This window comes from Drosophila elegans, unplaced genomic scaffold (genome assembly GCF_018152505.1).
Source record: "Drosophila elegans isolate 14027-0461.03 unplaced genomic scaffold, ASM1815250v1 contig_243, whole genome shotgun sequence".
NCBI classification, from domain to species: Eukaryota; Metazoa; Arthropoda; class Insecta; order Diptera; family Drosophilidae; genus Drosophila; species Drosophila elegans.
In genome coordinates this window covers 1-101,221 of record NW_024545617.1, presented here as the reverse complement: position 1 = coordinate 101,221, position 101,221 = coordinate 1, and the positions used below count along the sequence as shown (strand labels likewise).

The following is a 101,221-nucleotide window of genomic DNA, read 5'->3' as shown; positions in this document are numbered from 1 at the left end:
AAAACATTATTTAATACAATGACAAAGCCTAGAATCAATTGTAAACGACTTTTGTAACAGGCAAGGTGTTGTAAGTGGTTGAGCAGCTGCCATACTGCGATCCACTGAAGCTTATCCTTTGCTTGATGATTCGATAATAAATATATATATATATAATATATAACATAATCAATTTAAATTATCATCATATATGTTTGATAGTTTTTGTTGTTATATATTATTTATATATTTTATTAGGAGGAGGAGGTTAAATATGATATGGATTAGATATAACCTAATTAAACAGGTAGCCAAATGCATCGTCATCTTAATAGTGACGCGAATGTGTGATATTATATATCTTAAGAGTATAAGTCACATACAGTAGCCTAATGTTCTATCGTCATCTATTTAGTGACGCAGATATAAATTGTCAAAATATAATAAGTCTTGCTTGATAGCAAAACTTATGTCTCTTATTAAAGGCAAATGAAATGATATCTATGCATATTAAAGAAGAAAGAATTATAAAGCCATATAAATAAACATATTTTAATATGAAAAATATGAATCTAAAAACTACACAAGTCTTTTTGGTAGCCAAATGAATCGTCATCTACTTAGTGACGCATATAATAAAATGTCAAATTAAAAGAGTCTTACTACAAGTCTTTTTTGGTAGCCAAATGAATCGTCATTTACTTAGTGACGCATATAATAAAATGTCAAATTAAAAGAGTCTTACTACAAGTCCCTTTATTAAAGGCGGCAAATTAAACGGTATATATATTTATTTTAAATATATATATACAATTTGAAAAAAAACTAAAACGAAAAATTGCATACATATTAAAAAGACTTTTAATATGAAAAATACGAGCCTAAAAACTACAAGTCACTTATGGTAGCCAAATGCATCGTCATCTTAATAGTGACGCGAATGTGAAAACAAATGCCGAGTGCTGAAGTTCCAGGTAAGAGCTTAGATATTATATATCTTAGGACTATAAGTCACATACAGTAGCCAAATGAATCGTCATCTATTTAGTGACGCAGATATAAATTGTCAAAATATAATAAGTCTTGCTTGATAGCAAAACTAATGTCTCTTATTAAAGGCAAATGAAATGATATCTATGCATATTAAATAAGAAGAAAGAATTATTAATACAAGTCATTTTTGGTAGCCAAATGAATCGTCATCTTACTTAGTGACGCATATAAACAAATCTCAAATTAAAAGAGTCTTATTTATATTATAAATATATACAAATATACAAAAAAAATGTTCCATATGAAAAATTTGAGTCTAAAAACTACAAGTCCCTTATGGTTGCCAAATGGAATCGTCATCTACTTAGTGACGCTGATAAAAAATTGTCAAAGTAACAAGATTTACTAAAAGTTTCGAATTAATAAATGAAATGAATATGAAATGAAATGAAATGAAATGGAATGGAATGGAATGGAATGAAATGAAATGAAATTTAATATATTTAATATTAAAAAAATATATCTATATTCATTTGGGTAAATTGAGAATATCCATACAATGGATTGCTTATAGTAAAGCAACAAAATATATGGGTATTTCTCAGAACATATAATATTAATATGATTTTGTGAATTCCTATAATAAATAACATTCATATATATGAAAATGTTATCATATATCAATATTATTGATATATTATATATGGAATGTATGGAAAATATAAAATATTCCTTCAATTTCCTCAAGCATATGGAGGAAATTCATATGAAGGCAGACTTTTAGTACTGTAAACACGCAGTTTAAAGACGGGGTGTCCAAAAACATATATAGGGTAGTGCCTGTTGGCTGGCAACCAAATATATGGGTATTTCTCAGAACTTATAAAATTAAAATTATATTGTGAATACCTATAATAAATAACATTCATATATATGAAAATGTTGTGATATATCAATATTATTGATATATTATAAATGAAATGTATGGAAAATATAAAATATTCCTTCAATTTCCTCAAGTATATGGAGGAAATTCATATGAAGGCAGACTTTTAGTACTGTAAACATGCAGTTTAAAGACGGCGTGTCCAAAAACATATATAGGGTAGTGCCTGTTGGCTGGCAACCAAATATATGGGTATTTCTCAGAACATATAAAATTAATATTATATTGTGAATACCTATAATAAATAACATTCATATATATGAAAATGTTGTAATATATCAATATTATTGATATATTATATATGAAATGTATGGAAAATATAAAATATTCCTTCAATTTCCTCAAGTATATGGAGGAAATTCATATGAAGGGAGACTTTTAGTACTGTAAACATGCAGTTTAAAGACGGCGTGTCCAAAAACATATATAGGGTAGTGCCTGTTGGCTGGCAACCAAATATATGGGTATTTCTCAGAACATATAAAATTAATATTATATTGTGAATACCTATAATAAATAACATTCATATATATGAAAATGTTGTAATATATCAATATTATTGATATATTATATATGAAATGTATGGAAAATATAAAATATTCCTTCAATTTCCTCAAGTATATGGAGGAAATTCATATGAAGGGAGACTTTTAGTACTGTAAACATGCAGTTTAAAGACGGCGTGTCCAAAAACATATATAGGGTAGTGCCTGTTGGCTGGCAACCAAATATATGGGTATTTCTCAGAACATATAAAATTAATATTATATTGTGAATACCTATAATAAATAACATTCATATATATGAAAATGTTGTAATATATCAATATTATTGATATATTATATATGAAATGTATGGAAAATATAAAATATTCCTTCAATTTCCTCAAGCATATGGAGGAAATTCATATGAAGGCAGACTTTTAGTACTGTAAACACGCAGTTTAAAGACGGGGTGTCCAAAAACATATATAGGGTAGTGCCTGTTGGCTGGCAACCAAATATATGGGTATTTCTCAGAACTTATAAAATTAAAATTATATTGTGAATACCTATAATAAATAACATTCATATATATGAAAATGTTGTGATATATCAATATTATTGATATATTATAAATGAAATGTATGGAAAATATAAAATATTCCTTCAATTTCCTCAAGTATATGGAGGAAATTCATATGAAGGCAGACTTTTAGTACTGTAAACATGCAGTTTAAAGACGGCGTGTCCAAAAACATATATAGGGTAGTGCCTGTTGGCTGGCAACCAAATATATGGGTATTTCTCAGAACATATAAAATTAATATTATATTGTGAATACCTATAATAAATAACATTCATATATATGAAAATGTTGTAATATATCAATATTATTGATATATTATATATGAAATGTATGGAAAATATAAAATATTCCTTCAATTTCCTCAAGTATATGGAGGAAATTCATATGAAGGGAGACTTTTAGTACTGTAAACATGCAGTTTAAAGACGGCGTGTCCAAAAACATATATAGGGTAGTGCCTGTTGGCTGGCAACCAAATATATGGGTATTTCTCAGAACATATAAAATTAATATTATATTGTGAATACCTATAATAAATAACATTCATATATATGAAAATGTTGTAATATATCAATATTATTGATATATTATATATGAAATGTATGGAAAATATAAAATATTCCTTCAATTTCCTCAAGTATATGGAGGAAATTCATATGAAGGGAGACTTTTAGTACTGTAAACATGCAGTTTAAAGACGGCGTGTCCAAAAACATATATAGGGTAGTGCCTGTTGGCTGGCAACCAAATATATGGGTATTTCTCAGAACATATAAAATTAATATTATATTGTGAATACCTATAATAAATAACATTCATATATATGAAAATGTTGTAATATATCAATATTATTGATATATTATATATGAAATGTATGGAAAATATAAAATATTCCTTCAATTTCCTCAAGCATATGGAGGAAATTCATATGAAGGCAGACTTTTAGTACTGTAAACACGCAGTTTAAAGACGGGGTGTCCAAAAACATATATAGGGTAGTGCCTGTTGGCTGGCAACCAAATATATGGGTATTTCTCAGAACTTATAAAATTAAAATTATATTGTGAATACCTATAATAAATAACATTCATATATATGAAAATGTTGTGATATATCAATATTATTGATATATTATAAATGAAATGTATGGAAAATATAAAATATTCCTTCAATTTCCTCAAGTATATGGAGGAAATTCATATGAAGGCAGACTTTTAGTACTGTAAACATGCAGTTTAAAGACGGCGTGTCCAAAAACATATATAGGGTAGTGCCTGTTGGCTGGCAACCAAATATATGGGTATTTCTCAGAACATATAAAATTAATATTATATTGTGAATACCTATAATAAATAACATTCATATATATGAAAATGTTGTAATATATCAATATTATTGATATATTATATATGAAATGTATGGAAAATATAAAATATTCCTTCAATTTCCTCAAGTATATGGAGGAAATTCATATGAAGGGAGACTTTTAGTACTGTAAACATGCAGTTTAAAGACGGCGTGTCCAAAAACATATATAGGGTAGTGCCTGTTGGCTGGCAACCAAATATATGGGTATTTCTCAGAACATATAAAATTAATATTATATTGTGAATACCTATAATAAATAACATTCATATATATGAAAATGTTGTAATATATCAATATTATTGATATATTATATATGAAATGTATGGAAAATATAAAATATTCCTTCAATTTCCTCAAGTATATGGAGGAAATTCATATGAAGGGAGACTTTTAGTACTGTAAACATGCAGTTTAAAGACGGCGTGTCCAAAAACATATATAGGGTAGTGCCTGTTGGCTGGCAACCAAATATATGGGTATTTCTCAGAACATATAAAATTAATATTATATTGTGAATACCTATAATAAATAACATTCATATATATGAAAATGTTGTAATATATCAATATTATTGATATATTATATATGAAATGTATGGAAAATATAAAATATTCCTTCAATTTCCTCAAGTATATGGAGGAAATTCATATGAAGGGAGACTTTTAGTACTGTAAACATGCAGTTTAAAGACGGCGTGTCCAAAAACATATATAGGGTAGTGCCTGTTGGCTGGCAACCAAATATATGGGTATTTCTCAGAACATATAAAATTAATATTATATTGTGAATACCTATAATAAATAACATTCATATATATGAAAATGTTGTAATATATCAATATTATTGATATATTATATATGAAATGTATGGAAAATATAAAATATTCCTTCAATTTCCTCAAGTATATGGAGGAAATTCATATGAAGGGAGACTTTTAGTACTGTAAACATGCAGTTTAAAGACGGCGTGTCCAAAAACATATATAGGGTAGTGCCTGTTGGCTGGCAACCAAATATATGGGTATTTCTCAGAACATATAAAATTAATATTATATTGTGAATACCTATAATAAATAACATTCATATATATGAAAATGTTGTAATAAATCAATATTATTGATATAATATATATGAAATGTATGGAAAATGTGAAACATATCGATATTGATCAATATTAGTTGAGATATCCCATATGTTGGGTGGCAAATAGAATTGAAAATACCCGATTTCAAGACAACGTGTCGAAAAACACATATAGGATGGTCAGTGGTTGTCCATCTATAGTTGAACAAAATTTATGATATCCATATAATTTTGTCAATTTAATAGCAAAATTAAATATTTTCCGTATGTTTTGTATCTTGATTCTTGCGAATACGAGACTTGGCTTGATACGGTTAATATTAAGTGTCATCACTTTTTAGATAATAATGTTGAAAACGAAAGCCAAGGTTGTATATATTATTATATGGCAACAATTGTTTTCCGACCTTTATCGTTAATCTAATTCAGGCTAATGTTATTATTAGTGCTGTTGTTATATATATTATATATATATTATAAATGTTTCATATGCGCTCGGTTTTATGTGATATATTACCAGAGAGTTATATGGAAATGATAGATTTTAAATTTATCATAAAAATACAAATGATTTAACTCAATATTTATATTGGTTAATCAAAAATAATTGGTACATGTGTGAAATATATATGTATGGCGAAATAAAATGATATTTTAAAATGAAATATGTAAATATGAATTATATTATAGAATTATATATGAAAAAATTCTAGTTACTGTGGGCAAACGTGGCGTGTAACAAATATAAAGAATTTTAAAACGATTATGAAGCTAAACAAAGATAGCCATATTCGTATCAAGATTATTTTCCTCCCTCCTAAATGCAATTTAAAGAAAAATACTCTATAATAAATTTTGTATTACTAATTTCTATTTTAAAAAAATATGAAAGTAATATGAATTAAAAACATTATTCTGGTTGATCCTGCCAGTAGTTATATGCTTGTCTCAAAGATTAAGCCATGCATGTCTAAGTACACACGAATTAAAAGTGAAACCGCAAAAGGCTCATTATATCAGTTATGGTTCCTTAGATCGTTAACAGTTACTTGGATAACTGTGGTAATTCTAGAGCTAATACATGCAATTAAAACATGAACCTTATGGGACATGTGCTTTTATTAGGCTAAAACCAAGCGATCGCAAGATCGTTATACTGGTTGAACTCTAGATAACATGCAGATCGTATGGTCTTGTACCGACGACAGATCTTTCAAATGTCTGCCCTATCAACTTTTGATGGTAGTATCTAGGACTACCATGGTTGCAACGGGTAACGGGGAATCAGGGTTCGATTCCGGAGAGGGAGCCTGAGAAACGGCTACCACATCTAAGGAAGGCAGCAGGCGCGTAAATTACCCACTCCCAGCTCGGGGAGGTAGTGACGAAAAATAACAATACAGGACTCATATCCGAGGCCCTGTAATTGGAATGAGTACACTTTAAATCCTTTAACAAGGACCAATTGGAGGGCAAGTCTGGTGCCAGCAGCCGCGGTAATTCCAGCTCCAATAGCGTATATTAAAGTTGTTGCGGTTAAAACGTTCGTAGTTGAACTTGTGCTTCATACTTACAATTGTGGTTAGTACTATACCTTTATGTATGTAAGCGTATTACCGGTGGAGTTCTTATATATGTTTAAATACTTGTATTTTTTCATATGTTCCTCCTATTTAAAAACCTGCATTAGTGCTCTTAAACGAGTGTTATTGTGGGCCGGTACAATTACTTTGAACAAATTAGAGTGCTTAAAGCAGGCTTCAAATGCCTGAATATTCTGTGCATGGGATAATGAAATAAGACCTCTGTTCTGCTTTCATTGGTTTTCAGATCAAGAGGTAATGATTAATAGAAGCAGTTTGGGGGCATTAGTATTACGACGCGAGAGGTGAAATTCTTGGACCGTCGTAAGACTAACTTAAGCGAAAGCATTTGCCAAAGATGTTTTCATTAATCAAGAACGAAAGTTAGAGGTTCGAAGGCGATCAGATACCGCCCTAGTTCTAACCATAAACGATGCCAGCTAGCAATTGGGTGTAGCTACTTTTATGGCTCTCTCAGTCGCTTCCCGGGAAACCAAAGCTTTTGGGCTCCGGGGAAGTATGGTTGCAAAGCTGAAACTTAAAGGAATTGACGGAAGGGCACCACCAGGAGTGGAGCCTGCGGCTTAATTTGACTCAACACGGGAAAACTTACCAGGTCCGAACATAAGTGTGTAAGACAGATTGATAGCTCTTTCTCGAATCTATGGGTGGTGGTGCATGGCCGTTCTTAGTTCGTGGAGTGATTTGTCTGGTTAATTCCGATAACGAACGAGACTCAAATATATTAAATAGATATCTTCAGGATTATGGTGTTGAAGCTTATATAGCCTTCATTCATGGTGGCAGTAAAATGTTTATTGTGTTTGAATGTGTTTATATAAGTGGAGCCGTACCTGTTGGTTTGTCCCATTATAAGGACACTAGCTTCTTAAATGGACAAATTGCGTCTAGCAATAATGAGATTGAGCAATAACAGGTCTGTGATGCCCTTAGATGTCCTGGGCTGCACGCGCGCTACAATGAAAGTATCAACGTGTATTTCCTAGACCGAGAGGTCCGGGTAAACCGCTGAACCACTTTCATGCTTGGGATTGTGAACTGAAACTGTTCACATGAACTTGGAATTCCCAGTAAGTGTGAGTCATTAACTCGCATTGATTACGTCCCTGCCCTTTGTACACACCGCCCGTCGCTACTACCGATTGAATTATTTAGTGAGGTCTCCGGACGTGATCACTGTGACGCCTTGCGTGTTACGGTTGTTTCGCAAAAGTTGACCGAACTTGATTATTTAGAGGAAGTAAAAGTCGTAACAAGGTTTCCGTAGGTGAACCTGCGGAAGGATCATTATTGTATAATATCTTTACCGTTAACACAAAATTTTGTATTATTTAATAATACAAAAAAATAAATTTGCCAAAAAATATATTATATTATATAATCTATATATATATATATATATAAATATGTCAAAAAATATATCAAAAATATCTTATCTAATTTAAAGCGTTTTAATGAAAGAAAAAGTATAGTCCTATGGACTTAAATAGCTCGAGCAAATGGTGTCCAATGCCGAGTAATTATTATGAGATATCAATTACGAGTCGTGGGCGGAGGCTCTGATGTCCATAAAATAAAAATCGACCTGGCCAATCGATTAGAGATACAGATAGATAGAAGATATATATACGATATGTTAAATATATAATATATAATAGAATATAATATAATTACTTTGTGTGTATATGGACCATAATATACACGCGTTGCGCATATGTATTGTTCATCTAAGTTATGGGCATACATTGGTTAATGCAACAACCTAAAATATATAATGTTGTACCCGGTTAATAATCAGGTTAATGTTTTATATAAAATGCAATATATATCAAACTTAAATAGAAATAAAATGAAAAATGAAAATTGGTATTATATTGTTTATATGAAACTAAGACATTTCGCAACATTTATTTTAGGTATAAAAATACATTTATTGAAGGAATTGATATATGCCAGTAAAATGGTGTATTTTTAATTTCTTTCAATAAAAACACAATTGACGAAATTAAAAAAACAAATATTATAAAACTCTAAGCGGTGGATCACTCGGCTCATGGGTCGATGAAGAACGCAGCAAACTGTGCGTCATCGTGTGAACTGCAGGACACATGAACATCGACATTTTGAACGCATATCGCAGTCCATGCTGTTATGTACTTTAATTAATTTTATAGTGCTGCTTGGACTACATATGGTTGAGGGTTGTAAGACTATGCTAATTAAGTTGTTTATAAAATTTTTAAATAAAATTTATAAGCACATGGTATATTATTGGATAATTATTTATTATTCATAATATTAAAAAATATATGAAAAACATTAACTCACAATGGATGTGATAAACGAAGAAAATATTTTCGTTTTCAATCAAATGATACTGAGAAATGTCTAGCATAAAAAATGTTGAAATATTTTTCATCTAGAATTGTCTCTTATTAATGATTAGAAATTCGAAAGCTATTGGAAATGTTATTGCTCTTCGTTGGTTCTTTATAATTATCGAATTTATAAAATGTTTTCTCATTATATTTAAAGAATTAATTAATAAAAAGTTATATACAACCTCAACTCATATGGGACTACCCCTGAATTTAAGCATATTAATTAGGGAGGAAAAGAAACTAACAAGGATTTTCTTAGTAGCGGCGAGCGAAAAGAAATCAGTTCAGCACTAAGTCACTTTGTCTATATGGCAAATGTGAGATGCAGTGTATGGAGCGTCAATATTCTAGTATGAGAAATTAACGATTTAAGTCCTTCTTAAATGAGGCCATTTACCCATAGAGGGTGCCAGGCCCGTATAACGTTAATGATTACTAGATGATGTTTCCAAAGAGTCGTGTTGCTTGATAGTGCAGCACTAAGTGGGTGGTAAACTCCATCTAAAACTAAATATAACCATGAGACCGATAGTAAACAAGTACCGTGAGGGAAAGTTGAAAAGAACTCTGAATAGAGAGTTAAACAGTACGTGAAACTGCTTAGAGGTTAAGCCCGATGAACCTGAATATCCATTATGGAAAATTCATCATTAAAATTGTAATATTTAAACAATATTATGATAATAGTGTGCATTTTTTCCATATAAGGACATTGTAATCTATTAACATACAAAATTTATCATAAAATATGGCTTATAGTTTAATCCAATTAAAATGCTTGCGTTTTAACACAGATTAAATGTCATTAATTTGATAAAGTGTTGATAGATTTATATGAATACAGTGCGTTAATTTTTCGGAATTATATAATGGCATAATTATCATTGATTTTTGTGTTTATTATAAGCACTTGTATGATTAACAATGCGAAAGATTCAGGATACCTTCGGGACCCGTCTTGAAACACGGACCAAGGAGTCTAACATATGTGCAAGTTATTGGGATATAAACCTAATAGCGTAATTAACTTGACTAATAATGGGATTAGTTTTTTAACTATTTATAGCTAATTAACACAATCCCGGGGCGTTCTATATAGTTATGTATAATGATATTTATATTATTTATGCCTCTAACTGGAACGTACCTTGAGCATATATGCTGTGACCCGAAAGATGGTGAACTATACTTGATCAGGTTGAAGTCAGGGGAAACCCTGATGGAAGACCGAAACAGTTCTGACGTGCAAATCGATTGTCAGAATTGAGTATAGGGGCGAAAGACCAATCGAACCATCTAGTAGCTGGTTCCTTCCGAAGTTTCCCTCAGGATAGCTGGTGCATTTTAATGTTATATAAAATAATCTTATCTGGTAAAGCGAATGATTAGAGGCCTTAGGGTCGAAACGATCTTAACCTATTCTCAAACTTTAAATGGGTAAGAACCTTAACTTTCTTGATATGAAGTTTAAGGTTATGATATAATGTGCCCAGTGGGCCACTTTTGGTAAGCAGAACTGGCGCTGTGGGATGAACCAAACGTAATGTTACGGTGCCCAAATTAACAACTCATGCAGATACCATGAAAGGCGTTGGTTGCTTAAAACAGCAGGACGGTGATCATGGAAGTCGAAATCCGCTAAGGAGTGTGTAACAACTCACCTGCCGAAGCAACTAGCCCTTAAAATGGATGGCGCTTAAGTTGTATACCTATACATTACCGCTAAAGTAGATGATTTATATTACTTGTAATATAAATTTTGAAACTTTAGTGAGTAGGAAGGTACAATGGTATGCGTAGAAGTGTTTGGCGTAAGCCTGCATGGAGCTGCCATTGGTACAGATCTTGGTGGTAGTAGCAAATAATCGAATGAGACCTTGGAGGACTGAAGTGGAGAAGGGTTTCGTGTGAACAGTGGTTGATCACGAGTTAGTCGGTCCTAAGTTCAAGGCGAAAGCCGAAAATTTTCAAGTAAAACAAAAAGCAAACTATTAAGAAACACAAATAATAATAAAAGGCAAAAATAATATACTTGAATAATTTTGAACGAAAGGGAATACGGTTCCAATTCCGTAACCTGTTGAGTATCCGTTTGTTATTAAATATGGGCCTCGTGCTCATCCTGGCAACAGGAACGACCATAAAGAAGCCGTCGAGAGATATCGGAAGAGTTTTCTTTTCTGTTTTATAGCCGTACTACCATGGAAGTCTTTCGCAGAGAGATATGGTAGATGGGCTAGAAGAGCATGACATATACTGTTGTGTCGATATTTTCTCCTCGGACCTTGAAAATTTATGGTGGGGACACGCAAACTTCTCAACAGGCCGTACCAATATCCGCAGCTGGTCTCCAAGGTGAAGAGTCTCTAGTCGATAGAATAATGTAGGTAAGGGAAGTCGGCAAATTAGATCCGTAACTTCGGGATAAGGATTGGCTCTGAAGATTGAGATAGTCGGGCTTGATTGGGAAACAATAACATGGTTTATGTGCTCGTTCTGGGTAAATAGAGTTTCTTTCATTTATGGAAGTTACTTGTTCCCCGGATAGTTTAGTTACGTAGCCAATTGTGGAACTTTCTTGCTAAAATTTTTAAGAATACTAATTGGGTCAAACCAATTAGTTCTTATTAATTATAACGATTATCAATTAACAATCAATTCAGAACTGGCACGGACTTGGGGAATCCGACTGTCTAATTAAAACAAAGCATTGTGATGGCCCTAGCGGGTGTTGACACAATGTGATTTCTGCCCAGTGCTCTGAATGTCAAAGTGAAGAAATTCAAGTAAGCGCGGGTCAACGGCGGGAGTAACTATGACTCTCTTAAGGTAGCCAAATGCCTCGTCATCTAATTAGTGACGCGCATGAATGGATTAACGAGATTCCTACTGTCCCTATCTACTATCTAGCGAAACCACAGCCAAGGGAACGGGCTTGGAATAATTAGCGGGGAAAGAAGACCCTTTTGAGCTTGACTCTAATCTGGCAGTGTAAGGAGACATAAGAGGTGTAGAATAAGTGGGAGATATTAGACCTCGGTTTGGTATCGCCAATGAAATACCACTACTCTTATTGTTTCCTTACTTACTTGATTAAATGGAACGTGTATCATTTCCTAGCCATTATACGGATATATTTATTATATCTTATGGTATTGGGTTTTGATGCAAGCTTCTTGATCAAAGTATCACGAGTTTGTTATATAATCGCAAACAAATTCTTTAATAAAAGGAGTGCATTTATGTATTTTTGATTTGAAAATTTGGTATAACTCCAATTACTCAGGTATGATCCAATTCAAGGACATTGCCAGGTAGGGAGTTTGACTGGGGCGGTACATCTCTCAAATAATAACGGAGGTGTCCCAAGGCCAGCTCAGTGCGGACAGAAACCACACATAGAGCAAAAGGGCAAATGCTGACTTGATCTCGGTGTTCAGTACACACAGGGACAGCAAAAGCTCGGCCTATCGATCCTTTTGGTTTAAAGAGTTTTTAACAAGAGGTGTCAGAAAAGTTACCATAGGGATAACTGGCTTGTGGCGGCCAAGCGTTCATAGCGACGTCGCTTTTTGATCCTTCGATGTCGGCTCTTCCTATCATTGTGAAGCAAAATTCACCAAGCGTTGGATTGTTCACCCATGCAAGGGAACGTGAGCTGGGTTTAGACCGTCGTGAGACAGGTTAGTTTTACCCTACTAATGACAAAACGTTGTTGCGACAGCATTCCTGCGTAGTACGAGAGGAACCGCAGGTACGGACCAATGGCACAATACTTGTTCGAGCGAACAGTGGTATGACGCTACGTCCGTTGGATTATGCCTGAACGCCTCTAAGGTCGTATCCGTGCTGGACTGCAATGATAAATAAGGGGCAATTTGCATTGTATGGCTTTCTAAACCATTTAAAGTTTATAATTTATTTTATGAACGACAATGGATGTGATGCCAATGTAATTTGTAACATAGTAAATTGGGAGGATCTTCGATCACCTGATGCCGCGCTAGTTACATATAAAAACATTATTTAATACAATGACAAAGCCTAGAATCAATTGTAAACGACTTTTGTAACAGGCAAGGTGTTGTAAGTGGTTGAGCAGCTGCCATACTGCGATCCACTGAAGCTTATCCTTTGCTTGATGATTCGATAATAAATATATATATATATAATATATAACATAATCAATTTAAATTATCATCATATATGTTTGATAGTTTTTGTTGTTATATATTATTTATATATTTTATTAGGAGGAGGAGGTTAAATATGATATGGATTAGATATAACCTAATTAAACAGGTAGCCAAATGCATCGTCATCTTAATAGTGACGCGAATGTGTGATATTATATATCTTAAGAGTATAAGTCACATACAGTAGCCTAATGTTCTATCGTCATCTATTTAGTGACGCAGATATAAATTGTCAAAATATAATAAGTCTTGCTTGATAGCAAAACTTATGTCTCTTATTAAAGGCAAATGAAATGATATCTATGCATATTAAAGAAGAAAGAATTATAAAGCCATATAAATAAACATATTTTAATATGAAAAATATGAATCTAAAAACTACACAAGTCTTTTTTGGTAGCCAAATGAATCGTCATCTACTTAGTGACGCATATAATAAAATGTCAAATTAAAAGAGTCTTACTACAAGTCTTTTTTGGTAGCCAAATGAATCGTCATTTACTTAGTGACGCATATAATAAAATGTCAAATTAAAAGAGTCTTACTACAAGTCCCTTTATTAAAGGCGGCAAATTAAACGGTATATATATTTATTTTAAATATATATATACAATTTGAAAAAAAAACTAAAACGAAAAATTGCATACATATTAAAAAGACTTTTAATATGAAAAATACGAGCCTAAAAACTACAAGTCACTTATGGTAGCCAAATGCATCGTCATCTTAATAGTGACGCGAATGTGAAAACAAATGCCGAGTGCTGAAGTTCCAGGTAAGAGCTTAGATATTATATATCTTAGGACTATAAGTCACATACAGTAGCCAAATGAATCGTCATCTATTTAGTGACGCAGATATAAATTGTCAAAATATAATAAGTCTTGCTTGATAGCAAAACTAATGTCTCTTATTAAAGGCAAATGAAATGATATCTATGCATATTAAATAAGAAGAAAGAATTATTAATACAAGTCATTTTTGGTAGCCAAATGAATCGTCATCTTACTTAGTGACGCATATAAACAAATCTCAAATTAAAAGAGTCTTATTTATATTATAAATATATACAAATATACAAAAAAAATGTTCCATATGAAAAATTTGAGTCTAAAAACTACAAGTCCCTTATGGTTGCCAAATGGAATCGTCATCTACTTAGTGACGCTGATAAAAAATTGTCAAAGTAACAAGATTTACTAAAAGTTTCGAATTAATAAATGAAATGAATATGAAATGAAATGAAATGAAATGGAATGGAATGGAATGGAATGAAATGAAATGAAATGAAATGAAATTTAATATATTTAATATTAAAAAAATATATCTATATTCATTTGGGTAAATTGAGAATATCCATACAATGGATTGCTTATAGTAAAGCAACAAAATATATGGGTATTTCTCAGAACATATAATATTAATATGATTTTGTGAATTCCTATAATAAATAACATTCATATATATGAAAATGTTATCATATATCAATATTATTGATATATTATATATGGAATGTATGGAAAATATAAAATATTCCTTCAATTTCCTCAAGCATATGGAGGAAATTCATATGAAGGCAGACTTTTAGTACTGTAAACACGCAGTTTAAAGACGGGGTGTCCAAAAACATATATAGGGTAGTGCCTGTTGGCTGGCAACCAAATATATGGGTATTTCTCAGAACTTATAAAATTAAAATTATATTGTGAATACCTATAATAAATAACATTCATATATATGAAAATGTTGTGATATATCAATATTATTGATATATTATAAATGAAATGTATGGAAAATATAAAATATTCCTTCAATTTCCTCAAGTATATGGAGGAAATTCATATGAAGGCAGACTTTTAGTACTGTAAACATGCAGTTTAAAGACGGCGTGTCCAAAAACATATATAGGGTAGTGCCTGTTGGCTGGCAACCAAATATATGGGTATTTCTCAGAACATATAAAATTAATATTATATTGTGAATACCTATAATAAATAACATTCATATATATGAAAATGTTGTAATATATCAATATTATTGATATATTATATATGAAATGTATGGAAAATATAAAATATTCCTTCAATTTCCTCAAGTATATGGAGGAAATTCATATGAAGGGAGACTTTTAGTACTGTAAACATGCAGTTTAAAGACGGCGTGTCCAAAAACATATATAGGGTAGTGCCTGTTGGCTGGCAACCAAATATATGGGTATTTCTCAGAACATATAAAATTAATATTATATTGTGAATACCTATAATAAATAACATTCATATATATGAAAATGTTGTAATATATCAATATTATTGATATATTATATATGAAATGTATGGAAAATATAAAATATTCCTTCAATTTCCTCAAGTATATGGAGGAAATTCATATGAAGGGAGACTTTTAGTACTGTAAACATGCAGTTTAAAGACGGCGTGTCCAAAAACATATATAGGGTAGTGCCTGTTGGCTGGCAACCAAATATATGGGTATTTCTCAGAACATATATAATTAATATTATATTGTGAATACCTATAATAAATAACATTCATATATATGAAAATGTTGTAATAAATCAATATTATTGATATAATATATATGAAATGAAAATAAATACGAGACTTGGCTTGATACACGGTTAATATTAAGTGTCATCACTTTTTAGATAATAATGTTTGAAAACGAAAGCCAAGGTTGTATATATTATTATATGGCAACAATTGTTTTCCGACCTTTATCGTTAATCTAATTCAGGCTAATGTTATTATTAGTGCTGTTGTTATATATATTATATATATATTATAAATGTTTCATATGCGCTCGGTTTTATGTGATATATTACCAGAGAGTTATATGGAAATGATAGATTTTAAATTTATCATAAAAATACAAATGATTTAACTCAATATTTATATTGGTTAATCAAAAATAATTGGTACATGTGTGAAATATATATGTATGGCGAAATAAAATGATATTTTAAAATGAAATATGTAAATATGAATTATATTATAGAATTATATATGAAAAATTCTAGTTACTGTGGGCAAACGTGGCGTGTAACAAATATAAAGAATTTTAAAACGATTATGAAGCTAAACAAAGATAGCCATATTCGTATCAAGATTATTTTCCTCCCTCCTAAATGCAATTTAAAGAAAAATACTCTATAATAAATTTTGTATTACTAATTTCTATTTTAAAAAAATATGAAAGTAATATGAATTAAAAACATTATTCTGGTTGATCCTGCCAGTAGTTATATGCTTGTCTCAAAGATTAAGCCATGCATGTCTAAGTACACACGAATTAAAAGTGAAACCGCAAAAGGCTCATTATATCAGTTATGGTTCCTTAGATCGTTAACAGTTACTTGGATAACTGTGGTAATTCTAGAGCTAATACATGCAATTAAAACATGAACCTTATGGGACATGTGCTTTTATTAGGCTAAAACCAAGCGATCGCAAGATCGTTATACTGGTTGAACTCTAGATAACATGCAGATCGTATGGTCTTGTACCGACGACAGATCTTTCAAATGTCTGCCCTATCAACTTTTGATGGTAGTATCTAGGACTACCATGGTTGCAACGGGTAACGGGGAATCAGGGTTCGATTCCGGAGAGGGAGCCTGAGAAACGGCTACCACATCTAAGGAAGGCAGCAGGCGCGTAAATTACCCACTCCCAGCTCGGGGAGGTAGTGACGAAAAATAACAATACAGGACTCATATCCGAGGCCCTGTAATTGGAATGAGTACACTTTAAATCCTTTAACAAGGACCAATTGGAGGGCAAGTCTGGTGCCAGCAGCCGCGGTAATTCCAGCTCCAATAGCGTATATTAAAGTTGTTGCGGTTAAAACGTTCGTAGTTGAACTTGTGCTTCATACGGGTAGTACAACTTACAATTGTGGTTAGTACTATACCTTTATGTATGTAAGCGTATTACCGGTGGAGTTCTTATATATGTTTAAATACTTGTATTTTTTCATATGTTCCTCCTATTTAAAAACCTGCATTAGTGCTCTTAAACGAGTGTTATTGTGGGCCGGTACAATTACTTTGAACAAATTAGAGTGCTTAAAGCAGGCTTCAAATGCCTGAATATTCTGTGCATGGGATAATGAAATAAGACCTCTGTTCTGCTTTCATTGGTTTTCAGATCAAGAGGTAATGATTAATAGAAGCAGTTTGGGGGCATTAGTATTACGACGCGAGAGGTGAAATTCTTGGACCGTCGTAAGACTAACTTAAGCGAAAGCATTTGCCAAAGATGTTTTCATTAATCAAGAACGAAAGTTAGAGGTTCGAAGGCGATCAGATACCGCCCTAGTTCTAACCATAAACGATGCCAGCTAGCAATTGGGTGTAGCTACTTTTATGGCTCTCTCAGTCGCTTCCCGGGAAACCAAAGCTTTTGGGCTCCGGGGGAAGTATGGTTGCAAAGCTGAAACTTAAAGGAATTGACGGAAGGGCACCACCAGGAGTGGAGCCTGCGGCTTAATTTGACTCAACACGGGAAAACTTACCAGGTCCGAACATAAGTGTGTAAGACAGATTGATAGCTCTTTCTCGAATCTATGGGTGGTGGTGCATGGCCGTTCTTAGTTCGTGGAGTGATTTGTCTGGTTAATTCCGATAACGAACGAGACTCAAATATATTAAATAGATATCTTCAGGATTATGGTGTTGAAGCTTATATAGCCTTCATTCATGGTGGCAGTAAAATGTTTATTGTGTTTGAATGTGTTTATATAAGTGGAGCTGTACCTGTTGGTTTGTCCCATTATAAGGACACTAGCTTCTTAAATGGACAAATTGCGTCTAGCAATAATGAGATTGAGCAATAACAGGTCTGTGATGCCCTTAGATGTCCTGGGCTGCACGCGCGCTACAATGAAAGTATCAACGTGTATTTCCTAGACCGAGAGGTCCGGGTAAACCGCTGAACCACTTTCATGCTTGGGATTGTGAACTGAAACTGTTCACATGAACTTGGAATTCCCAGTAAGTGTGAGTCATTAACTCGCATTGATTACGTCCCTGCCCTTTGTACACACCGCCCGTCGCTACTACCGATTGAATTATTTAGTGAGGTCTCCGGACGTGATCACTGTGACGCCTTGCGTGTTACGGTTGTTTCGCAAAAGTTGACCGAACTTGATTATTTAGAGGAAGTAAAAGTCGTAACAAGGTTTCCGTAGGTGAACCTGCGGAAGGATCATTATTGTATAATATCTTTACCGTTAACACAAAATTTTGTATTATTTAATAATACAAAAAAATAAATTTGCCAAAAAATATATTATATTATATAATCTATATATATATATATATATAAATATGTCAAAAAATATATCAAAAATATCTTATCTAATTTAAAGCGTTTTAATGAAAGAAAAGTATAGTCCTATGGACTTAAATAGCTCGAGCAAATGGTGTCCAATGCCGAGTAATTATTATGAGATATCAATTACGAGTCGTGGGCGGAGGCTCTGATGTCCATAAAATAAAAATCGACCTGGCCAATCGATTAGAGATACAGATAGATAGAAGATATATATACGATATGTTAAATATATAATATATAATAGAATATAATATAATTACTTTGTGTGTATATGGACCATAATATACACGCGTTGCGCATATGTATTGTTCATCTAAGTTATGGGCATACATTGGTTAATGCAACAACCTAAAATATATAATGTTGTACCCGGTTAATAATCAGGTTAATGTTTTATATAAAATGCAATATATATCAAACTTAAATAGAAATAAAATGAAAAATGAAAATTGGTATTATATTGTTTATATGAAACTAAGACATTTCGCAACATTTATTTTAGGTATAAAAATACATTTATTGAAGGAATTGATATATGCCAGTAAAATGGTGTATTTTTAATTTCTTTCAATAAAAACACAATTGACGAAATTAAAAAAACAAATATTATAAAACTCTAAGCGGTGGATCACTCGGCTCATGGGTCGATGAAGAACGCAGCAAACTGTGCGTCATCGTGTGAACTGCAGGACACATGAACATCGACATTTTGAACGCATATCGCAGTCCATGCTGTTATGTACTTTAATTAATTTTATAGTGCTGCTTGGACTACATATGGTTGAGGGTTGTAAGACTATGCTAATTAAGTTGTTTATAAAATTTTTAAATAAAATTTATAAGCACATGGTATATTATTGGATAATTATTTATTATTCATAATATTAAAAATATATGAAAACATTAACGCACAATGGATGTGATAAACGAAGAAAAATATTTTCGTTTTCAATCAAATGATACTGAGAAATGTCTAGCATAAAAAATGTTGAAATATTTTTCATCTAGAATTGTCTCTTATTAATGATTAGAAATTCGAAAGCTATTGGAAATGTTATTGCTCTTCGTTGGTTCTTTATAATTATCGAATTTATAAAATGTTTTCTCATTATATTTAAAGAATTAATTAATAAAAAGTTATATACAACCTCAACTCATATGGGACTACCCCCTGAATTTAAGCATATTAATTAGGGGAGGAAAAGAAACTAACAAGGATTTTCTTAGTAGCGGCGAGCGAAAAGAAATCAGTTCAGCACTAAGTCACTTTGTCTATATGGCAAATGTGAGATGCAGTGTATGGAGCGTCAATATTCTAGTATGAGAAATTAACGATTTAAGTCCTTCTTAAATGAGGCCATTTACCCATAGAGGGTGCCAGGCCCGTATAACGTTAATGATTACTAGATGATGTTTCCAAAGAGTCGTGTTGCTTGATAGTGCAGCACTAAGTGGGTGGTAAACTCCATCTAAAACTAAATATAACCATGAGACCGATAGTAAACAAGTACCGTGAGGGAAAGTTGAAAAGAACTCTGAATAGAGAGTTAAACAGTACGTGAAACTGCTTAGAGGTTAAGCCCGATGAACCTGAATATCCATTATGGAAAATTCATCATTAAAATTGTAATATTTAAACAATATTATGATAATAGTGTGCATTTTTTCCATATAAGGACATTGTAATCTATTAACATACAAAATTTATCATAAAATATGGCTTATAGTTTAATCCAATTAAAATGCTTGCGTTTTAACACAGATTAAATGTCATTAATTTGATAAAGTGTTGATAGATTTATATGAATACAGTGCGTTAATTTTTCGGAATTATATAATGGCATAATTATCATTGATTTTTGTGTTTATTATAAGCACTTGTATGATTAACAATGCGAAAGATTCAGGATACCTTCGGGACCCGTCTTGAAACACGGACCAAGGAGTCTAACATATGTGCAAGTTATTGGGATATAAACCTAATAGCGTAATTAACTTGACTAATAATGGGATTAGTTTTTAACTATTTATAGCTAATTAACACAATCCCGGGGCGTTCTATATAGTTATGTATAATGATATTTATATTATTTATGCCTCTAACTGGAACGTACCTTGAGCATATATGCTGTGACCCGAAAGATGGTGAACTATACTTGATCAGGTTGAAGTCAGGGGAAACCCTGATGGAAGACCGAAACAGTTCTGACGTGCAAATCGATTGTCAGAATTGAGTATAGGGGCGAAAGACCAATCGAACCATCTAGTAGCTGGTTCCTTCCGAAGTTTCCCTCAGGATAGCTGGTGCATTTTAATGTTATATAAAATAATCTTATCTGGTAAAGCGAATGATTAGAGGCCTTAGGGTCGAAACGATCTTAACCTATTCTCAAACTTTAAATGGGTAAGAACCTTAACTTTCTTGATATGAAGTTTAAGGTTATGATATAATGTGCCCAGTGGGCCACTTTTGGTAAGCAGAACTGGCGCTGTGGGATGAACCAAACGTAATGTTACGGTGCCCAAATTAACAACTCATGCAGATACCATGAAAGGCGTTGGTTGCTTAAAACAGCAGGACGGTGATCATGGAAGTCGAAATCCGCTAAGGAGTGTGTAACAACTCACCTGCCGAAGCAACTAGCCCTTAAAATGGATGGCGCTTAAGTTGTATACCTATACATTACCGCTAAAGTAGATGATTTATATTACTTGTAATATAAATTTTGAAACTTTAGTGAGTAGGAAGGTACAATGGTATGCGTAGAAGTGTTTGGCGTAAGCCTGCATGGAGCTGCCATTGGTACAGATCTTGGTGGTAGTAGCAAATAATCGAATGAGACCTTGGAGGACTGAAGTGGAGAAGGGTTTCGTGTGAACAGTGGTTGATCACGAGTTAGTCGGTCCTAAGTTCAAGGCGAAAGCCGAAAATTTTCAAGTAAAACAAAAAGCAAACTATTAAGAAACACAAATAATAATAAAAGGCAAAAATAATATACTTGAATAATTTTGAACGAAAGGGAATACGGTTCCAATTCCGTAACCTGTTGAGTATCCGTTTGTTATTAAATATGGGCCTCGTGCTCATCCTGGCAACAGGAACGACCATAAAGAAGCCGTCGAGAGATATCGGAAGAGTTTTCTTTTCTGTTTTATAGCCGTACTACCATGGAAGTCTTTCGCAGAGAGATATGGTAGATGGGCTAGAAGAGCATGACATATACTGTTGTGTCGATATTTTCTCCTCGGACCTTGAAAATTTATGGTGGGGACACGCAAACTTCTCAACAGGCCGTACCAATATCCGCAGCTGGTCTCCAAGGTGAAGAGTCTCTAGTCGATAGAATAATGTAGGTAAGGGAAGTCGGCAAATTAGATCCGTAACTTCGGGATAAGGATTGGCTCTGAAGATTGAGATAGTCGGGCTTGATTGGGAAACAATAACATGGTTTATGTGCTCGTTCTGGGTAAATAGAGTTTCTTTCATTTATGGAAGTTACTTGTTCCCCGGATAGTTTAGTTACGTAGCCAATTGTGGAACTTTCTTGCTAAAATTTTTAAGAATACTAATTGGGTCAAACCAATTAGTTCTTATTAATTATAACGATTATCAATTAACAATCAATTCAGAACTGGCACGGACTTGGGGAATCCGACTGTCTAATTAAAACAAAGCATTGTGATGGCCCTAGCGGGTGTTGACACAATGTGATTTCTGCCCAGTGCTCTGAATGTCAAAGTGAAGAAATTCAAGTAAGCGCGGGTCAACGGCGGGAGTAACTATGACTCTCTTAAGGTAGCCAAATGCCTCGTCATCTAATTAGTGACGCGCATGAATGGATTAACGAGATTCCTACTGTCCCTATCAGACGTGTTTTTCGTGCGCTCCGGTTGATTTTTCGATTTCGAGAGAAGTAGACGGAATAAATTCCTAAAAAGTGAATTTCCTGAAAGGGTTTCACCTGGAAAGTGCTTGGTGTGTTTTTCGCGATTGTGCATTGCGTATTTTCGCGGAAAATCGAGCTTTTCGTCTGGTAATTTTCCACTTGCGCCACGTGCGTTTTGGGAAAAGAGAGCGCGTCGCTCTCTGAGAGAGAACAGAGCTGTGCACAGCCAGCTGTCGAACAGCTGTTTAGCGGGTGTGTGTCCCGACTAATTTCGGAGTTGCCACCTCGTCTGCTGGATCGAGTATCGGATCTTGGTAAGTGTACAAGCTTATTGTGTCCGAGAAAAGGGCGATAGATGGCGTCGGTGCCCCCTCCAGAGGGCGCCAATATGGAGATGTCGGACAGCGACAAGAGTGCAAGCAGTCGGGCAAGCAGTGCTGCTAGAGGTAGAAGTCGCCCTAAAGGCAAGCGGACCAAGGCGCCGCCGAGGTCCGTTTCGCAGGCCAAGGTGGCTGCCATTCACGGTAGTTTGGGCTTACCGGAGCCGGATTTTGATGAGGCGCTTTCCTCGCTTGAGGGACCGTCTACGTCCATGGAAGCCGCCATCGCCGCCACTCTCGCCAGAGTTGCAAACAGTGCTGCGGCTGTGGAAGATGTTGTTGCCCCCCTCGTGCTGCTCAAGCCACCGGATTCGTTGTTCCTGCTGTGCCCACTGCCGCTAAACCGATGGTCAAACATCGTATTGACGATTCGTCAACGGTCGCGAGTGAGCTCTCCCAAATAAGGGATGAGTTTGTGACCAATGTGGTGTCGCTGAAGTTGAACACTTCGCAGGCTAGCGCAATGATGCGTAGCCTGAATAGGTACGAGGAGATGGTGCTTTCGCTGGCAATGCGTAACGCCGTCCTCGAGGAGATGAGTAAGCGGCAATCGCTTGCTCCTCCTACGCCCGTTGTCGCGCCAGCTGTGGTCTCATTGCCGCCCACCGGATATGCAGCTGCGTATCCGAGCCTTCCGGTGCCGCATGCTGCTCCGGTTCCTGCGCCGAGGAAGCCTCGTGAGACTTGGTCTGCTGTTGTAGTCAGCAAGGACCCAAGCGTCACGGGCAACCAGGTTGCAGAGAAGGTGCGCAAGGAGATTGCCCCTACGCTTGGTGTTCGCCTGCACGAGGTGAGAGGGCTTGCGCGTGGCGGTGCCATAATCCGCACCCCCTCGTCAGGAGAAATAAAAAAGGTTGTCGCAAGCAAGAGGTTCGGCGAAGTTGGCCTGGAGGTGCAACAGAACCCTGCGCAGCGACCCAAAGTGGTGGTGAGCAACGTGGACACGGCCACGACGCCGGCTGACTTTATGAAGGAGCTGTATAAGAACAACTTCGCAGAAGTGATGGACTTGGCTGCGTTTGAAAAGGCGGTGCACCTGGAGAAGCCGTGGACTGCAGCTGATGGCGCCACAGTAAATGTGACGCTTGAGGTGAATGCCATTGCTTTGGAGATCCTGGACGGAGGCAAGGCGTATATCGGCTGGTTTGCCTATAACTGCCGAGCGCTGGTGCGTACTTACGCGTGCCACAGATGCGTTGGCTTTGACCACAAAGTCGCGCAGTGCCGATACAAGGAGAATGTGTGCCGCCAGTGCGGACAGGCCGGCCACAGTGCGCGAGGCTGCACCAATCCGACGGACTGCCGGAATTGCCGCTTCAAGGGCTACCCGTCGGGGCATCATATGCTCTCGCCGGGTTGTCCTGTGTATGCGGCGGTGCTGGCGAGGGTGAATGCTAGACATTAATGTTTAGCTTCATCCAAGCAAACTGTGGTCGTGGCGAAGTTGCGATGTCCGACGCTCTAGTCAGAATGCGACAGTCAAATTGCCTGTTCGCACTGCTACAGGAGCCGTACCTCGGAGCCGAGTTTTTGGGAAGGCTGCCCGCAGGGCAAAGGGTCTTTTCGAATCCGAGTGGAGATGCAGCCATTGCTGTGGACCATCACGATGCCATCTGCATGCCAGTGGAGCCCCTCACCACGGAGTTTGGCGTATGCGTGAGGCTGCAAGGGAGTTTTGGCTCAATCTTCCTTTGCTCCGCATACTGCCGGTTCGGTTTTCCGCTAGAGCCGTACCTCAGGTATATGGATGCGTTTCTGCTGCAGGCCAGCAGAACTCCCGCAATCCTTGGACTGGATGCGAATGCAGCATCCCCCATGTGGTTTAGCAAACTCTCTCACTTTGCTGAGAGACACGCTAACTACTCTCGGGGTGAGCTGTTGTGTGAGTGGATACTGGAGAAGGGAGCCATCGCCCTTAACCAGCCTAGCGAGGTATACACGTTCAATAACATGAGAGGATTCCACAGCGATATTGACGTGACAATTGCCAACAATGCAGCGAATATGTGGGCCACATATGAATGGAGAGTGGACGAGTGGGGGCCAAGTGACCACAACATTATTTATGTTGAGGCCACCTTGACCACCACTAACGCGATCGAGGGTGTACCTCCTGTGCCGTCCTGGAACTTCTCCAATGCACGTTGGCGATTGTTCGAACAGGAGATAGTGAGGAGAGCAGCCGAAATTCCGGAAGAACTTTTTGAATCGCCGTTGGACGACCAGGTTTCGACCTTGCGGCAGATTGTCCACGATGTGTGCGATCTTGCCCTGGGCCGAAGGACACCTGGACAACCGAGGAGAAGAGTGGGCTGGTGGACCGCTGACCTTAGCGCAGGGCGCCGCAGAGTCAGGAGACTCCGACGCCGTGTACAGGATGCTCGCCGTCGTGGAGACGTGGACGAGATTGAGCGGCTTGTGATCGAGTTGAGGCTTGCCTCAGCCGATTACAAAAAGCTCATCCTGAACACTCAAGGAGGACCACTGGAGACGCTTTGTTGGAGAGAATTCGCACGATCCCTGGGGGCGTGTCTACAAGATTTGCCGAGGTCGAAAACGGACGGAGATTGGGTGCCTGCGTGTAAATGGCGAGCTGGTCGACTGATTGGGGTGACTGTGCGCGAGTGCTCCTTCGTAACTTTTTCCCAGTTGCGGAGTCTGATGCACCGATTGCCTTACCGCAGGATGTCCCACCGACCCTTGAAGTGGCCGAGATTGCTGCTTGTGTCGCCAAGCTGAAGAGCAGACGCTCTCCCGGCATGGATGGCATCAACGGCACAATCTGCAAGGCAGTCTGGCGCGCCATTCCTGAGCACCTAACGGCGTTGTTTTCCCGCTGTATTCGGTTGGGGTACTTTCCCAGTGAGTGGAAGTGTCCACGTGTAGTGGCACTGCTCAAGGGACCCAACAAGGATAAATGTGAGCCATCTTCCTATCGGGGGATCTGCTTGCTTCCAGTTTTTGGAAAGGTGCTCGAGGCCATCATGGTTAATCGTGTGAAAGAAGTTCTTCCGGAAGGATGCAGATGGCAGTTTGGTTTTCGCCAAGGACGATGTGTGGAGGATGCTTGGAGACACGTTATGAGCAGCGTCCGTGCCTCCCCGGCAGTATACGTGCTCGGAATCTTCGTGGACTTCAAAGGAGCATTTGACAACGTCGAATGGAGCGCTGCGCTGCGCCACCTAGATGCCCTGGGATGCCGAGAAATGAGCTTGTGGCAGAGCTTTTTCTCCGGCCGGGGCGCAACGATCAAAAGCAGTTATGGGACAGTCAATGTCCCTGTAACTAGAGGTTGCCCGCAGGGGTCAATCAGTGGCCCATTCATATGGGACGTTCTGATGGATGTACTGCTACAGCGCCTTGAGCCGTACTGCACTTTGAGTGCGTACGCGGATGATCTGTTGCTACTCGTCGAAGGAAACAGTCGAAGAAATCTAGAGGAAAAAGGAGCGCAACTGATGTCCATCGTAGAAACGTGGGGAGTGGAAATTGGCGTTGCCGTTTCCACCAGCAAGACGGTCATAATGCTGTTAAAAGGTTCCCTTAACCGGAGTCCGTCGGTAAGATTTGCAGGAGCAAATCTACCATACGTTAGCAGCTGCCGGTACCTTGGCATCACAGTCAGCGAGCGCATGAGTTTTCTCAAGCACATCGATACTGCTGAAGGAGCGAATGACTGGAGTCGTTGGAGCATTGGCGCGTGTGCTTCGAGCTGACTGGGGATTCAGTCCTCGAGCCAGGCGGACCATATATGCCGGACTCATGGCGCCATGCGCGCTATTTGGTGCCTCGGTGTGGTACGCCACGGGGCAAGGCAAGTAGTCGCAAAAATGCGTCTAAATGCCTGCCAAAGGCTGATCCTACTTGGATGCCTTCCGGTATGCCGAACAGTGTCAACCCTGGCACTGCAGGTGCTTGCTGGAGCTCCCCCGTTTGATTTGGCTGCTATGAAAATAGCAGTCAAATACAAACTCAGAACGTGGATACCCGCTGGAGGAGTACGACTGGACCTACGGCGAAGACCTCACAGGTCTAAGCTGGGAGCAACGAATGGTGCGGATAGACGATTGCCTACTGCTGGACTGGCAGGACAGATGGGACGATGTTGATGCACCAGGACGGGTGACCAACAAATTCGTACCAGATGTCAGGCTCATCTATCGGAATCCAAATTTTGGGTTCCCGATGCGTACGGGATTCTTGCTCACAGGGCACGGATCGTTCAATGCATTTCTGCACAGGAGAGCCCTCAGCGATACTGCCGCATGCTCATGTGGCGATCCAAATGAGGACTGGGAGCACATTTTATGTGCTTGTCCGTTATATGCAGACTTGCGCGACCTCGATGGACTTGGTGTGCGGCGCGTTGGCGAAAACTGGATATTCGAAGGAATTCTGGAGGACGAGGAGAGGATGCAGCGATTGACGGAGTTCGCTGAAGAGGTGTTCGACCGCAGGAGGGGCATTTAGCCCAACTTCCTTGCTGTGTGGTTAGCGGCGAAGAATTCTGCCACAGCTCGCCATTGCTTGTCGTAGGAGGCGACTAATATGGCACATGGGCACCCTATCCGGGCTTGTCGGAGCCAAAGGGGGAGGGCCTACCGAGCCCTTAATTTCGGTACCACGGGTTGGGCAGTTTTCCAAGGCTGCCCATTGAGGTCGGCCCCCTTGTGGGAGTATCGTGGTGGCTGTGGTTGACACCCATATCGCGGGTAGAACTCTCGGGTTCGACGTGGAGTTGCGTTATACAACTCGGGTGCTGTGACCCATAGAGCAGTAGAGATTTTAGATGATCTCGCCCCTCAGCAAGGGGGAGTGTTTGCCCGGCAAGTAAACACTCGAATTGACACCGGGGTGGTTGCTATGTACATAGCTATAGCTTCTAGTCCGGGGCGTTGGTCTGGCGCTTAATCTAGACACATGCACTATATACTCACTTGTGGGTGTGTTATGTACTCACTTGTGGGTGCATGATATATCAACTTGTGGGTATATTAGAGTGCCGTGGTTGTAATCCCTTCAGTGTGGAACACGCCACGTAAAATAAGTGTCGGAGAGATCTGTTTTACACCTGTCCCTATCTACTATCTAGCGAAACCACAGCCAAGGGAACGGGCTTGGAATAATTAGCGGGGAAAGAAGACCCTTTTGAGCTTGACTCTAATCTGGCAGTGTAAGGAGACATAAGAGGTGTAGAATAAGTGGGAGATATTAGACCTCGGTTTGGTATCGCCAATGAAATACCACTACTCTTATTGTTTCCTTACTTACTTGATTAAATGGAACGTGTATCATTTCCTAGCCATTATACGGATATATTTATTATATCTTATGGTATTGGGTTTTGATGCAAGCTTCTTGATCAAAGTATCACGAGTTTGTTATATAATCGCAAACAAATTCTTTAATAAAAGGAGTGCATTTATGTATTTTTGATTTGAAAATTTGGTATAACTCCAATTACTCAGGTATGATCCAATTCAAGGACATTGCCAGGTAGGGAGTTTGACTGGGGCGGTACATCTCTCAAATAATAACGGAGGTGTCCCAAGGCCAGCTCAGTGCGGACAGAAACCACACATAGAGCAAAAGGGCAAATGCTGACTTGATCTCGGTGTTCAGTACACACAGGGACAGCAAAAGCTCGGCCTATCGATCCTTTTGGTTTAAAGAGTTTTTAACAAGAGGTGTCAGAAAAGTTACCATAGGGATAACTGGCTTGTGGCGGCCAAGCGTTCATAGCGACGTCGCTTTTTGATCCTTCGATGTCGGCTCTTCCTATCATTGTGAAGCAAAATTCACCAAGCGTTGGATTGTTCACCCATGCAAGGGAACGTGAGCTGGGTTTAGACCGTCGTGAGACAGGTTAGTTTTACCCTACTAATGACAAAACGTTGTTGCGACAGCATTCCTGCGTAGTACGAGAGGAACCGCAGGTACGGACCAATGGCACAATACTTGTTCGAGCGAACAGTGGTATGACGCTACGTCCGTTGGATTATGCCTGAACGCCTCTAAGGTCGTATCCGTGCTGGACTGCAATGATAAATAAGGGGCAATTTGCATTGTATGGCTTTCTAAACCATTTAAAGTTTATAATTTATTTTATGAACGACAATGGATGTGATGCCAATGTAATTTGTAACATAGTAAATTGGGAGGATCTTCGATCACCTGATGCCGCGCTAGTTACATATAAAAACATTATTTAATACAATGACAAAGCCTAGAATCAATTGTAAACGACTTTTGTAACAGGCAAGGTGTTGTAAGTGGTTGAGCAGCTGCCATACTGCGATCCACTGAAGCTTATCCTTTGCTTGATGATTCGATAATAAATATATATATATATAATATATAACATAATCAATTTAAATTATCATCATATATGTTTGATAGTTTTTGTTGTTATATATTATTTATATATTTTATTAGGAGGAGGAGGTTAAATATGATATGGATTAGATATAACCTAATTAAACAGGTAGCCAAATGCATCGTCATCTTAATAGTCAGTCGCGATCGAACTCTCGTTGAGTACAGACGTGCCTACGGACCGCCGCGAACGCGAACACGCGAACAAAGCAAACAAGACAAATCGTCAACAACATCATAACATCCGATACAACAACCGTTACGGTGTCAGCCAGCTGCGCTGTGATTGGCCACTGCTATCGCGTGATCAAGCCACAGCGTGAACTTTTTGCGTGCAGGTGCATAAGCACCGGTACACATACACACACTCACACGCAAGCGCCTGTGCGTGTTATCTTTTCGTGCTACTGTTTAACCAACAACAACAACACAGCCAAGCGCAAACAGTTTAAGCTTGCCTTACAGGCAGCTTACTCGTTCCCCCCCCCCCCCCCTCTCCTCACCCTTGCCATGGATTGGCAAGCTGCGCCTAGTGACAGGCTGTCAAGCAAGACAGGCAACAACAACAACAAGAGGAAGAAGAAGAACTCTTCAGGAGACGACTCGGACTCCTCTGGATCTCTCGAATCTGGGGAAATTAAGCGCAAACCTGTACGGAAAACTACTCAACTCGCAGCATCGGTCTTGCCTGAGGGACCAAGCACCAGCAAAGCAGCAAGGGCGGCCCTGTACAGTAACAGGTTTGCAGCACTCTCTTCTGATGATGATGATGAAGAGGTAGAGGACAACGAGGAGTATACGCCCACAGATGAGGAGCTGAAGATGGAACTGGACAAGGTTAAGAAATCCACAATCAAAAAGCGAGTCGATGAGCCCAAGGTAATCAGACCACCCCCGATATTTATACCTGATGTGACCAACTTCAAAGCCCTGACCAAATCAATTGCTACCGTCCTCGGCAATAACGTTGAGGTCACATACAAGGCGACCAGGAATAACAATGTCAGAGTCATGACGCAGGATAAGGCAAGTTACTCCGCCCTGAAGGAATTCCTCAATGAGAACAACAAGCGATACCACACGTTCCAGCCCCGTGATGAACGCGCCTACCGCATTGTCATTAAAGGCCTCCACTACTCCACCGAGCTAGATGACATCAAAGCAGGACTTCAAAGCCAAGGGCACAAGGTGAGAGATCTGCACAACCTCACCCAAAAAGTCACCAAGAAGCCACTTAACATTTTCTTTGTAAATCTCGAGCCGGCTAACAACAACAAAGAGGCCTACCAGGTTAAGCGTCTCTGCAGCTCAGTGGTGACCATAGAGCCCCCAATAAAATTTAATGATGTGCCCCAGTGCTATCGCTGTCAGGGGTTCGGGCACACTCAGAGGTACTGCCATCTAGAGGAGAGATGTGTTAAATGCGGAGCCGGTCACTCCTCGACGGACTGCACTAAGATCGGTAGCGAACCAGCGTACTGCCTGCACTGCCAAGGCCCACATCCTGCATCCTACAAAGGCTGCCCTGCGTATAAGAAGGCCAAAAGTCTGCAAGCTCCTAGGCAGCCAGCCCCTAGGGCCCAACAACCCGCCAAATCTCGCATGGTTGACCCCTCTATCAGCTTTGCCAACGTGGCTAGGAATTCTGTAGCCCCCGAGAAGCCCCAGCAGCAAGCTCCACCTGAAGCCACCCAAGACTACATGATGGCAGCTATGATGTCACGTATGGAAGGTCTGTTGGAAAAGATGATGGACCGGATATTCAAGCAAATGACGGAGATGTTCACCTCCATCCTTGCCAAGGTCTGCAAATAGGCCTGCGAATAGTTCTTTGGAACGCGAACGGCCTGATAAGTAGCAGGCCAGAGGTGGAACATTTTGTCCACACCAATAACATAGACATACTCCTCATATCCGAAACCCATTTTACCAGCAGATCCTACTTCAGGCTTCACGGCTACGACCTTGTTCACGCTGACCATCCCAACGGCAGTGCACGCGGCGGAGCGGCTATATTGATAAAATCAGGGATAAAATTCAATGAGCTGGCTACCCTGCAAGAAGACTGGGTTCAGTGCGCCAAAATAAACCTCCCCAGCCCTCTTGGAGATCTAACCATTGCTGCAGCGTACCTCCCTCCCAGACACAGGGTGTCCGAAGAACAATTCGAACTACTGCTGAGTAGTTTGGGTAACAGATTTTTAATTGGAGGTGACTTTAACGCAAAACACCAATGGTGGGGATCTCGGATTAACAACCCTAAAGGTCGTGGCCTGCTTCGATGCATGCAGCGAAACGGCATAGATTGCCACAGCACTGGTGAGCCCACTTATTGGCCTACTGACGCATCGAAGCTCCCAGACATCTTGGATATTGCCCTCTCCAAAGGCTTTGATCGCTCCAAAGTCTCGTGCTCTTCTAATGCGGACCTCTTTTCTGATCACAGCGCAGTTGAACTGCGACTAAATCTTCCGGCAATCAGGAAAGGTTCGCGGACCAGAATGATTAGAAAGAGTACGTGTCCGGCTGCCTATAAAGCATGGATGACGGAGAACATCGACCCTCTTCAAGAGCTCACTACCACCGAGCATATTGATGCTGCCATCATAGAGCTGACGCAGCAGATGTGCAACGCTGCTACACATGCATCGCCGAGAATCCCCACCACACCTAAACCTCCCACTAAGGATCTGCATCTCTGGTCTCCTGATGTTGCTGCACTGGTTGCAGAAAAGAGGCGGCTACGAAGAGTCTGGTTTCTGTCCAGAAACCCGAGGGATAAGTGCGCCTTTAATAGAGCCGCTAAGCAGCTAAAGGAAGATCTACTCAGGCTCAGGCAGAGCGCGTTTGAGGAATTCCTGGCCAACGTCGAACCTGGCGATCCGCAGCATAATCTCTGGCGAGTCACTAGACACATAAAGCGGCCAACACGACGGGCTGCTCCTGTCAAACGTGCTAATGGAGACTGGTGTCGCACCGAATTGGATCAAGCCGAGGCGTTTGCTGAGCACCTGCGTTCGACTTTCACGCCAAATATAAGGTGCAGTGAGCTTGACATCGCTGAAACTGATCGTGTCCTTGCCAGCAGCATCAATGATGACAGCAGTAGAACCACGTTGGACCATGTAACCGCTGAAGAGATCGAACTGGAGGTGAAAGAGCTAAAAACAAACAAATCGCCTGGCGCTGATGGCATTGAAGCGCTTGCTATCAAGCTCCTTCCAGCTCCTTGCTTTCAAATGCTGGCCAACACCTTCAACAGATGCTTCCAACTGGGTCATTTTCCAACCCCATGGAAAACAGCAGAGGTAATCATGATCCACAAACCCGGTAAGCCTGAAGCAAACCTTGCATCATATCGTCCGATCAGTTTGCTGGCGATACTCTCCAAAATACTTGAAAGAGTATTTTTGCGTAGAGTGTTGCCAGTTCTGGATGAGGCTGAACTGATCCCGGATCATCAGTTTGGCTTCAGGCGTTCCCACTCCACACCGGAACAGTGCCATCGTCTGGTTCGAGCCATCCTTAAAGCGTTTGAGGAAAGGAAATACTGCTGTGCTGTTCTGCTGGATGTTAAGCAGGCTTTTGACCGCGTCTGGCACCCAGGGCTGCTGCAGAAAATCAAGAGTAATTTACCACACTCCCACTACGCCTTCGTCCGCTCGTACCTTGAGGGCAGGACCTTTTACGTTAGATGCGGCGAGACTAGGTCGACCACTAAGGACATCAAAGCCGGGGTACCTCAAGGCAGCGTATTGGGGCCTGTGCTTTATACGATTTTCACGGCGGACCTACCCATCACAGTTCCAAATGGTCTCATTGTCGCCACCTACGCGGACGATACTGCCTTCCTCGCCACTGCAGATCTCCCTCAGGAAGCCTCGAGTATTCTGCAGAGGCAGTTAAATGCCCTCGAGCCCTGGCTACGTAGGTGGAACATCACTGTGAACGCCGAGAAATCCACACAGACTACGTTCGCGCTACGACCCGGGAACTGCCCGCCTGTTAGCCTCAATGGGGAGGCCATCCCCGATGACCCTACACCAAAGTACTTGGGTATGACACTCGACAGGCGGCTGACATGGCGCGCCCATATTCTGCGCAAAAGGAAACTGGTGGTGGATAGATTGCGTCAGTATCAGTGGCTGATTGGGAGGCGATCTAAGCTAAGAGTAAATCTTAAGCTCCTTGTTTACAAGACCATCATCAAGCCAATCTGGACTTACGGCATCCAGTTGTGGGGTACTGCCAGTACGACAAACCGTAAGGCAATCCAAAGGGTACAGAACAAGGCTCTGCGGATGGTCTCGGGTGCCCACCCGTTCCACGACAACGAGACCATTCACGAGGTACTTGGCGTCCCTTGGGTCACGGAGGAAATAAAAAAGTTCAGCCAAAAATACGTAAATAGGCTGTACAACCATCCCAACGTCCTTGCCATCGACATCCTGGACAACAGCCAAATTAGAAGAAGACTCCGGAGAACCCACCCGTTGGACCTCGTACTGGACTAGGATCTGCAGTTAATTCCCTCTGTTATTTGTTATTTGATACTATATGAAATTTATCTATTGTAAAATGTGAATGTATTATCCCTAAAATTTAATTATTGTCTAATTTGGACAGATTTTAAATAAATAATATGATTATGAAAAAAAAAAAAAAAAAAAAAATCTTAATAGTGACGCGAATGTGTGATATTATATATCTTAAGAGTATAAGTCACATACAGTAGCCTAATGTTCTATCGTCATCTATTTAGTGACGCAGATATAAATTGTCAAAATATAATAAGTCTTGCTTGATAGCAAAACTTATGTCTCTTATTAAAGGCAAATGAAATGATATCTATGCATATTAAAGAAGAAAGAATTATAAAGCCATATAAATAAACATATTTTAATATGAAAAATATGAATCTAAAAACTACACAAGTCTTTTTTGGTAGCCAAATGAATCGTCATCTACTTAGTGACGCATATAATAAAATGTCAAATTAAAAGAGTCTTACTACAAGTCTTTTTTGGTAGCCAAATGAATCGTCATTTACTTAGTGACGCATATAATAAAATGTCAAATTAAAAGAGTCTTACTACAAGTCCCTTTATTAAAGGCGGCAAATTAAACGGTATATATATTTATTTTAAATATATATATACAATTTGAAAAAAAACTAAAACGAAAAATTGCATACATATTAAAAAGACTTTTAATATGAAAAATACGAGCCTAAAAACTACAAGTCACTTATGGTAGCCAAATGCATCGTCATCTTAATAGTGACGCGAATGTGAAAACAAATGCCGAGTGCTGAAGTTCCAGGTAAGAGCTTAGATATTATATATCTTAGGACTATAAGTCACATACAGTAGCCAAATGAATCGTCATCTATTTAGTGACGCAGATATAAATTGTCAAAATATAATAAGTCTTGCTTGATAGCAAAACTAATGTCTCTTATTAAAGGCAAATGAAATGATATCTATGCATATTAAATAAGAAGAAAGAATTATTAATACAAGTCATTTTTGGTAGCCAAATGAATCGTCATCTTACTTAGTGACGCATATAAACAAATCTCAAATTAAAAGAGTCTTATTTATATTATAAATATATACAAATATACAAAAAAAAATGTTCCATATGAAAAATTTGAGTCTAAAAACTACAAGTCCCTTATGGTTGCCAAATGGAATCGTCATCTACTTAGTGACGCTGATAAAAAATTGTCAAAGTAACAAGATTTACTAAAAGTTTCGAATTAATAAATGAAATGAATATGAAATGAAATGAAATGAAATGGAATGGAATGGAATGGAATGAAATGAAATGAAATGAAATTTAATATATTTAATATTAAAAAAATATATCTATATTCATTTGGGTAAATTGAGAATATCCATACAATGGATTGCTTATAGTAAAGCAACAAAATATATGGGTATTTCTCAGAACATATAATATTAATATGATTTTGTGAATTCCTATAATAAATAACATTCATATATATGAAAATGTTATCATATATCAATATTATTGATATATTATATATGGAATGTATGGAAAATATAAAATATTCCTTCAATTTCCTCAAGCATATGGAGGAAATTCATATGAAGGCAGACTTTTAGTACTGTAAACACGCAGTTTAAAGACGGGGTGTCCAAAAACATATATAGGGTAGTGCCTGTTGGCTGGCAACCAAATATATGGGTATTTCTCAGAACTTATAAAATTAAAATTATATTGTGAATACCTATAATAAATAACATTCATATATATGAAAATGTTGTGATATATCAATATTATTGATATATTATAAATGAAATGTATGGAAAATATAAAATATTCCTTCAATTTCCTCAAGTATATGGAGGAAATTCATATGAAGGCAGACTTTTAGTACTGTAAACATGCAGTTTAAAGACGGCGTGTCCAAAAACATATATAGGGTAGTGCCTGTTGGCTGGCAACCAAATATATGGGTATTTCTCAGAACATATAAAATTAATATTATATTGTGAATACCTATAATAAATAACATTCATATATATGAAAATGTTGTAATATATCAATATTATTGATATATTATATATGAAATGTATGGAAAATATAAAATATTCCTTCAATTTCCTCAAGTATATGGAGGAAATTCATATGAAGGGAGACTTTTAGTACTGTAAACATGCAGTTTAAAGACGGCGTGTCCAAAAACATATATAGGGTAGTGCCTGTTGGCTGGCAACCAAATATATGGGTATTTCTCAGAACATATAAAATTAATATTATATTGTGAATACCTATAATAAATAACATTCATATATATGAAAATGTTGTAATATATCAATATTATTGATATATTATATATGAAATGTATGGAAAATATAAAATATTCCTTCAATTTCCTCAAGTATATGGAGGAAATTCATATGAAGGGAGACTTTTAGTACTGTAAACATGCAGTTTAAAGACGGCGTGTCCAAAAACATATATAGGGTAGTGCCTGTTGGCTGGCAACCAAATATATGGGTATTTCTCAGAACATATATAATTAATATTATATTGTGAATACCTATAATAAATAACATTCATATATATGAAAATGTTGTAATAAATCAATATTATTGATATAATATATATGAAATGTATGGAAAATGTGAAACATATCGATATTGATCAATATTAGTTGAGATATCCCATATGTTGGGTGGCAAATAGAATTGAAAATACCCGATTTCAAGACAACGTGTCGAAAAACACATATAGGATGGTCAGTGGTTGTCCATCTATAGTTGAACAAAATTTATGATATCCATATAATTTTGTCAATTTAATAGCAAAATTAAATATTTTCCGTATGTTTTGTATCTTGATTCTTGCGAATACGAGACTTGGCTTGATACGGTTAATATTAAGTGTCATCACTTTTTAGATAATAATGTTGAAAACGAAAGCCAAGGTTGTATATATTATTATATGGCAACAATTGTTTTCCGACCTTTATCGTTAATCTAATTCAGGCTAATGTTATTATTAGTGCTGTTGTTATATATATTATATATATATTATAAATGTTTCATATGCGCTCGGTTTTATGTGATATATTACCAGAGAGTTATATGGAAATGATAGATTTTAAATTTATCATAAAAATACAAATGATTTAACTCAATATTTATATTGGTTAATCAAAAATAATTGGTACATGTGTGAAATATATATGTATGGCGAAATAAAATGATATTTTAAAATGAAATATGTAAATATGAATTATATTATAGAATTATATATGAAAAAATTCTAGTTACTGTGGGCAAACGTGGCGTGTAACAAATATAAAGAATTTTAAAACGATTATGAAGCTAAACAAAGATAGCCATATTCGTATCAAGATTATTTTCCTCCCTCCTAAATGCAATTTAAAGAAAAATACTCTATAATAAATTTTGTATTACTAATTTCTATTTTAAAAAAATATGAAAGTAATATGAATTAAAAACATTATTCTGGTTGATCCTGCCAGTAGTTATATGCTTGTCTCAAAGATTAAGCCATGCATGTCTAAGTACACACGAATTAAAAGTGAAACCGCAAAAGGCTCATTATATCAGTTATGGTTCCTTAGATCGTTAACAGTTACTTGGATAACTGTGGTAATTCTAGAGCTAATACATGCAATTAAAACATGAACCTTATGGGACATGTGCTTTTATTAGGCTAAAACCAAGCGATCGCAAGATCGTTATACTGGTTGAACTCTAGATAACATGCAGATCGTATGGTCTTGTACCGACGACAGATCTTTCAAATGTCTGCCCTATCAACTTTTGATGGTAGTATCTAGGACTACCATGGTTGCAACGGGTAACGGGGAATCAGGGTTCGATTCCGGAGAGGGAGCCTGAGAAACGGCTACCACATCTAAGGAAGGCAGCAGGCGCGTAAATTACCCACTCCCAGCTCGGGGAGGTAGTGACGAAAAATAACAATACAGGACTCATATCCGAGGCCCTGTAATTGGAATGAGTACACTTTAAATCCTTTAACAAGGACCAATTGGAGGGCAAGTCTGGTGCCAGCAGCCGCGGTAATTCCAGCTCCAATAGCGTATATTAAAGTTGTTGCGGTTAAAACGTTCGTAGTTGAACTTGTGCTTCATACGGGTAGTACAACTTACAATTGTGGTTAGTACTATACCTTTATGTATGTAAGCGTATTACCGGTGGAGTTCTTATATATGTTTAAATACTTGTATTTTTTCATATGTTCCTCCTATTTAAAAACCTGCATTAGTGCTCTTAAACGAGTGTTATTGTGGGCCGGTACAATTACTTTGAACAAATTAGAGTGCTTAAAGCAGGCTTCAAATGCCTGAATATTCTGTGCATGGGATAATGAAATAAGACCTCTGTTCTGCTTTCATTGGTTTTCAGATCAAGAGGTAATGATTAATAGAAGCAGTTTGGGGGCATTAGTATTACGACGCGAGAGGTGAAATTCTTGGACCGTCGTAAGACTAACTTAAGCGAAAGCATTTGCCAAAGATGTTTTCATTAATCAAGAACGAAAGTTAGAGGTTCGAAGGCGATCAGATACCGCCCTAGTTCTAACCATAAACGATGCCAGCTAGCAATTGGGTGTAGCTACTTTTATGGCTCTCTCAGTCGCTTCCCGGGAAACCAAAGCTTTTGGGCTCCGGGGGAAGTATGGTTGCAAAGCTGAAACTTAAAGGAATTGACGGAAGGGCACCACCAGGAGTGGAGCCTGCGGCTTAATTTGACTCAACACGGGAAAACTTACCAGGTCCGAACATAAGTGTGTAAGACAGATTGATAGCTCTTTCTCGAATCTATGGGTGGTGGTGCATGGCCGTTCTTAGTTCGTGGAGTGATTTGTCTGGTTAATTCCGATAACGAACGAGACTCAAATATATTAAATAGATATCTTCAGGATTATGGTGTTGAAGCTTATATAGCCTTCATTCATGGTGGCAGTAAAATGTTTATTGTGTTTGAATGTGTTTATATAAGTGGAGCCGTACCTGTTGGTTTGTCCCATTATAAGGACACTAGCTTCTTAAATGGACAAATTGCGTCTAGCAATAATGAGATTGAGCAATAACAGGTCTGTGATGCCCTTAGATGTCCTGGGCTGCACGCGCGCTACAATGAAAGTATCAACGTGTATTTCCTAGACCGAGAGGTCCGGGTAAACCGCTGAACCACTTTCATGCTTGGGATTGTGAACTGAAACTGTTCACATGAACTTGGAATTCCCAGTAAGTGTGAGTCATTAACTCGCATTGATTACGTCCCTGCCCTTTGTACACACCGCCCGTCGCTACTACCGATTGAATTATTTAGTGAGGTCTCCGGACGTGATCACTGTGACGCCTTGCGTGTTACGGTTGTTTCGCAAAAGTTGACCGAACTTGATTATTTAGAGGAAGTAAAAGTCGTAACAAGGTTTCCGTAGGTGAACCTGCGGAAGGATCATTATTGTATAATATCTTTACCGTTAACACAAAATTTTGTATTATTTAATAATACAAAAAAAAATAAATTTGCCAAAAAATATATTATATTATATAATCTATATATATATATATATATAAATATGTCAAAAAATATATCAAAAATATCTTATCTAATTTAAAGCGTTTTAATGAAAGAAAAAGTATAGTCCTATGGACTTAAATAGCTCGAGCAAATGGTGTCCAATGCCGAGTAATTATTATGAGATATCAATTACGAGTCGTGGGCGGAGGCTCTGATGTCCATAAAATAAAAATCGACCTGGCCAATCGATTAGAGATACAGATAGATAGAAGATATATATACGATATGTTAAATATATAATATATAATAGAATATAATATAATTACTTTGTGTGTATATGGACCATAATATACACGCGTTGCGCATATGTATTGTTCATCTAAGTTATGGGCATACATTGGTTAATGCAACAACCTAAAATATATAATGTTGTACCCGGTTAATAATCAGGTTAATGTTTTATATAAAATGCAATATATATCAAACTTAAATAGAAATAAAATGAAAAATGAAAATTGGTATTATATTGTTTATATGAAACTAAGACATTTCGCAACATTTATTTTAGGTATAAAAATACATTTATTGAAGGAATTGATATATGCCAGTAAAATGGTGTATTTTTAATTTCTTTCAATAAAAACACAATTGACGAAATTAAAAAAACAAATATTATAAAACTCTAAGCGGTGGATCACTCGGCTCATGGGTCGATGAAGAACGCAGCAAACTGTGCGTCATCGTGTGAACTGCAGGACACATGAACATCGACATTTTGAACGCATATCGCAGTCCATGCTGTTATGTACTTTAATTAATTTTATAGTGCTGCTTGGACTACATATGGTTGAGGGTTGTAAGACTATGCTAATTAAGTTGTTTATAAAATTTTTAAATAAAATTTATAAGCACATGGTATATTATTGGATAATTATTTATTATTCATAATATTAAAAAATATATGAAAAACATTAACTCACAATGGATGTGATAAACGAAGAAAAATATTTTCGTTTTCAATCAAATGATACTGAGAAATGTCTAGCATAAAAAATGTTGAAATATTTTTCATCTAGAATTGTCTCTTATTAATGATTAGAAATTCGAAAGCTATTGGAAATGTTATTGCTCTTCGTTGGTTCTTTATAATTATCGAATTTATAAAATGTTTTCTCATTATATTTAAAGAATTAATTAATAAAAAGTTATATACAACCTCAACTCATATGGGACTACCCCCTGAATTTAAGCATATTAATTAGGGGAGGAAAAGAAACTAACAAGGATTTTCTTAGTAGCGGCGAGCGAAAAGAAATCAGTTCAGCACTAAGTCACTTTGTCTATATGGCAAATGTGAGATGCAGTGTATGGAGCGTCAATATTCTAGTATGAGAAATTAACGATTTAAGTCCTTCTTAAATGAGGCCATTTACCCATAGAGGGTGCCAGGCCCGTATAACGTTAATGATTACTAGATGATGTTTCCAAAGAGTCGTGTTGCTTGATAGTGCAGCACTAAGTGGGTGGTAAACTCCATCTAAAACTAAATATAACCATGAGACCGATAGTAAACAAGTACCGTGAGGGAAAGTTGAAAAGAACTCTGAATAGAGAGTTAAACAGTACGTGAAACTGCTTAGAGGTTAAGCCCGATGAACCTGAATATCCATTATGGAAAATTCATCATTAAAATTGTAATATTTAAACAATATTATGATAATAGTGTGCATTTTTTCCATATAAGGACATTGTAATCTATTAACATACAAAATTTATCATAAAATATGGCTTATAGTTTAATCCAATTAAAATGCTTGCGTTTTAACACAGATTAAATGTCATTAATTTGATAAAGTGTTGATAGATTTATATGAATACAGTGCGTTAATTTTTCGGAATTATATAATGGCATAATTATCATTGATTTTTGTGTTTATTATAAGCACTTGTATGATTAACAATGCGAAAGATTCAGGATACCTTCGGGACCCGTCTTGAAACACGGACCAAGGAGTCTAACATATGTGCAAGTTATTGGGATATAAACCTAATAGCGTAATTAACTTGACTAATAATGGGATTAGTTTTTAACTATTTATAGCTAATTAACACAATCCCGGGGCGTTCTATATAGTTATGTATAATGATATTTATATTATTTATGCCTCTAACTGGAACGTACCTTGAGCATATATGCTGTGACCCGAAAGATGGTGAACTATACTTGATCAGGTTGAAGTCAGGGGAAACCCTGATGGAAGACCGAAACAGTTCTGACGTGCAAATCGATTGTCAGAATTGAGTATAGGGGCGAAAGACCAATCGAACCATCTAGTAGCTGGTTCCTTCCGAAGTTTCCCTCAGGATAGCTGGTGCATTTTAATGTTATATAAAATAATCTTATCTGGTAAAGCGAATGATTAGAGGCCTTAGGGTCGAAACGATCTTAACCTATTCTCAAACTTTAAATGGGTAAGAACCTTAACTTTCTTGATATGAAGTTTAAGGTTATGATATAATGTGCCCAGTGGGCCACTTTTGGTAAGCAGAACTGGCGCTGTGGGATGAACCAAACGTAATGTTACGGTGCCCAAATTAACAACTCATGCAGATACCATGAAAGGCGTTGGTTGCTTAAAACAGCAGGACGGTGATCATGGAAGTCGAAATCCGCTAAGGAGTGTGTAACAACTCACCTGCCGAAGCAACTAGCCCTTAAAATGGATGGCGCTTAAGTTGTATACCTATACATTACCGCTAAAGTAGATGATTTATATTACTTGTAATATAAATTTTGAAACTTTAGTGAGTAGGAAGGTACAATGGTATGCGTAGAAGTGTTTGGCGTAAGCCTGCATGGAGCTGCCATTGGTACAGATCTTGGTGGTAGTAGCAAATAATCGAATGAGACCTTGGAGGACTGAAGTGGAGAAGGGTTTCGTGTGAACAGTGGTTGATCACGAGTTAGTCGGTCCTAAGTTCAAGGCGAAAGCCGAAAATTTTCAAGTAAAACAAAAAGCAAACTATTAAGAAACACAAATAATAATAAAAGGCAAAAATAATATACTTGAATAATTTTGAACGAAAGGGAATACGGTTCCAATTCCGTAACCTGTTGAGTATCCGTTTGTTATTAAATATGGGCCTCGTGCTCATCCTGGCAACAGGAACGACCATAAAGAAGCCGTCGAGAGATATCGGAAGAGTTTTCTTTTCTGTTTTATAGCCGTACTACCATGGAAGTCTTTCGCAGAGAGATATGGTAGATGGGCTAGAAGAGCATGACATATACTGTTGTGTCGATATTTTCTCCTCGGACCTTGAAAATTTATGGTGGGGACACGCAAACTTCTCAACAGGCCGTACCAATATCCGCAGCTGGTCTCCAAGGTGAAGAGTCTCTAGTCGATAGAATAATGTAGGTAAGGGAAGTCGGCAAATTAGATCCGTAACTTCGGGATAAGGATTGGCTCTGAAGATTGAGATAGTCGGGCTTGATTGGGAAACAATAACATGGTTTATGTGCTCGTTCTGGGTAAATAGAGTTTCTTTCATTTATGGAAGTTACTTGTTCCCCGGATAGTTTAGTTACGTAGCCAATTGTGGAACTTTCTTGCTAAAATTTTTAAGAATACTAATTGGGTCAAACCAATTAGTTCTTATTAATTATAACGATTATCAATTAACAATCAATTCAGAACTGGCACGGACTTGGGGAATCCGACTGTCTAATTAAAACAAAGCATTGTGATGGCCCTAGCGGGTGTTGACACAATGTGATTTCTGCCCAGTGCTCTGAATGTCAAAGTGAAGAAATTCAAGTAAGCGCGGGTCAACGGCGGGAGTAACTATGACTCTCTTAAGGTAGCCAAATGCCTCGTCATCTAATTAGTGACGCGCATGAATGGATTAACGAGATTCCTACTGTCCCTATCTACTATCTAGCGAAACCACAGCCAAGGGAACGGGCTTGGAATAATTAGCGGGGAAAGAAGACCCTTTTGAGCTTGACTCTAATCTGGCAGTGTAAGGAGACATAAGAGGTGTAGAATAAGTGGGAGATATTAGACCTCGGTTTGGTATCGCCAATGAAATACCACTACTCTTATTGTTTCCTTACTTACTTGATTAAATGGAACGTGTATCATTTCCTAGCCATTATACGGATATATTTATTATATCTTATGGTATTGGGTTTTGATGCAAGCTTCTTGATCAAAGTATCACGAGTTTGTTATATAATCGCAAACAAATTCTTTAATAAAAGGAGTGCATTTATGTATTTTTGATTTGAAAATTTGGTATAACTCCAATTACTCAGGTATGATCCAATTCAAGGACATTGCCAGGTAGGGAGTTTGACTGGGGCGGTACATCTCTCAAATAATAACGGAGGTGTCCCAAGGCCAGCTCAGTGCGGACAGAAACCACACATAGAGCAAAAGGGCAAATGCTGACTTGATCTCGGTGTTCAGTACACACAGGGACAGCAAAAGCTCGGCCTATCGATCCTTTTGGTTTAAAGAGTTTTTAACAAGAGGTGTCAGAAAAGTTACCATAGGGATAACTGGCTTGTGGCGGCCAAGCGTTCATAGCGACGTCGCTTTTTGATCCTTCGATGTCGGCTCTTCCTATCATTGTGAAGCAAAATTCACCAAGCGTTGGATTGTTCACCCATGCAAGGGAACGTGAGCTGGGTTTAGACCGTCGTGAGACAGGTTAGTTTTACCCTACTAATGACAAAACGTTGTTGCGACAGCATTCCTGCGTAGTACGAGAGGAACCGCAGGTACGGACCAATGGCACAATACTTGTTCGAGCGAACAGTGGTATGACGCTACGTCCGTTGGATTATGCCTGAACGCCTCTAAGGTCGTATCCGTGCTGGACTGCAATGATAAATAAGGGGCAATTTGCATTGTATGGCTTTCTAAACCATTTAAAGTTTATAATTTATTTTATGAACGACAATGGATGTGATGCCAATGTAATTTGTAACATAGTAAATTGGGAGGATCTTCGATCACCTGATGCCGCGCTAGTTACATATAAAAACATTATTTAATACAATGACAAAGCCTAGAATCAATTGTAAACGACTTTTGTAACAGGCAAGGTGTTGTAAGTGGTTGAGCAGCTGCCATACTGCGATCCACTGAAGCTTATCCTTTGCTTGATGATTCGATAATAAATATATATATATATAATATATAACATAATCAATTTAAATTATCATCATATATGTTTGATAGTTTTTGTTGTTATATATTATTTATATATTTTATTAGGAGGAGGAGGTTAAATATGATATGGATTAGATATAACCTAATTAAACAGGTAGCCAAATGCATCGTCATCTTAATAGTGACGCGAATGTGTGATATTATATATCTTAAGAGTATAAGTCACATACAGTAGCCTAATGTTCTATCGTCATCTATTTAGTGACGCAGATATAAATTGTCAAAATATAATAAGTCTTGCTTGATAGCAAAACTTATGTCTCTTATTAAAGGCAAATGAAATGATATCTATGCATATTAAAGAAGAAAGAATTATAAAGCCATATAAATAAACATATTTTAATATGAAAAATATGAATCTAAAAACTACACAAGTCTTTTTGGTAGCCAAATGAATCGTCATCTACTTAGTGACGCATATAATAAAATGTCAAATTAAAAGAGTCTTACTACAAGTCTTTTTTGGTAGCCAAATGAATCGTCATTTACTTAGTGACGCATATAATAAAATGTCAAATTAAAAGAGTCTTACTACAAGTCCCTTTATTAAAGGCGGCAAATTAAACGGTATATATATTTATTTTAAATATATATATACAATTTGAAAAAAAACTAAAACGAAAAATTGCATACATATTAAAAAGACTTTTAATATGAAAAATACGAGCCTAAAAACTACAAGTCACTTATGGTAGCCAAATGCATCGTCATCTTAATAGTGACGCGAATGTGAAAACAAATGCCGAGTGCTGAAGTTCCAGGTAAGAGCTTAGATATTATATATCTTAGGACTATAAGTCACATACAGTAGCCAAATGAATCGTCATCTATTTAGTGACGCAGATATAAATTGTCAAAATATAATAAGTCTTGCTTGATAGCAAAACTAATGTCTCTTATTAAAGGCAAATGAAATGATATCTATGCATATTAAATAAGAAGAAAGAATTATTAATACAAGTCATTTTTGGTAGCCAAATGAATCGTCATCTTACTTAGTGACGCATATAAACAAATCTCAAATTAAAAGAGTCTTATTTATATTATAAATATATACAAATATACAAAAAAAAATGTTCCATATGAAAAATTTGAGTCTAAAAACTACAAGTCCCTTATGGTTGCCAAATGGAATCGTCATCTACTTAGTGACGCTGATAAAAAATTGTCAAAGTAACAAGATTTACTAAAAGTTTCGAATTAATAAATGAAATGAATATGAAATGAAATGAAATGAAATGGAATGGAATGGAATGGAATGAAATGAAATGAAATGAAATTTTAATATATTTAATATTAAAAAAATATATCTATATTCATTTGGGTAAATTGAGAATATCCATACAATGGATTGCTTATAGTAAAGCAACAAAATATATGGGTATTTCTCAGAACATATAATATTAATATGATTTTGTGAATTCCTATAATAAATAACATTCATATATATGAAAATGTTATCATATATCAATATTATTGATATATTATATATGGAATGTATGGAAAATATAAAATATTCCTTCAATTTCCTCAAGCATATGGAGGAAATTCATATGAAGGCAGACTTTTAGTACTGTAAACACGCAGTTTAAAGACGGCGTGTCCAAAAACATATATAGGGTAGTGCCTGTTGGCTGGCAACCAAATATATGGGTATTTCTCAGAACATATAAAATTAATATTATATTGTGAATACCTATAATAAATAACATTCATATATATGAAAATGTTGTAATATATCAATATTATTGATATATTATATATGAAATGTATGGAAAATATAAAATATTCCTTCAATTTCCTCAAGTATATGGAGGAAATTCATATGAAGGAGACTTTTAGTACTGTAAACATGCAGTTTAAAGACGGCGTGTCCAAAAACATATATAGGGTAGTGCCTGTTGGCTGGCAACCAAATATATGGGTATTTCTCAGAACATATAAAATTAATATTATATTGTGAATACCTATAATAAATAACATTCATATATATGAAAATGTTGTAATATATCAATATTATTGATATATTATATATGAAATGTATGGAAAATATAAAATATTCCTTCAATTTCCTCAAGTATATGGAGGAAATTCATATGAAGGGAGACTTTTAGTACTGTAAACATGCAGTTTAAAGACGGCGTGTCCAAAAACATATATAGGGTAGTGCCTGTTGGCTGGCAACCAAATATATGGGTATTTCTCAGAACATATATAATTAATATTATATTGTGAATACCTATAATAAATAACATTCATATATATGAAAATGTTGTAATAAATCAATATTATTGATATAATATATATGAAATGTATGGAAAATGTGAAACATATCGATATTGATCAATATTAGTTGAGATATCCCATATGTTGGGTGGCAAATAGAATTGAAAATACCCGATTTCAAGACAACGTGTCGAAAAACACATATAGGATGGTCAGTGGTTGTCCATCTATAGTTGAACAAAATTTATGATATCCATATAATTTTGTCAATTTAATAGCAAAATTAAATATTTTCCGTATGTTTTGTATCTTGATTCTTGCGAATACGAGACTTGGCTTGATACGGTTAATATTAAGTGTCATCACTTTTTAGATAATAATGTTGAAAACGAAAGCCAAGGTTGTATATATTATTATATGGCAACAATTGTTTTCCGACCTTTATCGTTAATCTAATTCAGGCTAATGTTATTATTAGTGCTGTTGTTATATATATTATATATATATTATAAATGTTTCATATGCGCTCGGTTTTATGTGATATATTACCAGAGAGTTATATGGAAATGATAGATTTTAAATTTATCATAAAAATACAAATGATTTAACTCAATATTTATATTGGTTAATCAAAAATAATTGGTACATGTGTGAAATATATATGTATGGCGAAATAAAATGATATTTTAAAATGAAATATGTAAATATGAATTATATTATAGAATTATATATGAAAAAATTCTAGTTACTGTGGGCAAACGTGGCGTGTAACAAATATAAAGAATTTTAAAACGATTATGAAGCTAAACAAAGATAGCCATATTCGTATCAAGATTATTTTCCTCCCTCCTAAATGCAATTTAAAGAAAAATACTCTATAATAAATTTTGTATTACTAATTTCTATTTTAAAAAAATATGAAAGTAATATGAATTAAAAACATTATTCTGGTTGATCCTGCCAGTAGTTATATGCTTGTCTCAAAGATTAAGCCATGCATGTCTAAGTACACACGAATTAAAAGTGAAACCGCAAAAGGCTCATTATATCAGTTATGGTTCCTTAGATCGTTAACAGTTACTTGGATAACTGTGGTAATTCTAGAGCTAATACATGCAATTAAAACATGAACCTTATGGGACATGTGCTTTTATTAGGCTAAAACCAAGCGATCGCAAGATCGTTATACTGGTTGAACTCTAGATAACATGCAGATCGTATGGTCTTGTACCGACGACAGATCTTTCAAATGTCTGCCCTATCAACTTTTGATGGTAGTATCTAGGACTACCATGGTTGCAACGGGTAACGGGGAATCAGGGTTCGATTCCGGAGAGGGAGCCTGAGAAACGGCTACCACATCTAAGGAAGGCAGCAGGCGCGTAAATTACCCACTCCCAGCTCGGGGAGGTAGTGACGAAAAATAACAATACAGGACTCATATCCGAGGCCCTGTAATTGGAATGAGTACACTTTAAATCCTTTAACAAGGACCAATTGGAGGGCAAGTCTGGTGCCAGCAGCCGCGGTAATTCCAGCTCCAATAGCGTATATTAAAGTTGTTGCGGTTAAAACGTTCGTAGTTGAACTTGTGCTTCATACGGGTAGTACAACTTACAATTGTGGTTAGTACTATACCTTTATGTATGTAAGCGTATTACCGGTGGAGTTCTTATATATGTTTAAATACTTGTATTTTTTCATATGTTCCTCCTATTTAAAAACCTGCATTAGTGCTCTTAAACGAGTGTTATTGTGGGCCGGTACAATTACTTTGAACAAATTAGAGTGCTTAAAGCAGGCTTCAAATGCCTGAATATTCTGTGCATGGGATAATGAAATAAGACCTCTGTTCTGCTTTCATTGGTTTTCAGATCAAGAGGTAATGATTAATAGAAGCAGTTTGGGGGCATTAGTATTACGACGCGAGAGGTGAAATTCTTGGACCGTCGTAAGACTAACTTAAGCGAAAGCATTTGCCAAAGATGTTTTCATTAATCAAGAACGAAAGTTAGAGGTTCGAAGGCGATCAGATACCGCCCTAGTTCTAACCATAAACGATGCCAGCTAGCAATTGGGTGTAGCTACTTTTATGGCTCTCTCAGTCGCTTCCCGGGAAACCAAAGCTTTTGGGCTCCGGGGGAAGTATGGTTGCAAAGCTGAAACTTAAAGGAATTGACGGAAGGGCACCACCAGGAGTGGAGCCTGCGGCTTAATTTGACTCAACACGGGAAAACTTACCAGGTCCGAACATAAGTGTGTAAGACAGATTGATAGCTCTTTCTCGAATCTATGGGTGGTGGTGCATGGCCGTTCTTAGTTCGTGGAGTGATTTGTCTGGTTAATTCCGATAACGAACGAGACTCAAATATATTAAATAGATATCTTCAGGATTATGGTGTTGAAGCTTATATAGCCTTCATTCATGGTGGCAGTAAAATGTTTATTGTGTTTGAATGTGTTTATATAAGTGGAGCCGTACCTGTTGGTTTGTCCCATTATAAGGACACTAGCTTCTTAAATGGACAAATTGCGTCTAGCAATAATGAGATTGAGCAATAACAGGTCTGTGATGCCCTTAGATGTCCTGGGCTGCACGCGCTACAATGAAAGTATCAACGTGTATTTCCTAGACCGAGAGGTCCGGGTAAACCGCTGAACCACTTTCATGCTTGGGATTGTGAACTGAAACTGTTCACATGAACTTGGAATTCCCAGTAAGTGTGAGTCATTAACTCGCATTGATTACGTCCCTGCCCTTTGTACACACCGCCCGTCGCTACTACCGATTGAATTATTTAGTGAGGTCTCCGGACGTGATCACTGTGACGCCTTGCGTGTTACGGTTGTTTCGCAAAAGTTGACCGAACTTGATTATTTAGAGGAAGTAAAAGTCGTAACAAGGTTTCCGTAGGTGAACCTGCGGAAGGATCATTATTGTATAATATCTTTACCGTTAACACAAAATTTTGTATTATTTAATAATACAAAAAAAAAATAAATTTGCCAAAAAATATATTATATTATATAATCTATATATATATATATATATAAATATGTCAAAAAATATATCAAAAATATCTTATCTAATTTAAAGCGTTTTAATGAAAGAAAAAGTATAGTCCTATGGACTTAAATAGCTCGAGCAAATGGTGTCCAATGCCGAGTAATTATTATGAGATATCAATTACGAGTCGTGGGCGGAGGCTCTGATGTCCATAAAATAAAAATCGACCTGGCCAATCGATTAGAGATACAGATAGATAGAAGATATATATACGATATGTTAAATATATAATATATAATAGAATATAATATAATTACTTTGTGTGTATATGGACCATAATATACACGCGTTGCGCATATGTATTGTTCATCTAAGTTATGGGCATACATTGGTTAATGCAACAACCTAAAATATATAATGTTGTACCCGGTTAATAATCAGGTTAATGTTTTATATAAAATGCAATATATATCAAACTTAAATAGAAATAAAATGAAAAATGAAAATTGGTATTATATTGTTTATATGAAACTAAGACATTTCGCAACATTTATTTTAGGTATAAAAATACATTTATTGAAGGAATTGATATATGCCAGTAAAATGGTGTATTTTTAATTTCTTTCAATAAAAACACAATTGACGAAATTAAAAAAACAAATATTATAAAACTCTAAGCGGTGGATCACTCGGCTCATGGGTCGATGAAGAACGCAGCAAACTGTGCGTCATCGTGTGAACTGCAGGACACATGAACATCGACATTTTGAACGCATATCGCAGTCCATGCTGTTATGTACTTTAATTAATTTTATAGTGCTGCTTGGACTACATATGGTTGAGGGTTGTAAGACTATGCTAATTAAGTTGTTTATAAAATTTTTAAATAAAATTTATAAGCACATGGTATATTATTGGATAATTATTTATTATTCATAATATTAAAAAATATATGAAAAACATTAACTCACAATGGATGTGATAAACGAAGAAAAAATATTTTCGTTTTCAATCAAATGATACTGAGAAATGTCTAGCATAAAAAATGTTGAAATATTTTTCATCTAGAATTGTCTCTTATTAATGATTAGAAATTCGAAAGCTATTGGAAATGTTATTGCTCTTCGTTGGTTCTTTATAATTATCGAATTTATAAAATGTTTTCTCATTATATTTAAAGAATTAATTAATAAAAAGTTATATACAACCTCAACTCATATGGGACTACCCCCTGAATTTAAGCATATTAATTAGGGGAGGAAAAGAAACTAACAAGGATTTTCTTAGTAGCGGCGAGCGAAAAGAAATCAGTTCAGCACTAAGTCACTTTGTCTATATGGCAAATGTGAGATGCAGTGTATGGAGCGTCAATATTCTAGTATGAGAAATTAACGATTTAAGTCCTTCTTAAATGAGGCCATTTACCCATAGAGGGTGCCAGGCCCGTATAACGTTAATGATTACTAGATGATGTTTCCAAAGAGTCGTGTTGCTTGATAGTGCAGCACTAAGTGGGTGGTAAACTCCATCTAAAACTAAATATAACCATGAGACCGATAGTAAACAAGTACCGTGAGGGAAAGTTGAAAAGAACTCTGAATAGAGAGTTAAACAGTACGTGAAACTGCTTAGAGGTTAAGCCCGATGAACCTGAATATCCATTATGGAAAATTCATCATTAAAATTGTAATATTTAAACAATATTATGATAATAGTGTGCATTTTTTCCATATAAGGACATTGTAATCTATTAACATACAAAATTTATCATAAAATATGGCTTATAGTTTAATCCAATTAAAATGCTTGCGTTTTAACACAGATTAAATGTCATTAATTTGATAAAGTGTTGATAGATTTATATGAATACAGTGCGTTAATTTTTCGGAATTATATAATGGCATAATTATCATTGATTTTTGTGTTTATTATAAGCACTTGTATGATTAACAATGCGAAAGATTCAGGATACCTTCGGGACCCGTCTTGAAACACGGACCAAGGAGTCTAACATATGTGCAAGTTATTGGGATATAAACCTAATAGCGTAATTAACTTGACTAATAATGGGATTAGTTTTTTAACTATTTATAGCTAATTAACACAATCCCGGGGCGTTCTATATAGTTATGTATAATGATATTTATATTATTTATGCCTCTAACTGGAACGTACCTTGAGCATATATGCTGTGACCCGAAAGATGGTGAACTATACTTGATCAGGTTGAAGTCAGGGGAAACCCTGATGGAAGACCGAAACAGTTCTGACGTGCAAATCGATTGTCAGAATTGAGTATAGGGGCGAAAGACCAATCGAACCATCTAGTAGCTGGTTCCTTCCGAAGTTTCCCTCAGGATAGCTGGTGCATTTTAATGTTATATAAAATAATCTTATCTGGTAAAGCGAATGATTAGAGGCCTTAGGGTCGAAACGATCTTAACCTATTCTCAAACTTTAAATGGGTAAGAACCTTAACTTTCTTGATATGAAGTTTAAGGTTATGATATAATGTGCCCAGTGGGCCACTTTTGGTAAGCAGAACTGGCGCTGTGGGATGAACCAAACGTAATGTTACGGTGCCCAAATTAACAACTCATGCAGATACCATGAAAGGCGTTGGTTGCTTAAAACAGCAGGACGGTGATCATGGAAGTCGAAATCCGCTAAGGAGTGTGTAACAACTCACCTGCCGAAGCAACTAGCCCTTAAAATGGATGGCGCTTAAGTTGTATACCTATACATTACCGCTAAAGTAGATGATTTATATTACTTGTAATATAAATTTTGAAACTTTAGTGAGTAGGAAGGTACAATGGTATGCGTAGAAGTGTTTGGCGTAAGCCTGCATGGAGCTGCCATTGGTACAGATCTTGGTGGTAGTAGCAAATAATCGAATGAGACCTTGGAGGACTGAAGTGGAGAAGGGTTTCGTGTGAACAGTGGTTGATCACGAGTTAGTCGGTCCTAAGTTCAAGGCGAAAGCCGAAAATTTTCAAGTAAAACAAAAAGCAAACTATTAAGAAACACAAATAATAATAAAAGGCAAAAATAATATACTTGAATAATTTTGAACGAAAGGGAATACGGTTCCAATTCCGTAACCTGTTGAGTATCCGTTTGTTATTAAATATGGGCCTCGTGCTCATCCTGGCAACAGGAACGACCATAAAGAAGCCGTCGAGAGATATCGGAAGAGTTTTCTTTTCTGTTTTATAGCCGTACTACCATGGAAGTCTTTCGCAGAGAGATATGGTAGATGGGCTAGAAGAGCATGACATATACTGTTGTGTCGATATTTTCTCCTCGGACCTTGAAAATTTATGGTGGGGACACGCAAACTTCTCAACAGGCCGTACCAATATCCGCAGCTGGTCTCCAAGGTGAAGAGTCTCTAGTCGATAGAATAATGTAGGTAAGGGAAGTCGGCAAATTAGATCCGTAACTTCGGGATAAGGATTGGCTCTGAAGATTGAGATAGTCGGGCTTGATTGGGAAACAATAACATGGTTTATGTGCTCGTTCTGGGTAAATAGAGTTTCTTTCATTTATGGAAGTTACTTGTTCCCCGGATAGTTTAGTTACGTAGCCAATTGTGGAACTTTCTTGCTAAAATTTTTAAGAATACATTAATTGGGTCAAACCAATTAGTTCTTATTAATTATAACGATTATCAATTAACAATCAATTCAGAACTGGCACGGACTTGGGGAATCCGACTGTCTAATTAAAACAAAGCATTGTGATGGCCCTAGCGGGTGTTGACACAATGTGATTTCTGCCCAGTGCTCTGAATGTCAAAGTGAAGAAATTCAAGTAAGCGCGGGTCAACGGCGGGAGTAACTATGACTCTCTTAAGGTAGCCAAATGCCTCGTCATCTAATTAGTGACGCGCATGAATGGATTAACGAGATTCCTACTGTCCCTATCTACTATCTAGCGAAACCACAGCCAAGGACGCAAAATTAGCGGGGAAAGAAGACCCTTTTGAGCTTGACTCTAATCTGGCAGTGTAAGGAGACATAAGAGGTGTAGAATAAGTGGGAGATATTAGACCTCGGTTTGGTATCGCCAATGAAATACCACTACTCTTATTGTTTCCTTACTTACTTGATTAAATGGAACGTGTATCATTTCCTAGCCATTATACGGATATATTTATTATATCTTATGGTATTGGGTTTTGATGCAAGCTTCTTGATCAAAGTATCACGAGTTTGTTATATAATCGCAAACAAATTCTTTAATAAAAGGAGTGCATTTATGTATTTTTGATTTGAAAATTTGGTATAACTCCAATTACTCAGGTATGATCCAATTCAAGGACATTGCCAGGTAGGGAGTTTGACTGGGGCGGTACATCTCTCAAATAATAACGGAGGTGTCCCAAGGCCAGCTCAGTGCGGACAGAAACCACACATAGAGCAAAAGGGCAAATGCTGACTTGATCTCGGTGTTCAGTACACACAGGGACAGCAAAAGCTCGGCCTATCGATCCTTTTGGTTTAAAGAGTTTTTAACAAGAGGTGTCAGAAAAGTTACCATAGGGATAACTGGCTTGTGGCGGCCAAGCGTTCATAGCGACGTCGCTTTTTGATCCTTCGATGTCGGCTCTTCCTATCATTGTGAAGCAAAATTCACCAAGCGTTGGATTGTTCACCCATGCAAGGGAACGTGAGCTGGGTTTAGACCGTCGTGAGACAGGTTAGTTTTACCCTACTAATGACAAAACGTTGTTGCGACAGCATTCCTGCGTAGTACGAGAGGAACCGCAGGTACGGACCAATGGCACAATACTTGTTCGAGCGAACAGTGGTATGACGCTACGTCCGTTGGATTATGCCTGAACGCCTCTAAGGTCGTATCCGTGCTGGACTGCAATGATAAATAAGGGGCAATTTGCATTGTATGGCTTTCTAAACCATTTAAAGTTTATAATTTATTTTATGAACGACAATGGATGTGATGCCAATGTAATTTGTAACATAGTAAATTGGGAGGATCTTCGATCACCTGATGCCGCGCTAGTTACATATAAAAACATTATTTAATACAATGACAAAGCCTAGAATCAATTGTAAACGACTTTTGTAACAGGCAAGGTGTTGTAAGTGGTTGAGCAGCTGCCATACTGCGATCCACTGAAGCTTATCCTTTGCTTGATGATTCGATAATAAATATATATATATATAATATATAACATAATCAATTTAAATTATCATCATATATGTTTGATAGTTTTTGTTGTTATATATTATTTATATATTTTATTAGGAGGAGGAGGTTAAATATGATATGGATTAGATATAACCTAATTAAACAGGTAGCCAAATGCATCGTCATCTTAATAGTGACGCGAATGTGTGATATTATATATCTTAAGAGTATAAGTCACATACAGTAGCCTAATGTTCTATCGTCATCTATTTAGTGACGCAGATATAAATTGTCAAAATATAATAAGTCTTGCTTGATAGCAAAACTTATGTCTCTTATTAAAGGCAAATGAAATGATATCTATGCATATTAAAGAAGAAAGAATTATAAAGCCATATAAATAAACATATTTTAATATGAAAAATATGAATCTAAAAACTACACAAGTCTTTTTTGGTAGCCAAATGAATCGTCATCTACTTAGTGACGCATATAATAAAATGTCAAATTAAAAGAGTCTTACTACAAGTCTTTTTGGTAGCCAAATGAATCGTCATTTACTTAGTGACGCATATAATAAAATGTCAAATTAAAAGAGTCTTACTACAAGTCCCTTTATTAAAGGCGGCAAATTAAACGGTATATATATTTATTTTAAATATATATATACAATTTGAAAAAAAACTAAAACGAAAAATTGCATACATATTAAAAAGACTTTTAATATGAAAATACGAGCCTAAAAACTACAAGTCACTTATGGTAGCCAAATGCATCGTCATCTTAATAGTGACGCGAATGTGAAAACAAATGCCGAGTGCTGAAGTTCCAGGTAAGAGCTTAGATATTATATATCTTAGGACTATAAGTCACATACAGTAGCCAAATGAATCGTCATCTATTTAGTGACGCAGATATAAATTGTCAAAATATAATAAGTCTTGCTTGATAGCAAAACTAATGTCTCTTATTAAAGGCAAATGAAATGATATCTATGCATATTAAATAAGAAGAAAGAATTATTAATACAAGTCATTTTTGGTAGCCAAATGAATCGTCATCTTACTTAGTGACGCATATAAACAAATCTCAAATTAAAAGAGTCTTATTTATATTATAAATATATACAAATATACAAAAAAAAATGTTCCATATGAAAAATTTGAGTCTAAAAACTACAAGTCCCTTATGGTTGCCAAATGGAATCGTCATCTACTTAGTGACGCTGATAAAAAATTGTCAAAGTAACAAGATTTACTAAAAGTTTCGAATTAATAAATGAAATGAATATGAAATGAAATGAAATGAAATGGAATGGAATGGAATGAAATGAAATGAAATGAAATTTAATATATTTAATATTAAAAAAATATATCTATATTCATTTGGGTAAATTGAGAATATCCATACAATGGATTGCTTATAGTAAAGCAACAAAATATATGGGTATTTCTCAGAACATATAATATTAATATGATTTTGTGAATTCCTATAATAAATAACATTCATATATATGAAAATGTTATCATATATCAATATTATTGATATATTATATATGGAATGTATGGAAAATATAAAATATTCCTTCAATTTCCTCAAGCATATGGAGGAAATTCATATGAAGGCAGACTTTTAGTACTGTAAACACGCAGTTTAAAGACGGCGTGTCCAAAAACATATATAGGGTAGTGCCTGTTGGCTGGCAACCAAATATATGGGTATTTCTCAGAACATATAAAATTAATATTATATTGTGAATACCTATAATAAATAACATTCATATATATGAAAATGTTGTAATATATCAATATTATTGATATATTATATATGAAATGTATGGAAAATATAAAATATTCCTTCAATTTCCTCAAGTATATGGAGGAAATTCATATGAAGGGAGACTTTTAGTACTGTAAACATGCAGTTTAAAGACGGCGTGTCCAAAAACATATATAGGGTAGTGCCTGTTGGCTGGCAACCAAATATATGGGTATTTCTCAGAACATATAAAATTAATATTATATTGTGAATACCTATAATAAATAACATTCATATATATGAAAATGTTGTAATATATCAATATTATTGATATATTATATATGAAATGTATGGAAAATATAAAATATTCCTTCAATTTCCTCAAGTATATGGAGGAAATTCATATGAAGGAGACTTTTAGTACTGTAAACATGCAGTTTAAAGACGGCGTGTCCAAAAACATATATAGGGTAGTGCCTGTTGGCTGGCAACCAAATATATGGGTATTTCTCAGAACATATATAATTAATATTATATTGTGAATACCTATAATAAATAACATTCATATATATGAAAATGTTGTAATAAATCAATATTATTGATATAATATATATGAAATGTATGGAAAATGTGAAACATATCGATATTGATCAATATTAGTTGAGATATCCCATATGTTGGGTGGCAAATAGAATTGAAAATACCCGATTTCAAGACAACGTGTCGAAAAACACATATAGGATGGTCAGTGGTTGTCCATCTATAGTTGAACAAAATTTATGATATCCATATAATTTTGTCAATTTAATAGCAAAATTAAATATTTTCCGTATGTTTTGTATCTTGATTCTTGCGAATACGAGACTTGGCTTGATACGGTTAATATTAAGTGTCATCACTTTTTAGATAATAATGTTGAAAACGAAAGCCAAGGTTGTATATATTATTATATGGCAACAATTGTTTTCCGACCTTTATCGTTAATCTAATTCAGGCTAATGTTATTATTAGTGCTGTTGTTATATATATTATATATATATTATAAATGTTTCATATGCGCTCGGTTTTATGTGATATATTACCAGAGAGTTATATGGAAATGATAGATTTTAAATTTATCATAAAAATACAAATGATTTAACTCAATATTTATATTGGTTAATCAAAAATAATTGGTACATGTGTGAAATATATATGTATGGCGAAATAAAATGATATTTTAAAATGAAATATGTAAATATGAATTATATTATAGAATTATATATGAAAAAATTCTAGTTACTGTGGGCAAACGTGGCGTGTAACAAATATAAAGAATTTTAAAACGATTATGAAGCTAAACAAAGATAGCCATATTCGTATCAAGATTATTTTCCTCCCTCCTAAATGCAATTTAAAGAAAAATACTCTATAATAAATTTTGTATTACTAATTTCTATTTTAAAAAAATATGAAAGTAATATGAATTAAAAACATTATTCTGGTTGATCCTGCCAGTAGTTATATGCTTGTCTCAAAGATTAAGCCATGCATGTCTAAGTACACACGAATTAAAAGTGAAACCGCAAAAGGCTCATTATATCAGTTATGGTTCCTTAGATCGTTAACAGTTACTTGGATAACTGTGGTAATTCTAGAGCTAATACATGCAATTAAAACATGAACCTTATGGGACATGTGCTTTTATTAGGCTAAAACCAAGCGATCGCAAGATCGTTATACTGGTTGAACTCTAGATAACATGCAGATCGTATGGTCTTGTACCGACGACAGATCTTTCAAATGTCTGCCCTATCAACTTTTGATGGTAGTATCTAGGACTACCATGGTTGCAACGGGTAACGGGGAATCAGGGTTCGATTCCGGAGAGGGAGCCTGAGAAACGGCTACCACATCTAAGGAAGGCAGCAGGCGCGTAAATTACCCACTCCCAGCTCGGGGAGGTAGTGACGAAAAATAACAATACAGGACTCATATCCGAGGCCCTGTAATTGGAATGAGTACACTTTAAATCCTTTAACAAGGACCAATTGGAGGGCAAGTCTGGTGCCAGCAGCCGCGGTAATTCCAGCTCCAATAGCGTATATTAAAGTTGTTGCGGTTAAAACGTTCGTAGTTGAACTTGTGCTTCATACGGGTAGTACAACTTACAATTGTGGTTAGTACTATACCTTTATGTATGTAAGCGTATTACCGGTGGAGTTCTTATATATGTTTAAATACTTGTATTTTTTCATATGTTCCTCCTATTTAAAAACCTGCATTAGTGCTCTTAAACGAGTGTTATTGTGGGCCGGTACAATTACTTTGAACAAATTAGAGTGCTTAAAGCAGGCTTCAAATGCCTGAATATTCTGTGCATGGGATAATGAAATAAGACCTCTGTTCTGCTTTCATTGGTTTTCAGATCAAGAGGTAATGATTAATAGAAGCAGTTTGGGGGCATTAGTATTACGACGCGAGAGGTGAAATTCTTGGACCGTCGTAAGACTAACTTAAGCGAAAGCATTTGCCAAAGATGTTTTCATTAATCAAGAACGAAAGTTAGAGGTTCGAAGGCGATCAGATACCGCCCTAGTTCTAACCATAAACGATGCCAGCTAGCAATTGGGTGTAGCTACTTTTATGGCTCTCTCAGTCGCTTCCCGGGAAACCAAAGCTTTTGGGCTCCGGGGGAAGTATGGTTGCAAAGCTGAAACTTAAAGGAATTGACGGAAGGGCACCACCAGGAGTGGAGCCTGCGGCTTAATTTGACTCAACACGGGAAAACTTACCAGGTCCGAACATAAGTGTGTAAGACAGATTGATAGCTCTTTCTCGAATCTATGGGTGGTGGTGCATGGCCGTTCTTAGTTCGTGGAGTGATTTGTCTGGTTAATTCCGATAACGAACGAGACTCAAATATATTAAATAGATATCTTCAGGATTATGGTGTTGAAGCTTATATAGCCTTCATTCATGGTGGCAGTAAAATGTTTATTGTGTTTGAATGTGTTTATATAAGTGGAGCCGTACCTGTTGGTTTGTCCCATTATAAGGACACTAGCTTCTTAAATGGACAAATTGCGTCTAGCAATAATGAGATTGAGCAATAACAGGTCTGTGATGCCCTTAGATGTCCTGGGCTGCACGCGCGCTACAATGAAAGTATCAACGTGTATTTCCTAGACCGAGAGGTCCGGGTAAACCGCTGAACCACTTTCATGCTTGGGATTGTGAACTGAAACTGTTCACATGAACTTGGAATTCCCAGTAAGTGTGAGTCATTAACTCGCATTGATTACGTCCCTGCCCTTTGTACACACCGCCCGTCGCTACTACCGATTGAATTATTTAGTGAGGTCTCCGGACGTGATCACTGTGACGCCTTGCGTGTTACGGTTGTTTCGCAAAAGTTGACCGAACTTGATTATTTAGAGGAAGTAAAAGTCGTAACAAGGTTTCCGTAGGTGAACCTGCGGAAGGATCATTATTGTATAATATCTTTACCGTTAACACAAAATTTTGTATTATTTAATAATACAAAAAAAAATAAATTTGCCAAAAAATATATTATATTATATAATCTATATATATATATATATATAAATATGTCAAAAAATATATCAAAAATATCTTATCTAATTTAAAGCGTTTTAATGAAAGAAAAGTATAGTCCTATGGACTTAAATAGCTCGAGCAAATGGTGTCCAATGCCGAGTAATTATTATGAGATATCAATTACGAGTCGTGGGCGGAGGCTCTGATGTCCATAAAATAAAAATCGACCTGGCCAATCGATTAGAGATACAGATAGATAGAAGATATATATACGATATGTTAAATATATAATATATAATAGAATATAATATAATTACTTTGTGTGTATATGGACCATAATATACACGCGTTGCGCATATGTATTGTTCATCTAAGTTATGGGCATACATTGGTTAATGCAACAACCTAAAATATATAATGTTGTACCCGGTTAATAATCAGGTTAATGTTTTATATAAAATGCAATATATATCAAACTTAAATAGAAATAAAATGAAAAATGAAAATTGGTATTATATTGTTTATATGAAACTAAGACATTTCGCAACATTTATTTTAGGTATAAAAATACATTTATTGAAGGAATTGATATATGCCAGTAAAATGGTGTATTTTTAATTTCTTTCAATAAAAACACAATTGACGAAATTAAAAAAACAAATATTATAAAACTCTAAGCGGTGGATCACTCGGCTCATGGGTCGATGAAGAACGCAGCAAACTGTGCGTCATCGTGTGAACTGCAGGACACATGAACATCGACATTTTGAACGCATATCGCAGTCCATGCTGTTATGTACTTTAATTAATTTTATAGTGCTGCTTGGACTACATATGGTTGAGGGTTGTAAGACTATGCTAATTAAGTTGTTTATAAAATTTTTAAATAAAATTTATAAGCACATGGTATATTATTGGATAATTATTTATTATTCATAATATTAAAAAATATATGAAAAACATTAACTCACAATGGATGTGATAAACGAAGAAAAATATTTTCGTTTTCAATCAAATGATACTGAGAAATGTCTAGCATAAAAAATGTTGAAATATTTTTCATCTAGAATTGTCTCTTATTAATGATTAGAAATTCGAAAGCTATTGGAAATGTTATTGCTCTTCGTTGGTTCTTTATAATTATCGAATTTATAAAATGTTTTCTCATTATATTTAAAGAATTAATTAATAAAAAGTTATATACAACCTCAACTCATATGGGACTACCCCCTGAATTTAAGCATATTAATTAGGGGAGGAAAAGAAACTAACAAGGATTTTCTTAGTAGCGGCGAGCGAAAAGAAATCAGTTCAGCACTAAGTCACTTTGTCTATATGGCAAATGTGAGATGCAGTGTATGGAGCGTCAATATTCTAGTATGAGAAATTAACGATTTAAGTCCTTCTTAAATGAGGCCATTTACCCATAGAGGGTGCCAGGCCCGTATAACGTTAATGATTACTAGATGATGTTTCCAAAGAGTCGTGTTGCTTGATAGTGCAGCACTAAGTGGGTGGTAAACTCCATCTAAAACTAAATATAACCATGAGACCGATAGTAAACAAGTACCGTGAGGGAAAGTTGAAAAGAACTCTGAATAGAGAGTTAAACAGTACGTGAAACTGCTTAGAGGTTAAGCCCGATGAACCTGAATATCCATTATGGAAAATTCATCATTAAAATTGTAATATTTAAACAATATTATGATAATAGTGTGCATTTTTTCCATATAAGGACATTGTAATCTATTAACATACAAAATTTATCATAAAATATGGCTTATAGTTTAATCCAATTAAAATGCTTGCGTTTTAACACAGATTAAATGTCATTAATTTGATAAAGTGTTGATAGATTTATATGAATACAGTGCGTTAATTTTTCGGAATTATATAATGGCATAATTATCATTGATTTTTGTGTTTATTATAAGCACTTGTATGATTAACAATGCGAAAGATTCAGGATACCTTCGGGACCCGTCTTGAAACACGGACCAAGGAGTCTAACATATGTGCAAGTTATTGGGATATAAACCTAATAGCGTAATTAACTTGACTAATAATGGGATTAGTTTTTTAACTATTTATAGCTAATTAACACAATCCCGGGGCGTTCTATATAGTTATGTATAATGATATTTATATTATTTATGCCTCTAACTGGAACGTACCTTGAGCATATATGCTGTGACCCGAAAGATGGTGAACTATACTTGATCAGGTTGAAGTCAGGGGAAACCCTGATGGAAGACCGAAACAGTTCTGACGTGCAAATCGATTGTCAGAATTGAGTATAGGGGCGAAAGACCAATCGAACCATCTAGTAGCTGGTTCCTTCCGAAGTTTCCCTCAGGATAGCTGGTGCATTTTAATGTTATATAAAATAATCTTATCTGGTAAAGCGAATGATTAGAGGCCTTAGGGTCGAAACGATCTTAACCTATTCTCAAACTTTAAATGGGTAAGAACCTTAACTTTCTTGATATGAAGTTTAAGGTTATGATATAATGTGCCCAGTGGGCCACTTTTGGTAAGCAGAACTGGCGCTGTGGGATGAACCAAACGTAATGTTACGGTGCCCAAATTAACAACTCATGCAGATACCATGAAAGGCGTTGGTTGCTTAAAACAGCAGGACGGTGATCATGGAAGTCGAAATCCGCTAAGGAGTGTGTAACAACTCACCTGCCGAAGCAACTAGCCCTTAAAATGGATGGCGCTTAAGTTGTATACCTATACATTACCGCTAAAGTAGATGATTTATATTACTTGTAATATAAATTTTGAAACTTTAGTGAGTAGGAAGGTACAATGGTATGCGTAGAAGTGTTTGGCGTAAGCCTGCATGGAGCTGCCATTGGTACAGATCTTGGTGGTAGTAGCAAATAATCGAATGAGACCTTGGAGGACTGAAGTGGAGAAGGGTTTCGTGTGAACAGTGGTTGATCACGAGTTAGTCGGTCCTAAGTTCAAGGCGAAAGCCGAAAATTTTCAAGTAAAACAAAAAGCAAACTATTAAGAAACACAAATAATAATAAAAGGCAAAAATAATATACTTGAATAATTTTGAACGAAAGGGAATACGGTTCCAATTCCGTAACCTGTTGAGTATCCGTTTGTTATTAAATATGGGCCTCGTGCTCATCCTGGCAACAGGAACGACCATAAAGAAGCCGTCGAGAGATATCGGAAGAGTTTTCTTTTCTGTTTTATAGCCGTACTACCATGGAAGTCTTTCGCAGAGAGATATGGTAGATGGGCTAGAAGAGCATGACATATACTGTTGTGTCGATATTTTCTCCTCGGACCTTGAAAATTTATGGTGGGGACACGCAAACTTCTCAACAGGCCGTACCAATATCCGCAGCTGGTCTCCAAGGTGAAGAGTCTCTAGTCGATAGAATAATGTAGGTAAGGGAAGTCGGCAAATTAGATCCGTAACTTCGGGATAAGGATTGGCTCTGAAGATTGAGATAGTCGGGCTTGATTGGGAAACAATAACATGGTTTATGTGCTCGTTCTGGGTAAATAGAGTTTCTTTCATTTATGGAAGTTACTTGTTCCCCGGATAGTTTAGTTACGTAGCCAATTGTGGAACTTTCTTGCTAAAATTTTTAAGAATACTAATTGGGTCAAACCAATTAGTTCTTATTAATTATAACGATTATCAATTAACAATCAATTCAGAACTGGCACGGACTTGGGGAATCCGACTGTCTAATTAAAACAAAGCATTGTGATGGCCCTAGCGGGTGTTGACACAATGTGATTTCTGCCCAGTGCTCTGAATGTCAAAGTGAAGAAATTCAAGTAAGCGCGGGTCAACGGCGGGAGTAACTATGACTCTCTTAAGGTAGCCAAATGCCTCGTCATCTAATTAGTGACGCGCATGAATGGATTAACGAGATTCCTACTGTCCCTATCTACTCACAGTCGGTCTTGGAAAGTTTCGGTGAGCGGACGTGTTTTTCGTGCGCTCCTGTGTGATTTTTGATATCGGCTAAAATACGCGGAATTTAATTCCAAAAAGTGAATTCAGTCCTCAAGGGGTTTCAAAAGGAAGAATACGGTGCGTTTTTCGCGTTTGTGCGTTCTGTATTTGCGCGGAAAATCGCGTTTTTCGGCTGGAAATTTTCCATTGCGCCACGTGCGTTTTGGAAAAAGTGAGCGCGTCGCTCTCTGAGAGAGAGCAGTGCTGTGCCAAATCAGCTGTTAAACAGCTGTTTAGCGGGTGTGTGTCCCGGCTAACTGCTGGAGTTGCCACCTCGTTGACGGGAGTGTGTAACCGACTTTGGTGAGTAGTTTATACAAAAACCGAAAGCGTAAAATAGCTCCGCCAGATGGCGTCGGCTATCCCGAAAGGGGTCGCCAGCATGAGCGCTTCAGAAAGCGAGATGTCGGCGTCTAGCCGATCAAGCAGCGCAACGAGGGATGCAGGCAGAGGTCGCCGTAAAGGCAAGCGCGGCAAGGGTACGCCGCGTGATGCCTCGCAGGCTAAAGTTGCTGCTGTGCATGGAGCAACTGGCTGCCCGGAGCCGATGCTTGAGGAGACGCTCTCCTCATTGGAGGGGCAAGGAGCCTGATGCCGCTGGCAGCCATGGAGGCTGCTGAAATCTGCCGCGAAGCCTGCCACGAAGCCTGCCGCGTCAACCGCCGCAAAGACTGCTAAGGATGTTGCAGCTGGGATTGCCGCGAGGAGCGCCGCCATTCTGGCTGAGGCCAGCTTGGCGTCTGCTGCCTTGTCACGAGCTAGGGAAGCCCGCGTCGTTTCGGTAACGACGGCCGCCCATGCGACCGAAGTGCCGAAATCGAGCGCCACGAGTGTAGTCGCTGCCGGACACGCTGCCGTGCTACATGAGCTTTCCACAGCTCAGAAGATGGCTAGGCGTGGCATGCTCTTGATGAGCCACGAGCAAGCTAGCTGGATGTCTGAGGCCTTAAGTCGCTACGACGAACTAGTCGTGGCACTTATGTTGCGCTGCGGAGCACTGGAGTCCCGCCTGGCTATGCCGCCACCGGCTGCCCCCACGGTTGCCACATATGCAGCCACCGCTGCTTTGGGCACACACCTTGTTGCCCCTCGTGCGGTCCCAGTCGCCCCCGTTGCTGCCCCACGACCAGCGAAAATTCGCGAAACGTGGTCGGCAGTAGTGGCCTGCGACGACCCGGCGCTGTCAGGTAGACAGATTGCGGATAAAGTCCGTAAGGAAGTTGCTCCAGCCCTTGGAGTAAGGGTGCACGAGGTGCGCGAGCTGAAGCGAGGAGGTGCGATAATTCGCACGCCATCGCAGGTGGAGCTAACCAAAGTGGTTGCCTCCACTAAGTTCGCCGAGGTGGGCCTTAAAGTGGCCAAGAACCCCGCGGAGAAGGCGAGGGTGACGGTGTTCGATGTGGACACGTCCGTAGGACCTGAGGAGTTCATGATGGAGTTGAAGGAGAAGAACTTCGAGGATTTGCCCTTGAAGGACTTTCAAAAGGCGGTGCACCTGGCGACAAAGCCCTGGTCTGCAGCTGACGGTGCCACAGTCAACGTGGCACTGGAAGTAAACGACGAGGCGCTGGCTGTACTTGATGTAGGCAGGGTCTACATCAAGTGGTTCTCATACCGTTGCCGATCGCTGGTCCGCACCTATGCTTGCCATAGGTGTGTTGGATTTGACCACAAGGTGCAGAACTGCCGGTTCAAGGAGAACGTCTGCCGTCAGTGCGGAGAGAGCGGCCACACCGCAGCAAAGTGCACCAAACCGGTGGACTGCCGGAACTGCCGCCATAAAGGGCTGCCCTCAGGGCATTACATGCTCTCGGGTGCATGCCCGATATACGGCGCGGTGCTAGCGAGGGTGCAGGCTAGACACTAATATGTTTAGCCTCATCCAAGCGAATTGTGGTCGAAGCCGTGAGGCGGTCCCCGATCTTTCAGTTCGGATGAGAGAATCGGGGCATCTCTTTGCGCTGATCCAGGAGCCCTACGTGGACTACAGAGGAGAAATCGTCGGATTTCCTGCCGACATGCGTGTCTTTAAGGACACCAACAGCAAGGCTGCCATCGCTGTTGACGACCCAGATGCCATCTGCATGCCGATTGCACAACTGACAACGACGCTCGGAGTATGCGTGAGAGTCACGGGAAGATATGGCACAATCTTCTTGTGCTCCGTATACTGCCGTTTTGGAGCGGACATCAATCCCTACATCGGATACCTGGATGCGGTTCTGCTGCTGGCCAGCAGAAACCCAACTATCCTCGGCCTAGATGCGAACGCAGTATCCCCTATGTGGTTCAGCAAAATCCCAGATAACACTGGGACTAGCGAGAATCGCAGAAGGGGTCAGCTGCTAGCAGAGTGGGTACTTGGAAATCGAGCCGGAGTGCTCAACGTTGCCAGCCAGGAGTACACGTTTGATAACTACACTGAGCCCAGACGCCAGAGTGATATCGACGTGACCTTCGTCAATGATGCAGCCTGTACATGGGCAACGTACGACTGGAGAGTGATCCCGTGGGAATCGAGTGATCACAACATGATCAATGTTGAGATTACACCCGACCCAAGCAGTGCAATTGAGAACTTAGTTCTTGTACCGCAGTGGAAACTCTCCAGGGCGAATTGGCGAAGATTCGGAATAGGAATCAGGAGTGCAATCGAGGGAATACAGGACTTGGAATCGCCGTTGGACGACCGGATTTCTGCCCTACGCACTATTGTACAGGAAGTGTGCGATGGAGTGTTAGGACGCAGAAGACCGCGAGCTAGGGGAAAGGTAATATGGTGGACACCTGAACTGAATACCAAGCGCCAAGAGGTCAGGAGACTGAGGCGAAGGCTACAGGAAGCGCGCCGGGGTGGCACCGGTGACGCTGGGCAACTTGCTGCTGAACTGAGGCTTGCCTCAGGACAGTACAAGAAGCTCATCCTGGCGGTCAAGGAGAAAAACTGGCGAGACTTCGTGGGACAGAACAGAGATGACCCATGGGGGCACGTCTACCGTATCTGCCGAGGTCGCAAGAAGACAACCGAAATTGGGTGCCTTCGTTCGGGTGGTGAGCTTGTCGTAACATGGCACGACAGTGCAAGTGTGCTTCTTCGTAACTTTTTTCCAGTTGCGGAGATGACAGCACCAATCGCCATCCCGGACGTTGCCCCACCGGCCCTCGAAGCATTCGAGGTTGATGCATGCGTCGCCAGGCTGAAGAGCAGACGCTCTCCTGGCATGGACGGCATCACGGGCGGGATTGTCAAAGAGGTATGGCGTGCCATCCCTCAGCATCTAACAGAGCTGTACTCTCGCTGCCTTTCGGAAGGACACTTTCCTACCGAGTGGAAGCATCCGAGAGTGATACCTCTGGTGAAGGCGCCTGATAAGGACAGGAGTGATCCTGCCTCTTATCGAGGCATTTGCCTTTTGCCAGTGTTTGGAAAGGTACTTGAGGGAATCATGGTGAATCGGGTAAAGGACTTATTACCGGATAGATGCAGATGGCAATTTGGGTTTACCCCTGGACGCTGCGTGGAGGACGCCTGGAAGCACGTAACGAGTTCAGTTGCTGCCAGTACGGCGAAACATGTTCTCGGAATTTTCGTGGACTTTAAAGGTGCCTTTGACCATGTTGAATGGAGCGCAGTGCTCGATCGACTCATTGGCGTTGGCTGTCGAGAAATCCGCTTGTGGAACAGCTTTTTCTCCGGTCGACGCGCAAGCATCGTTAGCAGATATGAAGTAGCCACAGTCCCTGTCACACGGGGCTGCCCGCAAGGGTCTATTAGTGGTCCATTCATATGGAACCTACTGATGGATGTGCTGCTTCAGCGCTTGGAGACACATTGTGGCTTAAGTGCATATGCAGACGACTTACTTCTCCTTGTTGAAGGGAGGAGTCGTGATGACATCGAGCGGAAAGGGAACGGAGATGATGGAAATCGTCGGAGCCTGGGGAGCTGAAGTTGGAGTGAGTGTGTCGACCAGCAAGACGGCAATCATGTTGCTCAAAGGCAAATTAGACCCGAGGAGACCCCCTACGGTACGGCTGGCTGGAGCCAGCCTGCCGTACGTACAGGAATACCGGTACCTTGGTATCACAATTGGCGAGCGGTTGAGTTTCCTACCTCACATAGAGGTTTTGCGAGACCGACTGGCGGGTGTCACGGCAGCACTGGCACGTGTACTGCGGGTGGACTGGGGACTCAGCCCCCGCGCGAAGCGTGTTATCTACGCCGGTCTAATGACACCTTGCGTGCTATTTGGTGCCTCGGTTTGGTACAACAAGGTGAGTCGAGGCAAAGGCCGAGACCGTCTTTTATCGTGCCAAAGGTTAATCCTTTTAGGATGCCTACCGGTTTGCCGCACAGTGTCCACAGTGGCACTGCAGGTGCTTGCTGGTGCTCCTCCAATGGATTTGGATGCACACCGAAGTGCAATTAAATTCAAGCTCAGGAAAGGAGTGTCTCTAAGTGACAGCGACTGGCTTTCCGGACAGGACCTTTCGGAATTGGACTGGAACAGCAAAAAGGCGTTGTTAGACGAACGTCTGCTAAATGAGTGGCAGCTCAGATGGGATGGTGCGATACACGGTCGTGTGACGCACAAATTCTTCCCAGAGGCAGCGTTCGTTTACAATAGGAAAGACTTTGGTTTTACCCTAAGAGCCGGATTTTTGCTGACAGGACATGGGTCGCTGAACGCATTTCTGATGGGGAGAAGTCTCAGCAACACACCAGCATGCTCATGCGGTGGGGAGCTGGAAGACTGGCTGCACATTTTATGTGTTTGCCCCCTTTACGCGGACTTGCGCCATTTGGAGGCACTAGGCGTTGTACAGGAACAAGGCAGCTGGAATGTGACGGGAATAGTTGAGACCCCTGAAAGGATGCGTCTCCTAGGAACGTTCGCACAGGCAGTCTTCGAGAGGCGGAGGATGGATCCATCGAGGGAATAACCCCGGGGACACTGGACAGGACCGAATTTGCGGATGACGCGTTGCGGAGGAGGGGCTTTTAGCCTGCGGTGCCGTGTGGCTAGCGGCGAAGAATACTGCCACAGCTTGTCATTGCTTGTCGTAGGAGGCGACTAATATGGCACTGGGGCACCCTATCCGGGCTTGTCGGAGCCAAAGGGGGAGGGCCTACCGAGCCCTTAATTTCGGTACCACGGGTTGGGCAGTTCCAAGGCTGCCCATTGAGGTCGGCCCCCTTGTGGGAGTATCGTGGTGGCTGTGGTTGACACCCATATCGCGGGTAGAACTCTCGGGTTCGACGTGGAGTTGCGTTATACAACTCGGGTGCTGTGACCCATAGAGCAGTAGAGATTTTAGATGATCTCGCCCCTCAGCAAGGGGGAGTGTTTGCCCGACAAGTAAACACTCAAATTGACACCGGGGTGGTTGCTATGTACATAGCTATAGCTTCTAGTCCGGGGCGTTGGTCTGGCGCTTAACCTAGACACATGCACTATATATTCACTTGGAGGTGTGTTATGTGCTCACTTGTGGGTGCATGATATATCAACTTATGGGTATATTAGAGTGCCGTGGTTGTAATCCCTTCAGTGTGGAACACGCCACGTAAAATAAGTGTCGGAGAGATCTGATTTACACCTGTCCCTATCTACTATCTAGCGAAACCACAGCCAAGGGAACGGGCTTGGAATAATTAGCGGGGAAAGAAGACCCTTTTGAGCTTGACTCTAATCTGGCAGTGTAAGGAGACATAAGAGGTGTAGAATAAGTGGGAGATATTAGACCTCGGTTTGGTATCGCCAATGAAATACCACTACTCTTATTGTTTCCTTACTTACTTGATTAAATGGAACGTGTATCATTTCCTAGCCATTATACGGATATATTTATTATATCTTATGGTATTGGGTTTTGATGCAAGCTTCTTGATCAAAGTATCACGAGTTTGTTATATAATCGCAAACAAATTCTTTAATAAAAGGAGTGCATTTATGTATTTTTGATTTGAAAATTTGGTATAACTCCAATTACTCAGGTATGATCCAATTCAAGGACATTGCCAGGTAGGGAGTTTGACTGGGGCGGTACATCTCTCAAATAATAACGGAGGTGTCCCAAGGCCAGCTCAGTGCGGACAGAAACCACACATAGAGCAAAAGGGCAAATGCTGACTTGATCTCGGTGTTCAGTACACACAGGGACAGCAAAAGCTCGGCCTATCGATCCTTTTGGTTTAAAGAGTTTTTAACAAGAGGTGTCAGAAAAGTTACCATAGGGATAACTGGCTTGTGGCGGCCAAGCGTTCATAGCGACGTCGCTTTTTGATCCTTCGATGTCGGCTCTTCCTATCATTGTGAAGCAAAATTCACCAAGCGTTGGATTGTTCACCCATGCAAGGGAACGTGAGCTGGGTTTAGACCGTCGTGAGACAGGTTAGTTTTACCCTACTAATGACAAAACGTTGTTGCGACAGCATTCCTGCGTAGTACGAGAGGAACCGCAGGTACGGACCAATGGCACAATACTTGTTCGAGCGAACAGTGGTATGACGCTACGTCCGTTGGATTATGCCTGAACGCCTCTAAGGTCGTATCCGTGCTGGACTGCAATGATAAATAAGGGGCAATTTGCATTGTATGGCTTTCTAAACCATTTAAAGTTTATAATTTATTTTATGAACGACAATGGATGTGATGCCAATGTAATTTGTAACATAGTAAATTGGGAGGATCTTCGATCACCTGATGCCGCGCTAGTTACATATAAAAACATTATTTAATACAATGACAAAGCCTAGAATCAATTGTAAACGACTTTTGTAACAGGCAAGGTGTTGTAAGTGGTTGAGCAGCTGCCATACTGCGATCCACTGAAGCTTATCCTTTGCTTGATGATTCGATAATAAATATATATATATATAATATATAACATAATCAATTTAAATTATCATCATATATGTTTGATAGTTTTTGTTGTTATATATTATTTATATATTTTATTAGGAGGAGGAGGTTAAATATGATATGGATTAGATATAACCTAATTAAACAGGTAGCCAAATGCATCGTCATCTTAATAGTGACGCGAATGTGTGATATTATATATCTTAAGAGTATAAGTCACATACAGTAGCCTAATGTTCTATCGTCATCTATTTAGTGACGCAGATATAAATTGTCAAAATATAATAAGTCTTGCTTGATAGCAAAACTTATGTCTCTTATTAAAGGCAAATGAAATGATATCTATGCATATTAAAGAAGAAAGAATTATAAAGCCATATAAATAAACATATTTTAATATGAAAAATATGAATCTAAAAACTACACAAGTCTTTTTTGGTAGCCAAATGAATCGTCATCTACTTAGTGACGCATATAATAAAATGTCAAATTAAAAGAGTCTTACTACAAGTCTTTTTTGGTAGCCAAATGAATCGTCATTTACTTAGTGACGCATATAATAAAATGTCAAATTAAAAGAGTCTTACTACAAGTCCCTTTATTAAAGGCGGCAAATTAAACGGTATATATATTTATTTTAAATATATATATACAATTTGAAAAAAAACTAAAACGAAAAATTGCATACATATTAAAAAGACTTTTAATATGAAAAATACGAGCCTAAAAACTACAAGTCACTTATGGTAGCCAAATGCATCGTCATCTTAATAGTGACGCGAATGTGAAAACAAATGCCGAGTGCTGAAGTTCCAGGTAAGAGCTTAGATATTATATATCTTAGGACTATAAGTCACATACAGTAGCCAAATGAATCGTCATCTATTTAGTGACGCAGATATAAATTGTCAAAATATAATAAGTCTTGCTTGATAGCAAAACTAATGTCTCTTATTAAAGGCAAATGAAATGATATCTATGCATATTAAATAAGAAGAAAGAATTATTAATACAAGTCATTTTTGGTAGCCAAATGAATCGTCATCTTACTTAGTGACGCATATAAACAAATCTCAAATTAAAAGAGTCTTATTTATATTATAAATATATACAAATATACAAAAAAAAATGTTCCATATGAAAAATTTGAGTCTAAAAACTACAAGTCCCTTATGGTTGCCAAATGGAATCGTCATCTACTTAGTGACGCTGATAAAAAATTGTCAAAGTAACAAGATTTACTAAAAGTTTCGAATTAATAAATGAAATGAATATGAAATGAAATGAAATGAAATGGAATGGAATGGAATGGAATGAAATGAAATGAAATGAAATTTAATATATTTAATATTAAAAAAATATATCTATATTCATTTGGGTAAATTGAGAATATCCATACAATGGATTGCTTATAGTAAAGCAACAAAATATATGGGTATTTCTCAGAACATATAATATTAATATGATTTTGTGAATTCCTATAATAAATAACATTCATATATATGAAAATGTTATCATATATCAATATTATTGATATATTATATATGGAATGTATGGAAAATATAAAATTTTTTTTTTCTTTTCTTCAAAAAAAGAGGGAAAAAAAAAAAAAAAGGAGACTTTTAGTACTGTAAACACGCAGTTTAAAGACGGCGTGTCCAAAAACATATATAGGGTAGTGCCTGTTGGCTGGCAACCAAATATATGGGTATTTCTCAGAACATATATAATTAATATTATATTGTGAATACCTATAATAAATAACATTCATATATATGAAAATGTTGTAATAAATCAATATTATTGATATAATATATATGAAATGTATGGAAAATATAAAATATTCCTTCAATTTCCTCAAGTATATGGAGGAAATTCATATGAAGGGAGACTTTTAGTACTGTAAACATGCAGTTTAAAGACGGCGTGTCCAAAAACATATATAGGGTAGTGCCTGTTGGCTGGCAACCAAATATATGGGTATTTCTCAGAACATATATAATTAATATTATATTGTGAATACCTATAATAAATAACATTCATATATATGAAAATGTTGTAATAAATCAATATTATTGATATAATATATATGAAATGTATGGAAAATGTGAAACATATCGATATTGATCAATATTAGTTGAGATATCCCATATGTTGGGTGGCAAATAGAATTGAAAATACCCGATTTCAAGACAACGTGTCGAAAAACACATATAGGATGGTCAGTGGTTGTCCATCTATAGTTGAACAAAATTTATGATATCCATATAATTTTGTCAATTTAATAGCAAAATTAAATATTTTCCGTATGTTTTGTATCTTGATTCTTGCGAATACGAGACTTGGCTTGATACGGTTAATATTAAGTGTCATCACTTTTTAGATAATAATGTTGAAAACGAAAGCCAAGGTTGTATATATTATTATATGGCAACAATTGTTTTCCGACCTTTATCGTTAATCTAATTCAGGCTAATGTTATTATTAGTGCTGTTGTTATATATATTATATATATATTATAAATGTTTCATATGCGCTCGGTTTTATGTGATATATTACCAGAGAGTTATATGGAAATGATAGATTTTAAATTTATCATAAAAATACAAATGATTTAACTCAATATTTATATTGGTTAATCAAAAATAATTGGTACATGTGTGAAATATATATGTATGGCGAAATAAAATGATATTTTAAAATGAAATATGTAAATATGAATTATATTATAGAATTATATATGAAAAAATTCTAGTTACTGTGGGCAAACGTGGCGTGTAACAAATATAAAGAATTTTAAAACGATTATGAAGCTAAACAAAGATAGCCATATTCGTATCAAGATTATTTTCCTCCCTCCTAAATGCAATTTAAAGAAAAATACTCTATAATAAATTTTGTATTACTAATTTCTATTTTAAAAAAATATGAAAGTAATATGAATTAAAAACATTATTCTGGTTGATCCTGCCAGTAGTTATATGCTTGTCTCAAAGATTAAGCCATGCATGTCTAAGTACACACGAATTAAAAGTGAAACCGCAAAAGGCTCATTATATCAGTTATGGTTCCTTAGATCGTTAACAGTTACTTGGATAACTGTGGTAATTCTAGAGCTAATACATGCAATTAAAACATGAACCTTATGGGACATGTGCTTTTATTAGGCTAAAACCAAGCGATCGCAAGATCGTTATACTGGTTGAACTCTAGATAACATGCAGATCGTATGGTCTTGTACCGACGACAGATCTTTCAAATGTCTGCCCTATCAACTTTTGATGGTAGTATCTAGGACTACCATGGTTGCAACGGGTAACGGGGAATCAGGGTTCGATTCCGGAGAGGGAGCCTGAGAAACGGCTACCACATCTAAGGAAGGCAGCAGGCGCGTAAATTACCCACTCCCAGCTCGGGGAGGTAGTGACGAAAAATAACAATACAGGACTCATATCCGAGGCCCTGTAATTGGAATGAGTACACTTTAAATCCTTTAACAAGGACCAATTGGAGGGCAAGTCTGGTGCCAGCAGCCGCGGTAATTCCAGCTCCAATAGCGTATATTAAAGTTGTTGCGGTTAAAACGTTCGTAGTTGAACTTGTGCTTCATACGGGTAGTACAACTTACAATTGTGGTTAGTACTATACCTTTATGTATGTAAGCGTATTACCGGTGGAGTTCTTATATATGTTTAAATACTTGTATTTTTTCATATGTTCCTCCTATTTAAAAACCTGCATTAGTGCTCTTAAACGAGTGTTATTGTGGGCCGGTACAATTACTTTGAACAAATTAGAGTGCTTAAAGCAGGCTTCAAATGCCTGAATATTCTGTGCATGGGATAATGAAATAAGACCTCTGTTCTGCTTTCATTGGTTTTCAGATCAAGAGGTAATGATTAATAGAAGCAGTTTGGGGGCATTAGTATTACGACGCGAGAGGTGAAATTCTTGGACCGTCGTAAGACTAACTTAAGCGAAAGCATTTGCCAAAGATGTTTTCATTAATCAAGAACGAAAGTTAGAGGTTCGAAGGCGATCAGATACCGCCCTAGTTCTAACCATAAACGATGCCAGCTAGCAATTGGGTGTAGCTACTTTTATGGCTCTCTCAGTCGCTTCCCGGGAAACCAAAGCTTTTGGGCTCCGGGGGAAGTATGGTTGCAAAGCTGAAACTTAAAGGAATTGACGGAAGGGCACCACCAGGAGTGGAGCCTGCGGCTTAATTTGACTCAACACGGGAAAACTTACCAGGTCCGAACATAAGTGTGTAAGACAGATTGATAGCTCTTTCTCGAATCTATGGGTGGTGGTGCATGGCCGTTCTTAGTTCGTGGAGTGATTTGTCTGGTTAATTCCGATAACGAACGAGACTCAAATATATTAAATAGATATCTTCAGGATTATGGTGTTGAAGCTTATATAGCCTTCATTCATGGTGGCAGTAAAATGTTTATTGTGTTTGAATGTGTTTATATAAGTGGAGCCGTACCTGTTGGTTTGTCCCATTATAAGGACACTAGCTTCTTAAATGGACAAATTGCGTCTAGCAATAATGAGATTGAGCAATAACAGGTCTGTGATGCCCTTAGATGTCCTGGGCTGCACGCGCGCTACAATGAAAGTATCAACGTGTATTTCCTAGACCGAGAGGTCCGGGTAAACCGCTGAACCACTTTCATGCTTGGGATTGTGAACTGAAACTGTTCACATGAACTTGGAATTCCCAGTAAGTGTGAGTCATTAACTCGCATTGATTACGTCCCTGCCCTTTGTACACACCGCCCGTCGCTACTACCGATTGAATTATTTAGTGAGGTCTCCGGACGTGATCACTGTGACGCCTTGCGTGTTACGGTTGTTTCGCAAAAGTTGACCGAACTTGATTATTTAGAGGAAGTAAAAGTCGTAACAAGGTTTCCGTAGGTGAACCTGCGGAAGGATCATTATTGTATAATATCTTTACCGTTAACACAAAATTTTGTATTATTTAATAATACAAAAAAAAAATAAATTTGCCAAAAAATATATTATATTATATAATCTATATATATATATATATATAAATATGTCAAAAAATATATCAAAAATATCTTATCTAATTTAAAGCGTTTTAATGAAAGAAAAAGTATAGTCCTATGGACTTAAATAGCTCGAGCAAATGGTGTCCAATGCCGAGTAATTATTATGAGATATCAATTACGAGTCGTGGGCGGAGGCTCTGATGTCCATAAAATAAAAATCGACCTGGCCAATCGATTAGAGATACAGATAGATAGAAGATATATATACGATATGTTAAATATATAATATATAATAGAATATAATATAATTACTTTGTGTGTATATGGACCATAATATACACGCGTTGCGCATATGTATTGTTCATCTAAGTTATGGGCATACATTGGTTAATGCAACAACCTAAAATATATAATGTTGTACCCGGTTAATAATCAGGTTAATGTTTTATATAAAATGCAATATATATCAAACTTAAATAGAAATAAAATGAAAAATGAAAATTGGTATTATATTGTTTATATGAAACTAAGACATTTCGCAACATTTATTTTAGGTATAAAAATACATTTATTGAAGGAATTGATATATGCCAGTAAAATGGTGTATTTTTAATTTCTTTCAATAAAAACACAATTGACGAAATTAAAAAAACAAATATTATAAAACTCTAAGCGGTGGATCACTCGGCTCATGGGTCGATGAAGAACGCAGCAAACTGTGCGTCATCGTGTGAACTGCAGGACACATGAACATCGACATTTTGAACGCATATCGCAGTCCATGCTGTTATGTACTTTAATTAATTTTATAGTGCTGCTTGGACTACATATGGTTGAGGGTTGTAAGACTATGCTAATTAAGTTGTTTATAAAATTTTTAAATAAAATTTATAAGCACATGGTATATTATTGGATAATTATTTATTATTCATAATATTAAAAAATATATGAAAAACATTAACTCACAATGGATGTGATAAACGAAGAAAAATATTTTCGTTTTCAATCAAATGATACTGAGAAATGTCTAGCATAAAAAATGTTGAAATATTTTTCATCTAGAATTGTCTCTTATTAATGATTAGAAATTCGAAAGCTATTGGAAATGTTATTGCTCTTCGTTGGTTCTTTATAATTATCGAATTTATAAAATGTTTTCTCATTATATTTAAAGAATTAATTAATAAAAAGTTATATACAACCTCAACTCATATGGGACTACCCCCTGAATTTAAGCATATTAATTAGGGGAGGAAAAGAAACTAACAAGGATTTTCTTAGTAGCGGCGAGCGAAAAGAAATCAGTTCAGCACTAAGTCACTTTGTCTATATGGCAAATGTGAGATGCAGTGTATGGAGCGTCAATATTCTAGTATGAGAAATTAACGATTTAAGTCCTTCTTAAATGAGGCCATTTACCCATAGAGGGTGCCAGGCCCGTATAACGTTAATGATTACTAGATGATGTTTCCAAAGAGTCGTGTTGCTTGATAGTGCAGCACTAAGTGGGTGGTAAACTCCATCTAAAACTAAATATAACCATGAGACCGATAGTAAACAAGTACCGTGAGGGAAAGTTGAAAAGAACTCTGAATAGAGAGTTAAACAGTACGTGAAACTGCTTAGAGGTTAAGCCCGATGAACCTGAATATCCATTATGGAAAATTCATCATTAAAATTGTAATATTTAAACAATATTATGATAATAGTGTGCATTTTTTCCATATAAGGACATTGTAATCTATTAACATACAAAATTTATCATAAAATATGGCTTATAGTTTAATCCAATTAAAATGCTTGCGTTTTAACACAGATTAAATGTCATTAATTTGATAAAGTGTTGATAGATTTATATGAATACAGTGCGTTAATTTTTCGGAATTATATAATGGCATAATTATCATTGATTTTTGTGTTTATTATAAGCACTTGTATGATTAACAATGCGAAAGATTCAGGATACCTTCGGGACCCGTCTTGAAACACGGACCAAGGAGTCTAACATATGTGCAAGTTATTGGGATATAAACCTAATAGCGTAATTAACTTGACTAATAATGGGATTAGTTTTTTAACTATTTATAGCTAATTAACACAATCCCGGGGCGTTCTATATAGTTATGTATAATGATATTTATATTATTTATGCCTCTAACTGGAACGTACCTTGAGCATATATGCTGTGACCCGAAAGATGGTGAACTATACTTGATCAGGTTGAAGTCAGGGGAAACCCTGATGGAAGACCGAAACAGTTCTGACGTGCAAATCGATTGTCAGAATTGAGTATAGGGGCGAAAGACCAATCGAACCATCTAGTAGCTGGTTCCTTCCGAAGTTTCCCTCAGGATAGCTGGTGCATTTTAATGTTATATAAAATAATCTTATCTGGTAAAGCGAATGATTAGAGGCCTTAGGGTCGAAACGATCTTAACCTATTCTCAAACTTTAAATGGGTAAGAACCTTAACTTTCTTGATATGAAGTTTAAGGTTATGATATAATGTGCCCAGTGGGCCACTTTTGGTAAGCAGAACTGGCGCTGTGGGATGAACCAAACGTAATGTTACGGTGCCCAAATTAACAACTCATGCAGATACCATGAAAGGCGTTGGTTGCTTAAAACAGCAGGACGGTGATCATGGAAGTCGAAATCCGCTAAGGAGTGTGTAACAACTCACCTGCCGAAGCAACTAGCCCTTAAAATGGATGGCGCTTAAGTTGTATACCTATACATTACCGCTAAAGTAGATGATTTATATTACTTGTAATATAAATTTTGAAACTTTAGTGAGTAGGAAGGTACAATGGTATGCGTAGAAGTGTTTGGCGTAAGCCTGCATGGAGCTGCCATTGGTACAGATCTTGGTGGTAGTAGCAAATAATCGAATGAGACCTTGGAGGACTGAAGTGGAGAAGGGTTTCGTGTGAACAGTGGTTGATCACGAGTTAGTCGGTCCTAAGTTCAAGGCGAAAGCCGAAAATTTTCAAGTAAAACAAAAAGCAAACTATTAAGAAACACAAATAATAATAAAAGGCAAAAATAATATACTTGAATAATTTTGAACGAAAGGGAATACGGTTCCAATTCCGTAACCTGTTGAGTATCCGTTTGTTATTAAATATGGGCCTCGTGCTCATCCTGGCAACAGGAACGACCATAAAGAAGCCGTCGAGAGATATCGGAAGAGTTTTCTTTTCTGTTTTATAGCCGTACTACCATGGAAGTCTTTCGCAGAGAGATATGGTAGATGGGCTAGAAGAGCATGACATATACTGTTGTGTCGATATTTTCTCCTCGGACCTTGAAAATTTATGGTGGGGACACGCAAACTTCTCAACAGGCCGTACCAATATCCGCAGCTGGTCTCCAAGGTGAAGAGTCTCTAGTCGATAGAATAATGTAGGTAAGGGAAGTCGGCAAATTAGATCCGTAACTTCGGGATAAGGATTGGCTCTGAAGATTGAGATAGTCGGGCTTGATTGGGAAACAATAACATGGTTTATGTGCTCGTTCTGGGTAAATAGAGTTTCTTTCATTTATGGAAGTTACTTGTTCCCCGGATAGTTTAGTTACGTAGCCAATTGTGGAACTTTCTTGCTAAAATTTTTAAGAATACTAATTGGGTCAAACCAATTAGTTCTTATTAATTATAACGATTATCAATTAACAATCAATTCAGAACTGGCACGGACTTGGGGAATCCGACTGTCTAATTAAAACAAAGCATTGTGATGGCCCTAGCGGGTGTTGACACAATGTGATTTCTGCCCAGTGCTCTGAATGTCAAAGTGAAGAAATTCAAGTAAGCGCGGGTCAACGGCGGGAGTAACTATGACTCTCTTAAGGTAGCCAAATGCCTCGTCATCTAATTAGTGACGCGCATGAATGGATTAACGAGATTCCTACTGTCCCTATCTACTATCTAGCGAAACCACAGCCAAGGGAACGGGCTTGGAATAATTAGCGGGGAAAGAAGACCCTTTTGAGCTTGACTCTAATCTGGCAGTGTAAGGAGACATAAGAGGTGTAGAATAAGTGGGAGATATTAGACCTCGGTTTGGTATCGCCAATGAAATACCACTACTCTTATTGTTTCCTTACTTACTTGATTAAATGGAACGTGTATCATTTCCTAGCCATTATACGGATATATTTATTATATCTTATGGTATTGGGTTTTGATGCAAGCTTCTTGATCAAAGTATCACGAGTTTGTTATATAATCGCAAACAAATTCTTTAATAAAAGGAGTGCATTTATGTATTTTTGATTTGAAAATTTGGTATAACTCCAATTACTCAGGTATGATCCAATTCAAGGACATTGCCAGGTAGGGAGTTTGACTGGGGCGGTACATCTCTCAAATAATAACGGAGGTGTCCCAAGGCCAGCTCAGTGCGGACAGAAACCACACATAGAGCAAAAGGGCAAATGCTGACTTGATCTCGGTGTTCAGTACACACAGGGACAGCAAAAGCTCGGCCTATCGATCCTTTTGGTTTAAAGAGTTTTTAACAAGAGGTGTCAGAAAAGTTACCATAGGGATAACTGGCTTGTGGCGGCCAAGCGTTCATAGCGACGTCGCTTTTTGATCCTTCGATGTCGGCTCTTCCTATCATTGTGAAGCAAAATTCACCAAGCGTTGGATTGTTCACCCATGCAAGGGAACGTGAGCTGGGTTTAGACCGTCGTGAGACAGGTTAGTTTTACCCTACTAATGACAAAACGTTGTTGCGACAGCATTCCTGCGTAGTACGAGAGGAACCGCAGGTACGGACCAATGGCACAATACTTGTTCGAGCGAACAGTGGTATGACGCTACGTCCGTTGGATTATGCCTGAACGCCTCTAAGGTCGTATCCGTGCTGGACTGCAATGATAAATAAGGGGCAATTTGCATTGTATGGCTTTCTAAACCATTTAAAGTTTATAATTTATTTTATGAACGACAATGGATGTGATGCCAATGTAATTTGTAACATAGTAAATTGGGAGGATCTTCGATCACCTGATGCCGCGCTAGTTACATATAAAAACATTATTTAATACAATGACAAAGCCTAGAATCAATTGTAAACGACTTTTGTAACAGGCAAGGTGTTGTAAGTGGTTGAGCAGCTGCCATACTGCGATCCACTGAAGCTTATCCTTTGCTTGATGATTCGATAATAAATATATATATATATAATATATAACATAATCAATTTAAATTATCATCATATATGTTTGATAGTTTTTGTTGTTATATATTATTTATATATTTTATTAGGAGGAGGAGGTTAAATATGATATGGATTAGATATAACCTAATTAAACAGGTAGCCAAATGCATCGTCATCTTAATAGTCAGTCGCGATCGAACTCTCGTTGAGTACAGACGTGCCTACGGACCGCCGCGAACGCGAACACGCGAACAAAGCAAACAAGACAAATCGTCAACAACATCATAACATCCGATACAACAACCGTTACGGTGTCAGCCAGCTGCGCTGTGATTGGCCACTGCTATCGCGTGATCAAGCCACAGCGTGAACTTTTTGCGTGCAGGTGCATAAGCACCGGTACACATACACACACTCACACGCAAGCGCCTGTGCGTGTTATCTTTTCGTGCTACTGTTTAACCAACAACAACAACACAGCCAAGCGCAAACAGTTTAAGCTTGCCTTACAGGCAGCTTACTCGTTCCCCCCCCCCCCCTCTCTCCTCACCCTTGCCATGGATTGGCAAGCTGCGCCTAGTGACAGGCTGTCAAGCAAGACAGGCAACAACAACAACAAGAGGAAGAAGAAGAACTCTTCAGGAGACGACTCGGACTCCTCTGGATCTCTCGAATCTGGGGAAATTAAGCGCAAACCTGTACGGAAAACTACTCAACTCGCAGCATCGGTCTTGCCTGAGGGACCAAGCACCAGCAAAGCAGCAAGGGCGGCCCTGTACAGTAACAGGTTTGCAGCACTTTCTTCTGATGACGATGATGAAGAGGTAGAGGACAACGAGGAATATACGCCCACAGACGAGGAGCTGAAGATGGAACTGGACAAGGTAATGAAATCCACAATCAAAAAGCGAGTCGATGAGCCCAAGGTAATCAGACCACCCCCGATATTTATACCTGATGTGACCAACTTCAAAGCCCTGACCAAATCAATTGCTACCGTCCTCGGCAATAACGTTGAGGTCACATACAAGGCGACCAGGAATAACAATGTCAGAGTCATGACTCAGGATAAGGCAAGTTACTCCGCCCTGAAGGAATTCCTCAATGAGAACAACAAGCGATACCACACGTTCCAGCCCCGTGATGAACGCGCCTACCGCATTGTCATTAAAGGCCTCCACTACTCCACCGAGCTAGATGACATCAAAGCAGGACTTCAAAGCCAAGGGCACAAGGTGAGAGATCTGTACAACCTCACCCAAAAAGTCACCAAGAAGCCACTTAACATTTTCTTTGTAAATCTCGAGCCGGCTAACAACAACAAAGAGGCCTACCAGGTTAAGCGTCTCTGCAGCTCAGTGGTGACCATAGAGCCCCCAATAAAATTTAATGATGTGCCCCAGTGCTATCGCTGTCAGGGGTTCGGGCACACTCAGAGGTACTGCCATCTAGAGGAGAGATGTGTTAAATGCGGAGCCGGTCACTCCTCGACGGACTGCACTAAGATCGGTAGCGAACCAGCGTACTGCCTGCACTGCCAAGGCCCACATCCTGCATCCTACAAAGGCTGCCCTGCGTATAAGAAGGCCAAAAGTCTGCAAGCTCCTAGGCAGCCAGCCCCTAGGGCCCAACAACCCGCCAAATCTCGCATGGTTGACCCCTCTATCAGCTTTGCCAACGTGGCAAGGAATTCTGTAGCCCCCGAGAAGCCCCAGCAGCAAGCTCCACCTGAAGCCACCCAAGACTACATGATGGCAGCTATGATGTCACGTATGGAAGGTCTGTTGGAAAAGATGATGGACCGGATATTCAAGCAAATGACGGAGATGTTCACCTCCATCCTTGCCAAGGTCTGCAAATAGGCCTGCGAATAGTTCTTTGGAACGCGAACGGCCTGATAAGTAGCAGGCCAGAGGTGGAACATTTTGTCCACACCAATAACATAGACATACTCCTCATATCCGAAACCCATTTTACCAGCAGATCCTACTTCAGGCTTCACGGCTACGACCTTGTTCACGCTGACCATCCCAACGGCAGTGCACGCGGCGGAGCGGCTATATTGATAAAATCAGGGATAAAATTCAATGAGCTGGCTACCCTGCAAGAAGACTGGGTTCAGTGCGCCAAAATAAACCTCCCCAGCCCTCTGGGAGATCTAACCATTGCTGCAGCGTACCTCCCTCCCAGACACAGGGTGTCCGAAGAACAATTCGAACTACTGCTGAGTAGTTTGGGTAACAGATTTTTAATTGGAGGTGACTTTAACGCAAAACACCAATGGTGGGGATCTCGGATTAACAACCCTAAAGGTCGTGGCCTGCTTCGATGCATGCAGCGAAACGGCATAGATTGCCACAGTACTGGTGAGCCCACTTATTGGCCTACTGACGCATCGAAGCTCCCAGACATCTTGGATATTGCCCTCTCCAAAGGCTTTGATCGCTCCAAAGTCTCGTGCTCTTCTAATGCGGACCTCTTTTCTGATCACAGCGCAGTTGAACTGCGACTAAATCTTCCGGCAATCAGGAAAGGTTCGCGGACCAGAATGATTAGAAAGAGTACGTGTCCGGCTGCCTATAAAGCATGGATGACGGAGAACATCGACCCTCTTCAAGAGCTCACTACCACCGAGCATATTGATGCTGCCATCATAGAGCTGACGCAGCAGATGTGCAACGCTGCTACACATGCATCGCCGAGAATCCCCACCACACCTAAACCTCCCACTAAGGATCTGCATCTCTGGTCTCCTGATGTTGCTGCACTGGTTGCAGAAAAGAGGCGGCTACGAAGAGTCTGGTTTCTGTCCAGAAACCCGAGGGATAAGTGCGCCTTTAATAGAGCCGCTAAGCAGCTAAAGGAAGATCTACTCAGGCTCAGGCAGAGCGCGTTTGAGGAATTCCTGGCCAACGTCGAACCTGGCGATCCGCAGCATAATCTCTGGCGAGTCACTAGACACATAAAGCGGCCAACACGACGGGCTGCTCCTGTCAAACGTGCTAATGGAGACTGGTGTCGCACCGAATTGGATCAAGCCGAGGCGTTTGCTGAGCACCTGCGTTCGACTTTCACGCCAAATATAAGGTGCAGTGAGCTTGACATCGCTGAAACTGATCGTGTCCTTGCCAGCAGCATCAATGATGACAGCAGTAGAACCACGTTGGACCATGTAACCGCTGAAGAGATCGAACTGGAGGTGAAAGAGCTAAAAACAAACAAATCGCCTGGCGCTGATGGCATTGAAGCGCTTGCTATCAAGCTCCTTCCAGCTCCTTGCTTTCAAATGCTGGCCAACACCTTCAACAGATGCTTCCAACTGGGTCATTTTCCAACCCCATGGAAAACAGCAGAGGTAATCATGATCCACAAACCCGGTAAGCCTGAAGCAAACCTTGCATCATATCGTCCGATCAGTTTGCTGGCGATACTCTCCAAAATACTTGAAAGAGTATTTTTGCGTAGAGTGTTGCCAGTTCTGGATGAGGCTGAACTGATCCCGGATCATCAGTTTGGCTTCAGGCGTTCCCACTCCACACCGGAACAGTGCCATCGTCTGGTTCGAGCCATCCTTAAAGCGTTTGAGGAAAGGAAATACTGCTGTGCTGTTCTGCTGGATGTTAAGCTGGCTTTTGACCGCGTCTGGCACCCTGGGCTGCTGCAGAAAATCAAGAGTATTCTACCACACTCCCACTACGCCTTCGTCCGCTCGTACCTTGAGGGCAGGACCTTTTACGTTAGATGCGGCGAGACTAGGTCGACCACTAAGGACATCAAAGCCGGGGTACCTCAAGGCAGCGTATTGGGGCCTGTGCTTTATACGATTTTCACGGCGGACCTACCCATCACAGTTCCAAATGGTCTCATTGTCGCCACCTACGCGGACGATACTGCCTTCCTCGCCACTGCAGATCTCCCTCAGGAAGCCTCGAGTATTCTGCAGAGGCAGTTAAATGCCCTCGAGCCCTGGCTACGTAGGTGGAACATCACTGTGAACGCCGAGAAATCCACACAGACTACGTTCGCGCTACGACCCGGGAACTGCCCGCCTGTTAGCCTCAATGGGGAGGCCATCCCCGATGACCCTACACCAAAGTACTTGGGTATGACACTCGACAGGCGGCTGACATGGCGCGCCCATATTCTGCGCAAAAGGAAACTGGTGGTGGATAGATTGCGTCAGTATCAGTGGCTGATTGGGAGGCGATCTAAGCTAAGAGTAAATTTTAAGCTCCTTGTTTACAAGACCATCATCAAGCCAATCTGGACTTACGGCATCCAGTTGTGGGGTACTGCCAGTACGACAAACCGTAAGGCAATCCAAAGGGTACAGAACAAGGCTCTGCGGATGGTCTCGGGTGCCCACCCGTTCCACGACAACCAGACCATTCACGAGGTACTTGGCGTCCCTTGGGTCACGGAGGAAATAAAAAAGTTCAGCCAAAAATACGTAAATAGGCTGTACAACCATCCCAACGTCCTTGCCATCGACATCCTGGACAACAGCCAAATTAGAAGAAGACTCCGGAGAACCCACCCGTTGGACCTCGTACTGGACTAGGATCTGCAGTTAATTCCCTCTGTTATTTGTTATTTGATACTATATGAAATTTATCTATTGTAAAATGTGAATGTATTATCCCTAAAATTTAATTATTGTCTAATTTGGACAGATTTTAAATAAATAATATGATTATGAAAAAAAAAAAAAAAAAAAAAAAAAATCTTACTTAGTGACGCATATAAACAAATCTCAAATTAAAAGAGTCTTATTTATATTATAAATATATACAAATATACAAAAAAAAATGTTCCATATGAAAAATTTGAGTCTAAAAACTACAAGTCCCTTATGGTTGCCAAATGGAATCGTCATCTACTTAGTGACGCTGATAAAAAATTGTCAAAGTAACAAGATTTACTAAAAGTTTCGAATTAATAAATGAAATGAATATGAAATGAAATGAAATGAAATGGAATGGAATGGAATGAAATGAAATGAAATGAAATTTAATATATTTAATATTAAAAAAATATATCTATATTCATTTGGGTAAATTGAGAATATCCATACAATGGATTGCTTATAGTAAAGCAACAAAATATATGGGTATTTCTCAGAACATATAATATTAATATGATTTTGTGAATTCCTATAATAAATAACATTCATATATATGAAAATGTTATCATATATCAATATTATTGATATATTATATATGGAATGTATGGAAAATATAAAATATTCCTTCAATTTCCTCAAGCATATGGAGGAAATTCATATGAAGGCAGACTTTTAGTACTGTAAACACGCAGTTTAAAGACGGCGTGTCCAAAAACATATATAGGGTAGTGCCTGTTGGCTGGCAACCAAATATATGGGTATTTCTCAGAACATATAAAATTAATATTATATTGTGAATACCTATAATAAATAACATTCATATATATGAAAATGTTGTAATATATCAATATTATTGATATATTATATATGAAATGTATGGAAAATATAAAATATTCCTTCAATTTCCTCAAGTATATGGAGGAAATTCATATGAAGGGAGACTTTTAGTACTGTAAACATGCAGTTTAAAGACGGCGTGTCCAAAAACATATATAGGGTAGTGCCTGTTGGCTGGCAACCAAATATATGGGTATTTCTCAGAACATATAAAATTAATATTATATTGTGAATACCTATAATAAATAACATTCATATATATGAAAATGTTGTAATATATCAATATTATTGATATATTATATATGAAATGTATGGAAAATATAAAATATTCCTTCAATTTCCTCAAGTATATGGAGGAAATTCATATGAAGGGAGACTTTTAGTACTGTAAACATGCAGTTTAAAGACGGCGTGTCCAAAAACATATATAGGGTAGTGCCTGTTGGCTGGCAACCAAATATATGGGTATTTCTCAGAACATATATAATTAATATTATATTGTGAATACCTATAATAAATAACATTCATATATATGAAAATGTTGTAATAAATCAATATTATTGATATAATATATATGAAATGTATGGAAAATGTGAAACATATCGATATTGATCAATATTAGTTGAGATATCCCATATGTTGGGTGGCAAATAGAATTGAAAATACCCGATTTCAAGACAACGTGTCGAAAAACACATATAGGATGGTCAGTGGTTGTCCATCTATAGTTGAACAAAATTTATGATATCCATATAATTTTGTCAATTTAATAGCAAAATTAAATATTTTCCGTATGTTTTGTATCTTGATTCTTGCGAATACGAGACTTGGCTTGATACGGTTAATATTAAGTGTCATCACTTTTTAGATAATAATGTTGAAAACGAAAGCCAAGGTTGTATATATTATTATATGGCAACAATTGTTTTCCGACCTTTATCGTTAATCTAATTCAGGCTAATGTTATTATTAGTGCTGTTGTTATATATATTATATATATATTATAAATGTTTCATATGCGCTCGGTTTTATGTGATATATTACCAGAGAGTTATATGGAAATGATAGATTTTAAATTTATCATAAAAATACAAATGATTTAACTCAATATTTATATTGGTTAATCAAAAATAATTGGTACATGTGTGAAATATATATGTATGGCGAAATAAAATGATATTTTAAAATGAAATATGTAAATATGAATTATATTATAGAATTATATATGAAAAAATTCTAGTTACTGTGGGCAAACGTGGCGTGTAACAAATATAAAGAATTTTAAAACGATTATGAAGCTAAACAAAGATAGCCATATTCGTATCAAGATTATTTTCCTCCCTCCTAAATGCAATTTAAAGAAAAATACTCTATAATAAATTTTGTATTACTAATTTCTATTTTAAAAAAATATGAAAGTAATATGAATTAAAAACATTATTCTGGTTGATCCTGCCAGTAGTTATATGCTTGTCTCAAAGATTAAGCCATGCATGTCTAAGTACACACGAATTAAAAGTGAAACCGCAAAAGGCTCATTATATCAGTTATGGTTCCTTAGATCGTTAACAGTTACTTGGATAACTGTGGTAATTCTAGAGCTAATACATGCAATTAAAACATGAACCTTATGGGACATGTGCTTTTATTAGGCTAAAACCAAGCGATCGCAAGATCGTTATACTGGTTGAACTCTAGATAACATGCAGATCGTATGGTCTTGTACCGACGACAGATCTTTCAAATGTCTGCCCTATCAACTTTTGATGGTAGTATCTAGGACTACCATGGTTGCAACGGGTAACGGGGAATCAGGGTTCGATTCCGGAGAGGGAGCCTGAGAAACGGCTACCACATCTAAGGAAGGCAGCAGGCGCGTAAATTACCCACTCCCAGCTCGGGGAGGTAGTGACGAAAAATAACAATACAGGACTCATATCCGAGGCCCTGTAATTGGAATGAGTACACTTTAAATCCTTTAACAAGGACCAATTGGAGGGCAAGTCTGGTGCCAGCAGCCGCGGTAATTCCAGCTCCAATAGCGTATATTAAAGTTGTTGCGGTTAAAACGTTCGTAGTTGAACTTGTGCTTCATACGGGTAGTACAACTTACAATTGTGGTTAGTACTATACCTTTATGTATGTAAGCGTATTACCGGTGGAGTTCTTATATATGTTTAAATACTTGTATTTTTTCATATGTTCCTCCTATTTAAAAACCTGCATTAGTGCTCTTAAACGAGTGTTATTGTGGGCCGGTACAATTACTTTGAACAAATTAGAGTGCTTAAAGCAGGCTTCAAATGCCTGAATATTCTGTGCATGGGATAATGAAATAAGACCTCTGTTCTGCTTTCATTGGTTTTCAGATCAAGAGGTAATGATTAATAGAAGCAGTTTGGGGGCATTAGTATTACGACGCGAGAGGTGAAATTCTTGGACCGTCGTAAGACTAACTTAAGCGAAAGCATTTGCCAAAGATGTTTTCATTAATCAAGAACGAAAGTTAGAGGTTCGAAGGCGATCAGATACCGCCCTAGTTCTAACCATAAACGATGCCAGCTAGCAATTGGGTGTAGCTACTTTTATGGCTCTCTCAGTCGCTTCCCGGGAAACCAAAGCTTTTGGGCTCCGGGGAAGTATGGTTGCAAAGCTGAAACTTAAAGGAATTGACGGAAGGGCACCACCAGGAGTGGAGCCTGCGGCTTAATTTGACTCAACACGGGAAAACTTACCAGGTCCGAACATAAGTGTGTAAGACAGATTGATAGCTCTTTCTCGAATCTATGGGTGGTGGTGCATGGCCGTTCTTAGTTCGTGGAGTGATTTGTCTGGTTAATTCCGATAACGAACGAGACTCAAATATATTAAATAGATATCTTCAGGATTATGGTGTTGAAGCTTATATAGCCTTCATTCATGGTGGCAGTAAAATGTTTATTGTGTTTGAATGTGTTTATATAAGTGGAGCCGTACCTGTTGGTTTGTCCCATTATAAGGACACTAGCTTCTTAAATGGACAAATTGCGTCTAGCAATAATGAGATTGAGCAATAACAGGTCTGTGATGCCCTTAGATGTCCTGGGCTGCACGCGCGCTACAATGAAAGTATCAACGTGTATTTCCTAGACCGAGAGGTCCGGGTAAACCGCTGAACCACTTTCATGCTTGGGATTGTGAACTGAAACTGTTCACATGAACTTGGAATTCCCAGTAAGTGTGAGTCATTAACTCGCATTGATTACGTCCCTGCCCTTTGTACACACCGCCCGTCGCTACTACCGATTGAATTATTTAGTGAGGTCTCCGGACGTGATCACTGTGACGCCTTGCGTGTTACGGTTGTTTCGCAAAAGTTGACCGAACTTGATTATTTAGAGGAAGTAAAAGTCGTAACAAGGTTTCCGTAGGTGAACCTGCGGAAGGATCATTATTGTATAATATCTTTACCGTTAACACAAAATTTTGTATTATTTAATAATACAAAAAAATAAATTTGCCAAAAAATATATTATATTATATAATCTATATATATATATATATATAAATATGTCAAAAAATATATCAAAAATATCTTATCTAATTTAAAGCGTTTTAATGAAAGAAAAAGTATAGTCCTATGGACTTAAATAGCTCGAGCAAATGGTGTCCAATGCCGAGTAATTATTATGAGATATCAATTACGAGTCGTGGGCGGAGGCTCTGATGTCCATAAAATAAAAATCGACCTGGCCAATCGATTAGAGATACAGATAGATAGAAGATATATATACGATATGTTAAATATATAATATATAATAGAATATAATATAATTACTTTGTGTGTATATGGACCATAATATACACGCGTTGCGCATATGTATTGTTCATCTAAGTTATGGGCATACATTGGTTAATGCAACAACCTAAAATATATAATGTTGTACCCGGTTAATAATCAGGTTAATGTTTTATATAAAATGCAATATATATCAAACTTAAATAGAAATAAAATGAAAAATGAAAATTGGTATTATATTGTTTATATGAAACTAAGACATTTCGCAACATTTATTTTAGGTATAAAAATACATTTATTGAAGGAATTGATATATGCCAGTAAAATGGTGTATTTTTAATTTCTTTCAATAAAAACACAATTGACGAAATTAAAAAAACAAATATTATAAAACTCTAAGCGGTGGATCACTCGGCTCATGGGTCGATGAAGAACGCAGCAAACTGTGCGTCATCGTGTGAACTGCAGGACACATGAACATCGACATTTTGAACGCATATCGCAGTCCATGCTGTTATGTACTTTAATTAATTTTATAGTGCTGCTTGGACTACATATGGTTGAGGGTTGTAAGACTATGCTAATTAAGTTGTTTATAAAATTTTTAAATAAAATTTATAAGCACATGGTATATTATTGGATAATTATTTATTATTCATAATATTAAAAAATATATGAAAAACATTAACTCACAATGGATGTGATAAACGAAGAAAAATATTTTCGTTTTCAATCAAATGATACTGAGAAATGTCTAGCATAAAAAATGTTGAAATATTTTTCATCTAGAATTGTCTCTTATTAATGATTAGAAATTCGAAAGCTATTGGAAATGTTATTGCTCTTCGTTGGTTCTTTATAATTATCGAATTTATAAAATGTTTTCTCATTATATTTAAAGAATTAATTAATAAAAAGTTATATACAACCTCAACTCATATGGGACTACCCCTGAATTTAAGCATATTAATTAGGGGAGGAAAAGAAACTAACAAGGATTTTCTTAGTAGCGGCGAGCGAAAAGAAATCAGTTCAGCACTAAGTCACTTTGTCTATATGGCAAATGTGAGATGCAGTGTATGGAGCGTCAATATTCTAGTATGAGAAATTAACGATTTAAGTCCTTCTTAAATGAGGCCATTTACCCATAGAGGGTGCCAGGCCCGTATAACGTTAATGATTACTAGATGATGTTTCCAAAGAGTCGTGTTGCTTGATAGTGCAGCACTAAGTGGGTGGTAAACTCCATCTAAAACTAAATATAACCATGAGACCGATAGTAAACAAGTACCGTGAGGGAAAGTTGAAAAGAACTCTGAATAGAGAGTTAAACAGTACGTGAAACTGCTTAGAGGTTAAGCCCGATGAACCTGAATATCCATTATGGAAAATTCATCATTAAAATTGTAATATTTAAACAATATTATGATAATAGTGTGCATTTTTTCCATATAAGGACATTGTAATCTATTAACATACAAAATTTATCATAAAATATGGCTTATAGTTTAATCCAATTAAAATGCTTGCGTTTTAACACAGATTAAATGTCATTAATTTGATAAAGTGTTGATAGATTTATATGAATACAGTGCGTTAATTTTTCGGAATTATATAATGGCATAATTATCATTGATTTTTGTGTTTATTATAAGCACTTGTATGATTAACAATGCGAAAGATTCAGGATACCTTCGGGACCCGTCTTGAAACACGGACCAAGGAGTCTAACATATGTGCAAGTTATTGGGATATAAACCTAATAGCGTAATTAACTTGACTAATAATGGGATTAGTTTTTAACTATTTATAGCTAATTAACACAATCCCGGGGCGTTCTATATAGTTATGTATAATGATATTTATATTATTTATGCCTCTAACTGGAACGTACCTTGAGCATATATGCTGTGACCCGAAAGATGGTGAACTATACTTGATCAGGTTGAAGTCAGGGGAAACCCTGATGGAAGACCGAAACAGTTCTGACGTGCAAATCGATTGTCAGAATTGAGTATAGGGGCGAAAGACCAATCGAACCATCTAGTAGCTGGTTCCTTCCGAAGTTTCCCTCAGGATAGCTGGTGCATTTTAATGTTATATAAAATAATCTTATCTGGTAAAGCGAATGATTAGAGGCCTTAGGGTCGAAACGATCTTAACCTATTCTCAAACTTTAAATGGGTAAGAACCTTAACTTTCTTGATATGAAGTTTAAGGTTATGATATAATGTGCCCAGTGGGCCACTTTTGGTAAGCAGAACTGGCGCTGTGGGATGAACCAAACGTAATGTTACGGTGCCCAAATTAACAACTCATGCAGATACCATGAAAGGCGTTGGTTGCTTAAAACAGCAGGACGGTGATCATGGAAGTCGAAATCCGCTAAGGAGTGTGTAACAACTCACCTGCCGAAGCAACTAGCCCTTAAAATGGATGGCGCTTAAGTTGTATACCTATACATTACCGCTAAAGTAGATGATTTATATTACTTGTAATATAAATTTTGAAACTTTAGTGAGTAGGAAGGTACAATGGTATGCGTAGAAGTGTTTGGCGTAAGCCTGCATGGAGCTGCCATTGGTACAGATCTTGGTGGTAGTAGCAAATAATCGAATGAGACCTTGGAGGACTGAAGTGGAGAAGGGTTTCGTGTGAACAGTGGTTGATCACGAGTTAGTCGGTCCTAAGTTCAAGGCGAAAGCCGAAAATTTTCAAGTAAAACAAAAAGCAAACTATTAAGAAACACAAATAATAATAAAAGGCAAAAATAATATACTTGAATAATTTTGAACGAAAGGGAATACGGTTCCAATTCCGTAACCTGTTGAGTATCCGTTTGTTATTAAATATGGGCCTCGTGCTCATCCTGGCAACAGGAACGACCATAAAGAAGCCGTCGAGAGATATCGGAAGAGTTTTCTTTTCTGTTTTATAGCCGTACTACCATGGAAGTCTTTCGCAGAGAGATATGGTAGATGGGCTAGAAGAGCATGACATATACTGTTGTGTCGATATTTTCTCCTCGGACCTTGAAAATTTATGGTGGGGACACGCAAACTTCTCAACAGGCCGTACCAATATCCGCAGCTGGTCTCCAAGGTGAAGAGTCTCTAGTCGATAGAATAATGTAGGTAAGGGAAGTCGGCAAATTAGATCCGTAACTTCGGGATAAGGATTGGCTCTGAAGATTGAGATAGTCGGGCTTGATTGGGAAACAATAACATGGTTTATGTGCTCGTTCTGGGTAAATAGAGTTTCTTTCATTTATGGAAGTTACTTGTTCCCCGGATAGTTTAGTTACGTAGCCAATTGTGGAACTTTCTTGCTAAAATTTTTAAGAATACTAATTGGGTCAAACCAATTAGTTCTTATTAATTATAACGATTATCAATTAACAATCAATTCAGAACTGGCACGGACTTGGGGAATCCGACTGTCTAATTAAAACAAAGCATTGTGATGGCCCTAGCGGGTGTTGACACAATGTGATTTCTGCCCAGTGCTCTGAATGTCAAAGTGAAGAAATTCAAGTAAGCGCGGGTCAACGGCGGGAGTAACTATGACTCTCTTAAGGTAGCCAAATGCCTCGTCATCTAATTAGTGACGCGCATGAATGGATTAACGAGATTCCTACTGTCCCTATCTACGTATCCGAGCAAACCACAGCAAGGAAGTAATAATGTTTGCGTGACTAATTGGCACTGCTAAGGGACAAAAGGTAGATAAGTGGGAGATATTACCTCGGTTTGGTATCGCCAGAAACCACACCTTATTGTTCTAGATTAATGGAAGTGTATCATTTCTCGCCGTTATACGGAGATATTTATTATATTTTGGAGTTGGGTTTCCTCATACGAATGAGTTATTGAACAAGGATGTATCTCAGGTGTAATTAGGAATTGAATGGCGAGTGCTGAGCGGACAGGAACACAAGGCAAATGTGGATCTGCTTCCAGAGATGCTTGCTTTTCCATATTTGGTTGAAGGTTTTTCAGGAGGGTGCTCCAGGCCACTCCAGGGTTAAAATGTGACCATCTTCATAGCGGGGATCTGCTTTCCATTTTGAAAGGTTGAGGCCATCATGTAACTGTGAAAGTTCTTCCGGAAGGATGCAGATGGCAGTTCGGTTTTCGCCAAGGACGATGTGTGGAGGATGCTTGGAGACACGTTATGAGCAGCGTCCGTGCCTCCCCGGCAGTATACGTGCTCGGGATCTTCGTGGACTTCAAAGGAGCATTTGACAACGTCGAATGGAGCGCTGCGCTGCGCCAGCTAGATACCCTGGGATGCCGAGAAATGAGCTTGTGGCAGAGCTTTTCTCCGGCCGGGGCGCAACGATCAAAAGCAGTTATGGGACAGTCAATGTCTCTGTAACTAGAGGTTGCCCGCAGGGGTCAATCAGTGGCCCATTCATATGGGACATTCTGATGGATGTACTGCTACAGCGCCTTGAGCCGTACTGCACTTTGAGTGCGTACGCGGATGATCTGTTGCTACTCGTCGAAGGAAACAGTCGAAGAAATCTAGAGGAAAAAGGAGCGCAACTGATGTCCATCGTAGAAACGTGGGGAGTGGAAATTGGCGTTGCCGTTTCCACCAGCAAGACGGTCATAATGCTGTTAAAAGGTTCCCTTAACCGGAGTCCGTCGGTAAGATTTGCAGGAGCAAATCTACCATACGTTAGCAGCTGCCGGTACCTTGGCATCACAGTCAGCGAGCGCATGAGTTTTCTCAAGCACATCGTACTGCTGAAGGAGCGAATGACTGGAGTCGTTGGAGCATTGGCGCGTGTGCTTCGAGCTGACTGGGGATTCAGTCCTCGAGCCAGGCGGACCATATATGCCGGACTCATGGCGCCATGCGCGCTATTTGGTGCCTCGGTGTGGTACGCCACGGCAAGGCAAGTAGTCGCAAAAATGCGTCTAAATGCCTGCCAAAGGCTGATCCTACTTGGATGCCTTCCGGTATGCCGAACAGTGTCAACCCTGGCACTGCAGGTGCTTGCTGGAGCTCCCCGTTTGATTTGGCTGCTATGAAAATAGCAGTCAAATACAAACTCAAACGTGGATACCCGCTGGAGGAGTACGACTGGACCTACGGCGAAGACCTCACAGGTCTAAGCTGGGAGCAACGAATGGTGCGGATAGACGATTGCCTACTGCTGGACTGGCAGGACAGATGGGACGATGTTGATGCACCAGGACGGGTGACCAACAAATTCGTACCAGATGTCAGGCTCATCTATCGGAATCCAAATTTTGGGTTCCCGATGCGTACGGGATTCTTGCTCACAGGGCACGGATCGTTCAATGCATTTCTGCACAGGAGAGCCCTCAGCGATACTGCCGCATGCTCATGTGGCGATCCAAATGAGGACTGGGAGCACATTTTATGTGCTTGTCCGTTATATGCAGACTTGCGCGACCTCGATGGACTTGGTGTGCGGCGCGTTGGCGAAAACTGGATATTCGAAGGAATTCTGGAGGACGAGGAGAGGATGCAGCGATTGACGGAGTTCGCTGAAGAGGTGTTCGACCGCAGGAGGGGCATTTAGCCCAACTTCCTTGCTGTGTGGTTAGCGGCGAAGAATTCTGCCACAGCTCGCCATTGCTTGTCGTAGGAGGCGACTAATTTGGCACTGGGGCACCCTATCCGGGCTTGTCGGAGCCAAAGGGGAGGGCCTACCGAGCCCTTAATTTCGGTACCACGGGTTGGGCAGTTCCAAGGCTGCCCATTGAGGTCGGCCCCTTGTGGGAGTATCGTGGTGGCTGTGGTTGACACCCATATCGCGGGTAGAACTCTCGGGTTCGACGTGGAGTTGCGTTATACAACTCGGGTGCTGTGACCCATAGAGCAGTAGAGATTTTAGATGATCTCGCCCCTCAGCAAGGGGGAGTGTTTGCCCGACAAGTAAACACTCGAATTGACACCGGGGTGGTTGCTATGTACATAGCTATAGCTTCTAGTCCGGGGCGTTGGTCTGGCGCTTAATCTAGACACATGCACTATATACTCACTTGTGGGTGTGTTATGTACTCACTTGTGGGTGCATGATATATCAACTTGTGGGTATATTAGAGTGCCGTGGTTGTAATCCCTTCAGTGTGGAACACGCCACGTAAAATAAGTGTCGGAGAGATCTGATTTACACCTGTCCCTATCTACTATCTAGCGAAACCACAGCCAAGGGAACGGGCTTGGAATAATTAGCGGGGAAAGAAGACCCTTTTGAGCTTGACTCTAATCTGGCAGTGTAAGGAGACATAAGAGGTGTAGAATAAGTGGGAGATATTAGACCTCGGTTTGGTATCGCCAATGAAATACCACTACTCTTATTGTTTCCTTACTTACTTGATTAAATGGAACGTGTATCATTTCCTAGCCATTATACGGATATATTTATTATATCTTATGGTATTGGGTTTTGATGCAAGCTTCTTGATCAAAGTATCACGAGTTTGTTATATAATCGCAAACAAATTCTTTAATAAAAGGAGTGCATTTATGTATTTTTGATTTGAAAATTTGGTATAACTCCAATTACTCAGGTATGATCCAATTCAAGGACATTGCCAGGTAGGGAGTTTGACTGGGGCGGTACATCTCTCAAATAATAACGGAGGTGTCCCAAGGCCAGCTCAGTGCGGACAGAAACCACACATAGAGCAAAAGGGCAAATGCTGACTTGATCTCGGTGTTCAGTACACACAGGGACAGCAAAAGCTCGGCCTATCGATCCTTTTGGTTTAAAGAGTTTTTAACAAGAGGTGTCAGAAAAGTTACCATAGGGATAACTGGCTTGTGGCGGCCAAGCGTTCATAGCGACGTCGCTTTTTGATCCTTCGATGTCGGCTCTTCCTATCATTGTGAAGCAAAATTCACCAAGCGTTGGATTGTTCACCCATGCAAGGGAACGTGAGCTGGGTTTAGACCGTCGTGAGACAGGTTAGTTTTACCCTACTAATGACAAAACGTTGTTGCGACAGCATTCCTGCGTAGTACGAGAGGAACCGCAGGTACGGACCAATGGCACAATACTTGTTCGAGCGAACAGTGGTATGACGCTACGTCCGTTGGATTATGCCTGAACGCCTCTAAGGTCGTATCCGTGCTGGACTGCAATGATAAATAAGGGGCAATTTGCATTGTATGGCTTTCTAAACCATTTAAAGTTTATAATTTATTTTATGAACGACAATGGATGTGATGCCAATGTAATTTGTAACATAGTAAATTGGGAGGATCTTCGATCACCTGATGCCGCGCTAGTTACATATAAAAACATTATTTAATACAATGACAAAGCCTAGAATCAATTGTAAACGACTTTTGTAACAGGCAAGGTGTTGTAAGTGGTTGAGCAGCTGCCATACTGCGATCCACTGAAGCTTATCCTTTGCTTGATGATTCGATAATAAATATATATATATATAATATATAACATAATCAATTTAAATTATCATCATATATGTTTGATAGTTTTTGTTGTTATATATTATTTATATATTTTATTAGGAGGAGGAGGTTAAATATGATATGGATTAGATATAACCTAATTAAACAGGTAGCCAAATGCATCGTCATCTTAATAGTGACGCGAATGTGTGATATTATATATCTTAAGAGTATAAGTCACATACAGTAGCCTAATGTTCTATCGTCATCTATTTAGTGACGCAGATATAAATTGTCAAAATATAATAAGTCTTGCTTGATAGCAAAACTTATGTCTCTTATTAAAGGCAAATGAAATGATATCTATGCATATTAAAGAAGAAAGAATTATAAAGCCATATAAAATAAACATATTTTAATATGAAAAATATGAATCTAAAAACTACACAAGTCTTTTTTGGTAGCCAAATGAATCGTCATCTACTTAGTGACGCATATAATAAAATGTCAAATTAAAAGAGTCTTACTACAAGTCTTTTTTGGTAGCCAAATGAATCGTCATTTACTTAGTGACGCATATAATAAAATGTCAAATTAAAAGAGTCTTACTACAAGTCCCTTTATTAAAGGCGGCAAATTAAACGGTATATATATTTATTTTAAATATATATACAATTTGAAAAAACTAAAACGAAAAATTGCATACATATTAAAAAGACTTTTAATATGAAAAAATACGAGCCTAAAAACTACAAGTCACTTATGGTAGCCAAATGCATCGTCATCTTAATAGTGACGCGAATGTGAAAACAAATGCCGAGTGCTGAAGTTCCAGGTAAGAGCTTAGATATTATATATCTTAGGACTATAAGTCACATACAGTAGCCAAATGAATCGTCATCTATTTAGTGACGCAGATATAAATTGTCAAAATATAATAAGTCTTGCTTGATAGCAAAACTAATGTCTCTTATTAAAGGCAAATGAAATGATATCTATGCATATTAAATAAGAAGAAAGAATTATTAATACAAGTCATTTTTGGTAGCCAAATGAATCGTCATCTTACTTAGTGACGCATATAAACAAATCTCAAATTAAAAGAGTCTTATTTATATTATAAATATATACAAATATACAAAAAAAAATGTTCCATATGAAAAATTTGAGTCTAAAAACTACAAGTCCCTTATGGTTGCCAAATGGAATCGTCATCTACTTAGTGACGCTGATAAAAAATTGTCAAAGTAACAAGATTTACTAAAAGTTTCGAATTAATAAATGAAATGAATATGAAATGAAATGAAATGAAATGGAATGGAATGGAATGGAATGAAATAAAATGAAATTTAATATATTTAATATTAAAAAATATATCTATATTCATTTGGGTAAATTGAGAATATCCATACAATGGATTGCTTATAGTAAAGCAACAAAATATATGGGTATTTCAGAACATATAATATTAATATGATTTTGTGAATTCCTATAATAAATAACATTCATATATATGAAAATGTTATAATATATCAATATTATTGATATATTATATATGGAATGTATGGAAAATATAAAATATTCCTTCAATTTCCTCAAGCATATGGAGGAAATTCATATGAAGGCAGACTTTTAGTACTGTAAACATGCAGTTTAAAGACGTCGTTCCAAAAACATATATAGGGTAGTGCCTGTTGGCTGGCAACCAAATATATGGGTATTTCTCAGAACATATAAAATTAATATTATATTGTGAATACCTATAATAAATAACATTCATATATATGAAAATGTTGTAATATATCAATATTATTGATATATTATATATGAAATGTATGGAAAATATAAAATATTCCTTCAATTTCCTCAAGTATATGGAGGAAATTCATATGAAGGCAGACTTTTAGTACTGTAAACATGCAGTTTAAAGACGGCGTGTCCAAAAACATATATAGGGTAGTGCCTGTTGGCTGGCAACCAAATATATGGGTATTTCTCAGAACATATAAAATTAATATTATATTGTGAATACCTATAATAAATAACATTCATATATATGAAAATGTTGTAATATATCAATATTATTGATATATTATATATGAAATGTATGGAAAATATAAAATATTCCTTCAATTTCCTCAAGTATATGGAGGAAATTCATATGAAGGGAGACTTTTAGTACTGTAAACATGCAGTTTAAAGACGGCGTGTCCAAAAACATATATAGGGTAGTGCCTGTTGGCTGGCAACCAAATATATGGGTATTTCTAGAACATATAAAATTAATATTATATTGTGAATACCTATAATAAATAACATTCATATATATGAAAATGTTGTAATATATCAATATTATTGATATAATATATATGAAATGTATGGAAAATATAAAATATTCCTTCAATTTCCTCAAGTATATGGAGGAAATTCATATGAAGGAGACTTTTAGTACTGTAAACATGCAGTTTAAAGACGGCGTGTCCAAAAACATATATAGGGTAGTGCCTGTTGGCTGGCAACCAAATATATGGGTATTTCTCAGAACATATAAAATTAATATTATATTGTGAATACCTATAATAAATAACATTCATATATAGAAAATGTTGTAATATATCAATATTATTGATATATTATATATGAAATGTATGGAAAATATAAAATATTCCTTCAATTTCCTCAAGTATATGGAGGAAATTCATATGAAGGAGACTTTAGTACTGTAAACATGCAGTTTAAAGACGGCGTGTCCAAAAACATATATAGGGTAGTGCCTGTTGGCTGGCAACCAAATATATGGGTATTTCTCAGAACATATAAAATTAATATTATATTGTGAATACCTATAATAAATAACATTCATATATATGAAAATGTTGTAATATATTAAATATATTGATATATTATATATGAAAATGTATGGAAAATATAAA

At 37.7% G+C, this 101,221-nt stretch overlaps 18 non-coding genes and 3 pseudogenes across 18 annotated transcripts; all 21 read left to right on the top strand.

Moving 5' to 3' along the window:
- The first annotated feature begins 6,348 nt into the window (after positions 1-6,348).
- On the top strand, positions 6,349-8,330 carry LOC121467212. Its single transcript, XR_005977350.1, has one exon. It is a non-coding gene; the product is annotated as a small subunit ribosomal RNA (ribosomal RNA).
- Positions 8,331-9,066: 736 nt separating this feature from the next.
- LOC121467207 lies at positions 9,067-9,245 on the top strand. The gene has a single exon (XR_005977345.1). It is a non-coding gene; the product is annotated as a 5.8S ribosomal RNA (ribosomal RNA).
- Positions 9,246-9,599: 354 nt separating this feature from the next.
- LOC121467218 lies at positions 9,600-13,571 on the top strand. The gene has a single exon (XR_005977356.1). It is a non-coding gene; the product is annotated as a large subunit ribosomal RNA (ribosomal RNA).
- Positions 13,572-16,850: 3,279 nt separating this feature from the next.
- LOC121467211 lies at positions 16,851-18,845 on the top strand. The gene has a single exon (XR_005977349.1). It is a non-coding gene; the product is annotated as a small subunit ribosomal RNA (ribosomal RNA).
- A 735-nt stretch (positions 18,846-19,580) lies between these two features.
- On the top strand, positions 19,581-19,759 carry LOC121467206. The gene has a single exon (XR_005977344.1). It is a non-coding gene; the product is annotated as a 5.8S ribosomal RNA (ribosomal RNA).
- Positions 19,760-20,112: 353 nt separating this feature from the next.
- On the top strand, positions 20,113-29,567 carry LOC121467221 (annotated as a pseudogene).
- An 8,046-nt stretch (positions 29,568-37,613) lies between these two features.
- Positions 37,614-39,608, top strand: LOC121467210. Its single transcript, XR_005977348.1, has one exon. It is a non-coding gene; the product is annotated as a small subunit ribosomal RNA (ribosomal RNA).
- Positions 39,609-40,346: 738 nt separating this feature from the next.
- LOC121467225 lies at positions 40,347-40,525 on the top strand. The gene has a single exon (XR_005977360.1). It is a non-coding gene; the product is annotated as a 5.8S ribosomal RNA (ribosomal RNA).
- Positions 40,526-40,880: 355 nt separating this feature from the next.
- LOC121467215 lies at positions 40,881-44,853 on the top strand. The gene has a single exon (XR_005977353.1). It is a non-coding gene; the product is annotated as a large subunit ribosomal RNA (ribosomal RNA).
- Positions 44,854-48,081: 3,228 nt separating this feature from the next.
- On the top strand, positions 48,082-50,074 carry LOC121467214. The gene has a single exon (XR_005977352.1). It is a non-coding gene; the product is annotated as a small subunit ribosomal RNA (ribosomal RNA).
- A 739-nt stretch (positions 50,075-50,813) lies between these two features.
- On the top strand, positions 50,814-50,992 carry LOC121467224. Its single transcript, XR_005977359.1, has one exon. It is a non-coding gene; the product is annotated as a 5.8S ribosomal RNA (ribosomal RNA).
- Positions 50,993-51,348: 356 nt separating this feature from the next.
- LOC121467219 lies at positions 51,349-55,315 on the top strand. Its single transcript, XR_005977357.1, has one exon. It is a non-coding gene; the product is annotated as a large subunit ribosomal RNA (ribosomal RNA).
- A 3,221-nt stretch (positions 55,316-58,536) lies between these two features.
- Positions 58,537-60,531, top strand: LOC121467209. The gene has a single exon (XR_005977347.1). It is a non-coding gene; the product is annotated as a small subunit ribosomal RNA (ribosomal RNA).
- Positions 60,532-61,268: 737 nt separating this feature from the next.
- Positions 61,269-61,447, top strand: LOC121467223. Its single transcript, XR_005977358.1, has one exon. It is a non-coding gene; the product is annotated as a 5.8S ribosomal RNA (ribosomal RNA).
- Positions 61,448-61,802: 355 nt separating this feature from the next.
- LOC121467222 lies at positions 61,803-71,455 on the top strand (annotated as a pseudogene).
- Positions 71,456-74,413: 2,958 nt separating this feature from the next.
- Positions 74,414-76,408, top strand: LOC121467208. The gene has a single exon (XR_005977346.1). It is a non-coding gene; the product is annotated as a small subunit ribosomal RNA (ribosomal RNA).
- Positions 76,409-77,147: 739 nt separating this feature from the next.
- On the top strand, positions 77,148-77,326 carry LOC121467216. Its single transcript, XR_005977354.1, has one exon. It is a non-coding gene; the product is annotated as a 5.8S ribosomal RNA (ribosomal RNA).
- Positions 77,327-77,681: 355 nt separating this feature from the next.
- LOC121467217 lies at positions 77,682-81,655 on the top strand. The gene has a single exon (XR_005977355.1). It is a non-coding gene; the product is annotated as a large subunit ribosomal RNA (ribosomal RNA).
- Positions 81,656-88,551: 6,896 nt separating this feature from the next.
- LOC121467213 lies at positions 88,552-90,545 on the top strand. The gene has a single exon (XR_005977351.1). It is a non-coding gene; the product is annotated as a small subunit ribosomal RNA (ribosomal RNA).
- A 736-nt stretch (positions 90,546-91,281) lies between these two features.
- On the top strand, positions 91,282-91,460 carry LOC121467205. The gene has a single exon (XR_005977343.1). It is a non-coding gene; the product is annotated as a 5.8S ribosomal RNA (ribosomal RNA).
- A 355-nt stretch (positions 91,461-91,815) lies between these two features.
- Positions 91,816-98,305, top strand: LOC121467220 (annotated as a pseudogene).
- Positions 98,306-101,221: the final 2,916 nt, after the last annotated feature.